The 144,179-nt window shown below is 33.4% G+C and overlaps 2 protein-coding genes, 1 non-coding gene and 1 pseudogene across 3 annotated transcripts; 2 read left to right on the top strand and 2 right to left on the bottom strand.

The window, feature by feature from the left end:
• The first annotated feature begins 24,300 nt into the window (after positions 1 to 24,300).
• LOC105788546 (callose synthase 10) lies at positions 24,301 to 52,931 on the top strand. The gene is made up of 51 exons (XM_012615491.2): positions 24,301 to 24,718; positions 25,938 to 26,035; positions 27,143 to 27,309; positions 27,757 to 27,868; positions 28,144 to 28,254; positions 28,474 to 28,599; positions 29,390 to 29,479; positions 30,164 to 30,261; positions 30,362 to 30,479; positions 30,832 to 30,960; positions 31,387 to 31,463; positions 31,558 to 31,636; positions 32,557 to 32,649; positions 32,748 to 32,850; positions 33,007 to 33,130; positions 33,231 to 33,417; positions 33,509 to 33,561; positions 34,008 to 34,068; positions 34,194 to 34,275; positions 35,511 to 35,560; positions 35,855 to 35,941; positions 36,034 to 36,119; positions 37,029 to 37,056; positions 37,355 to 37,452; positions 37,548 to 37,629; positions 37,722 to 37,882; positions 37,982 to 38,099; positions 38,523 to 38,617; positions 38,702 to 38,792; positions 38,890 to 39,050; positions 39,144 to 39,253; positions 41,448 to 41,579; positions 41,696 to 41,764; positions 41,850 to 42,021; positions 42,415 to 42,523; positions 43,404 to 43,523; positions 45,074 to 45,189; positions 45,283 to 45,366; positions 46,047 to 46,159; positions 46,745 to 46,797; positions 47,887 to 48,063; positions 48,144 to 48,191; positions 48,516 to 48,674; positions 48,865 to 48,978; positions 49,078 to 49,166; positions 49,324 to 49,482; positions 49,601 to 49,703; positions 50,678 to 50,797; positions 51,617 to 51,667; positions 51,807 to 51,989; positions 52,534 to 52,931. The coding sequence occupies exons 1-51, from the start codon at positions 24,505 to 24,507 to the stop codon at positions 52,768 to 52,770; spliced, it is 5,697 nt and encodes a 1,898-aa protein (XP_012470945.1). The 5' UTR covers positions 24,301 to 24,504; the 3' UTR covers positions 52,771 to 52,931.
• A 2,421-nt stretch (positions 52,932 to 55,352) lies between these two features.
• Positions 55,353 to 90,216, bottom strand: LOC128034126 (lysine-specific demethylase REF6-like; annotated as a pseudogene).
• A 130-nt stretch (positions 90,217 to 90,346) lies between these two features.
• On the bottom strand, positions 90,347 to 95,676 carry LOC105788544 (MA3 DOMAIN-CONTAINING TRANSLATION REGULATORY FACTOR 1). Its single transcript, XM_012615490.2, has 4 exons — positions 95,378 to 95,676; positions 94,433 to 94,694; positions 92,681 to 92,775; positions 90,347 to 92,547 (listed from the first exon to the last, which is right to left on the bottom strand). Exons 2-4 carry the CDS (start codon positions 94,668 to 94,670, stop codon positions 90,733 to 90,735), a joined length of 2,148 nt encoding a protein of 715 aa, XP_012470944.2. The 5' UTR covers positions 94,671 to 94,694; positions 95,378 to 95,676; the 3' UTR covers positions 90,347 to 90,732.
• A 42,621-nt stretch (positions 95,677 to 138,297) lies between these two features.
• LOC128039401 (small nucleolar RNA R71) lies at positions 138,298 to 138,404 on the top strand. Its single transcript, XR_008193905.1, has one exon. It is a non-coding gene; the product is annotated as a small nucleolar RNA R71 (small nucleolar RNA).
• Positions 138,405 to 144,179: the final 5,775 nt, after the last annotated feature.

The raw sequence follows: 144,179 nt of genomic DNA, 5'->3' as shown, positions 1-144,179 counted from the left end.
ATTTTGAAAAAACATATTGTTTTAATCAGTGGAACAACCCTGTGAGACACAGCGGTATACCAATCGATCTGGAGGATATCTGTAACACTTCTTACCAGTCCCGGTCGTTGGATCCGAGTAATAAGATACTGCGACATAATTCAACAATTCAATAAATACCTTACTTAATGAAAATTCAATTATTTCTCAAGAAATTATGGATATAAAGAACTATATTAAATAATTATAATTCTACAAGGACAAAATTACAAAATACAAGCATATAGTAAGATTGTAAAATTTTGAAGTTAAAAGTCAATAATAGAAATTCACAGATGGTATCGATACCAAATCGATACCTTTTGAAAATCGATACCAAAATTCAATTCTTTTACTTGAAAATCAATGGCGTCGATATTTATTTTATGGTATCGATACTTTATGAAAAAGTATCGGTACTTAAATAAAAATCGGTACCATTTTGGCCTTTTGTTTGTTTTAAAACTTTCATAAGGTCAGGTATCGATACTAGATGTAAAAATATCGATACCTATCGATATTTATTTTATGGTATCGATACTTTATGAAAAAGTTTCGGCACTTAAATAAAAAATCGGCACCATTTTGGCATTTTGTTTGTTTTAAAACTTTCATAAGATTAGGTATCGATACTAGATGTAAAAATATCGATACCTGAGTTCAGAAATGGTGAAAACTACTTGTTAAAAGATGCACTCATGCTCAAAACTTGCCTAAACTCAAATAGCATAGCTCAACATAAATAAAGGCATGCAAATCATCATCTAAACATCTTATCCATGTACAACTCAATTCAATATATTAAAATCCAAGCCAAATATATATATTCTTAAGATCGACCAACCTAAATAATTAGCCATTAAGTCATTAAGGTACCTCAACATGAACAACTAAGCATTCAATTTCATTTATAAAGCACACACCAAAGCATTATAATCTATTAAGATCAAACCATATATTAACTATCATTCTTACAACTATGCATTAACCAAAAACTCATCCAACATAACAACACTTCAACTGTCTAATCATCATGCATATAACCAAATTACTCTAGCAAGACATCTTCAAAATGATCATTCCTATCAACAACACATATATACACAATACTTACATACTTAGAACTAAAATAGCATCAAGAAACAAAATAAACATTACATATATCTAAAACATCCTAGATACATGCAAAGATCAAAGAACATTTCACCAATAGTTGAGTTCGAGATGGTCGTTGGATGCTGAGTGGACTATTGAACCGATAAGTACCTAACCTACACACGGAAAATAAAACCGTACGCTGAATATAACTCAGCCGTATTTCTATAATCCGAACATAAAAGTAAAATACAATACAATTATATGTTCAAAATAAAAAAATTCTATGCAATATTATCTCAATCATAGTTCAATTCATTTCATACTTAATTAAACATCATTCCTTAAATACATATCCATCCACTACTATAGTTTCCAATTCACATTTCATTCCATATTTCACTCCATTCTATCAAATTTGCTATTCAATAACATTTCCATTTTCAAATCATTACCATCTCAAGTTGTTATCTCGAGTTTATTGGTTACTTCCCCTATTAACGTGACTCGGACTTGGACACGTGAATCCTACCATCTCATTTTCAAATCAAATCCACATCTCATAAAATTATTTCAAATGAGTAACTCACCTTATATATATACTTACCAAATAATGCAATGTATAAAAGTCGCGTTTCCATTCATTTCCGAGGAATTTGAGTCGACATTAGCAATTGAACCTTGAAAAATCAAGACCCTAAGTCGGTTTTCCCTTATTATTCCTCCCACCTTCGGCATGCAAGAAAATGGAAAAATATCAAGACCCTAAGTTGGTTTTCTCTTGTTCTTCCTCCCACATTCGGCATGGAAAAAAATGGAAAAATGTTAAGTTGTTTCTCTTTCTCCCTACTATTTGTTTTCATTTTATTTTTATTTCATTGTTATTTTATTTACTCATTATTATAAGTAAGTATTATAATATAATATAATATAATATATATTACATATACTACAAAGCATAACCGGCCATCATTAAAACATATAAATAATGGTCTATTTATTTTACAAGTATTAGATATTCAATTTCTATTTACAATTTCTTTATAAATCTTACTTTATTCACTTACACGATTTAGTCCATGTACTCTAATTAAAAACTAATTTAATGAAAATTTCTAACCCAAATTCAATTCACTTCTACATAAGTATTTAATAAGAATATTTACGAGTTCGGTTTACGGAAACGAGGTCTCGGTACCTCAATTCTAAAACCATTGACTTCAGAGCCGATACACTTGTACCTTATCTAACTTTCCAAATAACCAAAATGATTAAAGCAAACTTCAACATAATATTTTAATACTCTCGTAAATATTAACAAATAATATTCAGTACAATATTGTACTAGCTCTAGATAAAGAAATCGATGAGGAGGTTAGTTTATGAATTTAAAGTTATATAATATGTAATATAGCACATGAAATTAAATATTAGGCACGTTCTAAAAATTATAAATTTGTAATCCAATTTGTATGGATGCCATATGTGAATCTGAGGACTCAGGAATGATTTTTGGCCAATTTCAACATCTGTCATGTCAAAGTACCATTGGTCATCTTTGCAACAGTTGCAATGCAAGAATCCAACCGAGTCATGTGGCAGTTTGGGTGTATGCAACGTATTCCACTGCCAGCTTAGGAGCTTGATGACCTGTATAAGATCAACTTGAAGGGAAACTCGAGGAAGATTAGCCAACATTCCACAAATAGTACATTGAGATGTTGCAGCGTCTGGACGATTACTTGCCTACGCGTGAACCATTTCTCACATTGGAGTTGGCGAATTCTCCATATTACATGGATTGGTTCAAGCATAATGAAAAATCATATCTATTTTGGCTTCCAAAAGGAGTAGGCAACATCGCTGTAGGAGGTTAAGACGAGGGCCCATCAATCCTAGGTTGGGAGATGGAGATGCGAAGGGATCGACATCTGTTCCATCTGCACCAAAAGACTTGATTGTCGTGCAACCTCTCGGTCAGTATGGTTAATTTATTTTTGCTTATAACCTAGTTTTTTGTCACAAGCATCACAACATGCACACTCATTCCCCACAACATCACCTTCAATTTCAATTTACTGTACACAACCACCATAGCACACACAATCATTCTCTACATCAACACATGTAACACCAATTTATTTTACACAAGCACCACAATACGCGCAATTATTCCCTACATCAACTCCTAATCCAGGGATATATTATGCATGACCGCCACCTACCGTGCCATATTACATGCCGATCTCGCTAACAACATCGACGCATCTGGACTCACCCATGAACCTTATATTCGCAATCGGGCCACGTGACAGCATATAGTGGCCCACCGATAGTGTCGCAAACACCCCAACATCATTTTTCTACCGATGTGGGTCATCCTTGTAGCCGCCAACTCAACAGGGGGATCCATGACAGGTAGCTAGGACACAATTGCAGTGTAACACCCCAAACCCGTATCCGTCGTCGAAACAAGGGTTATAGAGAATTACTGTAAAATCGTAACATCAAAACATTCATTTTTAAACATTTCATTAAGCATAACAAAGTCCACTCATACACATGCATATCGTCCCTAGAAACACTTTAGAAATAATTCGAGACTAAATCGGGGACATTTGAAACATTAAGGAAAAATTTAGAAAAATTTAAACTGCAAAGGTCACATGATCGTTTGACTCACACGGCTGAGACACATGCTCATGTCTTAGGCCATGTAACAATCGAAATAGGGACACACGGTCGTGTCCCAGCCTATATCCGTGTAACTCTCTGAGTTGGGTCACATGGTCAAGCCACATGCCTATGTGCTAGACCGTGTAACCCTCGAAATGGCCACATACGCCTGTGTGTCAAGCCGTGTGCTAAACCGTGTAACTACCTGACTTGCAACCTTTAAAACCTATAGAGGACACACGACCGTGTCGCATGGTCGTGCGTCACACATGGCTGAGACACACGCCCCTGTCTTAGGCCGTGTGGACAAGAAATTGACCAAAATCAAGCCATTTCTTTCACCCATTCAAAACATACACCTACAAGCCATTTGCATCTTTAACCAAGGCATCAAAACATACCAAAACATGCATAATAAGACCAATTCTTTAAGCCATTATTCCATCCAACCAATATGCCATATAGGCACCTCAATAACAATCAAGCAAATATACCTAAACTTAAACATAATTAGCCATAATTCATCCATACATATCTAGCTCAATTCTATACCAAATTATACCATAATTGATCACATTGAAACTACACTATCACATACCAAATTGGTCATTCAAATCATGCACCAACTTAGCCATAATAACACCAACCATCAAGGCATCAAAGTACCATAAGTACATCAACCATAATAACATATACATGACAAACATAATAACTAGATCATTAAACAAAAGTCCACCTATACATGTCATTATAACTTTGACCAAAACATCAAAATCTATAGATATATTCGTTGGATAGTGTGATAGATCTTTGAGGAGCTTCGAAACCAATCGAGCCTCCAATAATCTGAAAAGTAAAAGAAAATAACTACGTAAGCAATGAATGCTTAGTAAGCTCGTATAAACTATTAACATAACTTTCCATTTCAATAATGAACTTTATAAGGTAAATATAAACATATACTAATGCCACATAATTTATCAAACTACATAACCATCAACTCACAAATGAGTAAGTCCATCAACATCACATATATTTTCACTCCTAACATAATAGGATTTTATACGAAATATTACACCATCATTAACCTTTTATAAGACTATGAACCACTTCATTTATTTTCTAACCATTCCATTTACTTACTTTCTATTTCATTTACTCACTTTCCATTTCATTTACTTACTTTCCATTCCATTTACTTAGCGTAAGCTTAAATAACATTATAAATTCACGAATTAGTGAGTTTATTCATGACATAGGTAAATTCATCCATAGAATAAGTAAATTTCTTACATATAAGTATGTCCTTTAACTCATCAATCCTTTTATATAATCATATTACATCTATATTATAAACTTACTATTTTGTTACCTTTTCTTACCCGTTTCATTTGCATAATACAAGGCATAAGCATAAACATTCACCAATCACACAAGCTTGACACAAGCCTAAATATCATCATTAATACACAAGTTAGTGCATTTATACATAATTCATTTGGGATCAACCACATGATAAGCCATTTTATAAGAAAATATATCTTTTAATTCATACAATCTTTTCATGCACATAAACATATTTCTATTTGGACACTTATCATTTCGATGTTTATCATAAGTTTGAGTAGATATAATCCAACCATAAGCTTGGCACAAGCCTAAGCGTCATCAACAACACATGTTAGTGCATCAACTCATAATTCACTTGAAATAACATACAGTAAGTCATTATACATGAGCAACATCATTTGAAATCATCAAATTAATGAACTTAAGTATACTTTCATTGAATATTTCCTTTTTAATCCTTTTCATAGATTCATGTTATAGTTCGTTTCAACACTTACCGTTCATTTTCTTTTCATGCTCGTTGAACCATTTAGAATAAAATCGGATATGCGGGAAAGCTCACACAAAATGTGCTAAACATATGGTCGTAATCATTCCTTTTCCTTTACACCATTTCTCACTCGAGCCATAAAATAGGTTTGTTCACACAAGCTGACGGCGGAATGTAAACTATACGATACCGCTCACACAAACTGAACGACTATCCGCAACAAATGTCGAAACTCAACCATTGGTAGGACATTCAGGACTAGCACCCGAAACATGGTAACTTGGGTTTGCTCACACAAGTTGATGGTCGGAATGTAAGCTACACGATGCTGCTCACACAAGCTGATGAGTATCCCCAACAAATATCGAACCTCAGCCATTGGTAGGATATTCAGGATCAGCACCCGAAAAATGATAACCCTAATGACATGTCATTTGTATCCTACAAATTCCTAAGGTTCAAACTGGGCTCAATATCCGTCAATTCATCATAACGTGGATACATTCACATTTATATTGATTCATTTACAGTAAAAAAACATAGTAGACATTTAATTTACTTAACATTGTAATAATCACAGTTCATACAAACTTACATGGCTAAATTGTAGAAATGTCAAAGTACATGGGCTATTTGGTAATTTTCTCATGTCCTCGATTTTCAACTCATTCTTGATCTAAATTAATAATTTCATTAAATTCATTAATTTAGACAGCAAAACCAATTCATTTTATACAATTTAGTCTTTTTAAAATTTTTACAAAATTTCCCTAATATTTTACTTTTATTCAATTTAGCCCTAATCCTAAAACATGCAAATTAACCATTTTTATTGAAAACTGATCCAAACGAATGTTCATAGCTTCCATTAAAGCCCATATTTGTATAAATTTCACATCAAGTCCTTGTATTTTTACTATTTCAACAAATTAATTCGTAATCGTTAAATTCATCAAAAATCACTTAAGAAAATACTTATAAATAACAACTAATTCTTCAAATTCATCATTTAACATCTAAATGAAAAATATTCATCAATGAAAACATTCAAAATCTTTAATAGTTTCAAAAATGAAGGTACGAGATAGCTGGACCTAATTGTAACGATCTCGAAAAACATAAAAATTATTAGAAACATGTGAAAAATAACTTACCATGCAAAGATTTTCCCATGGCCGAACCTTGAATATGTTTCCAGGGAGGTTCAGTGATGAACCAAACAATTGGAGAAGAAAACATTATGTTTTCTTATTTTTAACCTTTTCTTTTCTTTATTTATTACTTGTTATTTACTTTATTAACTTAAAATATATCATATAAATTAACAAAAATTAGTCATGAACCGCCCACTAATTTATGGCATGGTATATTTGTCATTTTAGTCCATTTAATTACCTTTCCTTAGTTATTTGACACCTTTAATTAATAGAATTCAACTTTTGCATCTTTTACAATTTAGTCCTTTTCCTTAATTAACTATCCAAACATTAAAATTTTGAAACGAAACTTTATTACAACCTTAATAACACTCCATAAATATTTACAAAAATATTTACAGCTCGGTTTATAGAAACGAGGTCCCGATACCTCATTTTCTAATACTACTTAACTTTAGGGTCATACCACTTGAACCTAATTGTTTATTCGAATAGCATAAATTGTCAATTCCAAATTTATTTTAATACTATATTAATATTTACGAACTTCCTCGTCAGATTTTTGGTCCCGAAAATACTATTTCTGACACCACTGAAAAAAGAGCTATTACATGCACTTAACCATGGAGGAAGAAGATGAAGTCAACAATCAATCCCGACATAGACGTCAAGTTTAAGCTGAAGTCAACGAGGAGCTGCCAAACCAAATAGTGCAACGAAACCCTAGGCGTATCCAACGCCCACACGATTTGGCATACTTTCGAGAAACTGATGATTAACTTATTTTGTAATTTTTATATACTTTGTTTTACATATGAAATGAACACTTATTTACAATGTATGAAACACAATTATTAATTTGGTTTGATTTGTACACAATTAAGTAGTGAGTTTAAAATCTACAATTATTTATGTTATTTTTTCATTTAAGTTTTTCTCTGTCCATTTGTTAATTATAAAAGTTTCACAATAAATTTGAAAATATTTATAAAAATTCCAAAATTTATATATTTTAAAATTATAAAAAATTCAAAAAAGTTTAAGAAATATATAAAGAAAGTTAAAAATTAAAACATTCTAGAATAATAATTTTAGGACCTAACTAAGTTAATTAACGATTCAAGTTCATTTTGCTAAAGTAATTTTTTTTATTTTGCTTTAAAAAGTTTTCAAATATATATGGCTTCAAATATGAAATTAGTTATATTGTAACAAGATTTTAATTTGACATGTTTAGTTTTTTAATTTAACTCGAACAATTTCACTTGATTCAACTCAACTCGAATTTTATTTCACTTGACTCGATTCAAAAAAATTTTAAGTCGAGTTAGGATGACAAAATAGAACTCGCCAACTTGATTAACTTGATTTTTTTACTTGATTCGATCGAATGCTCACCCCTACTTTACAGGAAAAATTAATGACTAAACAAATAAGTTAGTGTTTTCACTACATAAGTTATTGTTTTAATTAGCTCTTCTACACTTCAGTAATTAATATTAGCTCTTCTGCAGGGAGCGTTTTCTCTCTAGCCATTTCAACCACCCAGCTTAATTGCTTCTGAGCCCTGCAACTCGAAATTTTTGAACAAAATTTTTCCCCTTTATACCCCGCCCCATCCCTTATATAAATGTTCCTTCTTCATCCCCTACTCACCACATCTCAATCTCCTATAAATTGTTTTTTTCTTCTTATTGCGTGTTAAAATTTTCAGGTTTAAAGATTTATTTCTCTCTCACTTTAAGGGAGACGTAGTCATAGTTTTAAGTTGTGTTTGGGTTCACGATGATGTCATGGAGGTCGGTAACCTACAGATTTCACTTGTTGTGTGAGTATGACACTATCACCTGAGAAGTTGAGATTGCTTTGCAACTCGAGGTCCAAGTTGACGGTGATTATACCGTCTCGGCTTGAAGTGTAACTAAGGTTTCAAGTTTACAAAGGTTATACTATTAAGGGATAGAGCATAAATGGGGTTGTAGTTGGCAATGTTAAAGCGGGCACGATAACAAGTCTGCTCATCAAAAAAGCATGTTTCTTAAAACTCAAACATAGGTGTGAGGAAGGAAAACTCAGGGGGACTTCCAGTATAATCAAGTTATTCGTGTTGTCCATCTCTATTGAAGGCGGCGACCTTGTTAGTATAACCTATACACCCTGATGCTATCATAAGTTATAATAATGGGGTCACCGCTTTCGGTAGTGGCGGATAAGACGCATTATTTGATTATACTGAAACGCCACTGTGATTTTCTTCCTCCTATTTATGTTTGAGTTTTATAAAGCATCCTCTTCTTATGAGAAACTAGTTTTTGTGACTGTATAACCACCGTCAACTATGGTTCCATTTATGCTCCATCTATTGACAGCATAACCTTTGTAAACTTGAAGCCCTGGTTACACTTCAACCCCAAACTGTATAATCCCTGTCAACTGGGACCTAGAGTTGCAACGCGGTCCAGCGTCCCAGGTGATGGCTCTATACTAATGTGGCAAATGGTATTTGTAGGTCACCCAGCTCCGCGACACAATCGTAAATTCAATCATTCCTTAAACTAAAACGATGTCTATCTCAAACACATATAAAAATAAATCTACAAACTTCTAATTTCCAACTGCAAGAAAAAAAAGAAAAAATAATAATTTTTAGCTAAGTGAAAACACGTCTTGTGGGACACATTTTCCTTTCTCTCTCCAAAAATAGCGTAAATCGATAAATTTTTAAAATTTCAGCCTTGTTTCTCAAATGATTTTTTCAGCATATATATGAATTAACCTGTATATATATAATTAATTAAAGTATTTATAGGTCAATTCTTTATGCCATGAAATTAATGCAAATATACTTTTGTTTCTTTCATTGCACTTCATGCCATGAAGTAATCTACTTGAGATTATGATGCTATCTTTTTATAGTAAGGTGAGTTATTATTTGGTTGATGGTGTTTATATCATTTTGTATTCAAATTTGGGATGTTAAATATGTATGCCTACAAAAATGAATGATCAAATTCCACTATCAGTACTCGTACTTTAGCAAGCTTTCAAATCATGCCGCCATAGCCAACCATATATGTATTTAATAATTGATTCTATTTTTTATTTTATATATTAATTGAGTTTTTACTATTTTGGGACTTGAGTTTTTATGAAAATGGCTAGATTGAGCAATCCAATACTTGTGGATGATGGATTTTATTAACTATGAAAGTACTCTCAAATGTCAAAAGTCTTCTACTTCAAAGGTGTGGGGTGAAATGACAAAGCTTGAATGTGAGAAAAAACATGAGTTGAAGGCACAATGTAATCACGGTAAAAGTATCTTTTTTGCTAAATCTTCTAACAGAACCTCCCATTTAAGACGTCATCTAAATATTTGTTTGAACATTTTTAATAAGGACATCACTCAATACAACATAGCCACTCAACCATCTTTAGGAGATGGTTCATCTATAACAGCCTACAAGTTTGATGCTGATGAGTGTCGTTGAGTTGTTTCTACTTTTCTTGTGTGTGGCAAGTATTCATTTAAGACAGTTGAAGAATTAGGATTTAGATACATGATAATATTGCTAGTCCTAATTTTAAGAATATAAGTAGAGAAACAATTACTAAGGATGTCCTAATTTATTATGTAAAAGAAAGAGATCATATTAAATAAGAGTTGGCTAAAGCACCTGGTTTAATTTGTCTAACTTCTTATAATTGTAACTTCTTTAATTTGTATTACTGCTCATTGAGTTGACAAAGATTGGAAGCTACAAAAGAGAATCATAAGATTTAGAGCTTTATCTCTTCTGTATGATGTCTTAAATATAGCGGATGAACTTATTTTATGTTTATCTCAATCGGGTATAGAAAAGAAAATTTTTAGCATCACTTTGGATAGTGCTTCTTATAATGATATTATGGTTTCTTGTCTTAAAAACCGTTTTCGTGCAAACTAAGCTTTTTTGTGTGATGGTGTTTTTTTTCAAGTTAGATGTTGTGCACATATATTGAATCTTATAGTTAAAGTTGGTTTGGAACTTGCAGATGATGTTGTTGGTAAGATATGAGATGTAATTAAGTACATAAAAAAGTCAGGAATTCGTGGGAAAGGATTTTATGATGTGACCGACAAAAGCTTTCATTTGAATGTGACCAAAAAGTTGTGTCAAGATGTTTGTGTGTGTGATGGAATTCTACTTATTTTATGCTTGAATTTACTCTTTACTATAAAGATGTGTCAGATTATTTGGGCCAACGGGATAAAGATTATCAAATATTTGTATTTTTTTGATGAGGAGTGGAGCAGTGTTGCTATTCTTTACAATTTTTTTAAAGTCTTTTATGATGTGACTTGTGTTTTTTCTATTTCTAATTATTTAACAACTAATCTTTATTTTAGAGGGGTTTGGAAGGTTCACAAGTTCTTAATTGATACAGTTAAAGGTCATCATTCTTTTTTAACTCCAATTGACATGCAAATGCAAAAGAAGTTTAATAAATATTGGGATGAGTATTCTTTGATATTGTAAGATGCTGCAATTTTAAATCCTCGTTACAAGTTAAATATGTGCACTATTGCTTTACTACAAATTATGGTACTCATGCTTCAGACTTTGTGCAAACCATTCTTAGCAATCTTAAAACTTTTGTTTGATGAGTATGTTAAGAACTCCAAATCCATGTCTTCTTCTTTGGCTGGGAGTTCCAATGTTTCGGATAACGATCCTGTTGATTCTAGTTTGCATCAACTCAATGTTAATAGGGCTAATTTGAGAGGAGATTATGATGAGAGTGATGATTATAAACGATACTTAAGTGAACCTAGTACTAAGAGTGAAAAGTCATAGTTACAAATTTATTTAGAAGAACCAGAGCTTGAGTTGAATAGCCAAATAGATGTATTGGATTATTAGAGTAAAAGTTCAATACAATATCTTGAGATTTCATTTTTGGCTCGAGATCTTTTGGCAATTCTGATATCGGTTGTAGCTTTCGAGTCGACTTTTAGCATGGGGAAGAAAGTTATCACATCTTTGAAGAGTTCCCTTAAACCAAAAATGGTTCAAGCCGTTGTTTGCTTTGATGACTGGATGTGAGCTAAGGGATTTCCAATGGGTAATTATTATTCTCGTTTTATTGTTATAATTTTATAACATTTTATCAATTTGATTATCTACCTATTTATTCTTATTTTATATTAGAAATTGATTGCAAGAATAATGAGAATGAGGATGACGATGAGGATGATTATTCGAATCCTTTCTAGGTATATAATTTAGCTTAGAATTTATAGCTTGTTATAAAATCAAACATGTTGATTGCTTGATATATAGATATTTTTAATGGTTGATTACATTTTGTAGGTTGTTTTTTGTGCTTTTTTGGGTGTTGTTTTTTTATGTTCTACAGCTGCTGTTAGGTGCGAATTTCTGCTGCTATTTTTAGTGCTATTTTGCTTGATACATAAATATTGTATAAATTTGTTTGAATATTGTAAAACTTTTAATTTTGTTAGGTTTTCAACATCAATTGCGTGAGAATATAACTTGTTGTGGTTGGTTTTAGTTACCAAGTTGTTTCACTAATTATCAAATTTATTGTACTTTATCCTTTAGCTTTAATGTATTTCAATGAAACAACTTTGATGCCATCCTTTACTTCAAGTCATTTTTCATTCTTTGCTACTTTTACCCAAATCATATTATACACACCACTATGCAAAATTTATTATTCCTTTGTATGATTCTGGTATTCTGTTAATGAGGTCTACATTCATCAAATGCTAATAACTTTTCATCCAATTTTTAATATTTGTTAATGCAATTTGATAATTTTTTGGGAAATATTTGTTTTAATGTTTTAAATGTAAATTTAATGTAATAAATTCTTTTTCAAAAAAAAGGGTTAAGTCAAGCCTGAGTTTAGCATATATAATCTGGGTCGAGCTTAGACAATAATTTAATCCCATTTAGGCCGGGCTGGGCTCGGGCCTACTAATCAGGCCTAAGATTTTGGTTGGGCCCGACCCATAGACACTTCTATCTCCAACTTAGAACTGTTTATTCTTGACTTTAGAGTTATAATAGTTGGCGACTAGTTGTGCTATAGTAGTCAATTTTATTATAGCTTCCTTTATTTTTCTTCTAATAGGTCAAGGTGGCTTCTAACATCTCATCATTTTGATCAACATTAAAATGTGAAGTTCTAAAGTAGTTGAAGCTGATTTTTTTTTGAGATGATTGCTTCTATGTTGAATAATAAATTGTGAGGGGTTTTCTTGTTCTTGTATGTGACGTTGTCTGAAGGGCCTATAATATTTCAGGCACTTCTTCTAGCCATGCCCCTTTTACTTCACCAACCATTATTATTATTTGTGGTTTTAACTTGGCCATTTCAGTAGTTTTTATTGAAATTTTTGTTCGTGTAATCTTTAAATTCTAGCAAAACTCCTAAATATTTCCTTAAATTTATGTATCACAATCAATAATAACGATGTGAGGGAGGTCGTACCTATATATCATTATCTTCCAGACGAAGTTCTCAATTTTTTTGTTATGGTAACAAGTGGCTCAACCTCTATCTATTTGATGAAGTACTCAACAGTAACAAGAATGAACCTTTTCCTTCTTATAGCTTTCAGAAAAGGGCTAAGCATATCCATCTCTTGAGCGGCGAATAGTCTAGAGCTAGAAATTACTTGTAGAAATCCAACTGATGTCCGGGGATGGGGGCAAACTTTTGGTAAATGTTACACTTCACTACCAAGTTTGGTTTGTCTTGAATTGGTGGCCAATAGTATCATCACCTTTGGATTTTTTGGGAAAGGGATCTTCCTCCCATATGGTGTCTGTAGATACCTTCACGAACCTCTCGTGAGATGTAGTCTACCTCGTAGGGTCCCAAACAATGAAGGAGTGGTTGGGAACAACTTTTATTGTCATCAACAAGTACATACTTTACTACTTTGTTCCTAAACAGTAATACTTCTTGAATATTTGTTGGCTCTTCATTATCTACCAATAATTAGACTATTGGTGTCATCCATGTATCCCTCTTATCAATAAAGAAAACCTGTTATTGTGTATAATCTAGGTGGGTTTGATATTCAAGTAAAACCTTATCCTTCTATTAGATTTCTACTAATGTTACGAGCTTAAATGATGTATTTGCTCGTTACTTTTCATTATGAACTATTTGTTGTAGGTTTATTGCTTGGACTTTTCTTAGGAACCCTGTGACATGTTGATGGTATTTCACGAGGGTAGGTTCCTTATCTTTGTATTTGCCCATGACTTGTTTAGCTATTAGCTAAGATTTTCTCTAAATTTTTAAATTTTTTACCCTAAGTCTAACTACTAGCTTAAGACCTACTATTAGTGTCTCATATTCTACTTCATTATTCGAGGCATTAAACTCTCTAAAAAAATACATGCTACCATTCATTATGTTGAAGGTCAATGAGCAAGACCCGTACACCAACTCTATACTTACTAGTGGCACTATCCACGAACAAAGTCCATTAGGGTTCAAGCGACGAGTTCACCTAACTGGCTAACTTGACTATTTTGTTCACACTAACTGATTTACTTGCTCTTGCTTTTATCGTGGCCTAATCTTCAACCTTGAGAACATAGGGAAAAATCAGCTACTAAGTCTACTAAAACTTGGGCTTTTATAACTCTTTTACAAATGAATTTTAAACCAAACTCATTGAGCTTGATACTCCACATGACCACCCAATCGACGAGTATATTTTTTACAAAACTTCTTTCAACAATAGATTAGACAAAACCATAATTGAATAAGTATAAAAGTACCATATCAACTTTCTAAAGGCTATCACCAAGGCAAAAACATGATCTTTTCAATCTTAGCATAGTTCAATTGACCATTTTGAAGAACCATATTGATAAAGTGCATTGGAAATTGATGTTGTTCGTCTTTTTTAACAAGCAAAATTATTATAGTTTCATTAAATGTTGCTAGGTAGACATATAACTTATCACCTGGTTTCATTGAGGTGAGTAGGGGTAGAGAGCTCAGATAAGGCTTCAACTCTTCGAAAGACTTTTGGAATTCTGAAGTCCACTAAAATGGTATTGCTTGAATGGTCTTAAAAACTGGAATACGCCTCTCGGCTATCTTGGACACAAATCTGTTAAGGGTGACCACTCTTCATGTCAACTTTTGAACCTCTTTAACAGTTTGGGGGGTTCATCTATAGAATTTCTATTATCTTTTCTAAGTTGGCTTCAATCTCTTTGCTTGAGATTAAAAATCTCAAGAATTTTCCTGCCCCTATTCCAAAAGAGCACCTTTTTGCATTCAACTTCATGTTATGGGTCCGTAGGACTTAGAACACCTTATGTAGGTCCTTCAAGTGTTGATTCATGGATGTGCTTTTGACCATCATATCATTAACAAACACTTTTATGCTCTTACCAATTGGTCCTTAAAGATCATATTGATTCTCCTTTGATAAGTGGCCCTTGCATTTTTCTACTCAAGCAACATTGCTTTGTAGCAAAAAAAAAATCTCTATAATGAATGATGTTTTTTCTTGGTCATTAAAGTTCATATGATTCGATTTTTTCCTGAAAAAGCATCCATAAAACTTGTATACTCATAGCTGACAATTGAATTTACTAATTTATCAATAGACAATAGGGAGGAATTATTATTAGGGAACACTTTATTGAGATTGGTGAAATCAACCCACATTCTTAATTATCATTTCACTTTTTAACTATCACTATGTTTGACACCCAATTTAGATAGGTCACCTTTCGGACAAAACTTGATGCAATGAGTTTGTTAAACTCTATATTTACCCATTTTATTTTTTCATTTGGCAATTTTCTATTTTTTTGTTTGATCGATTTTGTAGAACAATCCACATTGAAGGAGTGCATAATTGTTGAAGGATCTATGCCCAACATGTTTTCGATAGTCCAAGTAAACTTTTTTACATTAACCCTTAATAGTTGCATCAATTCTCTCAAGCTTTAGGAGGCTTATTGCAAGCTTAGTTATCTTATTTGCTCCACCTTCAAAAAGTAAAAAAGCTTCCATTTGCTTGGCGAACTCAACTTTGTGCAAGCTTAGCTCACATCCCACCTTTAAACTTTCCAAATTCAAAGTAGTATTGTCTACAATATTTACTTGGCTGTCATTGCTCATTCTGCTCGACCCTTTAATGTTTTCCCTTCTTTTTGTTGTAAGCTCCGAAGACCTTTCATGTTGTGTCAGTTGAAGTGATAGGATGTGACAATGCCTGGTTGTTTGTTGATTTACCTTCATGTATGTTGTGCCTCAATGAGTTGGGAATTTGCCCATGAGGCTAAAAGTAGCCATAATCAAATTTGCCATTCCCATTATGGTTTGCCAAAAAATGATATTATATGCTGAAGACTGATCCACTATTGAGAATTTTGCATTAACGATCATGGTGTGTTCACTATCCCCCATGATGACTGGAAATACGACTGATCCTTTAATCTCAATTGGCTATTGTTGTTAGAATTCTTAGGACTATCCAAATTGCTTTTGCAAATTTCAAAGTTGGTCTTGCAATTTAGAGAATTGCTGGGAGCTTGCATCTTTTGTTATAGGTTGTATATGTCTGGTTTGGGGATTGGTAATTAGGGTAAGCTTTGCAATACCTAAGTAGAAAAAGGGTAATGTTGAGCATATTGGTTGTATGGATTGTAAAAATACATCTAAAATTTTCGATTTTGCGGTTGAGTTTTGTTAATGTTCTAGGTTTGTGGTAATTTGGTTGTTTTGATTAGCTTGGTCGCTTGGGATGATGGTTTTTGAGTTTGCCATTAGAGAGGTTCCTAAGTTAAGAATGAATCCACACTTACCGCAATAATTCATGTGAATATGTTTATTTAAAAATATATATATATATAAAATATTAAAAATTGAGATTTGTTATAAAATAAATAGAAAGAGAGTAAAGGACAAAGAAAATGGGAGAGTAAAAGAGAGAGTGTATTTTATTGGTCAATCGGAGTATTTATAAAACTTCTCTAAAGTCTCTATTTATAGGCATAAGAAATATAAATGAAGTAGAGATCTACTTCTAATGACTATAAAAATTTAAAGTACATTAAAACCTGTCTTGATCTTGATGGACATCCACTTAATAAGATATTCATAACACTCCCCCTTAGATGTCCATTGGTAGATAATGTGCCTCGTTAAAACCTTACTAAGACAAAAATCTAGTGGAAAAAAATCCTAGTGAAGGAAAAAGAGTACGCATGTCTATAATATGCATATTATGCTGCCTCATTAAAAACCTTACCAGGAAAACCCAATGGGACAAAACCTCGATTAAGGGAAAAAGAGTAGAACGCGTATTTACTCCCCTTGTGAAAACATCACATACTTTCTCATATTCTACGTATTCAATCTCGAATACTAGTTTTTCAAATGATTATTTGAATGTATTTGCTAATCATTTATATCACCATTCTTTTGAAAGTCATGAGTGGGGGAAAATGTGAGGGAAATATATTTTGATCTCTTCAAGAGTTTTAACAATAATCATAGCAAACTTTAATTATAATTCTTCTATAAAAATATAAATAAGTATTTTTATTATTTTATAATCCTCCTTCAACTAGTATCCACTCAGTCAATTTTACCACATATGTTCAAATTATTCCAATTCATATAAATGATCAATTTCTCGAGAATTTCAATATGCTTTTAGCATTCTAAATCTTTCAAGGATTTTAATATAAACTTTACTATATAGTGATTCATAAAATGTTGTAACAACAACCATTAGATGCAAGTTAAATCTTTTATGAATTGTCAAAATAATATATCTTTTATGAATTGATCAATAAAATACGTTCTCTCTTTTGCTTTTCCATTTTCTTTGTTCTTTACTCTCTATCTATTTATTTTATAAGAATATTAACCTTCAATTTAATTTATATGTATAGGTAAAAACAAATTATGATTTTAATACATTATTTAAAATTTAAAATTAACATCAAAACAATATATTTAAAAAATTTTAATGTAATCAATGTAAGTCTGTCGTATTGGCACGTTTCTTTGTCTGCCGTATTTTGGCACGTTTCTTTGTTTTTCTGGTTCAGGTTTCTTCTTCGGTGTTTTGGTCAGATTTCACTGGGGGCTTTACATCCAATTTCATTTCTCTGTTCGTTTTGTCGGCGTATGGTGGTAGGGATGGAGGATGCGTTAGAAAATTTGAGGTTATTGGACGATGAGGAGGAAGCACTTCAAGAGCATGATGGAGCGTTGGTTTGTGTTCATCAACTTTGTTTGGTGGGTCGTTGCCTAACTGATAGTGTCGTTCATTTTCCGTCATTGCGCAACACAATGGCGGATCTTTGGCATCCCATAGGAGGGATTTGCATAACGGAGATTAGGGAAAAACGATACCTTTTTCAGTTTTTTCATGAGGTGGATATTGAAAGAGTTGTTGTGGGAATTCCATGGTTTTTTAATAACCATTTAATAATTTTACAAAGGGTTCCAATTGGGGTAAACCCTGTGGTGATGGAGTTAAACCATACGGAATTTTGGTTACAGGTTCATGATTTGCCTCCGGGGTTGATGAGTGTGTCGATGGCAAAACAATTTGGTAATTTTTGTGGAAAATTTCTTGAGTATGACACGTCCATTCCGACTTTGGGGATTCAGAATTATTTACGTATACGTGTTTGTTTAAATGTTGCCGCCCCTTTGAAGCGTAAAAAGAAAGTTTTGATTGGTAAATCTATGGTTGTTTATGCCCGGTTTAAATATGAGAAGTTAAGTTTGTTCTGTTTTATTTGTGGAAAGTTGGGGCATGGGGAGAGCTACTGTCCTCTTCGGCTATCTATTGTTCCTTCAAAAATTGTTTTTGGTTGGGACCTACCGATACGTGCGGTGGCTAGATATCGGAGTAGGGTGGCGAGCAGGTGGCTTCGAGCAGCGGATGGGTCACCGTGCAATGATGAAAATTGGGCAGGCTTTACTCAGGGTAATTTGGGATCTGTGCATAGTCGGGGTGTGGATAATTTAAATAAAGGAAGTGATGGGTGTATTGATGCTGTAAATTCAGCAGAAGTCGCTTGTGGGCCTATGGAGTTGGTTTCAATGGAGGAAAATGTTTCAATTATGTTGACTGATGGTAAAAAGAGACAGAGAACAGTGGAGAATTCATGTGTCCTTGTGGATGCGAATGTGGGAGCAGGATCAATGGATGTTTCGGCTAGCTCTGCGGGGCAGAGCAGCCAGGCTCAATGAGAATCTTAAGCTGGAATGTTCGTGGTTTGGGGAGACCACGAACAGTTGCTAGGCTCAAAAACAAGCTAAGAGCCATTAATCCCCGTATTTTGTTTCTTATGGAGACAAAATTGAGTTAAAAAAATGGAGTTAGTTAGATTAAAGTGTGGGTTTGAGAATGGAATTGATGTTGGCGCATTTGGTACAAGAGGTGGGTTGTCATTGGGCTGGAAAGAGAATACTTTGATTCAACTTAAAAGCTTTTCCTATTTTCACATTGATGTTGAGGTCCAAGATACTGATTGTGGTGTTAATTGGCGGTTAACTGGGTTTTATGGACATCCGGATGTAAGGCATAGAGAAGGTTCGTGGGATTTGCTTCGTCAGTTGAATTATGATTCGACCATGCCTTGGGTGGTCTTAGGGGATTTCAATGAAATTACAAGTTCTTTTGAAAAAAAGGGAGGTCGACTCAGATCGAACCGACAAATGAGGGATTTTCGTAGAGCCCTTGATGACTGTAGTCTTAATGATTTAGGTTTCGTTGGTTGATGGTTTACATGGGAACGAGGACGGTTTGCTTCATCAAATATAAGGGAACGTCTGGATCGTGGGGTTGCATCTCTTAATTGGGTAAATCTTTTTCCGGGATATCGCCTTGAACATTTGAGTCACTCTTTCTCAAATCATTGTCCTCTTCTTTTGGATACGATGGGGGTGGTATGGAATCATCAAAGCAGTCGTGTGAAGCAGTTTAGATTTGAGGCTAAGTGGTGTTTAGATAGTTCGTTTGAAGGATTGGTTAGAAGATGGTGGGAAGAAGATTCTGATGGTGTGTTGAATAAATTGGAGAAAATGGGTCATCAAATGGTGAAGTGGAGCAAGCTCAATAGTAGTAATAAGAGGAGAAACCGACTTGTGTTTGAAGATAGATTATCTAATCTTTATAATCAAGACCCTTCTGATGAGATTCTAGCAGAGATTATGGAGGTCCAATTAGGACTCAATCTGGAAGCTGATAAGGAAGAATTATACTGGGCACAACGTGCCCGTGTTAATTCGCTGCATAATGGGGATCGAAATACTAGCTTTTTTCACAAAGTTGCCGTACAATGACATTTTCGTGGTAAGATTTCAGAATTGGAAGATGCTGCTGGTAGGAGGACTACTTCCTCTAAGGAATTTTTACAGATTGCAACTGACTATTTTGGTAAGCTTTTTTCTGCATCTGAAGGTGGTTCGGATGAGCACTTATTTGGCTTAGTTGAAAGAAAGGTTACTGATCGAATGAATGAAAGGTTACTTAAACAATTTACGGAGGAGGAGATTGTAAATGCTATCAAATCATTGGCACCTTTAAAAGCTCCTGGAGTGGATGGTTTTCCGGCTCTTTTCTTCCAGCGGTATTGGCATATTATTGGTCCTGAAGTTTCCCAATTTTGTTTATCTGTTCTGCACGGTCATTCTAATATAGGTGATATCAACAAAACGCGCATAATTTTGATTCCTAAGGTTGATAAGCCGAAGAATATGTCGCATTTCAGACCTATAAGCCTTTGTACTATTATTTATAAAATCATTGCGAAGGTATTGGTTTTACGTATGAGTGATTTGCTGGGGCCCTGTATTCATGAAAGCCAAGGGGCTTTTATCCCAGGTAGGCTTATTTCTGATAATGTATTGGTTGCATATGAGATACTTCATTCTTTAAAAATGAAGAGGAGAGGCAAGAAAGGTAATTTTGCGCTTAAGCTCGATATGAGCAAATCTATGATAGAGTGGAATGGGATTATTTGGCGGGAATGATGAAACATTTGGGTTTTCATTTGAATTGGATTACCCTCATTATGCGGTGTGTCTGTTCTGTTACATATTCTGTTAGCCTTAATGGAACTGTTAGTGATTGGTTTTCACCTTCTAGAGGACTTCGGCAAGGGGATCCTCTTAGTCCTTACCTGTTCTTAATTTGTGCAGAAGGGTTTTCTCTGCTTCTTCAAGATGCGAAAGTCAAAGGAAAGATGATGGGGGCACCTATAGGTAGAGAGAAGTTTTCGGTTAACCATTTATTCTTTGCCGATGATTGTATTCTGTTTGGTGATGCAACTCGTGAGGGTGCTGAGTTGGTTCGGGACATTATCCAAGAGTATGAAGTGGTTTCAGGCCAGAGAGTGAATTTTGACAAATCTCTCACATATTTTGGTGCTAATGTTGCTTCTGACGTTCAGGAGGAGATTATTGATCTGTTAGGGGCCCGCTTGGCTTCTAATCCTGAAAAGTACCTTGGTTTGCCTATGATGGTGGGGAGACGGAAAAAATGGGCTTTTGCTCATTTTGTGGATCGTTTTAGGAAGCGTGTCGAAGGATGGAGTATGCGCTATTTGTCAATGGGGGGTAAGAAGGTTTTTATAAAATCAGTTTTACAGGCAATGTCAATCTATGCCGTGCAATGTTTTCAGCTGCCAAAGACGTTATGTTGTAAACTTGAAGGTATTATGAATCGTTTTTGGTGGTCGAATAATAAAAAATCAAAGGGTAACCATTGAGTACTTGGGATGTGTTGTGTAAACCAAAATATTTAGGAGGTTTGGGGTTTAAAATCTATTTTATTTAATAAGGCCTTATTGGCAAAGCGGTGTGGCGCATTTTATCCCGACCTCGATGTTCATTAGCTAAGGTTTTAAAAGCCCGTTATTTTCCTTTTTCGATATTTTAACGCAAAGGTTGGTTCTTACCCTTCCTTTACCCGGAGGAGTATCTGCAGTGTTCGGGAGCTGATTGGAGAGGGATTTTATGGCAAATGGGTAATGGTGATCGTGTCAACATCCGGAATGATCCTTGGTTACCGAAGAGAAAATAATGTAATTCGATTCGTAAAATTTGGCTGCTCGACAACGGTTAATCAACTTTTAGTAATGGGAACGATTACTGAACAGAGAGTTGGTCCATAAGTTAGTGGATGTCGATACAAAGAATCGTATTTTTCTGTTCCAATTTACGAACAGAGACCGGATAATGTCTTGGTTTGGAAGCATGAAGGTTCGGTGAGTTTATTGTTAGGAGTGGTTACTGGGTTCTCTTTACGAAAAGGTTACTGAATGTTTTGTCCAATAGCAATGAGGACTACAAATGTTTTTATACTAATCTATGGGCTTTGAACATCCCTAGTAAAATTAAAATACATGTTTGGAGGGTGTTTAATAACTGTGCCTCATTATGGGAATCAATCGTCGAACTTTGTGTGTGGAGATCTGCGTGCCATGTGTAAGGAAGTGTTGGAGGACACCGAGCATTTGTTTGTGGTCCTGTGGGGTTCTGCGAGTGTGTGGACTTCGTTGCAAATCAAACTCCCTCATTTTGATGCTTATTGGATTATAAAATTGTTTTGTTAGTACATTTCTTGCAGAAGATGGTCGACAAAGAAGACTCATTTCAATCTCTTTATGGTGTCTTTGGTATCATAGAAACAAGTTGGTCCATGAAGGGTTAAGTTCTCAATGTCAAAGGTATTGGGATTCATTAGGGGTATGACCATGATACTTGGTTAGTTAACAAGAATCCTCTTTTATCTTCGGTTGTCGGGCAAGGATATTTGGAGGCCTCCTGAATCGATATTATCAAGCTTAATTTTGATGCGTCTTATTTACCGGAGAAGAAGATTGCTATAACAAAGCAGATAGCCGAGATAGTAGAGGAAAGGTTGCGGGATGATACTTATCTGTTTGAGGAGGTTGGTGATGCTTTTGTGGCGAATAACGAGCTTGCGAAAGGCGTTGCTATTCGCGCGTATGATGGGCTTTCGCCTCGATCGTGGAAGGTGACTCTTTAATACTCATTAAATCTATTATGAAAACAGAGGAAGACAGATCGGTTCTTAGGCCGATTACTTTTCATATTCGATGTTTACAACAATTGTTTGAAGAAGTCACTTACATTTATGTGCCTCGGACGATTAATAGGGCGGCTCACGTTTTGGCGATGGAAGGACGGAGAAGAGGAATATGCGGAACCGGATTGCGGTATTAGGATTCGTGAAGTTGGTGGTGGAGAATGACCGGTTGTGTTGGATTTAGAGGAACCGAGTTTTGTTTGTTCGCTTTGAGGATGGAGAAGGTTCATTGAATCTCCATTTTTAGATTGCAAAGTGACGTTTGCTCTTGGTTGCATGTTACAGATGGCGGTGTTGAGGAGAGTGGTTGGTCGATATTGGATGTTGAAACGGTTTCTTCGCAGCTCATGGGGTTTCTTTTGCTTTAATTTTGTTTGTTAATTTCTAGGTCTCATTTATTTTATCTTTGGACAACTGGTCTATTTAGTTTGTCGTTTACTTTGTTGTTTGTTGGTTACTTTTCGGTTCCATTTTCTTGAGCCTAATTAATAAATATCGACTTATTTTTGACAAAAAAATTTTAATGTTAAAAACTAAATTTAAAGTTTAATGTTTTAAATTTAATCAAATACAATCAAACTAAACTTTAAAAAAATCAAAAATTTAAAAACAATTAGAATAAAATCTAATTAAAAAAATAAATACTAATGATAATTTCATAATGCTCTCAATATTTCTTTATCTTCAAATTGTTATTTGCCAAACAACCTACCAGTCCCCCAACTTTGTCAAGTGTTATCTATTAGTATAAATTTTGTCTGATACTTTGTCGAGAATCAATGTACCCGAATAACTATTTAATGGGCTTGGTTGACAAAGTTGAGAGCTCTTTAGTTGATTACTTAAAAGAAAATATGTCAATAAAGGATGTGAGAATAAGAATGTGTGGGGACTTGAACCATCAACTTTAAATTTATAACCCACTCACTTGTAACTATGGTAGCACCTGAGTTTTGTAGCTTTCGAGTCTGTGAACTAGGGTTATTGGGCTGTATTTCATAGTATTGATACTCTTGATAAAGTATAAAAGATAATATTTCGACATTGTTTAAAAATGGGTCAATTGCTTGGAGAAGGAGTGCCACTCTGAATAATTACATATTGGTTAGATATTATATTTTCTTAAAAAAGCATGGTATGATAAATTCTTAAGGTTTAAGCGTCTACTAGTCTACCTTTCCAAAATAACAAACGCGTCTCTTTACAAACTCGTATCAAAATATTGTTTGCGGACAATTACAGCAACAAATCTGATCCGTTCATTTCTCTGAGATCAGAGAGTTCGTCAATATTTGATCTGATCAGACGGTTTAAAAACCGAGGGTCTATCAGTAATTCCACCCATCAGCATTTTCTCTTTTGCCACCGCGTTAACTTTCATTTTCCTCGTTAAACCTCAATTTCAAATCTGCTTTGAGAAGTTCTCGTATATTTCGTTGTAGATCCAACTCACCACCACCGAGTCGTGCTATTCAACTCGTCCAGAGTTGGCGTCTCTTGTTTTTTTTTGTTTTGTTTCTCAATTTCATCTCTTTCATGTGAAAGACTAGGTTCTATCTATTGATTTGGTAGATTCTTGAGATTCCATGGCTAGGGTTTTAAAAAACTGGGAGAGACTGGTGCGTGCTACCTTGGAAAGAGAGCAGCTCAGAGATGCTGGTCAAGGTCATGCGAGAAGACCAAGTGGGATCGCCGGTGCTGTTCAACTCCCACCCTCGCTTGGTCGCGCCACTAATATCGACGCCATCCTTCAGGCTGCGGATGAGATTCAAGCGGAGGATCCGAATGTTGCTAGGATACGTACGTTTCTCTCTTCTTCCTCCTATTTTCTTTGTTTTATTGGTACTTGATCACGTGATCTGATGGCAATTTATGTTACGGAAGGGGAAATGACTTGAAAGTGACTTTATAGAGTAAGCTGGTGTTTATGTACGAGGTTGAGTTTGTTTGCTCATATTATTGATTATCAGAGATAAAAAGGTAGGAGTTGAATTCTTCCTTCCTTTCGTTTATGTGCTGAAGGGAGTTTTGAATTTAGACGAATTGGTTCTCGATCTTCCTTACCTGCTGTGTTGTTCTTGCTTTGTCTGTTCGGTCTATGAAATACTAGTCGGCATAGACTTCCACGTCTAGCTGAACTAACACTATAAGAACTTATTTGATGGATTTATTGCAGGAACAAGAGGTTAACTATACATGATTGCGTAATTTAAGTTTACAGAAGCAATAACTGTAGTAATATAGAACAAAAATAAGGTATAAGCATGCTTGTAATGGAAACCATTTTATGTCATAGAAATGACTATTGTGGGGCAATGCGATTTGAATTGAATGATCTTTGGGTCTCTTTCAGATTGTACATAAATGTCTGTCTGTGTCATATTTCGTCATGAAGTATATTCAAGGGCTTGTAAATTCCAATATTTGAGGACTTTAGTTAAAGCCAAACAGTTATTTGTGTTGAGTTGTTAAAGCAGATTTCTGATTTGGTTGAATGATTAAACTGAAAGCATCAGATCATATTGATTTTAATAGCCAAGTTAGTCAGATAGATATAACATGAGGAAGTTTGAGAGTTTCTATTTACATCTAAGAATTTGCTGTTTACTTTGGCAAAAAAATTGGATAATCAACCTGTTTTGGGTTCATTGTTAATTAGAATCTCACTGCAATGTTGTTATGTTTTTGAATATGTTTCTATGTGAATATGTTGGTGTGCAATATACTAGGAATCCAAATTACTTTATGACATTAGACCCACCCAAAGTAAATAAGCATCTTGATAGAGTGGCCAGCTTTTCTCCTTATTGTGGTCGTTTTTTCTTTCTAAAAAAAATTATTTAATAACTTTCTTTTTATATTTGACCTCCAATGGCCTATTAGATTTGTACATTGACTGGTATATCTATGGTTACTCTAGGCATTTGTGTGTTTTTTTCTTAACCGTTTGTTCCACTTCTGAATCCTAATTTATTTCTGGATGGTGATATGTTTATTATTTATATGCTTTCAATTTCAGTTTGTGAGCAGGCATATGGTATGGCCCAAAACTTGGACCCAAATAGTGAAGGTAGAGGTGTCCTTCAGTTCAAGACTGGTTTGATGTCTGTAATTAAGGTACTATTATGTAAGCTTTTGATGTTATGTAGTTTTTTCATATAGTTTAAATAATGTTTATGCTTATCCTGTCTAGATAGCAGTAAATTTACCATGGTCATTGGCCTTCTCTTAGGGTCCAGATCAATGGTATTGTTTTTTGTTGGTATGAGCTATGTTTACCACTTATCTGTTTTAGATCCTACTCATATTACACTGCTGCAATTTGCCAATATATTGATTTCACTGTTGTTTTGGACCCCCACTGACCGCTAACCTTAGAGGGTGTTTGGTATGAAGGAATGTGCTCACCTTCCCAAAAATTTAATTTGTGGGAATCTGATTCCTATATTTGGCTTGCTTAAAAGTGTCCATATTTTTGGGTATGTGCCAATTTTCTCATAAACATGAGGATGGAATAGCAATTCCTGTAAAGAGTGGTGGGAAAGTAACTTCCCATGCAATTGGAAAGTTAAAATTTACTTTGATTAATATTTATTTTTTCTAATTCATTTTTTACCCAGTTTTTTTCCTAACTACAAAATCATGAAATCAAATTAATTTTAGAATTATTCTAATCACTATCAAATTAACTTTCAATTAATTTGCTTTCTCATTTCATGCATATTAAATATATAAAACTTTCTTGTTGTTTTATCATATATTCTTTAAGATAATTGCTTTCTTTTATTTGTATTTAAAATAACTATTATTTAAAAAGAAGATTTAAACTGACATTTTGTCAATTATAAATATCATTGGAAAATATAAAACTAATAAAATTTGCATTTTATTTGATAAGGATAGTTTTGGAAGTTACCATCATATTCTTAGTAAAATATTTGGTGAACCAAATATGTCAATGCAACTTTTTAAGATTTACCTATATTTCTATTTCTAATAATCTATGTATATTGATTTCATCTTCCGTCGAGTTTTCTGATTACAACAATATGCTTGTATGTTATTCCACAATTTATATTGTTTCATTCTTGATTTGGATTTGATGTTGATTTACTTCATCTGCTATCTAACAACTACTACTACATGACTGAACCTTGGTGCCTTTTCCCCCCAATCATTTCATTCTAAATTCTTATTTTGATCGCCATTTTGTTTTTCCTGCAGCAAAAACTTGCCAAAAGGGATGGTGGGCGAATAGATCGTAATCGTGATATTGAACATTTATGGGAATTCTATAATCTCTATAAGAGGCGGCACAAAGTAGATGATATCCAAAGAGAAGAACAAAGATGGCAGGAATCTGGAACCTTCTCATCTACTAGTTTGGGAGAGTATGGATACCTGATGCTATTCTATTAGTTTCCTTGTGATTTAATTTGTGTGCTTATGTTTTTGGCAATATTAAGTACTATTCTCAAACCATCTGTCTTGAATTAGAATACGTTGGGGGAATTAATACAATTATTTGATTTTTTATCCTATTTAATGAATGATCTCTAAGTTTAGTCTAAGCAAACTATCATCAATTGGAATTTAAATAAGTACAGAGGGAAGGTTTACAAAACTCTGAAGTTGATGATTTAACATTGGAATTTAAATACTTGCATCCTGTTTAAATTTAGTGTAGAAGCTAAGCACCACACTGAAGTTGGATTTAGTTGTAACATTTATCTGTTCGTTAAATTTTCATCTTGGCCAGTTTTCTATTTCTTTTTGGTTGGCATATTTTCTATTTCATGATTTTATTATTGTTATTTTTTGTGCCATGAAATCTGTAGTGCTTTAGGAATGAAGAAGGTCCTTGCTACTTTGAGGGCCTTAGTGGAGGTCATGGAGGCACTTAGCAAAGATGCTGATCCGGATGGGGTTGGAAGGCTTATTAAGGATGAGGTACATGTGATTAACACCCACTGAATGTGCTTTTCAGTGAGCGTCTTGGATATTTTCAATATTTATATATTATTCATTTGCATGTTGTACTTCTAGCTTGTCAATGAAGTTCCTATGATATTCTCTTTTAGAATCTGTTCTCCATGAAACTGTTACTAACAGCTTCGCTCTTTGCCATTTTATCTCATGTTTTAACTCGTTTATGTCTTGAAATAAGGTATATGGTTGATCTTTATTTGGTTGAAAACTATATGATCTTTTATATATTTTTTCAGTTGCGAAGAATTAAAAATGCTGATGCAACTATATCTGGTGAACTCACGCCCTACAATATTGTCCCTTTAGAAGCACCATCATTCACAAATGCTATTGGACTTTTTCCTGAAGTAAGTCTAAATCTTTAATCGGTCATGCTACAACTTTTGCCCACTGGTTGCTAGAACCTCATATTGAATTGGTTACTTCAAAGGCTTATAGTTGCAAACTTGTAGTTGCTTTTGTTGTTTACTGCTTGATCTATGTTTATGTTGAAATCATTATTCGACAGCGTGCTTTGGTTAAAGCTGTGTGGCTCAAAATTTTTTTCTTTATGCTAATATTACCAGGTTAGAGGTGCAATATCTGCAATTAGATACACTGAACATTTTCCCAGGCTTCCTTCAAGTTTTTCAATTTCTGGGCAACGGGATCCTGACATGTTTGATCTTCTGGAGTACGTGTTTGGTTTTCAGGTTTGTGACTGTGTGTACTTAGCACTTTATATACTTGGATCATATTGATTTGTTGGTTAAATTTGTTATATGTGCAGAATTATTCTTGCCATTTATGTTAGTTTCTTTTCCTCTGGCTCTTTTTGGGATGTTATGTATTGTTTTCTGTTGCCTTGCATATATGTCAGTATACTTTTCATCGTGAAACCCTCATAAAGCAAGACATAACTTTTTGGGATATGAAATTCTTTATTGCTGTCATTTGCAACATATTTCAGAAGCTTTCTTTTAGACTTATGATTGCTTTTGTGGAATTGGCTGGTGGGATGCCTTTTTACATGACTGGTCATTTGCAGTGCTTGGGCTACACCTACATGAAGAGTAGGGAGAAGGCTGATATGATTATCTTTCTGATAATTTTATTACTTAATGCAATGATGCTGTGCATTTTTTACCTATACTACCATATTATCTCCTTTTTAGCATGTAGGAAGTGAACTGTTACCCTTTATCATTTTTTGTTACACGTTTCTATGTATTTTGATTGATTTGAAAAACCGTAGTGAAGAACTAGATGCCTGAATCTGCTCTATGCTTTATCATTGGATTGATAGAATCTGATATTAATCTGGTGCATATTTTGTAGAATGTTAATGTATATTGTAATGATTGTTGAAGAATACTTAATTATAACTGATTTGTATTTACGTATGCTGAGTTTAACAAAGTTTCTGATATTTCTTTTTTTTCCACCATCAATCCATTGTCATCTCTCCATTTCTTTGTTAACCAAACCTTTTTCCCCCTTCAGAAAGATAATGTAAGGAACCAGCGTGAGAATGTTGTTCTTACTATAGCAAATGCACAATCTCGACTTGGCATACCTGTTGAAGCTGATCCAGTAAGTTCTTAATAATCCTTTTTACTATTTTATTGGTGCCTTTCCTTTCAAAAGATTTTATAGAGGCTTTTGATTCTTTGTTGTTCTTTTTCTGTTTGTCATTTCTATTTTAGAAAATTGTACACACCAAAATTGTAGTTGCTGGATTTTAGGAGGGGAACTCCTTATGTGACTGTCTATGCTCTAAAATACAAAATTCTGTTTACGTGCTATGTAAGCTGGAATGCTTAATTTTTAGATATCCTTGAAAACTGAAGCTTAATAGTTTGATGTTGTATGCAAAGGTTTTACTGCTGGCCTAGTTATTGGAGATGGCTTAGGGGTTTAGCTAATTACAAACATGCTAATTTTTATGTATTGCCAAGCTTTCTTTCTAAACCTGGATGGCTAGATTTTTAGGAAATTTCTCAGTATTGTTAATTTTTTTAATGAAATTATATAATAATAAATTTTTTGTGGATTTTAGAAGCACTTAAACTGACCCATATTTAGCACTTAAATAAGGGATTGGATGAAATTGGTTGCGATAGCATGTTAGGTTAGGTGCTTTTCTTTGCAGTCTGCAACTACTAATTTTGTTTGGCGATGTGCTCCTTGTTTATTTTTTCAAGTTAGGCATCTTAAATAACTTGCAGTTTGCTGATTAAATTCTTTTTTCATTAATTATGTTTCCATTTTTTCTAGAAAATTGATGAGAAAGCAATCAATGAGGTTTTCTTGAAAGTCCTGGATAACTACATCAAATGGTGCAAATACTTGCGGATACGACTGGTTTGGAATAGGTTACAGCTGCAACCTTGAAGCTTTTCCTTTTCTCTTGTCTTATGCATTGAGGTACTTTTTAATTTGTTACTAGATTGATGCTATTTTTGTTTCCTGCAGTTTGGAAGCAATTAATAGGGATAGGAAGCTGTTTTTGGTTTCTTTATACTTTCTCATATGGGGTGAAGCTGCAAATGTCCGTTTTCTGCCTGAGTGTATTTGCTACATATTCCATCATGTGAGTTTGTTCAGCTCTAAGTTGGTGCTACTTTTACTTTCTAGCATGTGGTCTAGAGGTGTCCATGGGCTGGACCGAGGCCCGTTCCAAAAAAATTTCAAGCACAGATCCATTTTGGGCGTGGCCCATGCTAAAAGCCCATTCACTATTAAAAAAAAGATATATTTTAATTGATATTTTATATACTTTTATAATTAAATTTAAATTAAAAAATATTTTTTATTGCTTAAATTGAATTTGCGCCAGCCCAAGGTGCGAAAATTCTTGTTCAAGTCCGGACTGGGTGGGCTACCAGGCCCTTGGACATGTCTAATGTGGTTTCATTAATAATGTCTTTATTTTGGTGTTCTAGATGGCAAGGGAGTTGGATTCAATAGTGGATCATGGAGAAGCTAATCCTGCTCGAAGCTGTACCGCTGAGAGTGGCTCTGTGTCCTTCCTTGAGCAAATCATATGTCCTATTTATAATACGATGGCAGAGGTCAGTTCTTTTTGTGCTTTCTGTATATCCTCTTTTCTTTAGGGTTCATATTCGTGTTTGTGGTGCATATTTGCTAACCTGCTTATGAAAGTTATCTTTAGCATGTCCATTAAGCTTTGACTATGGTCATCAGTTTTTGCTATTCTGTTTTTAGTCGTGTTTTTGTGTGATTTGCACCTTTCATTTTGGAATTAATGCTGTCCCCGTGAGAGGATTATTCTGGGGTTCTTGCTTGCTTGGGAAAAATTAACATCATAAACTCTAACTATAGACCTGATTTTACCATTCGTGTTCTCACTTGGTTACAGGCAATGATTCTTGACTCATTGGAGGGCTGTAGACCTGATTAGAGTCTTATTTTTTCTTTTGATATGTTTTTTCTATATGTTCTTGGAATTGTTGTTAATATTTATGTTAGCTGTTCAGGAGGCTGCTAGAAACAATAATGGCAAAGCTGCACATTCTTCATGGCGTAATTATGACGATTTCAATGAATACTTTTGGTTTGTTACACTCTAAGGATTTTGTTTGGTGAAGTTTGGCACACTGATGTGCAGTTTTTACAATCCTGTTCTCATTTATAATTTATATGTATAGGTCACCTGCTTGCTTTGAATTGAGCTGGCCCATGAGGAGAGAATCCCCATTTCTGTTGTGGCCTAAGAAGGGGAAGAGAGTAAGTTCCACTGATCATTTCTGACCAAAACTATTTTGTTTATTTAAACCTTTTATTTTTCTTTCAATCTTTTGGAAGTCTACCTACTGGAGTTTTAATTTTAAACCTTTGAGGCAACCCTTAGTGGCAACATAAATTTGCTCCTTTGTTAGTAAAGTCATGGGTTTGAGTCATGGAAACAGCCCTTTGCCTATGGAAACTGTCATGGGAAGTCCCTTTTACGCCTATGGAGCTAAATAAATCATGGTACTTGAAGGGGTCATGGATGTGTTATATGGAAACTGTAATCCTATTTCTGATATAAAGGTCTAAGGCTACTTGGTAATATTACATTGGGTGCTGTTCTCAAGGGACCATAATGGTAAAATCTGATCTGTGGAGTGTATCCCAATGTAGTAGGAAAGGCATTGTGCATTGTTTGCTATTCTTATGAAGGGTTGAATTTCAGTTCTGAATTTATATTTCAAGGGAAAGAATTATTAAGTTTATAAAGGGATAAAAATCTTTTTGTTTTAATTACCCTGAAAATCTTTTGCATGCAACTCTTTTGTGCTCCTGCTGCTGCTTTATTGATGTATGCTGTATCTCTTGATCCTTTACTGTGAATATTGATTTATTAGGAGCCCTCTTTCCTGTTATCATATTTTGGTGCTGAATCGCCTCTTGCAAATAGAATGCGAAGATGGAAAAACTGCTAAAAACATTTCTTTTCTGATCTTCCTGCAGACCCATCATGTTCCTATTATGTACTGAATCACTATTTCTTATGACCACCTTTTTTCTGCTTACTCTTTTTTGTAAATAAAGTAGGCTATACATCCATATTGGTTATGTAATTTCAGCTGCTCCTTTATGACTCTTAACCAATTTTTTTAAACTGATAATTATCCCCTTGTTCTTTTCTCCTATTGATTTCACAGACTGGTAAAAGCTCTTTTGTAGAGCATCGGACATTCCTTCACTTGTATCGAAGTTTTCATCGTCTTTGGATCTTTCTGGTTGTAATGTTCCAGGTAGGCCCTTTTGCTTCCGTAGAAAAATTCTTATAGATGTTGCATATAGTCTGTTTATCTTCTGAAGATGAAATTAGTTGACTTCCTTTTGTTTGCAGGCATTGGCAATTATAGCATTCAGAAAAGGACATCTTAATTTAAATACTTTTAAGATATTACTTAGTATCGGACCGACTTTTGCTATTATGAACTTCATAGAGAGTACGTTCTTGGCTTTATTGATATTCATCTGCAGTTATTACTTAAATATTTCTTGTATATTCATGCTTTAGTTTATTTTAATTTGGATTATTGGCAAGACTTGCATATGTCCGGGCTTAACCGTGTTTTCATTTGGTTACCTTTCTGCTTAGTTAGGTTGTTTAGATGTCCTGCTCATGTTTGGGGCTTACGCCACTGCGAGAGGCATGGCCATTTCCAGGCTGGTTATTCGATTTTTTTGGTGTGGCTTGACCTCTGTATTTGTGACCTATGTTTATGTGTAAGTTTGTGCTTCTTTTAAATGATTGAAATTGTTTTCTTGTTGATAGTCATCTGTTATGTGTTCATGTTGATTCACATATATATATATACACATGCAGGAAGGTTTTGGAGGAAATGAATGATCGGAACAGCAATTCATTATATTTTCGGATATATATACTTGTCTTGGGTGTTTATGCAGCCTTGCGGTTGATTCTTGGCTTGTTACAGAAGTTTCCTGCATGTCATACCTTGTCTGAAATGTCGGATCAATCATTTTTCCAGTTTTTCAAATGGATTTATCAGGTTTGTTCACTTTTTCTTAATAGTTGAGATGATCAAATGATTTTGGAATGGATCACTTGGTAATTCATATATGTTAATTTGCACATTTCAGGAGCGTTATTATGTTGGGCGTGGCCTTTATGAAAGGATGACCGACTATTTCAGGTTTGTTTTTGTGTTCTATTGAAATTGGGATTTCATGCTTACTGTGATCATTTGACATTGTTGATTTTGTCTATTACATTGTCAAGTGGTTGACAATACCTTTTATCCTGTTCCTTTTCTTGATTCTTCAGGGAATTTTTTTTTGGGTGTGTTGTGGTGCCTCTAAGTCTGTAATGATGTAATTTTTCAGTACTTTGGCTGAAAATGGTGCCATGATTTTGTTTGCCATATACAGTTGGAGTTAACGCTTCATATTGATGATAAAATGCTTGTGGATGTACTTGATAGATTGCTGGTCAACAAATTTTCTTTATCTCTATATTCTTTTTGCATTGTTGATGTCATGTTTATTTGTTATCGTTTTATTTTTCTGAAATAATGAAGTTCGCTAATATTTTCTGTGCCTGTGCTATCTACTCCCTTCATTTGGTTCTTTGTTGCTGCAGATATGTCTTATTCTGGTTGGTCATATTTCTCTGTAAATTCACATTTGCGTATTTTCTTCAGGCAAGCCATCAAGTTGCTATTTTACCTTTCGCTAGGGTTTTTGCAGTTTATGGTAGACAGCTTTCAAATATGTGGATTTAAATATATTACAGACATTTTTTTATATATTTTTTCCTGAATTACAGATAAGACCGCTTGTGTCACCTACGAATACAATTGTGGATCTTCCAGCTCTGCAATACTCTTGGCATGATCTTGTCTCGAAGAGTATGTTCATCAACCCTTGTTTTTTGTTTGCTTGGTTTTATAAAGCACCAACTTTAGATTCTATGAAACATATTTCTCCCTTATCTTGTAGCAGGTAAAAGTTATGCTATTACAGTGTTAAGAAGATGAAAATTAAATTATCGAGAACTTATTTGCTAATTGTACAAATTAGAGTCAAATTAAGTGAATAAGGGGTTAAATTCCAAAGTTATGGGTTCTTTTTGGCTATTATTAAAATGGATATGTATTTCCCTCAAACATTTAGATCACACTTTGTTCTGGCTACGCTAAGAAGATAAAATTTCCATTCAATGTGCCCAAGTTGCATGTCTTGTACATTCATCTTTTATATAAGCATTTGGAATTAAGTGCTTGTCTTGGTCCAAGTTTGTTCCATCTGTTGTACATGAGAATGCTTAAGAAAATCTTATTTGGAATTTGGAAGTATGGAGTTGAAGTGTTTGACTTCCCTTTATTACTTCCCAAGATATGCATCGATCATCATAATTGTTCATGTATCTGAGCCTCATATGTGTGTACTCTGATTATCAATTTTATCAACAAGAAGGTAATGAAGTGGATTGCTATATGCAATCGAGAGATATAGGGTGTCAATGGAAGGAATATATTGAGTCACCGGACAAGTAGCACAAAAATCAGATTTTAAGAAAGGGCCTTTGCCTTTATTTCAATTCCTATTTTTGCCTATGGTTGTGGAACTCTAAGGGAGTTCTGTACCTTTATTTTGCTGAAACTTTCAACTTGTTTTATTCATGAATAATATACCACTTAAAGTTTTACAATTTAGGAAATAGAATGGAAACCCTTATTTTTTATTCTGATAAGGAAAACAAGAATATGACAACAAAATATCCTGATTTACTATGAAAGTTTTATTAAATCAGTAAGGAAATTCAAGGAAATAAAGATCAGAATAAAATTCAATCAGAACCTGAATCAAATCCCCTATCAGAATTTTACTCTTCATGTGGCAAATATTTCAGTTCTGCTCATGTTGTGTTTTGTCCATCAAGAATTTTCTCGTTACATATATTGGTCATATCTTATCTTGTTATGGCCTCATGGTGACATAATATTATTATATTTTATGGTCTTGGACTGTTAGAATACCGTTATAAAGCTTTGAATACTACCCACTTATGTTTCATTGAGGTGTCTGTTCTTCAAGTTGAAGTTTGTGTCATTAATCTATTCTTTTTATATTTTTTCTGCAGATAATAATAATGTCTTGACCATTGTTAGTTTGTGGGCTCCTGTTATCGCTGTGAGTACATATCTATTTAAGCATATGTGCTTGGAACTTGTTGGCTTTCTGACTTATTCATTCTCTCTCTCTCCATATATATATGTTTGGACATAGAAAATTGTTAAAAACAAGTAGGTCATTGGTTTATCTCAAATGCTCTGGGCTATTGCCTGTGCCTGAGTTTTTTTGCTTGTCCAGTATATTGGCTTTATCCAATTTCAGCTGATTATTGTCAAGAAGGTTAAATATTATGAAAATGTTTTGACATACATTTGTTTAACTTATATACTGTATTCTCTCCCTTTTCTCCAGATTTATCTCATGGACATTCACATATGGTACACTTTACTGTCAGCAATTATTGGTGGTGTCATGGGTGCAAGGGCTCGGTTAGGCGAGGTATTACGTTGGTGTTTTCTCTATCCTTGGTGATATTACAGTCTGTGCTCCTTTGTTACGATTCCTACTATTCAATGTTGCTTTTATCACAGATACGCTCAACTGAAATGGTGCATAAACGGTTTGAGAGCTTCCCAGAAGTCTTTGCCAAGAACCTTGTTTCCCAACAAACTAAAAGGTAATTGTTCACATCTTGGCAATTTTAAGTATAGGCTTCTGGGCTAAAATGGTGTACCAGTTTTGATTACCCTTTTATTAAATTTGATCATCAATCCCTTTTCTATATTCTGTTTTTTTTTTTTTTTTTTTTTGTTGTTCATTTGATTTCCTAAAATGTATTTTTTTTAAAGATAGATATAGATATTTAATCATAGTTATTTACTTGTGTCAAAGATAAACAGAGATGTATGATCATATTTATTGCAATTTTGTGGACTATGGATAGACTCAATGAAGCAGGCCCCAGATAGCATATTGGCTTGTTAGAATACAGAATGGGGAATAGGTTACTTGTATATTGAATGTTTCTGATTGATCATAATTAGGTCTTTGCTGGCCTTAATTGTTTTTCAGACTATTTTACCTAGTTAATCATCCAAGAAAAATGGACATAAGAGTAAAAGGAATGGAAAAGGGCTAACCTGAATTAACTTTCTTTTCCCTCTCTCTTGTCTTAATTTCTGCTCTCTCTGTCTTGTTTGTAACTTGGTCCTTATCTGGCTGGCTGCGAAGTCATTAAAATAGATGCCATTTTCTATCCTTCGAGCCTTTACCTGCTGTTGTTTGGTCTGTCTTTATATGCAAAGAAAGTAGTTTGATGTTATTCAAATATGGTTTATGTGGTGTATGCTGCATTTGGTCAAGTAACTATTTCTACCAGAATTCTTCCTTCCCCTGTCTAAAAACAAAAGGGAGTAGCATGTAAAACACTCTGCAGTTCTTAAATAACTTCATAACTTAACAACGAGAGAATGTTTTCACACTGTTTATAGGTTCAAATATGTTTTCCTTTTTATATAATTTCCCTGTTTATCTCTTTTAATTTCATTTTTCCTTTTTCTGTTTCCGTTTTTTTTTGCTCTTACAGGATGCCATTTGATAGAGAAACACCTGAGGTGGGTGATGCCTTTATATTTCTTCACTTCTAATTCTAATTTTCTAAAACTCATTAAGGTGATTGTTTCTTTGCAAATCTTTAGTGCTGGCAGAATCTTGATTGATTAGATGGTCCTTTTGTAGAAGTAAATCTTTTAGGCTTAGCTAGGTTGTGTGGTAGAAAGAAGGAAAGATGGAAAATTGGAAGAGAAGCAAAGCGGAAATGTGGAAAACATGTCTTTCCATCCTGTGGTTGTTAGAGTCAAAGAATGAAAACAAAATGAAATAATTAAAAGTTTGTTTATTTTTCACGAACAGGCTTCTCAGGAAAATAACAAGACATATGCTGCCCTATTTTCTCCATTTTGGAATGAGATAATTAAAAGTTTGCGTGAAGAAGACTATATCAGCAACAGGTAAATTATTGAGTTAGACTTTACTGCTCTCATGATGCTAATGTTCATTTTGAGATTGGTACTCACTGGTTGCCCTTAATTTCTTATATTTTAAGGGAGATGGATTTGCTTTTAATTCCCAGCAACAGAGGAAGTCTAAGATTAGTTCAGTGGCCTTTGTTTCTTCTAAGCAGTAAGGTGGGACCTGTTAAATTGTACTGAAACAAATAATTACTGAAAGACTGATTCTATGCTAATATTTTTCATGTTCATGGGCAACATGTTTTCAGATCTTATTGGCAGTCGATCTGGCTATTGACTGCAAAGATACACAGGCTGATCTTTGGAATAGGATATGCAAGGATGAATATATGGCATATGCAGTTCAGGAGTGCTACTACAGTATTGAAAAAATTTTACATTCATTGGTGGATGGTGAAGGGAGACTCTGGTATGTAGCAGCTGCATGCTTTATTTTTTGTCATTTTTTCATGGGGTTATTATTAAGAGCCTGCCCACAATTACTTGTCCTTTACCTTGTTTATGACAGGGTTGAAAGGATATACCGTGAGATTAATAACAGTATATCAGAGGGTTCACTTGTCATAACCTTGTCTTTGAAGAAGCTTCCTGTGGTTCTTCAAAAGTTGACTGCTTTGCTTGGGCTGGTAATAATAGAAACTCTTTTCATCTTTTAATTGTTTCAATCACTGCTGCTAAATTCATAGTACAAAAACCCTCTTTGTTTCATTTGCTTTTTATTCTTTTACTTTCCCTCCTTTTCGTTCTTGTTCCATTCCCCACCATTGTAGTGGTTTATTGGTATGACTCCTTTTTTTCTATTCTATGAGTAAATTTGAAATTTCTTGATATTGCAGTATGATATGTTTGATTGCTCTTTTACTTTTGCATAATTAGGTGTTGAGCATAATAAATTGATTTCAATGCTGGTGTCTCTTCAATTAGAAATTGAGCATAATAAATTAATTTTCAATGTGCCTGGTACTGATATATAATGAAGTCTGTATAGATGTACATCATACTCTTTTTGCTGCTCGAAATGTGTTCTGATATAAACTGTTTTTCTTTAGCTAAGGAATGAAAAACCTGAAGAGAAAGGTGCTGCAAATGCTGTTTATCAACTATATGAGGTTGTTACACATGACCTGTTATCACCTGATTTGAGGTAAATTCTAGGACATACATTTTTTAGTGTGCGTTATATTAAATCTTCCTTTCTGAAACATTTGCTTTTGCTGTGAGACGTCAGGGAGCAGCTTGATACATGGAACATTTTGGCTAGAGCAAGAAATGAAGGTCGTCTGTTTTCGAGAATAGAGTGGCCCAAGGACCCAGAAATTGTATGCATTTGTTGAATTTGATATATACTGCTAATCTCCCCTTTTCTTGCCTTACCCTTGTTTCATCACTTACTGTGTCCAACTTTTTCTCTTACAGAGGGAGCAGGTGAAGCGACTGTATCTTCTTCTGACTGTAAAGGATTCTGCAGCTAACATTCCTAAGAATCTAGAGGCGAGGAGAAGATTGGAATTTTTCACTAATTCATTATTTATGGATATGCCTCCAGCTAAGCCAGTTTGCGAAATGATGCCATTTTGGTATGTAGATGCAATGTCTGAAAATTGACTTAAATTTGATTCTGCAATATTATTGTATATTGAACTAATTATTTATTTATTGTTTGAAAACAGTGTCTTTACCCCATACTACAGTGAGACTGTACTTTATAGCCCCAAAGAATTGCGTGAGGAAAATGAGGATGGAATATCTACTATTTTCTATCTTCAGAAAATCTTTCCAGGTATATCATTTCATAATTATCTTAAGTGAGGTTATCCTTTCCTGTATCATAATGCTGTTGTTTGTCAATAGTTGAATGTTCAATCTAAGTCAGAGTCCTACCTTTCCCATCCCCCTTTTATTATTTTTCCAATGAATCTTTAACTGCTGTTCCAGCATCATGATAGAGCATATGTTTCTTTTCTATGTCGCCATCTTGTGTTGCTGAAGATTATTTAGATGTTATCGACAGACTGCAACAAAATGGTTAATTGAGTGTTACCTTTTGAATTTTCGGTACTATGTGATGGTTATCATATTATCGATGTTGAATACCTAAAATTCTTTGTTGTGGTGCTTTCTTGTTGAGTTCTATCTTCATTGGAATTTGGATTAAGGCGGCTTGGGTGGAAAGAATGGAAACACTATTTGCTGCTCCTTATTTGGTTATGATTCATGCAAGTAGTACAAACATTCTTCACTTTGCCCTAAAACCTCATTTGACTTGTTTCCCAAAGTGGAGGAAAGAAAAGTGGATGGAAAGGGGTTCAAAGTTTTCATTGTGAATGACATTCATTCTCTTGTTCTTTCTTCCTTTTCTAAATATTTTGTACACTAAAAGAGAATGGCTGTGAGAGTGTAGATTCATGTATCCTTTAATTGTGTTTCCTCTCCTTCTCCAGACAATAATACATCATTTTCCTTCCCTTTACCTTACTCTTCTAATCTTATCCAAAAAAATATCATAAATCCTATCTGTCCCTTTTAAAGTACCTCGTTCTCCTGTATTCCTTCCTATATATGAATATAGCTTCTTAACTTCTGGTTATATAAGTCGGAAATTATACATGCTCAAGGCATTTTGGTAAAAATTGTGCTGTTACTATTCGTATTGTTACATTTTGGTAAAATCATGCTGTAGATTCATGTATCCTTTAATTTCATTTCCTCTCCTCCAGCAGACAATAGAGCATCATTTTCCTTCCCTTTACCTTACTCTTCTTACCTTGTCCAATCAAATTAACGTACATCCTTTCCATCCCTTTAAAGTACATTTCCTGTATATCTTTCTATGTATGATGAATACTGTTTTTAAGTTGGAAAGTATTACATGCTGAAGGCATTTTGATGAAATCATGCTGTTAACATTCTCATTGTTGATTAGTTGCTTGACGCCAGGCGTGTCAACCTTTATCTCTTAAATATAATGTGTTTCTAATAAATGCAAAGGTCTTTATTTGCATCCAAGCAGCATATGTGTTGCTACCTACTCTTAACTGCTGAATTGTTTTCAAACTCTTTCTCCAATTCCGGGTCAAGTTTTGTAGCATGCCAGGTTGGATGGAATTATTTGCAAGCAGACAGTTTTGTAGCATAATTTTCCTTACCTTTACCTTACTCTTCTTACCTTATCCAGTCAAATTATCGTACATCCTTTCCATCCCTTCAAAGTACATTTCCTGTATTTCTCTTTTTGTATGATGAATTCTGGTTATAAGTTGGAAAGTATTACATGCTGAAGGCATTTTGATAAAATCATGCTGTTAACATTCTTATTGTCGATTCTGATTAGTTGCTTGATGCCAGGCGTGTCAAGCTTTATCTCTTAAATATAATGTGTTTCTAATAAATGCAAAGGTCTTTATTTGCATCCAAGCGGCATGTGTTGTTACCTACTCTTAACTGCTGAATTGTTTTCGAACTCTTTCTCCAATTCCTGGTCAAGTTTTGTAGCATGCCAGGTTGGATGGAATTATTTGCAAGCATTTCTTTTTGTATATATTCTAAAGAGAGAATTGATATTAATTGCAATCATTTTTGTTTGGTGAATTTGTTTTTTTAAGACTGATGATTCTCTGCACTTCGAATTGGGGTTTGCTGAAATGTTACTTGTTTTGTAATAAATTTGATAGAAAGCAGTAACAAAGAAAATAATTAAAAGTTGAGTTTCCTAGCACTATCGTGCAATTTATGGTTGGATTTGAGAAGCAAATAAGTTCCTGATTGACAACACTGGTAGGGGAGTGGGAGCAGAAATAAATAGCATTTGATGCCTACCTCTGACATGCCCCATTGTCATCCCTATTGTTTTTAGTTTAGTTATATTCGTGGACTTATGAAATTTTCTTGCTTCGCATCCTTTGCCTGTTGTTGAGGGCTTATTTTATATTGGGTTATATCTTTATGTGATAAAGTCCCTGTTCTTCTGACTTTAGATGAATGGGAGAATTATTTAGAGCGGATTAATGAAGGAAAGTCTACCGGGAATGTAGAAGCTCAACGAAGTAATAATGACTTGGAGCTTCGATTTTGGGCATCTTATCGAGGGCAGACTCTAGCCAGGACTGGTTAGCCAGTATTTCTTTCTTATGGAATACCTGATATATCTAGTCCAGTATTATGTGAGATGCCGAAAGGCTGTTTATTCTTTCAATATGATCTCTCTTATAATCTTGAAATGCAGTTCGTGGTATGATGTATTATAGAAGGGCATTAATGCTACAAAGTTTTCTAGAAAGGAGATCTTTGGGAGGTATTCACTTCAAACCTTATGCAATGACCTGTACTGTTAAGGATAAGCCATTGATATGCTCATACCATATTTTCTTGTTTAACAGTGGACGCATATTCTCAAAGCGACTACCTGACAACTGAAGGCTTTGAATTGTCTCGTGAAGCTCGAGCACAAGCAGATATAAAGTTTACTTATGTTGTTTCATGTCAAATTTATGGTCAACAGAAGCAGAATAAGAAACCTGAGGCTGTTGATATTGCACTTTTGCTACAGAGGTATCGTTTACCTTTTATTGATTGAAGACAGATAATAGCACCTAATTGACCTTAATATAAAGTTGATTCAGGGGGGACACTGAGCTGCAAGATTCAGTTGCCAAGTAGTAAAGCATGTCTGGTTGGTCAAAAGCTTGGATGCTAAGTGTCTGGCTTGCTTGTTGTTCAGATACTTTAATGCCATTCCTTACAGTTACAGATCCCTTGTTGTTAGCATTACGATAATATCATTTCATAAAGGCTTTACCATCTTCATTCTGTTTGCTTCTGTATAATTTACTCAGGATCTTTGATTAATTGCACCTCGTGGCTTTTATGATATTGGTATGATCCTTGATTTATTGTACCATGTTATGGCTTTAATGACAATGGTATTTTGTTTCTTGTTTCTAGGAATGAAGCCCTTCGAGTTGCATTCATACATGCTGAGGAGGTTGGAGCGGACGGGAAAAGGCAATTTTATTCAAAGCTTGTCAAAGCTGATATAAATGGAAAAGATCAGGTTCAGCATTGACTTTCTTGTCTTGTATTTATTAAAAATCTTTTATTGGCATGGATTGATGGTTGCACAGAGTTTTTCCAAGTAAAAATACAAGTAGTGAGCTAATAACTAGGTTGAATTTGTATTTTTATTTTGGTGGGGGTAGGCAGAGCATTCCAACGTGCAACATCTTTTTTATGGTTTGATGTCCTTTACTAATGATGTGCATTTCCATTCATTCTTTTTACATTAGTTGAATTAAAATAAAGATCCTTAGTCAAAATCAAATTTCAAGTGATGGTGGAAAGATAGTAAACAAGTTGCAAGTGCAACAATGTTCTTTTCTTAATGTTTTCAAAATAGTCATTTGTCGGAATGAGAGCTTGCTTCATTTTGTTTGCTTTGCAAGTACGTTTATGCTTTGTCATTCTTGGCCTTGAAGTCAGTGAGCTATTTCTTCATTTAGATTTGATATGATATGCGCATGCTAAAATTTGACTTTGTTTCAACTTTTTAGGTTGTACTTTGATTGCAATTATTGGACTATAATATGTTGTGGGAATAATAAACTTTGATTACAATATATATTGTGGAACTGCTTCAGCGGCAGAGCTGAATAATTATCTTTTTTTTTCTGTATAGATTATGTTTTTTTTTTACCCTACCAGTCACTGTAGGTTGTTTTACGAGGCCTTTATAGTGCCTTTCTTAGGGGTGTGGTGGATATACTTCCTTGGATTTAATGACTCCTGCCCTTTTATTGCCATAAATTTGCTTGCTGGATAGTTTCTTATATTTAATTTTTTCATTAAATATACAATTTTTATGGTTCTGTTTTCTCCTATAATGTTATAGTAGAGATTTGTTGTTAAATTTTTCTATCCCTTTTTCCTTTATTCAGGAAGTCTATTCAATTAAACTTCCTGGAGATCCTAAGCTTGGAGAAGGGAAACCTGAAAACCAGAACCATGCTATTATCTTCACACGAGGGGAAGCTATTCAAACTATCGACATGAATCAGGTAATTTAGTGTTCTGTGCATTGTTCTGAGTCCTTGTAGTTTTTGTTATTAAAAAAATTGAACTTAATATTCGTAATTGAGTGTCAATTAGGAAGCTGGTAAATGCTTCTTTCAGTCTTAACCTTTCGGCTTTCAGCGTGATTTTAGTAAAAAGAAGAGAGGTTCATATAGTTTTGTCAGTACTAGTTGTCTAGTTCCACGTCTCTACATATTTTTTATATGATAATACATTTCAAGAAAAGCAGAAATGAATGGGGACAGATCTTTTGTTGCCGATACTCAAGGCCTGCTGACTTGGATATTTTATCTGTTGGCTTGATAAGTTCTTTGGTTAATTGATTAGTATGCATTATTGTTGGGTTTGTCTATCACTCTAGTTTCTGTTATTTTGGTTTCTTCACTGTTGTTAGTACTCACTACTCAGTGATGAGTGATGACTAGGAATGCTGGATTCTACCATGAAACTGGTGTCTGCTGGGACTAGACCTGTGACCTGTCCATGGGCTGTGCAGCCCCCACCTGGTAGGCCTGGCCTGTCGTGGGCTGGGCTTGGACAAGGTTTATGTCTTGGCCTAGCCTGGCTCGAATTTAATTTAAATAATAATTTTTTTAAAAAATAAACTTAATTTTAAAATGTTAGTCTAAAAAATATTTTTAATAATTTATTTTTTTAACAGTGAACTGGCCTTTTTGGCCGGGCTGGGCTGAAAATGAGCCTGGGCTTATTTTTTGGACTTGGGCCACACTCTAGCCCAGCCCATGAACAGGTCTACTTAAAAAAAAATGTAAAAATTTTCATTCTATTTGTGGTGCTTGTAGATGATTTAATCATATATTTCTATGGCTGCTTTTATTATGGTTGCTTCAAATGTGGTTCTACTTTGTGCGTATTACGGTAGCTTTGATTTCCATGGCTCACTGGTTTCAAGTTCTTGCTCTATTTTCATGCTTGTTTATGTTTCCTGGAATCTGTGCAGATAAGCTGCTTGTTATTATTAAGGGAGAGCTGTGAGAAGTTCTAGCATGAGCTTTTTAAAATAAGCTTTCTAACAGCTCCAACTAGACAAATCATTACTCAATTACACAAATTATTATAACTTATAAAAGTTGTGTAATTATACAATTACAGATAACATTACCCAATTACACAAGAATTACTTAATTACACAACTTATTACAACTTCCATAAATTTTGGGTAATACTTTTTGTAACACAGGGGCTAATGGAAAGCTCATATTAAGGGGCTCTTTTTGGAAATTTCCGAAGGCTGTAGCAGAGTTAACACATCATTAACATTTCTGCTTTTTGTTGGATGTCTAGCATTTCAAATATCCATGTTATAGTTTCATTTGATGTTTCTCTGTGTTCTAGTCTTTCTTATTAGTTGCTGTGTTTACTTTTTCCACAGATGCCTTGTAATACTTGCCTTTCATGTTGGTTTTTCTTTTTCTTTTTTTGCAAGGTTAAAGATTATAAATAATGTCTGTGTTGTGGCAATGTAGTATGATTTGTAGTAATTTTTGCTGAGAGCCATTGTCTTGTTGTGTAGGACAACTACCTTGAGGAGGCAATGAAAATGAGAAATCTTCTTGAGGAGTTTCGAGGAAATCATGGAATTCGACCTCCAACTATTCTTGGTGTTAGGGAGCATGTTTTTACCGGAAGGTTTTTGTTTCCTTTTAACTGAAATATTCATTCCTATAAATTTCTCTCTTTCTTTATCTTCCTTAGACCTACGATGTGGATATGTACATGCAGTGTTTCATCCCTAGCGTGGTTCATGTCTAATCAGGAGACTAGTTTTGTCACTTTGGGCCAGCGTGTGTTAGCAAATCCTCTCAAGTGAGTGTATCTACTGTAAAAGGCTATTCCTGATTATATGAATAAAGTTATCATGTGTATCATTTCCCAAAACACTTGAATTTATCGGCAGCAGGTCTTGTTTAGCTAGCATTTGAGTCCTCAAGGGACTTTTCCTTGTATTCTATGATCAATGAAACACCTTTGCTAGCCAGGATTTAGTGTGATTGTTTTATGTCTTTTCCACTGTCTTCTTCCCAGCCACTGGCCTATATTGGACAGTCTGTCACATGATTGCAATTGTAAAATCCTTTTTTTTATTACGACAGTGGATGAATTCTTGTATGACACTGGGAAGCTTAAAAGAATAGCTGTCGTGTCTAGTGTTGCTCATTTAATTTTTTTTGAAATTCAGGAAGTATACTCATTGCCACCTTGATATCATGAAAACATGTCTTGCACATATTGAACTGTCTTCATAGTGTTTATTTTTCAAGGAAAAGTGTTTTTACACTTGTTTACATTATTACTTTCAATTTTTCATGTATGATAGCTTAGTTTAGTGCTTGGGAACTGTAGTTTCTGTTGATTTCTCGAGTTTTCCTCTGAAGCATTAAGATAGGGTTTCTGGCTTGTTTTTCAATCTGCACTTAATATGTTGTTCTTGGAATGGACTTTTTTGGTTCAATACTTATGTCCATTTTCATGTGGGGAAAATGCAGAGTTCGTATGCATTATGGGCATCCTGATGTATTTGATCGGATCTTTCATATAACTAGAGGAGGGATTAGTAAGGCATCTCGTGTTATCAATATTAGTGAAGACATATATGCAGGTAAGCTTGGATGATGAGAATTTTTTGTTTCCATTTTTAAAGTGCATTAGTATTCTCAACTCAACTACTTGAGCTACTTTCTTTTCTTCATTTCTTTGCATTTACTTTTGAAGGCCAAGGATACCTTGTACACAAGTGTATCCAAAAGTAGACCCCTAAAACTATCTGATAAATGCATATGGGAACTTGAGAAGATTTCATTCTTATTTTCCTTGGTTTTAATTTTATTTTTCCTTAATCTTTTGTAGTTTACAACTTTCCAATGCTTGTTTTACTATATATATATATATATATATATATATATATAAACGTTGCAGTTATGTTCTCTTTTGTCAGAACTTCCTTACTAGGTATTTGGGAATAAACCACTTAACTGGAGTCATGCTAGTCACTCTAGCAAAACACGCACTAGTGCTTGTAACCACCAAGTATGAACTGAAAGTTCTTAAACTGCAATCCTTGGGAGATTGTCAGAGTGAAAATTTTACCATGAAGCAATACGAACAGAAAAAAAGGAGCCTACTATTGTTGCTTAAAGCTTATTTTCATCTAATTTAATGATATACCTAAATAAGATTTTTACAGGGTTCAACTCCACATTGAGGCAAGGTAACATCACCCATCATGAATACATTCAGGTTTGTTCTTTCTTTTTGGGCTTTTTTCTTCTTTTTTTCCCCCAAGGGAGACTGGCACATCAGAAGTTGTCTTTTGATTTTCTTTGCTCTCATGAAAGCTCAAGCTTGAGCTCAATTCAAAATTCACTGCTCAAAATTTGGCTTGAGTTCAAATGAGTACTAATTTTTCAAGCTCATGCTTGGTTCGATTTCAAACTGAAGTTCAAACTTGTTTTGTGTACAATCTTTATTTAAATGATGAAATTTTGAGAGTACAGTTTTCTTAAATCACTTCCATTTCACAGGAAAGCAAAGAAAATCAAAAGATTGTGTAGAAACAAACAGGCTTGATAAATTTGTTCTTTAGATTACTGGAAATAAATGTTTTCATAAATATAATAAACGCCTAAAAAATCATTATAGAGACATAGGAATTATGCCCAAACTTCAAAATTTTCTGTAACTTGTTATCTAGTCTTTGACTGATATGGTTTTATTTTTTATTTTTAAATGTAACAATAATCACTTAAAGGAGTGGAAAAGGCACAATTGCTAAATATTGAATTTATTTATTTGAAAAGATACTGACCTGAAAAGTATGTCTCGGTTAAAGTTGAGAATAATTGGCAATTATAGTGGGTGACACATTCACAACGAAAAAGGCCTGATGAAGGTGATTTTGGGAGAAAGAAACGAGCTTTGAGGAAGAAGAGACATAGCTTAGAAATGAGATATGATTTTGAGAGCATGAAGAAAGCTTTTGGTGAGGAAACTCAAGGGGAGTAGAAGAGTGTCAGTAGAAGGAAACCAGGAGAAAAATAATAGGCTCGGGTTTTGAGTATATATTTATATTAAGGATAAAATGGTAACTTAAATTTGATATATTAGATATATTATAAATAACAAACTTGATTAGGCTTGGCGCTACTTGAAATTGGATTATGATACTCAAGGTCGGCTCGCTTGGTAACTTGAGCTGCTTGAGCTCAGCTCAAATATGACTTTTTGGAGTTGAACTCGAATAGCTTGCAAATATAGGTGTCTCATTTACACCCATATCTTGGACCCATCTATACCTATTTTCTTGAGTTCTATTTTCTAATAATGCAGGTTGGAAAGGGAAGAGATGTTGGATTGAACCAGATTGCTTTATTTGAGGGGAAAGTTGCTGGGGGAAATGGAGAGCAAGTCCTAAGTAGGGATGTATACAGACTTGGACAACTTTTTGATTTCTTTAGAATGTTATCTTTCTTCTTCACGACTGTTGGTTATTATGTCTGCACAATGGTATTATCTCTATCTCATTTTAAGTTTAGATTACATTGCTAGTCTTCAGATTTGTCTGATATTATTTTCCATTATCGCAGATGACTGTCCTTACAGTTTATATATTCTTGTATGGAAGAGTTTATCTGGTAAATAACTTTTCTTCTTTTGCCTAAGTTCTTTTAATGTATAGTTCACTTTTCTTTTAACTTATTCTTCAGAAAGAAAGCAATTAGGCAATTATTATCTAATCTGAGCTTCATAGAATTCCTTTTAATTTTCCTGCTATGGAAACATTTTAAAGATAAATAAAAGCTTGGCAGCCAATTAATTTCATTTAAAAGGATGCATTTGAAAATTTGTTAAAATCTTGGCAAGGTGAAACCATCCCATTTATGGGGCATTTTATCAAAGTTTCTTGAAGATCTTGCATTGTAACAATAGTTTTGTCAACTCATTTCCAATTCAATCAGGCTTTCTCTGGACTCGACAAGGAAATCGCTAGGCAAGCTAGGATGTCGGGTAACACAGCATTGGATGCAGCTCTGAATACTCAATTCTTGGTACAGATTGGAGTTTTTACTGCCGTCCCTATGATAATGGGTTTTATACTTGAATTGGGCTTGCTGAAGGTTTGTCAGTCTGATTCCATCAGAAACTTGATATTCTTTGTCCTGTAAATTTCATAGTTTGGTAGGTCCAGTTTCAGAAAGTCATCTGTGAAACTTTTAACATATTATGATCTTACAGCCTTTGCTAAGGTGATATTTTTCTCTTTGGTATAATAAGTTTCTAATTATCTTTTGGTCGATTGATATGCAGGCCGTATTCAGTTTTATTACAATGCAGCTTCAGTTATGTTCTGTCTTCTTCACATTCTCCTTGGGAACTAGAACTCATTATTTTGGACGGACTATACTCCATGGTGGTGCGAAAGTACGGGTTTTCTTTCAGTTGACATACATATTCAAGATTTATGTTCTCCTTTTTCAAGTTTAATTGATGTATGTTCATCTTTTGCATTTGAGCCAACAGTATAGAGCAACTGGGAGAGGTTTTGTGGTGCGTCATATCAAGTTTGCTGAAAATTACAGGCTTTATTCAAGAAGCCATTTTGTTAAGGCGTAAGTGATACTCTCTGTTGGATTCCAATTAGCTGTTAATTTCAATTGTCACCAGCAAAAGTTGACGTTGATCTGGGAACTATGCTGGGTTGACATCATCTGTATGAAAAAGTAAAACTGCTTTTATTTTAAAGCTTTCAAACTTAATATTTCTCAGGCTTGAAGTGGCTCTGCTTCTCATAGTATACATCGCATATGGTTACACAGATGGGGGTGCTGTTTCTTTTGTCTTGCTTACTCTTAGCAGCTGGTTCCTTGTCATCTCTTGGCTTTTTGCCCCTTATATATTCAACCCATCAGGTTTTGAATGGCAGAAGTAAGTCCCATAGCACTTCACTTCTGTAGCTTTTATCGTGAAACTTCCAGAAGTAAGACTGCATGTTTGCAACTTTACCACATCATAGGTGCCCATCCTTATATCTTTTAATGAACAGAACTGTGGAAGATTTTGATGATTGGACCAGTTGGCTTCTGTATAAAGGTGGAGTTGGCGTGAAAGGAGATGATAGCTGGGAGTCTTGGTGGGATGAAGAACAGGTTTATCATTGCGATGCTAATTAGTTCTTTAATTCTTATTTAGTCTTTGTCTATGCATTTGACTAGTCTTGTCAAAGTATGCTCCTTGTCTTTGCGCCTTAAGTGTGATCAGGTGCACGTCTAGTGTGCCTAATACTTTTTTGCAAGGTGATATGTGCAAAGAACGCTTGCGTTTTTTAGGTTCTCTTCAATTTCTTTTTATAGTTAGTTATTTCATTATCATTCCTTAGTAGTAACTAGTAAGAAAGGAGATAATATCAAACTCTTTGCTTCTTAATATTTGAATATTCAATATCAGGAAGGGGACTTGCCAACAAAAGAAAAAGAAAATTTTGAATATATTGTGAATAAACTAGACCAGTCTTTTGAGTTTATAATCATAATATATGTGTGTATGTACACACAAATAAACATACAAAAACACGTACATATACTTATTGTGCCTTCTTTCAGGCAGTATGTTTTTTTTGCATCTTGTGTCAAGAAGCACTATTAGGATTGAGAGGGTGCCTTGTGTTCTTGACAACATTGCATTTGACCTTTTTTCCTGCGGTACCTGATGTCAAGTTATTTTCTTTCTTTTAGTAGTATGAAACTATGATTTGTCTGAGAGAGCTTTTGAGCTAGATCCTCTTCTTCACCTTCAATCATGTGAAACGAGGGACCTTAAAAGTTGCCCAACGTTGTCTTTCTTCTTGTTTTTACTTATTTCATTTTGAGTTCAAAATATTTATTTCATTTCTTGCATCAATGTTGTCTTTCTTCTTGTTTTTACTTATTTCATTTTGAGTTCAAAATATTTATTTCATTTCTTGCATTGGCTTGTTGGCCTAGTGTCCTTATTTCCATAAGGTTCTGTTCAAATATTTTAGTTTAGAAACAAGCTTTAGGTGTTGGTTGGAATTGCTTGTCTATTGACAACCGTTTTTCTTCTTATGTTTCTTATTGTGGAAAATATTACATTTCTTCTGCAGATACATATCCAAACACTGAGAGGTCGCATATTGGAGACAATATTAAGCTTGAGATTCTTTATTTTTCAGTATGGCATTGTGTACAAGCTCCATCTTACAGGAAAAGATACATCCATTGCGGTGTGCTTCTTGCCCTTATAATTTTCTGCTTGCATTTGTTGTCTTTGTTTCTCAAATTTAATGAAGCATGTTAGAGAAACTCATTCTCCGACTTCCCTCACAGTATTTTCTTCGTGCCATTTTCCATCCAATGTTAAAAGTAAAAGATGCTGTGCTTAGTATGATGAGAAAGGAGAATAACATAACATAGAACTTGAGGATGGAAGTTCTAAGGATTGCTTTTTTGTCGCATGTATGTATGAATTATAATTGAGCCACATTGGATGAACTGGTAACACAAAAACATGTGGAAAATGCCGGAGGAGTTCCACCACTACAAAATTGCCTCCTTCCTGCTTGCCAGGCATGCAAGAAGTGGCATCCGTCTTTCCTTCTTGAAAGAATAGGTGACTGCGGATTATGCTTTTCTGTAGGTGACTATTTGGTTAACCAAGGGGATGGATATAACCATAAATGCTGCTGGAAGTTGGTCAAATTCATACCGACAACTTAGAAATTATATCTAGTGGAACAGTTTCATATGTTCAATGAATAGTGTGTTTGCATCTTGATTGGTATATTATTTAGGACCATTATTCAATAAGATTCATATTCTAAAGGGTTTTTACTATAACTTGTTTGATGGTATCATTTTGCTGTCCAGCCTTATGGATTTTCCCGAATCGTATTGGTTGGGTTTGTCTTGTTGTGTTTGTGTGTCAATTCACGCATTATGTATATGCCAATTGTTTTAAGGACCATTATTCAAGAGGATTCATATTCTTAGACTAAAAGGTTCTTATTATTACTTGTTCTTGACGGTTTTGTTTTGCTGTCCAGCTTTATGGATTTTCGTGGATTGTGTTGGTTGGATTTGTCCTATTGTTCAAGGTCAGTATCCTTTATCATTTAAGGGCGACAAGCTTTGCCACCTTCCAGACATGCCCCTCCCGGGAAAAAAAAATCTTCAACATATCTGCCTTTCTTTTAAAAGGTGTCTTAATGATTGATCCTCTCTATTCGCTTGCAGTTACTCACCTACAGCCCTAAGAAGTCCCATGATTTACAACTGGTGATGCGATTTATGCAAGGGGTTATATCCATTGGACTTGTTGTTGGCCTTTGCCTTATCGTTGCCTTCACCAGGTTATCAATTGCTGACCTATTTGCAAGCATCCTCGGTTTCGTTCCAACTGGATGGGCCATATTATGTGTAAGCGCTACAACTCCCTCATTTTCCTGCTTTGGATACCTCTCTCTCAATTGAACATGTAGAAGTAATCATTGTCGAATATGGCACTTATGTTAAGAGAACTTATTTAGGAATATTTATATTCCTCATAGGTCATACTGAAATTCATCTCGGTTATTGCCAAGTCAAGCATGACAGTTGAGTTCATTTTGGTAAATGAACCTAGTCAAGTTTGATCTCTATTTCAAATCAAGCAACTTGAGCTTCTTACAGCTTGAGCTTGGTTTGACTCATTCAAACCCTCTGATGGGTCTTTTTCTGATTAATATTTTTTATTTGGATTGCTTGCCTTGGTCCACTAGTCTAACATTCCATGGGCTGTTGCATTTTGAGCGGTACCTCTCTGTATACAGGAACCTAGTTTAGCATGATTAGGAGTTTGAATCTGTGCAGAATGATTCTTCATTTTTGTTTCAAGTTCAAACCACTCTACAATATGGTGTTGCATTTTGTTGGTAACAATTTCGTATCCGTTTTTGTTTTGTGTTGTGTTGATATAATTTAGCTGGCTGTTACATGGAAGAGGGTTGTAAGAAGTTTGGGATTATGGGATTCGGTGCGAGAAATTGCAAGATTTTATGACGCAGGAATGGGTACAATCATATTTGCACCAGTAGCAGTGTTGTCATGGTTCCCATTCATCTCAACCTTCCAGTCTCGCCTTCTCTTTAACCAAGCCTTTAGCCGTGGGCTGGAGATTTCTCTCATCCTTGCCGGAAACAAAGCTAATGTCGAGACATGATTTCTACTTTCTGGCTGCGGTTAGGTTTGCTTGAACTAGTTATTGTTTTTATTTTTTGGCCTCGATTTATTAATTTATGAATTTAACTACAATCCTTTTATAGTATATATTATTTTTGATGGAGTACAATCCTTCTATAATTGAATTTATGTGCATTCACAGATGGTTCTGTTAGTAGTATGTTGAAGAATGATAGGTTTACCTTGACCATTTAAGGTTTGTTGGAAAGTAGATTTTTAATTTATTATTTAATACTGAGTTATGTATGAAAGAACAAATACAAATAAACAAGAACGTGAAAAGTGTCTGAGATAGGAGTTTCTTCTGATTCTGACCTTGTAAATTACACATTTCAAAATCCTAAAATCTGCAGAATGGAAGGGTGACCTTTTTGGGCCCGACATTAGGGGTGTATTCTGTTTGGTTGATTTTTGGACAATTAAACCCAATAGGTTCATTCGTTTTGGTTCGCTTTAGCTCGCCGGCTGGTTTTGTATATTACTTTCTTTGGGTTTAAAATATCTAATACTGTAATTCTTGATTTTTTTTAACAAAACATGTTTTGGATTCATTTATATATTATAATAAGGGTAATTATTGTCAGTGGAATAAAAAAACTCCAGAAGCAATATCAAGTGTTTTTAATTATTTAATTACTATTTTATTTATTCTAAAACAAATGGCATCATTTCAAACTCACTTGTGGGTAGTGTATATAATTAGTGTCCATAAATTAATGTCAGAGACATTGGCAAGCCCATTTAGAATATTTTAGAAGTTAAGCGTTAAAAGAAAATTCATGTATTTTTTTTATATCTAATGTTTTACTTGGCGTTTCTTTTAGCTTTATTTAGTTATAATTGAAATTTTGAATAATTGTTTCTTTTATAAATAGAATATTATAAAGTTTTATTTTCTAAAATTAAGATTATGCTTATGCTTATAATTATAATTACTATATTTAAGGAATGATCGATTTACACTAATATGAAATTACGCTTTTATAACATTTTATGAGGCACTTGTTATATATATATATATATATATATATATATATATATTATAATAATATAATAATTAGGTTAAATGAAGTAGTCTAAAAGAAGTGATTCATCTACTATTCTACAAAGTCTATTTTTGTAAATATGATTTTTTTTTCAATTTTATTTGAATAAAATGGTTTCATGTGAAAAAGCCGAATTTGAACTAAGTTATGAGGTTTGGATAATAAACATTAATCTCAAAACAAGTTGAATGGGACAAAATTCAAGTTGAACTGTATTGATTTCTCGATTTTCAATTGATTTGCTCATCCTGGTTTGACAGATGGAATTTGTGGACCTAATCCGAGTAAATAACGAACTTGAGTACGAAAATCATCGAATAAACAGCAAGATTTGACCTGGTTTGTTTGCAGACTATGGAATATAAGTCCAGGGTCGATCCCAATTTATGTAATGTTGGGCTCCTACAAGAGAAGAGAAGATGCGAATAGTATGCAAAACTGTCACTTGTGCACGCTGCCGTGATGACGATGACGTCAAATATGTCTGAACTTTTTAAGTTAATGCTCAAATTCAAAATTGGCTCAGTTATTATAGAAGCAATAAACAATCTATTCGAATTCATATACCCCAAGTTTCTATTCAAATTCTCCAATCGAAATCTGGGTAGAGCTTAATCAAACTTAATTGAAGCTTTAGATCGTGATTGTTGAATTTCTTGAGATTCTTACAAATTGATTTTCGTAATACTAACTTTTTACTGCATTGCATGTACTGAAAACATCTTATACGTAGCAAAAAAGAAAGAAAAAGAATGAGCAGTACGAATTTGATGAAATAATGTGGAGGAGACAGCTCTCTGTCTTAGGTGTTCGAAATTATGCTTGAACTTAGGTAGAGTAAGCACCAAATGAAATGCAGTGAGATCACAGAGCATCTGAAATCTGACTCCTAGTAAATACACTCAATTAGCACAAGCTATTCAATTATCTCAAATATGGTTGCAATGTCTCGTTTAATAACATCAAAAAAGAGTTTATTTATCATATATACATTACAATAGTTAGACATAAAAAAAAATAGTTTGAATTTAAACTTAAAATTAAAAAAATGAATAAAAACTCTTGTAAAATATAGGGCCTTTTCAAAATAAACGGATTTTTTTTCTTTTACGAAAACAAGCCATATGAATGGCTAAAGATTAATAATTGACATTAATTTATTATTAACTCATATATTAAAATATGGCGTAAATTAATGCTATTACTGAAGGTAGCATGTTTTAAAAGTGGAACTATATTGAGATGGGTTTAAGCTGATTTCAAGCTTGACTAGAGTAAATGAGTTGCAGTTCAATCAACAAGCATACGAACAAAACATCCTAGTAGTGGACATTGGTTAAGGCAGGAGAATCTGGTTCAAGATCCAAGCAATTGCTGTGATTGCAGTTAATGAAAGAGTGTAATAATGAAACCCAAGGTCGAAACATTAGTAACAATTTTTTGAATCACAATAATGGGTGGCCAAATTCTTACCCTTTTTGTGAACTTAACCTACCCTATCAATTGAACTAGTTCATTAGAAAATTGTTAAATTAAACTTCCTTAAAATTATCCATTTATCCCCTACTTTTGTTGAAGGACTAGTTTTTCGTTTATGACAATTGAAATTTGACACAAACCAAAATGTCTGCCTATAGCCTTCCTCAGCACACACATAAGGACAAGCACCCACATGAACCCTAATGTGTTCGGTTCAAGCCCATGCCCACTTGAATGTCGTCTTGCAGCCTTTCCAAGACCATTCAAGAGGTCGGTCATCCATTTTGTTAGAATTGAGTGACCAAATCCTTATTAAAATAAAATATGGTGGTAAAATAAAATGAAAGTAAAATCCAAATAGAACTACACTTCTTTTATTTTATTTTAGAATAAGATTTTTCAACCTTATTTCACTTCATCTATTTGATATTAATTAAAATAAGGTGTTTCAACCTTACTACACTCCTTCTATTAGAATATGATTGTACAAGCCTATAAATAGACATAGTCTACTCCTCTGTAATCATTCAAATTCGACATAGTGAATTATCTTCTCCTCTACCCGTGGTGTTTTCCCGAAAGGGTTTTCACGTAAAAATCTGCATGTTCTTTATTTTTCTTTCTATTTTCTTTGCGATACATTGTCATTATTGGCGTTCTATTTTTCACAAATTAGTATCAGAGCTTCTAGGTTGTTCATCTCAATCACGGTAATGGCATCTTTGAAGTATGAAATTTTGCTGTTGGACCGCAACACCGGATTCACATTATGCCAGATAAAGATGCAGATAGTTCTTGCGTAAAGGGACTTAGAGGATGCCCTACTAGGGATAGATAAGATGCCTTCGAAATTGACGAAGGAAGAGAAAAGGTGTAAAGATCGAAAGGCGTTAACATAGTTACATCTGCATTTGTCAAACGAAATTTTATAGGATGTGATGAAGGAGAAGACCATCGCTGCATTATGAAAGAGGTTGGAACAAATATGTATGTCGAAAACTCTAACTAGTAAGCTTCATATGAAGTAGCGTCTTTATGCTAATCTTTTAGAGGAAGGTGCCGTCTATGCACGATCACTTAACAGTGTTTAAAGAAATTCTCTCAAACTTGGAGGCTATAGAGGTTCAGTATGATGAGGAAGACCTAGGGTTGATTCTACTTTGTTCATTGCCCTCGTCTTATTCAACCATCAGAGACACAATTTTATATAGCCTCGAGTCTCATAGTTGACGAGGTTTATGATTCTTTGACCTTATATGATAAGATAAAGCATCTTATGGTTAAACCCGACTCTTAGGGAGAGAGACTCATTGGTCGTGGGAGACAAGATCGGAATGTTGATGATGATCGTGGAAGGACACAGGAACGGAATCCTCGCGGTAAATTTAAGGGTAGATCAAAGTCTTCAGATAGAGGTAAAACTTGTAACTTTGGCAAGAAGAAAGGGCACGTTAAATCTGAATGCTATAAGCTGCAGAATAAGATCAAAAGGGAGGTTGCAAATCAAAAGGGAAAAAAACTAGAAAAATTCGGTGAAGTTGATGTTGTAAAAGACTACAGTGATGGTGAACTTCTAGTCGCTTATGTCAACAATTCTAAAGTGAGCGAGGAGTGAATCATTGATTTGGGCTGCACGTTCCACATGAGTCCTAATCAGGATTGGTTTACAACTTACGAAACAGTGTCTGAAGGTGTTCTTTTGATGGAAAATAATACTGTGTAAAATAGCAGGTGTTGGAACAATTAAAGTTAAGATGTTTGACGAAGTTGTCAGAACACTTAGTGATGTGCGACATGTTATAGAATTGAAGAGAAATTTGATTTTGTTGAGTACTTTTGATTTAAAAGGGTAAAAATACATAGCTAAAAGTAGGGTTTTGAAGATTTCTAAAGGTTCTCTTGTTGTGATGAAAGAGCAGAGAAAGACTGCCAAGTTATATGTTTTGTAAGGTTCTATGGTTACTGGTGATGCAGCTGTCGCTTCCTTTTTCTTATTAGATGATGATGTTACTAGACTTTGGCATATGCGCCTAGGGCATATGAGTGAAAATGGCATGGCAGAATTGAGCAAAAAAAGACTTCTTAATGGACAAAGAATTTGCAAACTGAAATTTTGTGAGCACTGCATTTCTTGGAAGCAAAAGAGAGCTTGATTCACTAGAGGAATCCATAACACAAAGGGAACATTGTAGTATATTCATTCTAATCTATGGGGGTTATCTAGAGTGCCTTTGAGAGGTGGAGCTAATTATATGCTAATACTTATTAATGATTTTGCTAGAAAATTTTGGACATTTTTTTGAAGCAGAAAAGCGTTGTGTTTTCTGCATTTAAGTCTTGGAAAACTATGATTGAAAAACAAATGGGAAAACAAATAAAACACATTCGCACAGACAATGGCTTAGAGTTCTGTTCTTATGAGTTTAATGAACTGTGCAAGTCAGAAGGGATCGTGAGACACTTGACAGTTTGTCATACTCCACAGCAAAATAGCGTTGCAGAACGAATGAATAAAACGATCATAGATAAGGTTCGATGTATGTTGTTGAATGTCAACTTAACAAAGTCGTTTTGGGCCGAAGCAGCCTCTACTGCATGCTTTTTAATCAACCGATCTCCATCCGTTGCCAATGAGAAAAAAGACTCCACAAGAGGTATGATCTAGTAATCCTGCTGATTATTCAGATTTAAAGATCTTTAGGTGTCATGCATATGCTTATGTTGATAATGGAAAATTGGAACCGGGATCCATTAAATGTGTTTTTTTTTTGTTATAAAGCCGGTGTAAAAGGGTATAAGTTATGGTGTCCTGAAAATAGAAAAGTTGTGATTAGTAGAGATGTTTTTAATGAAACTTTTATGCTACATAACTTATCTCTTAAAGACTCTTCTAATAAAGAACAACAAAAGTAGGTGGAGCATCAGATTAATCTAGAATCTACAACAGAGTTGAATCCTCAAGCTAGTAAAGAAATTCAGAATAGAGTTGTTTCTCCACCACAATACTCTATTACCAAAAACAAAACTAGAAGAGGGAGTAAATCTCCAAAGAAGTATGCCGATGCTGATCTAGTTGTTTATGATTTAAATGTGGCTGAAGATATAGATGCAAACCAAGAGACATCTAATTATTCTGAGGCAGTTAGCTGTGAATACTCAGAAAAGTGGATGTTTGCTATGCAAGAGATGGAATCACTCCACAAAAACAGAACATGAGATATTGTGAAACTTCCTAAAAGAAAAAAGGTTGTTCGTTGTAAATGAGTGTTTAAAAAGAAAGAAGAGACTCTAAAAGTTAAAGAACCCAGATATAAATCAAGGCTTGTTGCAAAGGGTTACAGTCAAATTCCAAGAGTGGACTTCACAGATGTGGTCTCCCCAGTTGTGAAGCATAGTTCGATTTAAGCTTTGCTTGGTATTGTGGCCATGCATGATTTGGAGCTTAAGCAGTTAGATGTAAAAACTGTATTTTTGCATGGAGAACTTGATGAGAATATTTACATGCAATAACCAGAGGGTTTTACAGTCTTAGAAAGAAGAGGACTATATTTGCTTGCTAAAAAAGTCCCTTTAGGGTTTGAAACAGTCACCAAGACAGTGGGACAAAAGGTTTGATTCCTTTATGACTTCTCACGATTTTGAAAGAAGTAGCTTTGATAGTTATATTACTTTAAGAAAAATAATAATGGTTCTTTTATGTATCTACTGCTCTATGTTGATGACATGTTGATAGCAACGAAAGATAAAGGAAAGATAAGAAAGATCAAAGCCCAGCTTAGTGAAGAATTTGAGATGAAAATTTTGGGACCAGTAAAAAAAAACTTGGTATGAAGATTCTTAATGATAGAAAAATAAGTAAATTGAACCTAAGTCAGAAGGGGGTACATTAAGAAAGTTCTTTGCAGGTTCAATATGCAGAGTCCTAAGCTTGTTAGTACTCTTTTAGCAGCCTATTTCAGACTTTCATCAGCTTTGTTTCCACAATCAGATGATGAGATTGAGTATATGACACATGTTTCATATTCTAGTGCAGTGAGATCTCTCATGTATGCTATGGTTTGTTCACGTCCAGATTTATCATATGTAGTCAGTACAGTTAGCAGATACATGGCGAATCTCGGTAAAGAACACTAGAAAATGGTTCAGTGGATTTTAAGATACTTACGAGGTACTACTAATGTTTGCTTATAGTTTGGAAGAACTAGTGATTGAGTCATTGGGTATGTTGATGTTGATTTTGCTGGAAACCTTGATATAAGAAGATCTCTCACAGGTTATGTCCTTACAATCGAAAGTGGTGCAATCAGTTGGAAAGCCACTTTGCAAACTACAGTCACTTTGTCTACCACTGAAGTTGAGTACATGGCGATTACAGAGACTTGTAAAGAAGTCATTTGGTTGAAGGGACTCTTTAGTGAACTCAAAGAAGACCTTCAAATCAGTACAATATTTTGTGACAGTCAAAGTGCCATCTTCCTTACAAAAGATCAAATGTTTCACGAGAGAACAAACCACATTGATGTTCGATATCATTTTGTTCATGATATTATTACTCGTGGTGATATTGTTGTGAGCAAAATTAGTACTTATGAAAATCCTGCATATATGATGACTAAGTCACTTCTCATAACCAAGTTTGAGCATTGCTTAGACTTGGTTGGTGTCCTGATAAGGAATGACATGGATGAATGCGGTAGCGGAACATAAAGTTTTTCAAAGTCATGGATTTATCCTAGATCTCTAGACGAACGTAAACTGAAATGAGAAACAACGAAAACAAATTAGTTGTCACAAAGGAGAGTCAAATAAAATTAAAATAAAAGAACGATGAATCGGCTAGTAAATAGTCCAAAAGAGAATGAATTAGGGTTTCTTTGATGGAAAGAAACCGTCCTTGGACCTCAAGAAAATGCCTAAACTAGATTTGGAAAATAAAACACAAACAGATTTGTTAGAAGTGATTTTAAAGACAAAAGCAAACTGTTTTGTGCAAGAATGCTTGAAATAATAAAAAAAGATTAAAACTCCTAATTTTGATGTGTTTCTTGATAGAACAAGATAGAATAATGTCTTTCTTGAAGCATTTTTAACCTAGAACGAAAATCAATAAAATCAGCAAGCCAAAACAACAATAACTAACTTAAATAAGCAAGAAACGATAAATTAAGGATAGAAAAGAGAAGATGACGTCCTAAGAAGCCTTAGAAACATTAAGAATCCACAACTCCTTTCAATGGCTCTAATTCTCTCCCCAAGAAAAAGATGTTGGTAAGAAAAAGCTTGAAGATGATTCCCACAACCTGAAAGATTGTTAAAACATCTTCTAAAAGAAACTTAAGAGCAATTCTTGAATAAAAACTCAAAGAGAATTATTATTAACTCAAAAAAACATAAATCCATTGTATGTGTAAAAGGGTGAACGTCCATGTTACTTATAGGCCCCCAAAATAAGTTTTCCTAACCCTAATGGAATAACTAACATGACAACTTATCAAATAAGAAAAAACAAAATAATTCTAAATGTGATCTTTTAATGGGAATTTAGCTAAATGAATTAAATGGACTCCTTAGGCTGAATTCTTACATGATGATCCACCTATTAAAATAAAATTAAACCTATAGTTTAAATATTTTACAATTTGGGCTACTTTGATTATTTAGTCTGATATTCAATTAAGTTACTTCCCAAACTTCAGCATGGGCTTGTAGACATCTTAATGGGCCATTTTTTTTAAGAAATTAGTCTTGTGATTCGTTTTCTCTCGAAATTGGCTCGTTCAAGCTCGTACATGAAATCCAATGCGCGTTGGCTGCAAGATTCAGTTCCTTGGACCAAGATTTCCAAGATTTTAAATCTTGATTTTCATGATTCTTGAAATGGTCCGAAACAACAAAATTGGACCAAGATTCGTTTTCTTAATTTTCTCGAAAACAAGAAAGTGAATCTTAATTTTTTTTTCGACCGTGTGCGCATCTAGGGCCTTAATAGCGAAGTCTTGGATGGTCTCATTCAGTCTTGCTTGGATTTGCTTGGCCTTCGACCTTATTATTGGGCCGTGAGGAAATTTGAGTCTATCACGTTCATGAGCCTTATTTTGGGCCTTGAGACTTTCATCATGTTCATTGTTGAAAAATACCCCTTAAGGGGTTTCATGGAAGAGGTGGAGAACTTGTTCGTTGAGAGTTCGTGGTAAAGAGCTTATTCATTGATAATTCGTGGTAAAGAACTTAATCATTGAGAGTTCGTGTCATGGTGGAGATTGTTAGAATTGAGTGACCTGAACCCTTATACAGTGGTAAAATAAAATAAAAGTAAAATCCATATAGCACTACAGTTATTTTATTTTATTTTAGAATAAGGTTTTTCAACTTTATTTCACTTCATCAATTAGAATATGATTTTACAAGCCTATAAATAAACATAGTCTACTCCTTTTGTAATCATTCAAATTCGAAATAGTGAAATTATCTTCTTCTCTGCCTGTGTTTTTTTCCCAAAAGAGTTTCCACGTAAATATCTGTGTTCTTTATTTTTTTCTTTTTTCTTTATGATACATTGTTATTATCAACGTTCTATTTTTCACACATTTGAACTTGACGATGCTGCACCAGAAATTTGTGTGAGAAGAACTTCTTCCCACACCCTTTTATATGACAAATGTTCCTTTTGTGCAAGGTCACCTCTTGTTTTGAGCTAAAACTCATGATGCAACCTTCCATGTCACACCGATGCTCTGGTTCCTCATCTCTTACTTCTGTAGTATCTTGCCCCGTTAGAGTTTTTGAGTTTGAAGCATTCTTCACTTTCTTCTTACCAGCTTGTTTTTTCTCTTTCAGTTTTGTTTCCGAATCTTTTGGACTCTTTCTGATTCTTTTCCTAAGTTGTGTACTGGGTTCACCTATCTCGTCTTCAACATATGAATCGCATTGTCTACAACGTTGCTCTATTTTAGAGTTACGATTCTCAAGAGTCCCTTGTTTCACTTGCCGAGAGACTATTTGTTTTGTTGTCCTACATTTCCCTTGTTTCACATTCTGAGAAATTTTTTGTTTTATTTGTTGCAGTGTCTTGGCTTTCTTTTTTCTGATTCTAAGGCACTTATTTAATTGAAGATGATTTTCATCCAATGAATCATATGAAACAGCATCTCCCTTTCAATAAGTTTCCCTTGCCTGCTTTTTGGAGTCTACAGAAGCTGCTGTAGAGAAGTATCATCCAAGGGATCATCAGAAACTCCATCCTCCCTCTAAAAAGGTTCGGCTCACTTACTTCGCAGAATACTCCTAAGTTGCTGAAGAGATGGGAGAATCAGATAAAAATGCATCTTCCCTCTCAATAAATTTGGTTAGTTGATTTGTAGTAACCTCACTGTGGTTTGATGAGAATTACCATTCAATGAATCAAATAAAGAATCTTCTCTATCAGTAAATTTGGAAATTTTGCTTCTGAGAATCCTCCAACACTGTTGTTGATGATTATCTTCAAGTGAATCATCTGAAAACGAATCATTTCTTTCCACGGACTTAATTTTCTTGCGTCTAGGAAACCTAGTAAGCTGATTTTGAGAATCATTCTCTGATGCATCATCAGATACTCTAATATCTTTCTCAAAAAAGTTTCTTTGGTTGACTTTAGGTGTTCTTTTTTACTGTTTAAGGCAATTATCAGCTCTTGTGTTGGAACTTTGGCAGCAAAACAAAGACAAAGAAATAAAGACAAAATAGAAGAACTGAAGCAAAAACAAAATGAAACTTTGCAAGAATGATAATTGAAAAATTCACCTTAATTTTCATTCAAAATTTGAAAATATAAATGAGTTACAAAACCTTTGACAGTTACCTAATGACATAACTGCTCCCACTAATACATTACTAATGCTAACTTGAATTACACACAAAAAATAGGCTGACATATCAGCTATTACATCAATTCAAATCATAAACTAATCCTACTAACTTTGTGAACAAATTACAAGTAAACTAAACAAAGTTACATAGGAACAAAATGAACTAAATAAATTGTTACATTCGATTCAGGTCTAATGCTGCACTTCAGTTGGAGCTGCTGCTGGTCTTTTGTTGCGGTCCAGACCAATGTTGAACACTCCTCCTTGGACTGTATGCAACAAACACCAATTTTGATTATTAAAGATTCAAATCTAGTAGCTCTCAATGGCTTAGTCAGAATATCAGCCAATTGAGTTTCTGAGCTACAATGAACAAGACTGACTTCTTTTGACTGCTCAGCCTCTCGAACAAAATGAAATTTGATCTTGAAATGTTTAGTCTTTTCATGAAAAACTAGATTTTTAGCTATGGCAATAGCTGATTGGTTATCAATCCTGATTTCAGTTGGTTCAACTTGTTCTTCATTAAGATCATACGAGAGCTTCCTAAGCCAAATGGCTTGATTAACAGCTGCAGCAGCTGCAATGTATTTTGCTTCAGCTGTGGACTGAGCAACAGTTTGTTGCTTCTTTGAACTCCAACAAAAAACTCCTGATCCAAGGGTAAAGAAGTAACCAGAAGTGCTCTTCATGTCATCGACAGAGCCAGCCCAATCACTATCAGAGTATCCTGCCAGCTTAAGCTCCTTTCCCTTTTCAAAGTTAACTCCATAGCTCAAAGTTCCCTTGACATATCTGGGGATTCTCTTAGCAGCTTTAAAATGAATAACATCACAACAGTGCGTGAATCTTGATAAAAGACTAACACCAAACATAATATCAGGCCTAGTTGCTATTAAATAAAGCAAGCAACCTACCAGGCTTCGATATTCTTTCTCATCAACCCTTTTCTGATTTCGACTGCTGGTCAGCTTCTCTCCTTGTGCTACTGGTGTGCTGACTATTTTGCAATTCAACATGTAAAATTTGTTGAGAATATTTAAGGAAAAGGCATGTTGACTTATAAAGATTCCTTGATCAGTTTGGTTCACTTCCATTCCAAGGAAGTATGTCATAAATCTCAAATCTGTCATTTCAAACACTTCTTGCATTTGCACCTTGAATTGATCAATCAATTCATCTTTGCTTCCAGTCACTAGCAGGTCATCTACATAGAGTGACACAATCAACAAGGTCTCACTCTCTGACTTTTTCACATAAGGTGTTACTTCACTAACACTTTTCTCAAAATCGAGCCTAGACAGGTATGTGTCAACCCTGTCATACCAGGCTTTTGGTGCCTGCTTCAGGCCTTAAAGAGCCTTTTTCAGCCTATAGACCTTGTCCTCTTCTCCTAGGACTTTGAACCCATCTAGTTGTTCAATGAAGATCTCTTCTTTGAGAAAACCATTGAGAAATGCTGACTTGACATCCAGTTGGTGAACCTTCCATTGTTTTTGAGCAGCTAAGGCAAACAAAAGTTTAATTGTGTCTAGCCTTGCTACTAGAGTAAATGTCTCTATGAAATCAATGTCATATTGCTGGTTGTAGCCTTTCACCACAAGCCTTGCCTCGTGCTTATTCAATGAGCCATCAGCATTATACTTGGCTTTAAACACCCACTTGACACCAATAACCTTCTTGTGATCTGGTCTGTTCACCAATTCCCAAGTGTCATTATTATGGATCATTTCTAATTCAGCTTCCATGACCTTCTTCCAATGTTTGTCCCTGGTAGCTTCTTCAAAATCAGAGGGTTCAACTATTGTAACATCATATCTTTGGTAGATGTCAACAATAGTTTTGGTGCCTCTCACAAGAACATCATCAATAACTTCATTACTTGGTCTTTCTTCAACAGGTTCAAGAACACAGTTTAGCTGATCTTCTTCAATCAGACTTGCATCTACACCATTCTAGCTCCAAACCTTCTCTTCATCAAATTTTACATTCCTACTCACTAAAATCTTCTTTGTTAAGGGATCAAACACTCTATAGCCCTTTTTGGTACTGCTATAGCCAACAAAAATCCCTGGAACAGCCCTTCTTTCAAGCTTAGTCCTCTTTTTTGTTGGAATGAGAGCATAACATACACAACCAAACACCTTCAGGTGTGAAACAATTGGCTTGAATCTATGCAAAGCGTCAAAAGGTGTCTTTTCTTTCACAGCATGAGTTGGTAGCTTGTTAAGCAGATATACTGAGGTGTTCACAGCCTCAGCCCAGAATTTGCTTGGCAGCTTGGTTTCAAATAGCAAACATCTGGCCATATCCAATACTGTTCTGTTCTTCCTTTCACAAACTCCATTCTGTTGAGGAGTATAGACTGTTGTTAGCTGATGGTGAATCTCAGCTTGCTCACACAGCTTCTGAAATCTTTCAGACATGTACTAAGTGCCATTATCTGATCTCAAGGCTTTAATTCTGCAACCAGTCTAATTTTCAACCAAAGCCTTGAATTTGTTGAATGCTTCAAATACTTTTGATTTATGTTTCAAGAAGTAAACCCAACAGAACCTGGTTAAGTCATCTATGAATAGAATAAAATACTTACTGTCATTCAAAGAAGGAGTCTTCATTGGTCTACAAACATCAGAATGAACCAGTTTAAGCTTTTCTCGAGCCCTCCATGCATTGTTAGCTGGAAAAGGCAATCTAGCTTACTTACCAAGCTGGCAGACTTCACAAACAGTGTCTCTGACTTCAACCTTAGACATATCTTCAACCAAGTTCAGCTTGTGCAGCAAGTCAAGTGATCTATAGTTGACATGGCCTAGCCTTTTATGCCATAGGCCAACATTATCAACAAGACTTGTGTAAGCCTTCTTCTTGAGTTGATTCACATCGAGCATGAAACACCTATCTGCCATTGCTACTGTGACTAACTCTTGACCATGTGAGTCTTTAACAATGCATGAGCCATTTTTAAAGACCAATGAATACCCTTTCTCCACTAACTGACCAACACTAAATATATTCTAATCTATGTCAGGCACAAAAAAACACATCAGAAATTACTTTGTTACCTAACCAAGTGTTGATCACAACATCTCCTCTACCTTTGGCTTCAATCAGATTCCCATTACCAATTCAGATCTTTGCAGCAAAACTCCTATCAAGGTCTTTGAATAGCTTCTCATTAGCTACAATGTGGTGTGAGCAGCCACTACCCACTAGCCAGTCACATCTGACTTTGCTTGAGCTTGTAAAACAGGAGGCTGTGAAAACATGCTCCTCTTGAGCTTGAAGATCCTCAGCAGCTCGAGCTTGCTGCTGAGCTGGTTCCTTCCCTTTGCTTCTGCACACATTCTCAACATGGCCAAACTATTTGTAGCTTCTGCACTGGATGTCTGACCTGTACCAGCAGTACTTCTCCAAGTGTGTAGTTTTCTTGGAGTGAATGCATGGTGGAAACCTTTTCTTGCCTGCATCTCTCCTTGATTTCTCCCTCCCGTCGAGCCAAGGTTTCTTTCCTTTCTAATTTGAACCTGAGCTTTCATTGGCCTTTGCTTGGAAAGCTCTTTCAGGATGCTCTTCCTGCCTATTGGCCCTCCTTTGCTCAAGTGCATACAAGGAGTTTATCAGCTCAGAAAATGAAATGGTTGACAAATGAGTCCTCAAGTGATGAGATCTTGGACTCAAACTTCTCAAGAAGAGTGGTGATGACCTTTTCAACAACTCTGCTCTCACTGAAGTCTTCTCCTAGGAGCCTTATGCTGTTGACCGTGGCCATTATCCTGTCTGAGTATTGCTTGATGGTTTCTGCCTCTCTCATCTTTAGATTCTCAAAATCTCTCCTAAGATTGATCACTTGTTGCTGCATTGTTTTATCCGACCCCATGAATTCCTCCTTCAGTTTCTCCCATGCTTGCTTGGGTGAGTCACAGGCCATTATCCTAGTGAAGATCGTATCTGATACTCCATTCTGCAAGCAAGCCATTGCTTTGTGCTTCTTGTCACACTCTTCACTGTGTTGCCTAATCTGAGCAATGGTAGGATTGACCCTTAATGGAGGTGGATCAACATCATTCTCAACCACATTCCACAGATCGTGTGCCTGAAGGTATGTCCTCATCTTAACTACCCAAATGTGGTAGTCCTCTCCAGCGAACACAGGTGGTGGAGGTGGTATGAAGCTCATTCTGTTGAAAAAAACTCAACAGCTTCGATCTCTTTCTTCTCAAGTTTTGTTTTGACAAAGAAACAACAAAAAACAGAGGCCCTCAAAGATGACAGGCTCTGATTACCATTTGTTGGAACTTTGATAGCAAAACAAAGACAAAATAGAAGAACCAAAGCAAAAACAGAATGAAAATTTTCAAGAATGATAACTGAAAAATTCACCTTAATTTTTATTCAAAATTTGAAAATATAAATGAGTTACAAAGCCTTTGACAGTTACCTAACTAATGACATAACTGCTCCCACTAATACATGACTAATGCTAACTTGAATTACACACAAAAAATAGGCTGACATATCAGCTATTACATTAACTCAAATTATAAATAATCCTACTAACTTTGTGAACAAATTACAAGCAAACTAAACAAATTACATAGGAACAAAATGAAAAAAATAAACTGTTGCATTCGGTTCAGGTCCAATGCTGCACTTTAGCTGGAGCTGCTGCTGGTATTTTGTTGTAGTTCAGCCAATGCTCAACATCCTGAATCATCGAAGATTGCATGTTTCTCTCAAATGGCTTAATTTGCCTGCCCCCACAAATCCTTCTACACAGCTGATGAGAAATTTCATCGTGTTCATCAATTGATACAGCATCTTGACTCTCCCAAAATTTGGACTGCCAGGTTTGAAACAACCTGATTTTTTACTCTAATCGGAACAGTAGTTTCGGGACCACAAATTCGAGTCTGAAAAATATTTTAATATTTTATTCTGTGTTTATTATGTGTGAACTTATATATGTGAAAGTTTCGTGAAATAATTTTACTGTTTGTGTGCTTAATTTGAGAAAATGACTAAATCGCGTAAAGTGAAAATTTGAGGGTTAAATATGAAAGTGCTTAATTGTTGTTGTCTTTATAAATTGGAGGTTTTATGTGGCAATTAAGTCATTTTCCAAGTTAGTGGACGCATTAGGTGATATATATGGTTTTCTTATATTATTAATATAATATATATGTTATAATAAGGTATAATATATTATTATGTTATAATAAACATTAAAAAGCCATTATCATTATTTTCACTTCATCTTCATCACGAAACAAAACAAAAAAAATAAAGAAACAAAGCTAGGGTATTCGACCATTGTTTAGCTTGATTCAAGGTGAGTTCTAGCTTGGTTTTTGATAATTTTTATGTTTTTGAGATCATTGCTTTGAGTACTATCCGACCCATGCTAGAATTTTTGATTTGGATGAATATTTTAAGTTATGTCATTAATGAATAATTTTGTTCTATGATGTTTGATGATGGATTATTAAATATATGTGTTAGATTAACATGTTTTGTTTTTGAATTTTTGATGAAATTGAGTAATTAGGGTTAAATTGTGAAAATAAATTTTTGAGAGACTAAAATGCTAAATAAATGAAAAATATGGATTTGTATGGACTAGGGTGATATTCGGCCTAAGCATAATATGTGTAAATTTTGTGTATTTTGCGTTTTATGCATTAGGGACTAAATTGCAAAAGGTGTAAAAATGTTAGGGGCAAAATTATAATTTGCTCATTCATGTGTTTTTAGGCTAAATTGAATAGAATGGCGTTTAAATAAAATTAATTTGAATATGTTTAGATCAAGAATTAAAGAAATCGGATTTGGATCGGGGAAAGACAAATGTGGTTGAGTAGCCGATTTAATAGACGACGATATTCGAGGTAAGTCAATAAGCATTTAAATGTTGAACTAACTATGGTATATATATTTGTTATGCATTGAAATGAATTATTTGAAGTTATATAAGCTAATGCCGAATGTAATATTGTGAATTGATTTTATTCTGAGAATGATTTAAATTAGATGTGAATTATGTGAAAGACTGATTCTGTAAGTTCAGGCTTTATGCCTAGCAGGCTTTATGCCGGTGAATTATATCAGGCTTTATGCCTAGCAGGATCTGTGCCGGTGAATTATATCAGACTTTATTCTAGCAGGCTTTGTGCCGATGAAATGTATCAGGCTTTGTGCCTAGCAGGCTTTATGCCAGTGTTTTATACAAGGCTCTATGTTCTGTAAATCTTATGTGAGCAATAGTAAAAACAAATAAATGTGTTAAGAAAGCTAAATTATTCAGGTATGTGTTAGCCATTGGCTTAATTGGTGATAAGGTAAGTTGATTATTTTAAATTGATAATAATTTCAAATGAAATATAGAGTATGAGTTAACCATTTGAGTATAAGCGTGTTTTGGCATAATGATTTATTGAATATTCGACTTTGCTAAATATTTATGTGTATTTGACCATATGGTTTGTTTATATGAAAATACAATGTGATCTTTATTCAAGTGTTATATGGTATAAAATATTAGGATATTTGGTTTATTTAACTTAATGATGGAATAAGTATTAATATATATACATATATAAATTTTTGCTTATGACTTACTAAGCTTTAATAGCTTAATGTGTGTTTGTATTTGTTTACCTCTGTTTTATAGATTTTGAAGTCGCATTACGAACTCGGGGATCGTCAGCATAGTCTATCACACTATCGACCGTCTTTGGTATTTTATAAATTTGAATTTGAACCTATGGCATGCATAGTCTAGTTAATATGTTTAATTTTGGGATATGTGAATATGAGCCAAGCGAAAATGGCTTATTCATTTAGGTTAAGTTTGGTTTTATGTTTTTGATGTATTGATATATATATATGATGTTTAAGTTTATACAAATTTCGGTTATATATATATAGAAATGTAATGTGTTTAGCATAATTGTTAATAGTTGTATAAATTAGTTATATTTAAGCCTATTTCAAAGTAATATGTGTATTATATGTATATGATGTGGTATGTATATGCTGCCTATTTGTTGTATATATGCTGTTAAATTTTGGTATAAAAATGCTGCTCAATTTGGTATGTATATGCTGCCTACACTACACCAGAATAGGCTTTTAGTGGCACTTTTTGCGGCGTTTGGAACAAAAGCGCCACAACAAATCGAGCATTAGCGGCGATTTAATAAAGCGCCGCTAAAGGTAGAGCATCGTGGCGATTATCCCGGCGCCGCTAAAATAGGAATTAGCGGCGTTTTATATAAAGCGCCACAAAAACCTAAGACCAACGGCGTCGTTTTGCGATTTTTAAACCTTTAGCGGCGTTTTTGTCTAGCGCCGCTAATGCTCGAGTCTTTAGCGGTGTTTTTTCTATCTACCGCTAATGCTCGGATATTTAGCGGCATTTTTTCTATGCTTGCGCTAATGCTCGGTCTTTAGCGGCTTTTTTCTATGCTACCGCTAATGCTTGGGGTCTTTAGCGTTTTATACAAGCGCCGCCAATGCTCGGATCTTTAGCGGCGTTTCTAACTGAGCGCCACTAATTCTCTTGTCTTCATCGGCGTTTGTATCTAAGCGCCGCTAATGTATTGACCTTTAGCGGCGTTTTTGCCGAAGCGCCGCTAATAGTAACAAATATCTTATAAGTTGAAATAAATAATATTTTGTTCTATTTATTATATAGTGGGACAATTTACATTTAAATTATAATTAACAAATAATATTGATTAATATAAAAGTTTTATTAAAGAGAAGTCGTATATATATATATATATATAACAACTAACTATTTATAACAGTTGATTTAAACTACTTTACGAGAGAAAATATATTAAATTATGAATAAAATAAAATATAAATAAAACTTAAATTGTTGTATTAATGTAAAGAATATATTAAAATAGAATTAACTTTTATAAGAGTAATAAATTTTGGTAGTATATATTGTTCGACTAATTTATACAAAATATATATATATTTTAACAATTAATTAATTATTGAGTATATATATTTTATGATTATATATATTAAACATTTAGGAAATTTTGTTATGGACGGTATTTTAAGGAGTACGGGTATAGATTTAAGGTAATTGGGATTTAAGGTTAATTTAGGGTTAGAGGTTTAGGGTTTGATATTTAATTAGGGTTAATTTCAACGGTCATGCATATGTTAGGGTTTAATTAATTAGATTTGTTTTTATTATTTTTATGGTGAATATATACGTTCTTATATATTTGTAAAATAAATCCAGATGATCAATAAATTTAATTAATATATATATTAATGAAGTTTACTATAGTTTATATTATAATTATTAATAGATATATATATAGGTGCGTGGTAGTTAGATGATCATTTTATGGATGCATGTTAATTTATAATTTGAAGATTGTTAAATGATACAATTAACTAATTAATAATAGTTGTATATTTAAAACATTTAACCCAAATATTTAACGGCCATTTGATATTTTTGATATATATGCATATATATATCCATATGGATATATATATATATATATATAGTTATTAATTATTTAATTTGTATATATAGGACCAAAATAATCTTGGTATAAATAAATAAGTTGGTAATTATGTATTTGTTAAATAAATAGGTAATTAATTATTTAAATGTAAGATCACAAAAAAAGAAGAGAAATTTAGCGGCGTTTGTATAGAAAAAGCATAAAAGGTAGCCTTTACCGGCGTTGTAGTCAAAACGCATACAAATTTTGCAATATCTGACGTCGTTACGTGTTAGGAAATCAGTTTCTATTGTGGCGTTTTATAGGTAAGCGCCGCTAATATTCTTGATACTCTATCAGAACGGCGTCGTTTCAGTTGAATGATGTACTCTATTACTGGCGTTTTTCGGGAAAACGCCGCAAATATGTCTACAATCTTGTGAAAACGTCACCGTTTGTTTGTGTAATTGAAAATTTGATGTTTAGGTGTAAGGGGGATTTAGGGTTTAAGGGTTATGCTTTAGGGTTTAGGGATTTAGGGTAAGGGTTAGGGGTTATGGATTTGGGGTTTAGGGTTTCAACGGTTATGTTAGAGTTTAAGTTATTAGATTTTGCGGTATTTTTAATTTTTATATCAAATATGTTCTTATTACTTTCTAAAATATATATTAATAAATTTAATATATTGAAATTATGAGTATATAGTTTAAATTTATTTATTTATCAATAAACTTAAATATTATAAACTTCAAAATTTATACAAAAAAAATTAAAAATGTAATATTACAAATTAAAAGTTTTTACTATTAATTATTGTTTAATCAATTATAACTATTTTATGATTATTAAAGATTTAGGGATTATTTTGGATGGTTGTGCTATTTTAAGGATTAGGGGGTATATGAATTTAAGGTTTGGGATATAAGGGTTAGGGGTTTAGGGGTTACGAGTTACGGTCTAAGGGTTAATGGTTTAGAATTTAGGGTTTAGGCTTTCAGGGGTCGGATAAAGGTTTAGGTTAGTTTAGATTAATTTATTTAAATAATGTTTTAAAAAATCAATTTAAAGTACCAATTGATATAAATTATATTAATGTTTTTGTCATTTAAATATTATTTTAAATAGAATTAAGATTAATAAGTTAAAAAATATAGTTTGAAATATGCATTAAGCTTTATTAAACGGCTACCGCTTTGATTATAAATTCAATTTTTAGTGGCGTTTTTGGAAACGCCGCAAATATATAAAGAAATAGTGGCGTTTTCTAACAAACGCCGCAATGGTGTCTTAAAATTTTGGCAAAAGCAGCGTTTCTTTCATCGTGTTTTAACTTATCATTTTCTGTATAAGGCATAAACACAGAAACAAACATCCTTCAGACAAAACATCGTGATAGAAACGAAAGAGAAAGGGCAAAGGAAAAAAGGGAGAGGAGAACTCATAAATCGGGTGAAACGAAGCAACAGCTGAGCCAATCTTGAGAGGATACTATCAAGGTTTCGGAATTTGTGGTTAAAAGGTAAGCTTTTTTTCTTTTAAAACGCTGTATCTTGATTTAGGGTTTGGGTTAGGTCTAATATGGTAAAATTTGAAATATTTTATTCACTAATTCAAGAATATAGTACTATAAAATGGCATATCACCAAAACAGTCGATCAGGATTTTTATCAAGCTTGAAACCGAATATATTAACAGTAACATATATTACTGATTAGGATTTTTATCGCCATTCCCTAATTTGAATTTTGTTTTGGTTGTATATTTGGGTTTGGGAAGAAGTACCGACCCTGTGTTTACTTTACTGCCAGTTCTTCTCATTGTTGAAGAGTTAACAGTAACAGTTAACATTCAGGAGGGACATAGGCTTCTAGTTTTGTAAGATGCCTTAATAAATATTTAAAATGGTATTCTTTTGCAAATAATTTGTTATATTTTGTTAACATGTTGCTAAATCGATTATGTGTATTGAAGAATCAATTCAGTCTTAAAAATTGTTGCTGTAATTTGTTTGAAATCGAAATTCATTTTGAATTGGTCAATAGTTTATTTGTTTTGGTCTAAAATGTTGCTCTAATCATTTTGAAATCGATTATTTGTTTGGTCAAAAGAAGCAAATCTGTCAACCGATAATTGCTTGGCATTCTAAGGTTAATCTTTGGGCACTTAATTTGGTTAATTGGCAGTTTAACGCTGACAAGTTAAACACGGTGTTTGGTTTATGAGAGTACAAACTTTGGGGATTAGGCCTCTTTTGGCGAAAATAAAATTACATAACTCACATGTTAAAGTTGTAGCTGTTATTCTTATGCATCGTTGGAGCAGATATTGAGATTATCTGGTTGCAATAATTTGCGATGACTACTGCTCCACTTACGCTTATTGGAGATTCTGGTGTTGGAAACCCTATTCTTCTTTTGAGATTTGCTGTAAGTTTCTTGACTTACATTTCCATTTGAAAGCAAAATTCTACATTGACATGATACTGTTTTCGTTATCATACATTCTTAGTTTCTTATATGATTGCCACGAATGTTTATATCCATGTATGATGCTAGATTGTAATAATATTTCATTAAAAAATTGCACTGCATATAACATGTGTCTTGAGAGAGTTTTGTGTGCACTTCACGAGTTAAATGACTGTTGGGGCCTCTGAATCTTGCCACTATATTCTGTTGTGTATGAAGACATCAAACATGTGGAATTTTGGATATTTCCAGATGGTTATGCAAGACAAAAAGTTTGGCCTACACTTCTATGAATTTGAAGAATTTGTCTATTTTGTGTTTCATAACTTAGTTAATTTTCTTGGATAGCAAGCTTATCATTCATGTCTTCGCAAACCGAACATTTACGCGAATAATATAATTATTGGAATCTTCCAATTGCACATAATAAAATTACCCTCCAAATCTCTCAAGCACGGACGTTTCTAGGTTTTTTATTTGATTCTCCAAAATTCTATCCCAATTTTGCTTACTCGCTTAATTGTCGCGATACTTTCTTCGTTTCGGTCTTTTAACTACTTATTATCAACCGGGGTCTCCCTTATTGGAATCTGGGAGATTTTTCACTGTGTCTAAAGGTTCGTTATTTACTACTAAATTCTGATTTTGGTTTATCATTTGATTAAACTTTTATGAATAATAATAGAACAAATGTTGGGTTTTTTAAAAAAAAAATCTGGATTCTATATGGTCCCCGGGAGAATCCATGAAAAACAAACAAGATCATATCAGTTTCTCGATTTTCTTTTTCAAGTAAATATTTCGTTTTCAAGAGTTTGCAACTTTTTGCGGCTTAGCGAATCAAGTTTTCTTGCCTTATTTTGCTTCTGTTTATATCCTGCGGCTTTGAACTGATTTTGACCCATAATAATTCAGTTTTAAAGGTTATTTTTGATTGGAGTATTATTTTCTTGGATAGCAAAATTTGTACTAACTATTTTATTTTATTTTATGTCTAACCATTGTAATACATATATAATAAATAAGTTTTTTCCTCATATTATTACTCTACTAGCCAAACGAGGCATTATTTTGTAATGATAGCAAAAAAATGTACCAAACTTGAAAATGTTAATAATGACGACCAAAATTTTAGAAGTTTTAATAACAATAATAACATAAAGGGAACACATATTCTTGAAAGTTTTAACAACAATAAAAAAAAGTAATAAATTTATAATACTTGACATTGATTTATGTTTATTTAGTTAATTAATATTTAAAAGCATAATAAAAGTTTTACAAAACTTAATTAAAAGCGATGGGTTTTGTTTTAGGTTTTAAATGGGTTTATATATTAAAACAATTTAGTTTTTTTCAATTTTCCAATCTGCGATACCTTATCACCGATAATTTGCATAACTTACATAAATTAATCTCGATCGTAAGTTACATAACTTACATTAATATGATACATAAATTACATAACTTAGTTAATTAATATTATACATATGTTACATAACTTACATTAATGTGATACATAATTACATAACTTAGTTAATTAATATTATACATAACTTACAACTTACATAACTTATAACTTACATAACTTATAACTTACAACTTACAACTTACATAACTTACAACTTACAACACACATAACTTAATTAGTTAATATACATAAATTACATAACTTAGTTAATTAATATACATAAGTTACAAAACTTAATTAATTAATATACATAAGTTACATTAATTAATTAATATACATAAGTTACATTAATTAATTAATATACATAAGTTACATAACTTAGTTAATTAATATTACATATGTTACATAACTTACATTAATATGATACATAAATTACATAACTTAGTTAATTAATATTACATATGTTACATAACTTACATTAATGTGATACATAAATTACATAACTTAGTTAATTAATATTATACATAACGTACAACTTACATAACTTACAACTTACAACTTACATAACTTACAACTTACAACTTAAATAACTTACATAACTTACATTTTTTAATTATTCATAAAATACATAACTTAATTAGTTAATATACATAAATTACATAACTTAGTTAATTAATGTTATACATAACTTACAACTTACATAACTTACAACTTACATAACTTACAATTTTTAATTATTAAGTAAATTACATAACTTACTTAATTTTCATAATAAATAACTTACATAACTTACAACTTACATAACTTATACGACATACATAACTTACATAGCATAATTTGACTAATACACAACTTACATAATTGCCATAATAAATAACTTACATAATACATAACTTACGTAGCTTAGTTATACTTATTCCTAAATCCTAAACCCGTGCAATTTATTCTCAAGATTAGGCTTCAAGAAATAAGAAATGGACCGGTCTTGGATGAATTTGTCAAGGGTAAGCGACGGTTACCGAAATGGAGTACAAACTTTTCTAGATTTTGCATTTCAATATGCAAGCCAAGAGAACATGATTCTTTGCCCGTGTAAGAAGTGTGTCAACATAAACTGGCATTATCGTGAAGTTGTATACGAGCATCTAATTGTTGATGGGTTTGTTCGTGGTTATAAACAATGGTTTTTTCATGGAGAATGCTCGCCTAGTACTTCCTCTTCAAGGATGGATGTATCTTATGATAGTAGTGCCTACCATCAGTCTGTTAGAGGGGATGACATGGAAGGGATGTTACGTGAAGCATTTAATATTCAGAGTCATGGTTTACAGTCGTTCCCACCCGACTTTCTGCCATCTGATGATTGTAATCTCGGTGGAAATGCTGGTGCCCAACCCGGAAGAAGTGTACATCATGAAGAGCCGAATGGAGAAGCGGCAAAGTTCTACGCGCTACTTAATGAGATGAACGAAGAACTATATGAGGGATCGAAATTTTCAAAAATGTCATTCTGCATTCGTCTTTTCCAGTTAAAATGTTTGGGAGGGTGGACCGAGAACTCATTGACAATGCTGTTAGAGTTTTTGAGAGAAATGTTTCCGTTTGCAAAAATCCCTCAGTCTTGCAAAGATATGAAGAAAATTATAAAAGACTTAGGTCTTGGGTACAACAAAATCCATAGTTGCCCGAATGATTGCATGTTGTATTGGGGCGATCGGAGAAACCAACAGTGCTGTCATGTATGCGGTGAATCCCGTTGGATAAATAGAAACACAAAAGATGGGAACGACGATGAAAATGATGCACAACCAAGAAAGAAGCCGGTCAAGATTTTGCGGTATTTTTCGCTGATACCAAGGCTTCAAAGGCTTTTCATGTCGTCGAAGACAGCGAAGTCAATGACGTGGCACCATGAAGGACGAACCGATGATGGATTATTAAGGCATCCGGCAGATTCTTTGGCTTGGAAATCATTTGACAATAAATTTCCAAGCTTTGCAAGCGATCCAAGGAGTGTGAGGCTTGGCCTAGCATCTGATGGATTTAATCCTTACAAGATCATGAGTACTGCATACAGTACTTGGCCAGTAGTGCTTGTTCCTTACAATCTGCCTCCGTGGATTTGCATGAAGCAATCTTCCCTTATCTTGTCTATGATTATCCCTGGAGAGAAAGGGCCCGGGAATGATATCGACATTTATTTACAGCCACTTATTGAAGAGTTAAAACAATTATGGGCTGGTGTCGAGACATACGATGTCTTGAAAGGAGAACTTCAATTTACGTGCGACTTTGATGTGGACCATTAATGACTTCCCGCTTATGCCAATTTATCCGGTTGAGTACCAAGGGTCGTTATGCGTGCCCTTGTTGTGCTGCACAAACATGTTCGCAATGGTTATACAATGGGAAGAAGTTCTCTTACATGGGGCATCGTCGGTGGTTACCGAAAAATCATAGATTTAGATTTCAGAGTTCGGCATTTGACGGTACTGAAGAGTTCAGAGAAGCTCATTCGCAGACAAGTGGATCTGAAATCTTGTCTATGTTGGAAGATATGAATTTTCGTTATGGGAAGATGAATCAATAGGCAAACACGCAGAGAAATAGAAGATCAAATGATGAAGCTGATGATAACTCCGATGAAGAGGATGATCCTAATGAGGCGGACTTGTGGAAGAAAAGAAGTATTTTTTTGGGTTGCCTTATTGGGAGCACCACCTTTTACGACACAATCTTGATGTTATGCATATTGAGAAAAATGTCTGCGAGAACATTGTCTGTACAATTTTGAATGTAGACGGAAAATCAAAAGACAATCTTCAGAGTCGACTTGATTTAGTTCAGATGGGAATTCGACCTGATCTTCATCCGAATCCACTTCCGAATGGTAAATATCGGTTGCCACCTTCTATTTTCTCAATGTCGAAGACAGAGAAAGAAGTGTTCTGCATGGTGTTGAAAGATATAAAGGTTCCAGATGCGTATGCATCAAATATATCTCGATGTGTTAGTGTTAAAGATCGAAGACTATATTCGCTAAAATCACATGACTATCACATCTTGATGCAAGATTTACTTCCAGTTGCTCTACGATGTTGTATTTCGAAGAAGGTGACGTCTTCTATAATTGAACTATCCAATATAATGAAAGCCATTTGTGGCAAAGTTTTGGATGTTCAAGAACTTCAAAAGGTACAGGATCGAGCCGCTTTAACTTTATGCAACATGGAGAAAATCTTCCCACCTTCCTTCTTCACTATTATGGTTCACTTGATAATCCATCTCCCGCGTGAAGCAATTCTTGGCGGACCCGTTTTCTATTGATGGATGTATCCCATAGAAAGGTGTTAATTACAATTTTTAAAATTTGCCTTCATTCACCTATATGCCTTTAGTTACAATTCTTGATAATGTTGTATATCGTGTTTAGGTTCCTATCCAAATTAAAGTCTTATTGCCGCAACAAGCGTTATCCAGAAGGATCGATTGCTGAAGGATACTTGGCAGAGGAATGTATGACCTTCTGTTCAAGATATTTGGAAGATGTTGAAACACGGTTGAACAGACCAAATAGAAATGCTGGACTCACGGATCATAACTTTGCGGACAATTATTTGTTCCAAAGTTTTGGAGAACCAATCGGTAAAGTTGAAATTGCAGAATTAGATGATTTATCGTGGGTACAAGCACATCGATATGTTCTGTTTCACCACGAATCAATGGAACCTTTACGCAAGTAAGTTCTAGAAATTTGATAAATATTCATCACGTAGAAATTGTTTATAGGCTAACAAACTGAACATTTTTTTAACATAGTGAGTACAAACAAATATTGAGATCTCGTTCGCGCTCTCGGAGAACACAACATCGAGATATCAATAAGTTGTTTACAGAATCTTTTCATGAATGGTTAAGCCAAACGGTATGTAAATGGCCTCTTTCACCGACAAATAATAATATTTGAGCACTCACATTTTTAATTACTCAGTTTACTTTCCATTCAATAGGTTTGGAGTGGGAAGAACGTCACCGACGAAGTTTAATGGCTTTCCCAAGGTCCAAATCGGGTGGTTAAAAGATATAGTGCATTCCTCATAAACGGATTCAGATTTCATACAAAATATCGCGAGAGATTGAGGAGAACGCAAAATTGTGGAATAGTTGTTAATTCCTCAATTACAAGTTATGCTAGTGCTAGGGACAATAATCCTGTTGAGGGAAATGTGGAATATTTTGGACTTCTTACTGACATAGTTGAGTTGGATTACTACAGCAAATAGAAAGTTGTCTTATTTCGAGGTGATTGGGCAGATGTTAATACTGCACGTGGAATCAAGCAAGATCAATTTGGTTTCACAATGGTAAACTTCGCTCGATTGATTCACACAGGACAACAATTGATTGATGAGCCGTATGTATTTCCTTCTCAAGTCAAACAAGTTTTTTACTCAAAAGATCCAACTGATGAGGGTTGGTACGTTGTATTCCGTAACATCCCTAGAGACTTGTTTGACATGGGCAGTGGAAGTAGAGATGACATTGACGACAGAACACAAACTTTACCATTTCCAGAACAGAACTTATACGAAAACATCCCTAGTACTAGTACACAATTTGGATGGGTCCGTCAGGATACGGATGAAGATATTTACGATTTATAATGTAGTAAGCTTTTACGAATATGTATGTATATATTTACGAATGATGATATTTCAACTATTTTATATGTGATATTATTGTTGTAATTGTATACTAAGTTTATTACATAATTTATTTGTATTGCAGATAAAATGCCTAGAAGAAAAGTGCGATCGCACCGCATTGTTCAAGGTACTCCAAACTCGTGAAACAAACAAAGACCTTGAACAATAGATCGCTATTGGATCTTCGAATGTTCCGGTTACACCTGAGGAACCTATAGAAGATCAAAGTAATTTAACATTTAATTTACATGTGTGTTGAATTCTTGTTTGTTTTTTTAAAATTTCGTATATTACAATACTTTTATTTTTCAGATGAAACTGGTGGGACGCGGAGAGTTCGCGGACGTACAGTACTGAGCGATTTATACGACCTAGATCCAGTCGAGCGTGTCCAAGTATCCAGTAATAGCTTTGGTCAGCCTGTTGGATCAGAAGCCCGCATTTTAGCAGGATACATGGGCATTCTAGCACGGAATGCAAATATGTTGCCAATTAACTTCGAGTCATGGCATAAAGTGCCCGAGAGTAACAAGAACCAAGCTCTCGATAACATTAAGGTAAAAACGTGTATGTCATTTATAATACTTGGGTTTAAGTTTAGTTTTTATTAATTTCTTAAGTTGTGTTTTTGTAGGCGAGATTTGCTCTAGAGGTCTCCGATGCTTATGTAAAGAAGGCATTGGGGAAAAGATGGAGAGACCATAAGAGCACTTTAAAGAAACAATATTTTAAGACAAAACAACACTCGACGAGAGATTACAAAATGTCCCACGGAATCTTTGAGGTACCGATGGGAAGAGGTCGTTAGATTTTGGACTTGAAGAAAGGAGAGGTATGTGTCCCTTATAAAATTTTGTAATTATTTTGGTGTATAGTATTTCCTAATTAACGTAATAATAATTTCATAATGTAGGATCGTGAACAAGTTGGAAAACAAAGTAGGCGACAACAAAATTCACTCACACAATTTGGGTCGAAAAGTTTTGCGTGTGTAGCTCATGCAGAGGTATTTTGAATTTTTTAATATTGGCATATATTTATTACTTTCTATCAATTAATATTTTTACTATTGTATTGTAGGAACTGTCGTCCGGTCAAAAAGTTGGACGACTTCAACTTTTTGACATTACACATAGGAAGAAAGATGGAAACCCTATGACTCAAAGTCAGCGAAATTATGGTACGTTTGATTAATACAATTTCACTTGTTTTAATTATTTATAGTGTTTACTTTCTAATTATTTATTTCATTTATTGTAATGCAAATATTGTTAAGTTATGTTGCATTCGGTTTTTTAATATATATTGCGTTCCTAACAATGTGATTTATTTTTTAGGAAAAATTAAAGGATAAAAAGGCGGAGTACAAAGCGATTGCTTCCAGTGATAGTTCTGTTCATATTGACGACTTTGATAACCGGATTATCACTGAAGTTTTGGGTCCTGAAAGGTATGGTCGGGTTCGATTTCAAGGATCTTTTGTTAACCCATCCCAATATTTTGGATCTAGCTCGCAACAATATATGCCTTGGGGAGTCGAGTGAAGTCAAGTTCGAGGTTAAGAGACCGGATGGCTCGGATGCAGCGACAACGGTGAGCAAATTACACAACTTAAAGCGGAGGCAACATCCGAGAAGCGATGTTCAAAGAAGATATGAAGAACTCCGGCTACAACTTAAAGCGGATGCAAGAATGAGAGAAGTCGAGGTTCAACGAAAGTATGAAGAACTCCAATGACTTAGAGCGAATCTGGCACAAGAAGAGAAGCAGAAGCGGCGAGAGAGAAGTATAGGCTGCAACGAGGGAAGCAGAGGCTAAAGCGAGGGAAGTAGAGGCTGCAGCGAGGGAAGCAGAGCAGCGTCAAAAGTTCGATGAACTTCAGCAGCAGCTCCACAGTATGATGAAGATGTTTCAGCAGTCGCAACCGCCGCCGTCTTAGATTATCGTGTAAATATATTTCAATTTTGACTTTGAATTATCATTTTAAGTTTTAACATTTTTGTAAGAATAATACGAATTTTATTATATTTATTGATATTTATTATATTATTTGTTTAATATATAGATTTTTATTACTTTTGGCTGGTTTAGATATGATTTCTTCTGATTTGTTTTTTTACAGGAGGGCTGAAAATATATAAAAATTTATTTTACAAATCTGCCAAATTTAGTGGCGTTTTTAAAAAACGCCACTAAAGGTGTTGGTCTTTAGCGGCGTTTTTGGTAAAAGCGCCGCTATAGATCAGGGTCTATTGTGGCGTTTTTGGGAAAAGCGCCGCTAAAGACCCTGATCTATAGCGCGCTTTACCAAAAACGCAACTAAAGACCCCGATCTATAGCGCTTTAACTAAAAACGCCGCTAAAGACCTCGATCTATAGTCGCTAATACTAAAACGCCACTAAAGACCACGATCTATAGCGGCGCTTTAACTAAAAACGCCGCTAAAGACCCGATCTATAGTCAGCTAATACTAAAAACGCCACTAAAGACCCTGATCTATAGCGGCGCTTTAACTAAAAACGCCGCTAAAGACCCCAGTCTATAGCGGCGCTAATACTAAAAACGCCACTAAAGACCCTGATCTATAGCGGCGCTTTTACTAAAAACGCCGCTAAAGACCCCAGTCTATAGCGGCGCTTATACTAAAAACGCCGCTAAAGGTATTAGTCTTCAGCGGCGCTTCTACTAAAGCGCCACTAAAGCTCTTACTCTTCAGCGGCGTTTATGATAGAAGCGCCGCTATAGACCAACACCTTTAGCGGCGCAATCTTTAGCGGCTTCTTTTGCGGCGCTTATCAAAGTGCCGCTAAAAGTTTCTGCGGCGCTAAAAAGCGCCGCTAAAGGCCTAAAAAAGCGCCGCTAAAAGCCTGTTTTGGTGTAGTGCTATTTGTTGTATCCTATTAAATTTTGGTATGTATATGCTGCTCAATTTGGTATGTATATGCTGCCTATTTGTTGTATATATGCTGTTAAATTTTGGTATAAAAATGCTGCTCATTTTGGTATGTATATGTTGCCTATTTGTTGTATATATGTTGTTAAATTTTGGTGTAAAAATGCTGCTCAATTTGGTATGTATATGCTGCCCATTTGTTGTATATATGCTGTTAAATTTTGGTGTAAAGGTGCTGTTAAATTTGGTATGTATATGCTGCCTATTTGCTGTATATATGCTGTTAAATTTTGGTGTAAAAGTGCTGTTAAATTTGGTATGTATATGCTGCCCATTTGTTGTATATAAGCTGTCCAAATTTTGGTGTATAAATGCTGTCCAAATTGATGTATAAGAGCTGTCCAAACAAGGTAGATTACCTATATTGTAATATGTATTATAGTTAGTAAATTGAAATGAAATAAATGTGTACAAATAAATGTTTGGATACATGCTTGATTTATGATATATAATCATATAGGTTTGGAAATGTTTTAAGGATTTGAATTATATCAAATTTTGATTAGGTAAATGATGATGATATGGTTGAATTTTGAAACATAGTTGGTATATGTATTTGATTAATGATGCATGTTTGATTTTAATTGATTATGTGCTTAAATATATATATATATGGGAGGAAATTTTGTGGTTGAATTAGTATAAAAAAAAATTTCGAGTTGGGTTTTGATCGGTAATGCCTCGTAACTCTAATCCGGTGACGGACACGAGTCGGGTTGTTACAAGGTCTATGAATTTTCCTATACTGGTTAAGAGAACATTCGTCAAGTGAATCACCCGAAACTATGTCATCTTCTTCAATATATTTGCCTTGCTTGCCTCTGAGATTCCTCCAATGCTGCTGATGGGTAAAATCTTCATCTGCATCATCTGATCTAGTGTCTTCTCTTTCAATAAATTTTCCCTGTTTTTTTCTAGAGAGATTCCTCTTTGGTAGAAGAGAATCATCCACAAGCGAGTCATATGAAATTGCCCTTTTTTCCTTGATCATTCTAGGTTGCTTGCTTCTAAAACCTGTGTCGCTGCCTAAGAGAACTGCCATCCCAAGAATCATCTGCAGCTGCACCCTCTGGCTCGACACATTTCACTTTCTTACTCGGTGCAAGCTCTGCATTCCTTTTTCTCTTTTTATGAAACTATTTAACCACCTTGGTTATTTCGGCTTTCTGAGCATTTTGGGTTCTCTCTTGAAATTTTCATCTGAAGGTTCCTGGGCATTGAAGCTTCGTTCTTGATCTTTTTCCTCACGATCCCCTCGTGCCAAAAGTGGATGAACCTGATTCGACATCCAAACTTTACCACACCACCTTCCTGCCACTACTTTTTAAAGTTTGCCAGACCTCTCATACGGCCAAAAGCACTGAATATAACACAATTGTATGCCATCTGTTTACTGTAAAGTGTAGAGTGGCTGAGATTAGCGCTATAAAATAGGTTGATACCGAGCTTTACCGCCCAGTCCCCACTCCCGGGTATTGCATCCTCACTATCAAGAGCTGAACGGATCCTCTCCTCGTCATCAACAGTAGCATCCCCAAATAAAATGTCATTACAGGGATGGTCAATTCGTAGTTCTTCAGCTACTGACTTCACTTCTGCTTCTATCTTAGGATAGTCAGCATTGTTTTACAGTAAATAGTTTGCAACTACAAACAAAAAAAGAACCTAGAACAGTTATTTGGTAGAACTATTCATAAGCTTTCAGAAACATGCAAAAAATAAAAACTGGAAACTGAAGACGTTAGCCAGGCAAAATAAGAGATTAATTTCTACCTAGATAAACCTTTAATTCATACCTAATACCCTTCACATATATTGATTTTTCAATTGAAATAAGGGTTATTGGATACAAAACCAAAGGAAAATGGCTTAATTGGGTACAATAGAAGTATAGGGGCTTACTTGCGCAAAGTGATATTAGTTTATGAGGGGTTTTTTTTTAGCCTTAGAAGAAACATGTCAAGGTACATGTTGACTTTGATCCTCTAACTTCACCATCGTTCGCTTTCTATATGCATAATAATCTGAACATGGAAAAGGCTAAACACAAGTAATACTTCTGCACAACCTTTTAACCCGCATTCATTATCACCCAACATGGTTGCATACGGTAAGGGAAACATAAGATGACGAACATTATTTCAAAGAAAAGAGTATCCCCTGATTTTTTTTTTATATATATTTTCGAAGGAAGGATGAGACAGCTAGTTAAAAGTTAGCGAAATATTTATTTGTGCATGCGTATGCCAAGGTGTACCTGGATGACAAAGGAGAAATACATGGGCTCCTCCAATTTGTCAAAGTTGTTGCTCTACTTCTAGAGCATGCTGAAGACAGAAGACATGCATTCGAGAAGAATCTTCATCGGACCTTGGACCAAATGCAATATCAGCATTCACCATTGCTACAGTGACCTTGCCAAACCTCATTTTCTCTATGCCATGAGTGGCCGGGTAAACCATCTGATACCATTTAGTTATCATTATATGTTAAACTATGATTCTACATATAGTAATAGTAGTTCTAATAATTCAATAAACCTAGAAGACTATGAAAAATAATTCTATAATCCCTTATCTTGTAATTGAATTATTCCTTCATCTATACTAGAATATTATTTTTTTTATTGTGATTTTTTCCATGTTGCTTCCTTTTTTTTTCTTGCCAACCTTTGTCTTTTGTGTCGGCTTTCTTTTTTTAGTAGTTAAATAGATTCTTCATTTATTATTTCCTGGTAATTTCCAATATAATAGGCCATTATTCTTCGACCATCGGACCAAAATCTATAAGTTTTTTGTTGGAGTAGATCCCGAGCTCTAGAGATTAGATCTATTCCTCCTTGAATTTGATAATAAACAAAATTAATTATTATAGCACTTGCCAACATATTTTGTCAAGTTTTCTTCCACTTCCATGGTTGTAGTTAGGTTTCTTCCTATAATCATATTGGAGATAGTTTAAATTTGATATGGCTGATAAAATTTTTCACGTTCAGCTATACCAATAATACTACATATTTCAAGATGAAAATAGCAAACCATATATAATAACATAAATTTAATAAAAGCTGAAAAATCTTTTAATAAATGGAAAGAAAAATTTTTAACTATTATTTTTTATTTTAACAAATATACCCAAGTCATCTTAGTGCAACAATCAATAAAAGTAACAAACCACTGATTACGGATAAAGAAACATGTCGAGTTAGTCTTCGAACATCTAAATGAATAGTTATAAAAGAAGTATTACTTCTATTATTTCTGAAAGGATAAAAATTTTAGTCTGTTTAGCATACTCACAAGCTTCACAAGACAATGAATCAAATTGAGTCTTTGAAAATAAACTAGGATATAACTTTTTCATAACAAAAAATTATGGTGTCCTAATCGCCTATGCCATTGCATTATTTCTTGATTGATAATCTTATTGCCTCCAAAAAAAAGCTTGAATAGAACCACTACTACCCTCCAACATATATAAGCCATCATGCAATTTTCCTCCCTGATTGAAGGTCTGGAGTATACAATGATCAAAGAAAAACTTAATTTTGCAGTTTAAGGAATTTGTGATGGCACTAACAAATAAAAAGTTAACCAAAAAAATAGGAACATGTAGTACAAAGGATAGTTTGATATTCGGTGTAAAATTTACAAAACCTTATCCTATTACAAGAATAAAAGACAAATTGGCTATCCTGGCACTATCTTTTGTTTAACTTGGGGAGTAATTAAAAAAAATTAGAGGAACCTGTCGTATGTCTATTCACACCAGAATCAATCATCCATGAGTCAGTATTATTGTGAGCATTAAAGGCATTACCTGACTTTACAAAATTGGATATTGGATTCGAGGAAGAGTCAAGTTGGGATAGAAGACGTCTGGGATGTCGAATTTCATCCGAAGAAAATGTTCCAGTGGATGCAGTTTCTATAGATGACTCTGCAGCCTCAGACAAGTTTGCTCGACCCTGATTTGACTTATTTTGTTTTCTTCCATGGCCTCTAGTGGGTTGACCATGTAATTTCCAGCACTTATCTCTAGTATGTCGTGGCTTCCCACAATAATCACAGTGCATATTATCTTTATCAAGGTTTCCATCTTTCTTTAGCTCTTGAGAGCCACTAGCGATCAACCCAACCTTTTCAGTTGGTGTTGTATAAAGCATAACACCTCTTTTGCTTTCTTATTGCTGGGCATTGGAGTATGCTTCCTTAAGAGAGGAAAAGGAATTTTTTCTAGAACTTGAACCTAAATTTGATGATACTTAGTGTTTAACCCGGCCAAAAGGTTGTAAACCCTCTCTTTTTTTCACAAGCTTCTGAAACTTTACTGTATCTCTAGTACAGTTGGCTTGGAAATCTTGGTAAACCGTTTAGTTCAGAAAAATACCGAGAAATTGACATCTCACATTGCTTAGTGTTGTGAACTTTATTGCTGATTTCAAAAATTGAGCATCATTCCCAACTTGTGAGTAGGTGAGAGTAGTTGCATGCCATATTTCTTTTGCAGAATTAAGTAATAGGTATGTTCTGAAAATTTGGGGGTTGCATAGAGTTGATAAGCCAAGACAGAACAAGAGAGTTATCAAAGTCCCATTGATAGTAAGTGGAATCATTCCCACTGATAGTAAGTGGAATCATTCACATCGGGTTTTTCCGAGTCACCAATAATATACCCCTGCAGTCCTCTAGCTTTGGTAAACAATAAGCACGATCGTGACCATACGAGATAATTGTGCCCATCAAGTTTTACTGAACTGACTTGTAACGAGGGGTTATCATAAATAACTTTTTTGCGTCGGTTATTTTTTTTTTCTCTTAAAAGAAACACCACTAGAGCCAATAACAGCAAATGATACCAAAGAAACACCAACAAAACCAACAGTGGTGGCCGGAGAATAAAATTCAACGGAGGTGGGCTGCATAAGTCGGCACGTGGGCAAGGAGGCCGAAGGTATGGGTGGCGTGAGGGCCACACGCAGGGAGTTTGGGCACTGGGTTTTGAGGTTTCGCCAGAGATTGGCCTGCGACTTAATTGAAAGGGGCAGTGAAAAAAAATAGCCAGAAGAAAGAGGTACAAAATTAGATTTTCTAGGGTTTGGAACTTCAAAAAAAAAGGCTCTTAAATCTAAATTCTCAAGCTCTTGATACCATGTTGAAAATAAGAATTTTTTTTCCTTGTCAATTAATCTAAGTACTTACATGGATATATATACACATATGTTGAACTATTTAAGGAAATAAATAAAATCCCAAGACTTTAGCCTTAAGAAATCAGATCAGCCTTGATTAACAAGTCTGTCAATAGTCAATGGTCAACACAGAATACTATCAACTAAGAAAGAGACAGGTATTCATCCCTCACCAAGAAACAAAAATCATGTTACAAGACACTAAGAGAATAAGTTGCAGTATAAAAGCATTGCGAGGGAGCTTCTTACAGTATTATAATTGCTTAGATAAAGAGAAAAGAAAGATAGACCTTATGATCAATGGTGTCCACCATCCCAGACTTAACTTAGATTCAAGTTGTACTAATTGCGTTTATTGTTTGGGCAATTAGAAAGGACATAAAAGACAATTTTCCTATTAGATGAAGGAGGTCTAATCTCTTAAAATACAAGAATTTCTCAAAACCTAAAATCCATCAAGCCCAATTGTCAAGACCTAAACCAACAGAGCATTGAACAAGTCTCCTTCTTGAACAACATTGCAATGTACACCATAGGGGAAGTAACACCCGGAGTCTCCTCCATGAACCTTAACAATGACCGGTGTCTCCCCCATTGTAACCCCTTCCCCTGCTTCTCTCCCTCCCCAACTGCTCTTTTTTGAGTTCAGCGGCAGATAAGCTGAACCAGGCCTGTCGTTAGCATACTAAATGGTAAAAGGTTTGTTAACCGTTGCTTTCCAGATAAGTGTTTCGACTTCTAGAGCTGAAAGGGAAACCTTTTTGCTGTGTCTTTTCAGGTAATTCCTTTCGAAACTCTGCGCTTTTGCTCCGAATTCTTAGAAAGTGTAGTACTTCCCGCTTTGCCAGACCGGTTTCTGAACGGGCCGATGTTTTCTGGGGCAAAACCCAATCTGCTGTCGGCGGGTGGTGAATGTGGGTGCGGGTTTCGAATCGGAGTTAGCATTAGCTTCAGCAGGAGCCGAAAGCGAACGATTTAGGTTCCTAATTGCTGTCTTCTTAGGAGCAGGCGCCACCGGCGGTATGATTTCGCAAATTCCACACTGGGAAGCCTCTTTTTCGATCTTGAAAATGTAAGCAATTGGATCTTGAAACTCAGACAGAGTAGGCCTGTACCCTGGTGCTAAAGGCAGAGATTTCAGCCATGAAAACACTTCATGACTAGGCTCAGGTGAAAGACTTGAAGCAGCAACCATAAAAAGAACAATAAATTTTGCTGAGTAACCATTGAGAATTCATTTTATGGAAGGGAAAAAAACCCAGAGAAAATAAAGTAAATAGATTCTTCTAAGCTTCCATTTGCTTTGTTGCTATGTTCTGACAAGTGGGCTTTTTTGCTCTGTTTTCTTGAACAAATGGTGAAATATTATTGAAGGCAGAGAAAGGGACAGACGGCCATGCTGGCAAAGCTATGGGAGAACCAATGGGAAGAATGAAAGCCTTGATAGTCAGTGAATATTGTAATGACCACTAGCGTGGATTTTTCCTGGTTTTGGAGTGAGCCTATGAAAATCACTTTCACTTTCTTATCATTACAAGCTCACATCACCATATTAAAATAAAATAAACTAAAAAATTCCTCCCCAACCCGAATAATGGAGGGATAAATGTTACTCAAATCAAATCCGAAATTGTATAGTAATAGGAATAGCAGCTGGAAGAAAGTTTCAGAGGCCTCCTCGGAGTACGATGCCTAATGGTTTTGGTTCAACGGGCTTTCCCTTTGCTTCCCTTGCTGAATTGGAATAAGCTCTTTTGTTCATTCGCTTTCATAAGTGGTACTGACAACCTCATTAGATAAGACGGTAGTCAACTGGCATACACCTGAACCTAGGCTATCCAGATGCCCAGATGCCCCTCGCATGCATATCTGGATTTAATGCGAATAATAAACGGATTTTAAAGTAAAACCAAAATCAGATAATACAAAAATTACAAAATATCTGACCTCTCATCAAACTACAACATAACTATGTAAAAATAAAAAATCAAACTGGAATTGCTACAAGAAAAGAGCATAAATATTTGATCCTTTGGAAGTAAACAGCGTCATTCTAACCATCATATATTGCAAGTACCAGCGGGCAATACCTAATATGCCGCTGGTTGTGACATGAGCTTGAAGCTATTTCAATATAGAAGAAAATATAACCAACTTTACACAATGGCTAGCTTAGCTTGGACTGGGATCATAAGAATCTCCATCAGATGACACCATTAAAAACAAGACAACATCAGAAGGAATCCGAACATCCCACATCTAATCCTATCGATCTGATCTGCCATGGATGACTGCTAACACAGGTACTAGAACGTCAACATCATACATGAGAAACTAGAGACATGAATATGTTTTCCTTCTCAAGAGGCTGCTGCAGTGGGCAGAGCTTCTGTTGCAGATGAACCAAAGGATGGCAGAAGCCAACCCTTCTTCTGGGCATACTCCGTATAGAAACTGAACTTATCCTTTGCATTTGGAAAGTCGAGAGCTAGGTCATCGAGTCCATCTTTGACCCTGGTGAAGCCTTTGGTCATCTGGTTGATAGTGATTAGACCTTCGTTGAAACACACCTGCAGCAGGTCTAGCATCCTATCGTTTTTCTTCTCCATGGCCATCACCAGCGCTTTCTTCACAACCTCATGGTTGAAGAATGGCATTCCGAGGTCACGGATACACTGACAAGCTTCAGCCACAACACCCCCACTTTCGTACTCCTCCAGGAGCTTCATTATCTTGTCCTTCGCATCCTCCACGGCCCAGCCAGTTCCACCTCCCCAGCACCTGAGGAGCCTCTCACCAGCATGGCGTGCAGTTATAAGTGATCGAGCCATTCGGACAGTCTCACTTCCACTGCAATTCGGTGGCAACTTGCTGGTTATCTCTTCAAGATTCAGAGGAACTAACACATCATCAATGACAGCTCTAGCCAAGAAAAGGGCAAGCTCATTGGAGGCATCCAGAATATCCAAAGCAGTATCTTCTGCGGATTCCAGAAGCATGACAAAGCCATTACCGATATCTTCAGTAGAAAAGATCTCGATGTGAAGAGCAGAGAGCAAAACAGATGCCATTTCTTTCTCCCTGTTCTTCCTGTCCATGGCAAGAGTGATAAGTTTCTTTAGGAAAATTGGATTATATTCAGGCAACCCTAGATCTTCAAGACTTCGAATGAGTTCAGAAATATCATCCGAGAGAAAATACTCGTGAATTATGGTTACAATCTCCTTCTTGTACCGGTCTAACTTTTTGTCTTCATTTTGAGCCTCTCCATCAGTACATGAGGATTTCATGAATGATGCATCAAGCCACCCTTGAGAAATAGCTTTGGGTACAATCGATTGAAACAAGGTTTTTGCAGATGGAATGTCTAGGGCAAGATCATCAAGACTCTCTGCTAACCGAGCAAACCCTTTCACCATTTGACTCGAACTTATCAACCCTTCCTCAGCTGCTTCCTTCAAGAGTTTCAGCATAAATGGTTCAGCTGTTTGAATTTCCATAGCAAGAACCAAAGCCCTCTTAACAACCTCATGATGAAAGAACGAAACGCCTAACTCCCTAATACACCTACAGGCCTCAAATGTATCACCACTCTCCACATACTCCCTCAAAAGATCAGCAATCTTTTTCTTCATTTCCTCAACTGTAACATGGGTGCTACCTCCCCACCTCCTCTCCAAGAGTTCAGCATGGTGGGGAGCTGAGAGATAGCTCTTCTCGGCAGTTTGGAGAACCTGATATCCCTCGGAAGATTCAGGAAGTGTTTTCTTTGCCCTTGCAATGAAAGCTGGAGGAAGTATCTCATCAACCACAGCACGAGATACAAACAGTGCGAGGATATCAACTGCATCCAGTATATCCACAGCAAGGTCATCAGCAGACTCAAGAAGCATCACAAAACCATCCCGAATCTGGGGTGGGCTGATGACATCAGCATAGAGCGAAGAAAGCAGAACTGATGCCATCTCCTTCTCTTTATCATGCCTGTCCATGGCCATGGAGACAAGCCTTTTAATAAAATAAGGATGATATTCACTTGAGCCAAGATCTTTGAGGTCGGATGCAGCCACTTCCACATCACTAGTGCTAAAATATTCTTCTATAATCGAAACAACAGCTTTTTTATACTCATCTAGTGGATCAGAAATAGTTGACCCAACAAGTTGATATGGTTCCTAGCAAAAGCAAGGGAAAAGAAATTAAGCATGAATAAATTTATTAACAGCCAAGTATGCCATAGGCATAAGTGGCATTCAGAAACCCTATAAATAAGAATGGTTTTCCAGGAAAAAAAAAAGTTGCAAGTACCTCTCCACTGTCATAGTTAGGATCATTTCGATCTATATGCGATTCCCCGTCAGTGTCAAGGAGTTTTCCCCATGTACCCTTGCCACCAGCACCATCTGTTTACAATTAATAAAGAGGAAAATAACTAATCAGCAAGAAAAAAGCAGATAACAGCTCTGTAGTGCAGTCTTCCATATTTAAAGATAAGCTTTTTGACAAAAAAAATATGGAAAGAAGCATAGCATCATCAGTTAATTTAAAGCCCAAAACCGGCAGCAGTAAAAATAAATGATAATATGGTCACTTTTTTTTATTAATTATCCATTGAATAGGTTTATGTACAACCTATTGCCACAGATTAATAACAAGAGATCAGAAAATAGGTCCAGCCAATTCAACTGGTTCGGCCAGGAATCGGCAGGTCTGATGGTTTAACATCCTATATATACTGAGAAATTTGTTGAACTGGAAAAAACTGGAAAGAATCAGCAAGGAATTGAAAACCAGAATCCAAAAAACCAGCAAGAACCCAAGAAATATATCAGGCTTCATCTTCATCTTCTCTTCAGTTTGCTTGTGCTGTCTAAAGGCCATACTATCAGAAATCACAAAATTTCAATTTTAAAAAACTTCCAATCTAGGGGGAAAGAGAAACCAAATAAAAAATATAACTATATGTTATCACATAAAAAAGGAGAAAAAAGCAGATAACTCTTAGATAAGGTAGTCAGAGTGAAGAGCAAAAGACTGAGCACAGCAGATGCCATGGCTTCTTGCAATAGTGGCAATCTTGGACATGTTTCGTTGGCCTGATGCACCAGCAGAGGCAATGGAAGAGGAAGACAATAAAATTTGATTTCTCAGGTGGCAACAGAGATGAAGGGACAAATTTTGGAAATATAAGAAGTGGGTCATATTATGTCAAAAGCCCTTCTCTTCAGCCTCAAAACATGTGTAAATGGGTTACGATTGTATATTTTAAAATATATAATTATTTTTAATTAAAACCGAACATATATTCATATAGTTGAACCTGAGGCATGATTGGTTCAATCTTCAGTTCTTTAACATTATTAATAACATTATACATATACTCCAATCTGTTGAACCAGGAACTAGAGAATGACCAGCTTAATCCCTGGTCCAGTTCTTTTCACATTCTTAATAACATTATACATGTACCCTGTGAGTTACAAAGCAAGTACTTCAGAAACATGACTGGGGCAATAATGTTATTACAATCAATTAAATAATGCATAACGAATTAGAATATAATGCTGTTGACCAATCTAAAGCAAAAGACCAACTATAAAAGATCTCAAACCCAAAATCAATCGACCTACCACTCCATCTATATCAGTTAGAAGTTAACAGGGTTCTAGTTTACAGCAAGCATTTCAGTATTATGATCCCATCATCTTATCTAAATGAAAAATAAATTATAAGTACATTAAAATTAAGAACCTGACAATTTAATTGTGCTAAGCCTCAGAAAATTACAAAGCACAAGAAATCAATTGAGCAAGGAGGTGATATTGGTTAAAGATAATATAATTATAATAGTAATATATGATCGAATAAAAATCGCTTTCCTTTTTGAGAACCTTTGATGTCTGGCTGACCATTTTTATTCACAGGTGACCCAAAATGAGCAAGCCAGTTATAAAGCAAATAGAATTTGCAAGGCTAGCAAGTTACAAACCAAATATCCAAAGAGGTGAGAAGAAGAAAAATTGCATTGATTTGAACAATTCAAAGAATAACAAGGCTCACCCTTCTTTACACGAATGGATTTCCCTGAGTGAGACCGACGGACATGTCTCACTGCAATACCACCAGTTGGCGCCTTGCCACCAGCAGGAACCTTTAATTGATGATCAGAAAGCAAAGAAGTCGGGGACTTTGGGGATGAGGACAATCTTGGGGATGGTAAAGCAGTCTCCACATTCTGACTTGCTATTTTAAGCATTTCCCTTTGTTCATCTGTAAGAAATCCCTCCCCTGACGCCATTTACTCTTCACCAATTCTAGATGCCTTGTAATAAGAAAAACTAAAAAGTTAACAGTAAAAAATAAAGAAATCACTTTATCTTATGCTACACTGTTTTTTTCACCAAAAAAAGAACTACACTGTTTTAGCCAGAACAACATTCGATTCCAAGAAACAAATAATGAAAGAAAGATCGATGAACAGTGAAAGGGTATTAAAAGCAACAAAGAAATAACAGTTAAATTCAATTAAATTTCATAGACTATAAATAAGGGAAAAAACACAGTGTTCAATTACAACCATAACTGATACATTCATTAAGCACTCCGTTTTCCTCTCTCTTGGTTAGGCTGATTTATGGCATTGAAGCATTTGAAAGCTCACTAGCAAAACAATAAGCTATTGTCTTCCTTCAAAGCATAAAGACCTAATGTCATGTTAAACTTTGATTGCTTATGAATTACCGTATCAGCATTCTAGATATACATATATTGAACCAAGAGTTTTGTAATATAAAACTGGGGTCTTTTATCCAGGACTTTATCAAACTATAAATCCGGGGTTCAGCGTGTTCATTCAAACCCATTACGGACACGACGCGAGCCAACCGAAACAAAAAGAGTTGAAAAGGCTCAACACATCATAAACTCGATTGAAAACAAGAGAGCTGAAACATCAAAAGCAATAAGAAAAAGAGAGAGAGAAAGAGAAGAGTTGAACAACATTACCTACGATTCAAGAGGGGGGCTAAGAAAACCAAGATTCAAGAGCCCTTTCCTTTGTTGATTACAGAAAGGGAAGTTCTGGTTCCGGTGAGTATTGAGTAAAAAGGGACGACCGGTGATCTGGTTCTGGTTTGGAGAAGAAGGCCGCTGGTGTAGTGGTGAGGACTGAGGACCCTGAGCTGAGGTGTTGCCGCTTCCGCCGCTGCTGGTGGTGAAAGACTGATATAAAAGAGGGGGAAATAAGGAGAATCAAAAACTTGGAAATGGAGAAGATGTTAGGGATTTAGCCATTTAGGGTTGCTAGTCTTTTAGATTTTTCAATCCTTTAAAACGGTGTGTATTGACCATTGAGTAAAATTTTACATATTTTAAACTTTTGGATAAACTACGGCCAAGATCATTCAACTATTATTAAATTTACATTACAATCACTTAACTTCAAAAAATTATAAAATAATCACCAAATTAAATTAAATCAACCTAGAGGCATCATTACACATGAATTCTTCATTAATCCTAGTGATACTAACTTTGTTAGAAAAATACATAAAAACTAAATTATATAATAAATGATATATTTCTTATTCACCTCATCCCTTATTTCACTCTTCTAAAATATTTCTAAAATCTACGGGTATAATTACTTTTATTTTCCTCTATTTCCTTTTTTATTCTAATTATATGTAGAAATTAAGCCCAACTCAATCAGAAAGATTACATGAAATCAAATTTATAAAAAAAAAAAACACTGTGGTAATTGCATAAAACATCCCAAAATTATGACTTCTATTTTAAATTGGTCCCTAAACTTCAAAATGTTATAATTATATCCTAAATTATTGATGTTATATTAATCAAGCCCTTCCATTATTGAAATTGTTAATTTACATTAAATGGCATGTAAAATCTTACTGACTTAATTTTAAATCAAAATTTTAAAGAAAAATAAAATGTTGTTGCATAACTTTTAAAATTAAAAATTAAAAATAAAGTAAAACTAAAAAAGAAAGAGTGAGCAATAATTTTTGCAAAAGCTTTAAAAACATCAAAATCAATATTTTTACAATATCCATTTTTCTTTAAATTGTTCATTTTAAATTATGTCATATAAAATCTAACATCTCATTTAACAATTAAATTAACAATTTTAATAATAAAAGGACTTTATTAATATAACATCATTAGTTTAAAGATGTAATTAAAATATGTTAAAGTTTAAAATAAAAGTCATAATTTAAGATATTTAGTTGAATTAACTCAATAAAAGTATTTGAAACTTTTAAATTTTAATAACTGGCTACGATAATAAATAATCATTCAATTAAAAAATCACTTCATTATTTTAATTATATAATTGTTTCATTCGTATATAAAGCAAAAATCACCCTATGGGAAAATGAGTGAAACCTTGTCTATGGTAGAGTTTGTGGTCAAGGCCAGTCCCGCGTCTTCGAATTTTGGTATTGGTCATGCTACTAAAAAGGGGAGACGTCAACTAGATTTACCATTGGATTCAGATGGCCCAACAGTTGACAAAAATGGCAGGAAAATACCGAAGCTTGTTGTGTCCAAAAAGGCTCCCAATCTGTTATTGCTTCATCAGCGAAGGGAGAGGATTTTGAACTGCATGAATGAGATGTGATGACAAAACTGGTGGATGGGATCTCGTCGATCACTTTCTCGGAAAGAGTCCATAAGTTCATCAAGAGGAAAATGGCACGTATTATAGTTGTTAAACTTTTAGGGTAATGGATTGCTTTCAACGCCTTGTTAAACAAAATCACTACTCTATGGAATTTTAATCATTCTTTTCAACTTATGGATTTGGAGAATGATTTTTACCTAATGTGATTCAGTGATTCAGTGATGAAGAGGTCGTTTCGCTCGATTGACTATCTGTTTAGATCTTTGGAAGCCACTGATATCAAAGATTAATAGGAAATGCAAAGGATTGAGTACGAATCATTACCCAATGTTTGTTTTGGGTGTGGACTTTATGGGCATAGCAATTATTCATGTCCCAAATTGTAGAATGCACAACCACTGGATGAGGGATCTCATAATTCGTTACCATCGAAAGCCTATGAAATCCAATGGAAGGTTGAAGAGGAAAACTATGGGTTGTGATTGTTGGTTGAACACTGGCAATGATAAATGGGACAGAGCACGAGTGATGAGGGAAACAATAATCATGGCGATAATGGTGGCAGTTCCAGGTTTAGTGTCCTTATCGGTAATCAGTGAGGGAATGATTTGGGGGATAATACTTAGATTGGAAAGAAATTAGGGACTGATCATATCCACAAGGGAAATACGAAGAAAAAGAAGGAGAAACTTGCCAAGAATTCCAACTTTGTCACTTATGCAAAAAAGAAAAGTGCAAATAATTTAAATTAATTGTAATAGCCCGTTTTTTAATAGTGTCAGAAGTAGTAGTTTCGGAATCACAATTTTGACGAGTGAGTACAAAAATATTATTATTTAATAATTTTTATTTAATAATTTTATTTAAGTGGATAATTAGTTAGGTACAAGTAGGTTATCCCTAAAGTCAAGTGGTTTTGGAAAATGAAGTATCGGGATCTTGTTTCTATGAATCGAGTCCGTAAATATTTAATATAAATATTTACAAAGTTTCTATGAAAAATACATACATTAATAAATTAACATGAATTAATATAAAATATGCATGAAAATAATGTAATTAAGCTTAATTTCACATACTTTCTAAATTCATGTCTAAAATTACTAATTAAGTAAAATTCACTTATTTCAATAATAATTGCTCATGATAAACACATTTATTAAGTAAAAGGTAGTAAAAATATATAGAAAACCCTATATAATTTTGAGTTTACAACGGTTCTTCCGTTTCATTCCTAATTTCAAATAGGTCCCTAATAGACTCCTTCTAACTGCTAAGGCCGAAATCTTACTCTAATTAAAACGCCCTAACCTAATTAAAGTCCAAAATAAAATCAAAATTCAAATGTACAAAAGTTTACAACAATGTTCAAAGTTTTATGACAAATTTAAGTATGGCTACCAGACTTATTCGGTAGCTCTAGCATTCCATGTATCACCATTTTGCTCATTTGGCAATTATATTGGTCTGTCCAACAATCAAATTTATGTCCGGGGTCTTTCCACTTGTTGCGTTCCCTCGATCTTTTGTTACCTACACACATCGAACTAGACATGTACCTTTGACCAAGGTCGTTAGGGGTGCTAAAGAAAATTACATAATAGTCCTCCCCTATTTTATCATTATATCCTACATTTTGGGAATCATGGCCACATTTGAATACTTTTATGTCACCATTGATCTTCATTATTAATTCTTTCTTTTTGAGATCAATGGTCAATCTAGATGTAGCTAAAAATGGCCGACCCAACAAAATGTGAATGTCTTAGTCCCCCTCAAAGTCTAGGACGACAAAATCGATGGGATTATAAAACCCCGAACATTAACCAATACATCTTCATGTACACCCTTAGGATGTACGAGAGACCTATCGACTAGTTGCAGTGTAATTGTCGTATTTTTCAGCTCCCCCAATCCGAGTTTTAAGTATGTAGATAAAGGCATCAAATTTATGCTGGCCTCTAAGTCACAAAGGGTCTTGCTAAAATGTTTGTATCTCCACGAGAATTGTAAAAGTTCCCGAATCTTTTAACTTCGGGCGTATTTTACGAGTATTTATTGCACTACACGAAGTGTTGATTCTTATTTGCTCACATTTCTTTAGCTTTTTCTGCCTAGACATAATCTTTTTTAAGTATTTGACATACTTTGGTATTTTATAAATTAGCTCAAGCGATGGAAAATTTAAGTTAAGGGATTTAAAAAGGTTTAGAAAACGTACGAATTCTTCCTCATCGCTTCTTTGCTTGTCCTCCAACCTCGATGGAAATGATACATTCTTTTGCACGAGTTTTGAGTGTGGAGTATTTTTTGGCTCAGCCACTGGCTTTCTCTCCGTTTGTACTTCAATTTTCGGCTCATCAAGGTTTTGGTCCTCTGTCTCAACCTCATCGTCCTCCTTATTCACGGGTTTTTCTAAGTTTACTAGTATTTTAGTGAATGGAGTGCGATAGCATTTACATGCTCTTTTCCGTCCTTTCGAGAATTGTTCTTGGTATTACTCGGGATACTCATGCCCATTTGCCTTCGTATTTCATTCAACGCGCTCATGATATTGCATATTTCTTCCTTTAATTCGACAACATTCGTTCGTATTTGTGTGTATTCAATCTTTATGTATTGAATGTTGGACCACATAAGATGCATCTCATTTTTGATCCAGTCCAAGCATTGACCACAACCAACGTGGTCGTTACCCATGTATCTCTTTTGAAATCTTTACAAAGTGTGGGGTTGATATGGAAGGTTTGGTTGGTTTAGAACTAGGTTTTCGCTACTTTGATTGCCTCTCCACTTTAGATTTAGGTGGTCATTCCAACTTGGGATGTACGTGTTTGAATAGGGATTTCCACCCTTATTACCTAAGTAATTTATCTCCTCCGATTGGGTCTCCGGGTATGACGTGTAGCTTCAAGCGACATCATTCATCGATGGCTTAACGGTAGCCTCTAGACGATGTAATTTTTCCAAAATCTGTTGATATTTATTGTCTTCCTTGACCACCTTTGCCGTTGGCAGCTTCTGGCTATATGAAAAATGCCCATTCGGCCACATGTATGAGTTCATCACCATGTCTTTGATCAATTGATAGGCTCGCTTGTAACTATTATTCAAAAAGACCCCGATCGATGTGCCATCTAATCTGGCTCTTAAGCTCTCATCCAATCCATAATAAAAAATTTGCAATTGAAGCCAGCTTGCATACCGTAATGTAGGCACTTCCTAAGCAACGACTTGAAGAGTTCCCAAGCTTCGTATAAATTCTCGTCTTCGAATTGCTTAAAATTAGCAATGTCGTGCCTCAATTGGATGGTTCAACTAATGGGAAAAATTTGTGTAAAAATTTTCTCGCTAAGTCGTCCCATGCTATGGTGGAACCTGGCTCTTGGGAATCGAGTCATTTGTAGGCGTTGTCACAAAGTGATAACAGAAACAACCGAAGACGAATTGCGTCGTCGGTCACTCTGTTGTATTTATATGTGTTATACAATTGTAGGAATCTCTTTAAGTCCCGGTTCAGGTTTTTCATCATATTACCCCGAAATTGCAAATTGTTTTGTATCATTTGGATGGTGATCGTCTTGATTTCGAAATTGTTTGCATTAATTGCAGGCCTCTCGATACTACCTCGGACAACATCTAAAGTAGGAAGCACATATTCGTGCAATGTCTTCTCCGACTGAGCCATCAATGGCTCTTTTCATAACTATGCAGGCAGTTCGTTGTTCTCCTCAAATAATGGGTTTCCTCGTGACAAGTTAGCCACTATAGGTGGATTGTTTTGCATTTGCTGACGAGCTAGCCTTAAAATTCTCTCCGGTTCAGGATCTTGCTCAATTGGAAGGGTTCCATTCTGAGTCATACATTGAATCAAAGATAATAAATTAAAAATCAAATACAAATTAAAAAAAATTAAAAATTTTGTATCTATAATCCTAAATTTTTTTGTTTATCTTATCAAATGCAGAAAATTAAATTCAAGTCTAATGTTGAAACCTCCCTAGCAATGGCATCAACAACTTGATCACCGCTAGATGTGTGAACGTCTGGACCGGAAATACTACAACAAAAAGATATAAGATTAAACAGCAGCGTCTGCAAGTACATGGGTCAAATTGTAATATAGATTAGTGTTACAACGGAACACTTCGAGAAGCATTCTAAGTATCGTACACAATGGAGGTTGAATTAAACCTAACTTAATGCTCTACACTAATAAGCCTAAATAGTACCGATTTAAAATTATATTATGAAAAATCAAATTAACATCAATTAATAAAATGAACCTAAAAATTATTTAAACTAAAAATCAACCAATTTAAAAATTGAAAATAATCCAATAAAACAGGCAGGAGATCAACTCACTTCAGTGATCTTAATTAATTTCAGAACTCCAGTTGTATCGAGTTAGCTATTAATTAATAAGGCCTCCAACTAATTAATTAATTGACCAATACATGTTTACCTTTTGACTGGGATAAATTATGAGGTACTCGATAAACTTATCTCTCGATCTCGTTTATCCTAAATTACTTCCTAGGGGCGTCACTTCTTAGGGTTTAATCACACATAATTTAAACCAACCCACCCAGATTTCAACCCTCGTTCATTCATTAATTATTCATACATCTGTTTGTTAATCTCCCTAAGGAAATTAGCTACTCATGGATCTAAATGCAATAATTTCTAAACTCATATTTAACATGCAAAACAACAAATTAAATAAAAGTAAGGAGTAGAGAAATAAATTCGTTTTTTATATTGATTTGAGCTTGGAAGCAAAATCTCATTGAATAGCCACGAAGATCACCTCGATTACAATTGGAATCAACACCAAAATAATGAAAAACTAATATATAAAAGCCTTGGATCAAAATCAATCCAAGTTAAAATAGTAACAAAAGTATAAAAAATACTAAATTGAAAAGAAATAAAAACTAAACTAAAAACCTTAAAATACTAAAACGACTCACTTGGTCAAGCCTCCTCAAATGAGACTTAACATGCCTATTTATAGAGTTTATGCTCAGACCTAAATAGGGTAATTAAGGTTGCTAAACAACCCAAAAATTTGATTAAAGTACATTATGCAAACAAAAATACCCTTAATTAAAATTCCAGATCGTCATTTGGTGTCGCAACACCACAGGACTTGTAACAGCCCGTTTTTAGTGAAATTAAAACAGTGGTTTCGGGACCATAAATCTAAAGTTGGAAATTTTATTTTATTATTATTTTATTGCCTACAACATGATAGAAATATCGTATACAAATTAATGAATTTTATCGTTTACATGCTTAATTTGATAAAAATGACTAAATCGCCTAAGGTGCAAAAGATGAGTTCTAATAGCTAAAGGTATTAAATAGTTATAGAACTATCAAGTGGAGGTCCTTATATGGTAATTAGACCATTAGAGTTGATAGTGGATTTTAATGGTTTGGTATTATTGAAATTTGAATGAATTATTAAGGTTAATTTTGGAAATTAGTAATTAAAGTTAAAATTAATTAAATAAAACAAACTATTATCATCCATTATCATCATCTTCCACCGAATTTGAAGAGAAAACCTAGCCATGGGAGCTTGAAGTTTTGGCAAGCTTATTTTTCTCTATTAGGTATGCATTTTATCCCATTTTTTTATGATTTTTATATTTCTGGGATCGTTGTAGCTTAATCCAGCTAGCCTGGGGACTAATTTGTAAAACTGTTAAACTATTAAGGTTTTACCATTGATGAATATATATATATGATTTTTGAAGTTCGATGATAGAAAATGAATGGTTTTTGATAGATAAACAACTTTGGTAAAGGGATTTTTGGTGAAATTGTCAAATAGGGACTAAATTGAAAAATACAAAATATTATGTGGTGAAATTGTGAATTTATGAAATATATGGGCTGCTATAAGTATGTAGAATAATCGGCTAGGCTTGGGTAGGGATAAAATTGCATGAATTTTATTTTTCAAGCCTAGGGACTAAATTGCAAAGAATTAAAAGTATAGGGGCAAAATGGTAATTTTTCCAAAAAATGTTTTTGATTAAATTGAATCAATTATATGTTTAATTGAGTTAAATTTATCCATATAGATCCAGTTAGATCTCGTATGAAGTTAGATCGGGGTAAAGAGAAAGTCTCGGATTAATCGCCTCTGTATCTACGTATACTTATCGAGGTAAGTTCGTGTCATTAAATTGTGCTTATATGTTTTTAATTGAAATATATCAATGTTATAATTTGTCATATTTAATTACCGAGTGCATATCCAACGACGTACGACGATTACTGAGCCGCATTTGAACCTTAAGAATTCGTAGGATACAAATGACATGTCATTAGGGTTATCGATTTATAGCTCGTGAAAGCATACTATTTATAGATCGTGAGAGCATACCGATTCACAGCTCGTATGAGCATACATATACATGAATTGACGGATTACAATTATATGAGCTAGCACACTATGTGTGAGCTATCCTGGATATCCAATGGTATTCTAAACGATTCAACGGGCAATGTTTTGATACGAAATGATATGAGTTCGATATGAACTATTATAGGTATACATATGAAATACATGGAAATGATGTTACATGATATATAGATATATGAAAAGGATGATACATGTATATGGAACTTGATTAATTGTTGAGCTCATCTATGATTATTGGTTCATATATGTATTTACGTGGCTAATATGGCTGGTGACTATGTGCTTAGGCATTTGGCCAAAATGTGTTGGGATATGCCTTGTACTTACCTATTACATGATTAAATGGTAAGTTAAATTCTAAGTTATACGAACTTACTAAGCTTAGATGCTTACTCTGTGTATTTCCGTGTTTTTTTAGTGAATTGGAAGCTTGTTCCGGTTGGAAGATTGTCAGAGTTATATCACACTATCCGTCAGCTCTTTTGGTACTTTTGGATGTTTAATTTTGGTTATAATGGCATGTATAGGTATATTGGCTAATGTTGGCCTATATGTTTAGTTGTTGGAATGGCCATTTGTTTGACTTGTGTTTTGGTACTTTGATGATGGTATGAGTTTGGTTTTGGCATGTAAATAATAGATGAATATACATATTTTATATGGCTTGTGACTTGTTGAGAATTGGTACTTTGTTTGAATAGCTTATAAGACTATTGATGCAAAGTATAGAATGACATTTTGGCACCAAATGGTTGTGTTTTGGTAAGTAAATTAATTGGTATGTATTGGTACAAATATGCATGCAAGTTAGTTGATTATTTGGTTAAATTGAATATATGGTTAGGCATGTTTATATATTGTCATTTGAGGTGCTTAAGGTCATATTGGTTGTATGATTTTATACCATATGTATAAGACTTGTTTATGCTTGATTTGGATGCCTTGTAATGTCTTGCAAGTATGTGCAATGTTGTGTGTAGGTACATGCCAAATTGGGTGAGAAAAATGGCTTGTAAAATGGCTTATTTTCATCCACACGGGTAGGGACACAGGCGTGTGTCTCAGCCGTCTGTGACACATGGTCAGGTGACACGGTCGTGTGTCCCTTGTAGCTTTTAAAGGGTTACAAGTCAAGTTGTTACACGGCCTAGCACATGGGCGTGTGCCTTGGCCGTGTGACCAAGTGAAAGAGTTACACGGACACGGGCTGGGACACGGCCGTGTGTCCCCATTTCGAATGCCCACACGGCCTGGCCGCACGGCCGTATGACCCTTGCAGTATAGAAAAGTTTTTACTATTTTCTAAAAAATTCTCTGAGTTTTCAATTTAGTCCTAACTTGTTTCTAATGCATATTTTGGGCCTAGAGGGCTCATATATAGGACATTATGAATGATTTTGATGGGTTTTTGATATGAATATTGATATTTTTTGAAATGTTTGAAATTTTTGTTCATTTGGTTTATAAACTCCAGTATTTTTTCATAACCCTATTTCGAAGACAAATGCGGGTTAGGGGTGTTACAGAAGTAGTGTCGTGACACTGCCTTCATTTTCTGGGTATTTTGGCTTCGAAGTTCGATGTTGCGACACCACTTCCCAATGTCGTCCTTCACCTTCTAGCCTCGAAAGCAGTGTTCTACACATTAAATAGAACCGTTAGATCATCCCTAGGCCCATGGTGGCCCATTAGGTCATTACATAACTCAAAATTGCGTAAAAATGCTTATTTTGCATAAATTAAAACATAGAGCAATAAAAATCGAAAATGAAAGAAAAACATATAAAAACACTATAAAAAAAGCTCGTTAAATGCTAGAAAGACCTTAATTCCAAACCAGGACCATAACAGAGTTGTTGATCACATGGTGAATATTACAGACATTCACTATAATAATTTGCAGATCTATAAGGATCCCCTAGTTACAGTTAAAGCTTTTTTGATTGAGGATATGGCTATTTTAACTTCCTCTGATTATTAGTCTTGTTATCTTTGTAACTATTGTTCTTTGGTTGTTTACTTCCACCGAAAAAAAAATCATTTGTATAGTAGATGTGGTGTTTTTCTTTTTTCTTTTATTAAAATGGTCTCATTTAACGCTTAACATTAAACCTAATAAATTACATATATGTATTATTACTTTTTTTGCCCTCCAACTTTACAAAAACAATCATTTTAGCCATTCAATTAGTTTTTCACCTTTTTAGCCCTTGAACTTGCATTTTTTTATCAAATAATCTCAAAATGGATGGAAAAGTTAACGTTTGTTAACTTTACTAAGATGGCATACATGTGGATTGCCACTTAGATGACATATCAATATTTAATTAATTTTTTAAATTGAAAAAAATAAAATATTTTTTATATTTTCATTCTTTTTAAATAATTTTAATAATTTTTAATTTTAAAAATATTAATTTTTTAAAATTTTATAAATATAAAAATAATTAAATTTTGATATGTCATCCACGTAGAAATCCACATGTATGCCATGTCAGCAAAGTTAAAAAATGTTAATTTTTCCATTATTTTGGGGTGATTTGAAAAAAATGCAAGTTCAAGGGCTAAAAGGGGCAAAAAATTAAATGGAGGGCCAAAATAATTTTTTTTGTAAAGTTGAAGGGCCCATTATGCCAAATATATATCATTATTAATGAACATAAATTCAATCATGTTGTAACATCCCTAAACTCCCCTGAGCCGGGAATAGTGCTAATACAATATGACGTGTTAGAATTTTCGAAGGAAATAAAATATAAATTATTAGTGTTAATGAAGAAGTTAGTTGGATATAGGAAGAAATTGAATAGACTCGTATATTGAGAGAAATAAATATGAGGTATTGACTAAATTGTAAAAAATAAAAAGTGATGGGTCAAAGTGTGAATATTTAAAAGTTGAGGGGTTAAAGTGTATATTTAAAAAAGTTGGAGGACAAAAAGTGTAAATACCTCAAAAGTTCTTGTGACACAAAATTGGTAAACAATGACCAAAATTGAATAAATGGAGAAATGTGAGGGATCAAATAGTAATTTTACCAAATAAAGTGGTGATTCAATGGAAGAATTGTAGAAAATGTTAAGGGGTAAAATAGGCATTTTCCAAATATCATGATAATTATGGGCTAGGTGTTAAATTTTGATTAGATAAAATTATTTAATATTATCTTAATAAAATATTATTAAGATATTTTATTATTTTAAGTTAACATATAAGGAAGGAAAACGAAGAATGTTTTTCATTTTTCATTCTTCATTCTTCCAATAAGAATGAAAAAGTGAGAGGAGAGAAATTTTTCTTTTCTTATAAATTAGTCATTTTCCATCAATTTCACCATTTTTACCCAAAATTTATGAGACATTCCATAGCTGCTAAAAAGGAAAAGTGAAGTAGAAGTCTTAGAGAGTTAGATTACCATCTTGGAAGAAAAAAATGTGGAAGTGGAGAAAGTTAAGAAGAAAGTGAAGAGATTAAAGAGACAATGTAAAAATTCAAGTATTTTTATAAAATTCAATTTAATTGAGGTAGAGACAAAAGAAAATGATTTGTATTATGAGTTTTGATTTTGTATTTGATATGTTCATAAAATAGAAAAGAGAATAAATAATGACAAGATTGGAAACAAGGTGAAGGTGGTGACTAAAGTGAGAAAGGAAGATAATTAAATAAAAATAGTGAATTCCTAATAAAAAGAGGTAAGTACACCAAGAATCTTACATTACCAAGTTAGAATTTATGTGTGAATTATATTTTAATTGTTATATTAATGTTCTTAGGATTTAATTACATATTTGTATAGGGAAAATGTTAATATTTATTATGAAATTCTTGTAGAAAGAAGTGAAAATATGAAATTGACTTCAACAACAAAGTGAATAAACTAAGTATATTGAAATTATAGTAAAAGGACTAAATTGAAAAGTGTACAAAAGTTTGTTTGTGAAATGAAATAATATGATAAAAGCTTAAATGAAGTGTTAAGTGTTAGAAAATTAATTACAAAGTGATATTTAAGTGAATTTCTAGTGATACTTAAATTTCATATTAAAAGGACCAAATTGTAAAATATTCAAAAGTGAGTAAGTGTAAGATTTTGGAATAACACATTCATGTGTAGTGATATATAGAAGTGAAGTGAATATCGAGTGAAAGTATGGTGATTAATGAGAATATGCTAGTAGGGACCAAATCAAAAGATTGTAAAGCAAGTGAAGTGAATTTTATGCAAAGAAGACTAGATAGAAAAGTGACCAAAATTTGATATGTGTAGTAAATTATTAAGGGGATTTTAGTAAAGTGTTTATGGTAGTAAGTTTCAATGCTAAGTGAAACTAAAGTGAATATTGAATTTTATGAAATTAAGGACTAAGTAGAAAATGTGTAAAAGTGACATGGGAAATGTAATAATACTCCGATAGTGGATATGAATACTATAAGTCAATTCACGTGTCAAAGAAATACTACTATATTGTTATTGAATTTTTATAACAAGGATTGAATTGAAAAGAATTCAAAAGCATATGTTTTTTGTTCTGAAATGTAAAAGTGAAGCTAATTTTGATATAATTGCCCAAATAGACAAGATGTGAACTAGTGGGATGTAGATGACATGCCATTAGGAAACATTCTAGCACTCTTGTTCTGTTATGCACTTCGATGCCACTCTATTCTGATAGAGCACTTCGGTGCTATTCTGTTTTGATATTGCACTTCGGTGCCACTTTGTTCTGTTATTGCACTTTGGTGCAACTCTGCATTATTTTCACATATCCTGCATGTTATGTTAAGTCTACATAGGACATCTGTCAAAGATTAAAGGAAAAAATAAAGCAATAATCAATACGACAAGTATATGTGTAAGTGAAAGGAAATGGTAATGGATTAAGTTATATTGAATAAGATACAATAAGAAGTTTTAATGTTATTAAATTCTGAATGTAACAACCCGATAATCAGGGGTGTCAAAAAGTGTATTCCCGAGACTCTGTTCCTGTAAACCGGACTCGTAAATATTTTTATTAAATATTTATGAAGTTAGTTGTGTAGTTAATTAAATTTTGGATAAGTAATTTTGCATGAATTAGGAGTTATTTAGGTACAGAGACTAAATCGCATTAAAATTAAAAGTTGAATTATAGATTGAAATAAATTAAAGGGACTAAAGAAGCAATTGTGCCATTGTTTCATTAAACTAGACGGCATTAATGATGATTATACATTTATATTTATATATATGTTAACTTATTTTATATATATGTTATGATAGTTAATAATAATAATAGTTATAATAAAATCAAAAGAAAAGAAAGAGAATGTTTCATTCTCTGTTACATGCAAACAAAAAGAAAAAAGAAAGAAAGAAATAGCAATGAGATGCACGAGCTAGAAAATTTTGGGGTTCAAGCTCAAATTGGTTAGTGTAATTTAGTCATTTTCTTGTAATTTTCATATTTTTGGATTCCCGGTACCTAAGGCTACCCGACCTATGTTGTAATTTTTAGTATTGTTCAAGATTTTAGATGTTAACATTGTTGAATAGTTTAAGTATTAGGGATTGAATAGATAGATTTTTAAAAATGACTAAATGTGGAATAAATTGTTGATTTTGAGCAATAGGGACTAAATTATGAAAATTTTAAAATTAAGGGGTCGAATTGGAAAATAGGAAGTCAAATTTAGCTTAGAGTGAAATTAGTATAAAAATTTGAGTTCAAATGTGGAGGTTAAAATTAGTCTCGATTTAGGGACTAAATTGAAGAATAAGCAAAATATAGTGTGAAAATTGAAAGTTAATGTGAAACTGAAGTGTGTAATATTAATGTGATTTAATTGTTTTATTACGTAGGTAACGTCGTATCGGAAGCCTTGAGTACGAAGGGGAAGGATAAAATCGACGTCGAATAGCTCAAAATTCACGGTTTGTATTTTTATAATCCGAACTAAGTTATAAATTATTACATTTTGAATTGTTGCATATGGTAAGCATTTGAGGTGAGTACTTTTGTACTTTAAAATGGAATTGAATTCATAGTCGATCGAAATGGATTGTTTTGGTAAATTATGAATTTATTGAATACATATACGGATATTGGATTGAATATATGTTTATATGTGATAATGTGTATAGTTGTGAAATTGAGATATTGGTTGTATTGAAAAGTGAAATGAAACCCTATTAATTGTATCAGACTGAGTCAGATATAGATGGCATGCCAGAGGATAGTAAGAGTTCAGGGATTACTTTGACCTTGAGTCGACAAGGCATTGGGTGCCAATTTGCTTCTGTTTAACCGATGAGACACCGGGTGTCAATTTATATAGCGCTAGGCACAGTTATTACTTCGGATTTATCTGATGAGGCACTGGGTGCCAAACTGGTGTGTTGGTTGGATCTGTGTATTCGTCCAAGTCCAAGTCATGTTAATAGGGGAAAATAAAATAATAATTTATGTGATTTATATTGAAATGACAAAGATGAGAAATGAATATGAGATGAGAAAATATTGAAATGGCAAAGTTGAGAAATGATTATGAGATGAGAAATGAAATATGAAATTATGAATTGAGATGTGAAACTTGAATGGATTCAAGTATTGATCAAAGATATAAATCATGCCATTGCATGAGTTGATGTATTCAAATGTCAAATGAAATGCCATTGATATATATACATTTTATATATTTGAACATGTGAAAATCTTAGTAGATGTAATAAGGAATGAGCAAAGTTATATTATTGATTTGAAACACATGTACATAGCTTACTTGTTGCATTTTGCATTTTAATTACTTATATCAAGTTTATGTTATTTGAATTATAGAAATACCACTGAGGTATACTCAACGTGCAATTTTGTTTTCCATGCGAAGGCTAGGTACTTTTTGACGTAACGCTGACTCAGCATCAAACAACAAATCTCGAGCTCAAGTGTGGTGATGTTTTATTTTGTAATGGCATGTACCTAGGGAGTCTTTTGTTGATATCGTTATTAAGGTGTTGTTATCTTAGTTGCTATGTTGGTATGCTAGCCTAGTTTATATTTTGGTATGTGATAGTTTAAATTTTGGTAGCTTAAATAGCTAAGTGATAGTCCAATTATGGTAAATGTGATATGAATGAAAGTCTTGAATGTTTGATGTGTTGTTGATGTATTTGAACATATAAAATGTGGTACCGATGAGGGTACATTGGTTAAGCATATTAGGTGATGAATTTGGTATATTTTAGGCATGTTTAATCGTGTTTTGAGTAGGTTAAATGATTAGTAAATGAGTTGCTTAGTGTCCAAGCAAGTAAGAAATGGTAAACTTGAGTTTTAAGGCACTTTTAGGTGCACACGACCGTGTGTCACAGACGGGCAACACACACGAGCGTGTGACCCAAGTCAGTGAGTTACACGACCAAGGACACGGCTATGTGTCTCAACTTCGAGAGTCACACGCCTGGGGCGTTGCACACGGCCTGGCTACATGACCATGTGTCCTCTACTTTTAGGAATTTTTGAAAATGACCCTAAACTTCCAAAATTATTTCGAATTAGTCCCTGCCTATTTATAAACTATTTTTAAGGTCTCGTAGACTCAAAATAAGGGCTGTAAGAGTAACTTTTACTCTAAATTGGAATGGATTAGCAAACTTATATTAAGTGCATTCTACTAACATCATTGAAGATAAATTAAAAAGATAATCATAGTCGGAGTTAGACCAATACTCTGATGCTAATAATTGGAATAGTCTTGTACGTATCCGATTTCTAATATTCAAGAAGGTATAAATAGTGATAATAGTGTAGACAGTGGAAGACCAAGTTTAGTATTGCATAGCATGATTAGTCATTTGATTGTATAAGACATTATTATGGAAATATTAGATTAGCATGTATTGCTCCTTGTAAGGCACTACTATGCAAGTTTTAGTTTGGCACAATTTGCCCTTGTATGTTATGACGATATTAGTACTGCTTGCGATGTAATTAAATGTTCTGATTGGTTGTAATGTACGTGATCCTAATCCGATGATAGAGAGGGTTTAGGGGTGTTATTACATTGAATATATGTAATATAATATTAATGTACATTATTTATACTTATTTAGAGAAGAGGTAAAATTAAATCTTGTTGTACCTACTAAAATTTTACAAGCTTAATGTGTTTCTTTCAACGCGTAGATAAAGACTTGAAGTAAAGTTTTATTGAAGATTGGACTCTTCACATCTTATCACCTCTCAAGGATTTAGAAATAAATATGGAATCTTTAAAACTTTGGTTTAGGTTAATGGCATGTACATAGGTGAGCAATAGTGTAAGAAACGGGATGTTTAGTTCTAATTTTTGAAGAAAGGTTTAGTTATAATTATATTTATACTTGTGTTATATATAACATTTGGAATGGGTAAATGCAAGGTATTATATGGTTTAGGGGTCTTGGTTAATGTTTGGATGGATTATGAGCAAATTTGGTATGATTTAGAAGTGTTTGAAAGCAAAAATTCAGGCCTCTTGTCTTATGTCCCGAGAAATGCGAAATGTGTCCTGAGACATCAAAACTTCATATCTAAAAATCTACACCCTATTGTCTCAAGATAGGGCAACTTCAAAGCCAAATTTCTACATTGCCATGGCAATGTCTCGAGACATGAAGGCCATGGCCTCAAGACATAAAAACTTGTAGGGAAAAATTTTTAATTAGGTGATATGAGACCCGAAACAAATTTTACATGCAATTAATCTGTATTATTAGTCAAATTATGTTCTTAAAAGCATAATAAAGACCTTGAATCATTCGTAAAAGTCCAATTTAAATCTATTTGAATTCATAAGTAAATATTCAATGTTAAATGTAACCACCATTGCTCGAGTTTATTCGAATCATGCCATTGTCTTTTTTACATAATTAACAAAACATTCTTAAAAACTTATCCATTCTTCATAAAAAATATATTTTTAAGATTACAAATATTAATGTAATTTTTATGTTCATTTTACTATTTATAAATATTTTTTTGGGGGTTATGATTGTCCACGTTTAAGGTTCATGGCTGCCCCATATTATAATGTATCTTACCACTGCATCCAACACTTGTTAATATAAACGCATCAAATTCTAATAATAAAATAAAATATTGATAAATCATATTAGATAAAAACAACTTTAAAGAAAAGAAAATTGCGAAATACGACAAAGGTATTCAAATAAGTGATTTAAACTGATGTCGTGAAGGACATGGATTCAATCAATCCATTTATGTATAATGTATTAGATTAAGTTGATCTCACCCATCAATCAGTCCAAATTTAATTAGGTATTTATGTTATTTTGTATTTTAATAAATCTAAAAAAATACATGTAAATTATTGTTTTAGTATTTTTATTTTTATTTTATAGTCTAGGTTCAAGGTTCGGAGTTACCTTTTCTAACAATATTACCTTTAAGGTTCAAATATGAATTCTGTTTTTAGAAGTATAATATATACATATTATAAAAAACATAATGATATTATAATCTAAAGTTTGATGGTGATTATTAGTGAAAGTCAAAAAGTGACAACATGAAAGGAAAGGAAGAAAAATGAAAGGGCGGTTTGAAGATAAGGGATTAAGACAACATAGGATTTGAGAAAAGAAAATGTGTGAAAACAATTCAATCTTTATTCTAAAATAGTAAAAGAAAGTAAATTGAGTTTGAGTTTGATTTGACTTTGGTGTCCAACAAAATCCAATTATTTGAATTGATACTATTACACTTATTTTTTACTACTCATTTTCTATATTTGTTTAGTTAATTGAAAAACATTTTAAAATATATTTTTAATATGTAATCGATGATTATTTGATCTAAAAGTATTTAGTTGGACACTAATGACCAATTCTATAGTGATATACGTGGTGGACATAAAATAAAATTAAAATTAAAAAAATCTTTTAAAATCTATAAATTAATTTTAAAAAGTATAATTTTTGGACAAGTTGATATACCAACTAGGTACTTTTGGACTAGTTCAAGGGGGTAAACTATATGTTAACCCTTAAAAAATTATGATTGTTAACAAATTGGGGCAATGTGTGTGATGGAATACAAGTTCGGGTATTAACTAGGTACAAGAAAAGGTTATAGTATCAACTAGATACTTCTAGACAAGTTTAGGGGGTAAAGTACATGTTTACCCTTATTTGATATATTGGTGTTAGAGTTTTTTTAATTCACAAATAGAGTTAAAAGATCATTATCTGTCTCATTTATATATACTCATAAAATAACAAAGTAAATAAAATAAAAAAGAAATATGAGAACAAATGGAGAAATGTGAATTTTATTCATCAATTGAGATATTTACCATACTTCTCCAAAGTCTATATTTATATACATAACAAGTATAAATTATATAAAGTTCTACTCTAATTAACATTAGAGACCTAATGTATATCAAACTTCTTATTCTAATGGACATCCTCTTCTATAATAATAAAATATTTATAACACTCCTCCCCGGATGTCCATTCATAAGTAACATGCCTCTTAAAATCTTACTATGATAAAAACCCTGTGGGGTAAAATTCTTAGGGAAGAAAAAAGAGTAAACTTATCTATAATATACATAACATGTTGCCTTATTAAAAACCTTACCAAGAAAACCCAATGAGACAAAATCTCGATTTAAGGAAAAAGAGTATAGCGCAAATTTTCTCCCCCTCATGACATCACATTATATCTCATATTTACTAACTTTACAAATGATCACTTGAAAGATGTTTGATAAACACTTATATCTTAATGTTTGAAATAGGGCTAAGAGAAAATTGGGAAAATTGGAAATCTATTTGAACTATGGTGTTTGATTCAATTTGATTACAACTTAAATATATTAGGTTCAGTTTGATTTTTAATTTATAAGATAGAAAATTATTATTTAAACTGAACTGAATTCTATTATTTATTTAATTTATATTTTTAAGTATAATAATAAATACTTTATATATAAATTAGTGAAAGTAGCTTTAAAATGGTTTATCAAATTAATTTTAAAATTGTGAATAAATCGATGATTTAATTGGGGTTTTAAAGATTAGAATACTACAGGCAATTGCAACCTCCTCCAAAATTAATTCGAAATGTTACCCCTCTTATTTAAAACTTAAGGTAAATTATATCATTAATCATTAAATTATAGGTAAGTTTTCGTTTTGACCACTTAACTAAAAAAAGTTATAATTTGGACACTGAACTATTCAAAAGTTTTCATTTAAATCATTGGACTATTAAAATTGATGTCATATGGCTTTCTCTTTTTGCACCACTTGCACCAATAGAAAGCTCTCTTTCCCTTTCATTTCTATAGTTCATTTTTTATGAAACAACTTAGGATGTCACGAATTTGCAAGCAAGATTCGAACAATTTTCTTCTTCGATCTTCGACACCAGATTGGCTTGGATTTAAGTATGTTATCAATCATCAAGTCATTGCTTGGAGCTCACTGAATGAGCTTTTTTCTAAAAAGAACTTAATAGCCCAATTACTTAAATAAAAACTTTTGAATAATTCAGCGACTTAAATGAAATTTTTTGAATAGTTTAGTGACCAATTTGTAACTTTTTTTAGTTAAGTTACTAAAATGAAAAACTTACCCATAGTTTAGTAACTAATGGTGTAGTTTATCCTAAAACTTAATAAAATCTTTTTTATTTGGCTTAATAGTATATAAGGGCCTCAAAGAATTTCAAAAGAGAAAAAAATCAAGTAAGCCCCTTCCTACTTTTTACACCAATTGAGCCCTTGAATTTACAAAACACTACCAAATCAACCCCTTTGGCTAATGTTGACCGTTAATTTGTAACGGAATCCTTGATGTGGGTGTTAACAACCACCACATCAGCAAAACAAAAAATTTCAAAAATAATAATTAAAAATTCTAGTTCAGAATGAATTTGCACATATGGTTGTCCTAGTTCCTTTGAATCTAGACATCTAATTGTTCAAATTTATTTTGAAATTGTGAAAATCATAAAGATTTATAAAAATCATAAAAAAAATAAAAAAATCAATTTTTTAAAACTTATAAAAAGTTATTGAAAAACATTAAAAATTATAAAAATTAGGGTAAACTACCTAGTTGGTCACCCAAATTTTATGGCGCTTTCATTTTGGTCACCCAGAATGAAATCCTTGCAATTTCATCACTCAATTTTTAGGGTGTTTTCATTTTAGTTACCTAACTGATAAATCTATAATAACGATTAACTGTACACGCCATATCACATTCACACTTTCATTTTGGTCTCCCAACTTTTAGGTTGCTTTCATTTTGGTCACCCAAAAAATACCATTTTTTAAAGTATTGATTGGGGTAAAAAAATTAAGGATTAAAGTGAAAAGGTGGTAGAAACTAAAATACTGCATTAAAATTGTCAAATTTTAACTTGATTGTTATTGTAATATTTAAATTAATTAAATTAATCTCCTAAATTTTAATTTGGAAACATAAAATAAAATTTTAAAATTTAGTAGGAGAATAAATTAATTTCAATATTATAGTAACAACTTAGTTAACAGATAAAAAATTTCATTAACTTATTTAATTGATTTTAATGTTTTAAAATTAACAAATTTCAATATTGAAAAAAATTAAAACTTTCGAAAGAGTGTAAACAAGTACAATTTGACAATTTTTAAAGTATTTTTTAGTTTTTATCGCTTTTTTACTTTAATCCTTAATGTCTTCTTTACCCCGATCAAATCTTAAAAAAATGATATTTTTTGGGAGACCAAAATGAAAGCAACTTAGAAGTTGGATGACCAAAGCGAAAGTGTGAATATGATGTGACGCGTATAGTTAACTGCCGTTAGAGATTTAACGATTGGGTAACTAAAATAAAAGCACCATAAAAGTTGAGTGATGAAATTGCAAGAATTGAGTCACCAACTAAGTAGTTTACCCTAAAAAGTATAAAATAATTTAAAATTACTAAAATTAAAATTCATAAAATTAAAAAATTTAAATGAATTCTCAAGTCAACTGATTTATTTGATTTATTATGTTAAATTCAATTCAAAGTAACTTTTTAAATATCAAATCGCATATTTTATTAGTTGACTTAAATTTAATTCATTATAATTTTTTTATATGTATAATATTTATAGTTTTCTTATTTTATAATTTTAATTTATTATTGTAATTTCTAATGATATTTTATAAGTTTTAATATATATTTGTTTTATTTTTAATGAATTTTTATAAGTTTATAACCAACGTGAATAAATGGAAACTATTAGTTAGGTTGATTCTAAACTTTTAAAATTTTAAAACTTTTGTTTTTGTCTTCTTGTTGTGGTAACGGTTAACGTCTACACTAACGATTCCATTAGAAATTAAAGATCAACGTCAATCAAAAAGTTGATTTGGTCAATTTATAAGTTTAGGGCTCAATTAGGTACAAAATGTTGAGAAAAGCTTAATTAATTTTGGGTAAACTATCTATTTAGTCATCTGAATTTATTTATGTTCTTATTTTGATCATTTATTTAAAAATTGTTATTTTAGCCCACTCTTATTAAATAAATTATCGATTTTAGTCATTCTCGTCATATAAGTAATCAAATTTAGTCAATCTATAGTTAAAATGGGGTTGACACCAAACAGAATGCTGATGTGGCCTAGTATAATAACAAAATTAGCCATCAATATTTACTCATTTTATTAATTTAATATTTATTTTGAAAATAAATAATAAATTTAACCCTTATCATTTAGAAATTAAATCAATTTGGTCATGATTCTAAAATTAATAACATATAAATTAAAATTAAAAATACATAAAATTATTAATATTTATAATAATATATAAAATACTCAAAACATTATAAAAACATATTTAAAATTGTTAAAATTTACTATATTTTCTCAACATTCTCCCCAAACTCCACACTTTTCCTTCTCATCTTTCCCAATCAAAGCCAATTTTTCTTCCTACTTCTCTAAAATATTTTCTTTGCTTATCATTTTGAGCTTATATAATTTTGACTTCAATTTTTCATTGTAAAATGAATTAATTTTTCATTTAAGTGTTCGTTGTCAAATTAGATTATTTATTCGAATAAAAATAATAACAAAAAGGATTTTTAAATTTTTAGAATTTGAAACGCAATTAATTAGATAATGCTATTAAAGAGGAAATCAAATTCCATTACAAATAACTTAACACCAAATGTTTTTTTTATATTTAGTAAGTTTAAATAATTTTGAATTATATATATTTATATTTTGTAAGTTTAAATAATTTTGAATTATATATATTTTAAAATCTTAATTTATATTTTCTTAATTTTAGAATTGTGACAAAATAGATATAATGCGTAGATACTAAGAGTTAAATTTGTTGTTTTTCAAAATCAGGATTAAATTAATAAAATGGGTAAACATTGAGGGTTGTTTTGTTATTATACCAGGCCATGTCAGCATTCCATTTGGTGATCAAACTCATTTTAATGGTAGAGTAACTAAAATTGATAACAAATTTTTGAAATAAGTGACCAAAATAAAAACACAAATAAACTCGGGTGACTAAATAGATAGTTTACCTATTAATTCTTTTGAAATTATTTGAGGATTTTTTTAATATATATATTTAATTAGTATTTGAAGTTTACATTTTAAGGAAATGAATTAATTTTTTAAAACTTGGTCTTTATGTTGAGTTTCTATATAATAGAATGAGTAGAAGCTCTGGAGCTGGTCAATTTTTGTTTACGTTTTTCCTATAACAGTACAGTGCTTCTCTTGACTGTTCCATTGTCGTCCAGTGGTTAGGATATCTGGCTTTCACCCAGGAGACCCGGATTTAATTCCTGGCAATGGAAATCATTTTTAATAATTAATTGTTGACGTGATAATTCATGTGTATGTTACATCAATAAAGTTAAATTTTTTCATTCATTTTGGGATAATTTGACAAAGAATATAAGTTTAAGAGTTAAAAGAGGTGGAAAATTAAATGGAATGCTAAAATAAATTTTTATACTTTTAAATAATTTTAATAATTTTTATGAATTTTAAATTTTAAAAATTAATAAATTACTGATGTAACAATCCATGTGTATGCCACATTAATAATGTTTTAATCCATTTTAGGGTAATTTGATAAACAACACAAGTTTAAAACTAAAATGTGAAAATTAAATAAAAGACTAAAATATTTTTTTGTAAAATTAAAGTACCAAATTAATTATTATGTTTTAATAGGTAGCTCTTTAGTAATTGAGCTGACGGCACTATTTAGAATCCGTTCTTCAATAACTGGGCTAGTAAATTTTGTTTCTTAAAATCATTTATCAAATGTCTCGATATGGTAATATAGGATGAAAATAATAATTTATATTCCAAATGAAAAAATGGGTATAGTTTTTTAAAATAATTATTTAGGGTCTGTTTCAACATCTCAATTTATATTTGCGGTAAATTTTAGGTAAAATAGGATGGTAATGATAATTTTAGGCGTCTTTGGTTTATTGGAATTGAATTTATAATGGAATAAAGTCGTAATCAATAATTCAATTATTTGGTTGAATGGGATGGATGTTGTAATAGCATAAGAAAAAAAATTAAACTGACTACATAAATTTTTTGGGTAGATAATTATTGTTATTGCTATTAAAATTTAATAAGATTATTATTAAATATAATTTAATAATACATAATTTAATCATATTTTAATATTATCATTATTAAATATAATTTAATAAAAATAAAATATATAATTTAATAACATTCTTAATATATAAAATATTTTATTTTCAATTATAGGGTTAAATATAAAATCAGTTCCCGAACTTGTCCATTTCTCCTAGATTGGTACCCAAACATTTTTTCCATCAACTAAATTGGTACACAAGTCTAACGCTGTTAATTTTTTACTAATGTGACAATGCTAGCCAATCACGCGCCACCACGTGGCATCCTATTGTACCTCTTTTTTGTTTTTATTTTATTTTTTTATTTTCATTCTTCCCTTTTCTTTCTTTTTCTTTTTTTGGGCATGCTTCTACCCTTCTTCATCTTTTTCTTTCTTTTGTCAACCCCTTTCCCCAAAATTTTCCTCACTTTCTCAATATCCAATCACCATCAAAATCACATATCTTAAACCTCTTTTATTTTCCTCTCCCGCCACCATCAACCAACACCCACCTCTTAAATTTAACTTCATGTCTGTTATATCCTCAATCATAATTTAATTTTTGATTTTATTTTTCAGTTTATTTTATAATTTAATGGTGGACGATTTTCTGTACAAGACATGAGCTTTTACGATACTATTCCATTGATGAATAGTTTTTGTTTATATGTTGATGTTGCACAAAATCCAAGCTTAAATCAAGAGACTCATAGTTTTTACACTCATAAACTGATTTTTAAAAAATATATATATTTTTATATAATTATTTTTGTAGAGAATGGTTTTTGGAATGAACTGAGAACATTATTAGAACCAGAAAATCAAAAGCATTTGACAGTTAACAATGGCCGACATTGTGGAGACTAGAGATTAATGAAGGAGAAGAAGGCTAAAAATTTCAATAATGCAAAAAAGTTGTCTAGGGAAATTAATTCACAATATTTTTATACACCAATAACAAAAGCTGCTAACGAGCTTAATGTAGGGTTAACATTATCCAAAAAAAGGTGTAGGGAACTTAATTACGTCTTAATAGTTTACAAACCCTAATCCAACTATCTTTTTTTTTCGTTCTCATATTTTCTTAGGAAACAAAGAGAAAAACTGAAAAAAGAGAAAAAAAAATTGAATGCAAAAATCCAAAAAAGAAGATGAACCCAAGACTCAAAATGTAAAACAAAGATAAACCCAAAACCTAGAAGCTAAAAAGAAAGCAATGTAAATAATAAAAAATCATTTTTTTTTGTTCTTTCTCATATTTTTTCAGGAAACAAACAGAAAAAAATCCAACTACCCAAAAATTTTATTGGGTAATCTAGATCTTTGTAACCCGAATTTGAACCTGCTTTTGAAAATCAAACCCAGTATCTTCTATGTCGAACAAAGAAGCAACAACAATAGCAGAAGGTGAAGGAGAGGAGTCAAAATCAGCCATTGAAAGCAAACATGTTTAGCAGAGAAAAGAAGAGAAAAGGAAATTGGGAAGAAGAAAGGTTATAGGGAAAAAGAAAAGAAAAGAAAATGCATAATTGCATAAAATACTCTCAGCCTTTAGAGGTTTTTGGGTTTGAGCCCTTAACCCTTTTTTATTGACCCCTTCTATGTTATGATTTTTTTCAGAAATCAGAGTTGACCGTCAATCAAACGACAGATCAACGAAATAGCACGAAGTAAAAGATGACATCATCAAAACAATTTTTTTTCGTTTTTTCCATGTTCTTTCTTCTTCTCTCTTTCTCTCTTCTGCTCTAATTGCCTGGGTTTAAATCAGTTGCCAATTTCGACCGGTAATGAACCAGTGAAGAAGTTTCTAGAAATATCTAATATTTTTATGTGGTTCAAACTAGTCAACCAAGATGGAAAACCGTCATGGATGTGATTCTCGTGAAGGTCCAAAACCTCCATAGCCGACGTTGTAAAGCAACTTCCATTATTTCGTGGCTTAATGACTTCAGTGAACTCACTGAATCCAAGTTCCACGATCTTCAACGATGCCATTTTATTCCCGATAATTTACAGAAAACGATTTCTAGTACCGGATTGGAAAGTCTGTTATGCGATAGAGCAAGCATTTGAAGATTCGGAACAACGATGATGCTTCCTGGAAGTAGTCCTTTAAGCATATTCTCTTAAACGCTTAAATGTATCAACGAAGAACAATTTGCTATAGTCGATGGTAAATTTTCGTACAACTGATTCAAGTCGAGCCAGAGGTATTGTAAATATTGGAAGTAACCAATACTTGTCGGAACTTCACTAGAAAAATGGTTGTATAAGAAGTTGATGAGTTGTAGTTGAGAATCAGTCGAGAAATTTGACTGTATTTCACTGGAGAAATCGTTTGAAGATAAATCGATGGACCAGAGAAACAGTTGAATAATGGCAGCGATCTTACCGGAGAGATAATTATGAGCCACATTAAGGATTAGTAAATTCGTGAGGTTAAAAACATAAGCGGGGAGGTTACCTGTGAATGAGTTGTACAAGAAGTAAACAGTGCGTAAAAGAGTGCACTGAGAGAGCACATCGGGGATAGAGCCGTTAAAGTTGTTAGAATGAAGATTGAGTTTCCTTAACGCACATAACTCGCATAACTGATCAGTGAGTCGAAAACCGAGTTGAAGTTGAGGTAAGCGTAGCTTGAAGACATGACGGTTGTAACAAACAACACCTCGCCAGTTATAGAGAGTGGAATGATAGAAATGTGCAAGTGTACACAATCGTAACAAGTAATAAAGTGACAAGTAAATTTCGAGTTATCATACCTACAAGGACTGTGTAAGAAAATATTTATGAAATGCAATTAAAAACATTTTGGTGAAGGAAACTCGTTTGTGTTTGAAAAATGGTTTAATAAAACTAGATTTTAACTAAGTAAATTAACTAAGAAAATTAAAAGGTAAAAATTCGACCTTACGATTTTTGAAAATCGAGTTTAATCAATATGACATAATTATGTTAGATCAATTACATTTATTAACTTAATATTACTAAAAATATGTTCATGTTGTTACGAATAAATTCATGGCAACTTGGTAATTTGTTAACTATAGTACATACAGACTTACAAAATTAACTAATCTCTTGAATATATTACTATGCCAATTCAAACAATTAATCAATTTTAATAAGCAAGTAAAAGATTAGGTGAAGTAACAATATATTCTTACATTGAAACAGTTTAATTACAATAATCTTGCAAGTTATGCAAGGCTCTTTGTACCATTTAATATCGTCGCTAATTTAACCTTCACTACCTTAGAAGATTAAACATGCATCGATTAAGTATTGTGTAAATTAATTACATTTTCAATACAATTAATAATTAATTCATTAGTTACCTTACAATTGTAATGCAAGTATAACATAATCATGGTTTTACTTAATCAAATAATTTACCAAGACCTATAACAACACAAACATGATTTAATAACTTAAGTAGACGAAATGCAATCAACCTAACACGAATTAAATTTAAGCCATGTTAATTAAATTTAGAATAACGACATAATAAATATTCATAGACATATTCATAATAACAACAATAGAGTTAAAGGATAAGAAACTAGAATCAAATCCAGTGTTTCTCCGAAGTCTGACTAGTTTGCTCCGTTCCTCATTCTCTTCTAGTTTTGTTGAACCGAGGCTTTTACAAGCACTTGAATGCTGCTACCTAAGGTGGTTGAAGGGGTCTTTTCCAATAGGGAAATCAGCAATAGAAATAGAAGAAAAAAATGGGAAACAAAGAGAGGTTTTGGAAGAGAGAAAGTGAGTGAAAGAGAGAGAGATGTGTGGAATGAAAGGAGTGTTGAATGAATAGGGAAATGGGGTATTTATAGGTGGGAGTGACTGCTAAAAATAGCAAATAATTAGCAGCCATTAACTCCCCCCATGGTCGGTCACCACTCATGCACAAGTTGAAGATTTCAACTTGCTATATTTAGCTAGGGGCAAATCTACAAAAGCATAATAAGTGGAGGGGCTGTAATAGCCCATTTTGCCCGGCCCACTCAAAATAGACCCAACTAATACCCAAAACCCAAATTACACCCGGGCCCATTACAAACCTAGCCTGCTAGCCCCCAAACCAAAAAATTTAGCAGAAACCCTAGGCATTGCAAAGAAAACTCAAGCCAGCAGTTCCTCGCAGACGTCACCCGCATGTCGTCGCGACGTCATCACGCTGGCAACGCTTCGTTCCACCTGCAAACAAACCACGAATCACAGCACAACAAGCAAGAGATAGGAGTTTTATTCATTATTATTATTTTTCGGTATAAAAGGACGATTGTAAACCGATTTTGGGGGTGAGAAAAGATCTTGTATTGAAAAATACTGAAATACAAACAAAGAATCAAAAACAATTTTTGAAGGTAATTAGTTAACTCCGTTTTTCTTTTCTTTTCACTGTTTTGTTCATTTTATTTTTTCCCTTGTTTTTAAAACGAAAACGAAGCAAAGAAGAAGGAGAGGGGTTCTTACTGGTGGTAGCGCGCCGTCGTGGCGCCATCATCGTCGTTGTGACCGGTCGGAAATGGGTTTGAAATGGTGGAAGGGCGGCTGCGGCAAACACAAAAAAGACAGAGAAAGGGAATGGCTTTAGGGTTTTAAAATGGGATTTTATAAGGGTTCAAAAGGGGCTATTTGCGCAATTAGTCATCATGATTTTATGGTGTTTTTCAATTATTTTTATATTTCTTTTAAATTTTACTGCACATTTTATTTATGTTTCAATCTAACCCGTGTTGTTGTGCAGCGTTTCAGAGGGAGGGATTAATTTCCCTTTTGATCCTCCACTGTCAATTGCGTGTTCTAATTAGTCCATTCGCATTTTATTTTTTTTGTAAATTTGCCCCAAATATCTGATTAAAGTTTAAATTAATCCTTTTTTTGCTATATTATATTATTCGTTATTATTATTGTAATATATATTATTATTACATTTATGTATATACGCGCATATGTAGGTTAATATATATATATGTATGTGTTTTAAATGATTTTAAATACATATGTATACTTTATATATCTTATTATTTTATTTTCATAATTTTATAAATATATATATATATATGCGTATATCTATTTATATTTTATACTATTAATTTTTTTTACATTTTACATTTTATACGTTTGTATATATATATATTTATATATTATTCTTTTATATTTTATATTTTATTTTATATATATATATATATATATATATATAATATATTCATACACCATTCAAAACTGTTATAAGCATTTTTTTATATACCTATATATCCATATTTTTATAATCTACTAATATATTATATTTATACATTTTTATGTTTATTATTTCTAAAATGTATATATATTTTATTATTAATTCATTTTCATGATTTTTGAATACATATACATATATATATATATATATATATATGCATTAGCATTTTATCATGTCTCCAAAGAAAATATATTTTGGTTTCGTCAAAGCATTAAAATCGTTTTAAAAATTTCAAAATATTTGGCATTCATGGTTCTCGAGAAAGATCGTGTCCTAACTTACTGGATTGTGATCATTTTTCGATGAATTTAGAAAGCCAAGTATTTATTTTTGCAATAAATTCACAATTTCCAAATAAAAGCTTATTCTCGGGAATCCAAAAATGTTGGGTCCTAACTTACTGGTCATGACATTTTATCTTCTCGGAATAAGAATTTTTTAAAATCAAAAGATAAACTTGATTTTGAAGATTTAAAAATATTGTGCCCTAATTCACTGGGTATGATGTTTTATTTCTTTGAAATTAGGATGTCTTATCTTTAATTCATTCGAGTTAAAAGTTTGCTTTTAAAATCTTTTTAAATTTTCGACACCAAGACATTAAATAATCAATTTGGTACCGATTTTGGGCGTTACGAGGGTGCTAACCCTTCCTCGTGCGTAACTGACTCTCGGACCTATTTTCTCGAATTTCGTAGACCAAAATTGTTTTTAAGGTGAGCTGATCACACCTCAATTAAGGATCGGTGGCGACTCCAATTTTTGTTTTTAAAGTGGATAACTTATTTTTGTTTTAAAAAAAAATGGTTTCGACAGAGGGGTTTGAATGCAATTTCAAGGAGGCTTCAAGGGCTGATTTGCAAGTCAATAGATCAGCTAATTTGAGCTGATTGGGTCAACATTTTGGACGGGTTTGGGCAGCCCGATTGCTCGATTGGATCAGTATTTTGTTTTAGAACAACTGGGCCTCATTTCCATAATATAATTAATAATAATTATTTAACCCAAAATAAATTGGATAAAAACTGAAATTAATTATATTATGTACTAATATTCATAATTTGGACTGTCTTAGGCTGAAAAAATTAATTAGCCTCAATGCTTCAGAAATCGCTTCATGATTTTGAACTTCTAGTAGTGTCTGCTGAGCCAATTTTCACCCTTTGTGCAAATCTGTCGAAAATAAATCAAAATTTATGAAAATTTATTATAAAATTAATCAAAATTAAATATATATGAATAATTTAAGTACAATTTAATTATTTTATAACTATACTATATTTTTCGACAAGAATTACTACGAAACTGCATGAATTTGAGTTAAAAAGGGCATGAAAAAGTCTATATATTTTCATGTTTCCACACCCCCAAAGTTAATTCATTGCTCATCCCGAGTAATGCACAAATTGAAAAGAATTTCTTGGAAACACCTTTGAAAAATTCCTTTAGAAAACATTCTTTTCAAAATTATGAATTTAGTATACTTATGCTCAAGAACAAAAAAAATTTGAGTTTTATGCTACTTGAGTATACATATTAATCAAATTAATCTCAATTATTATTATGATAGCAAAAATAAACTAAATTTTTTCTTAATAAAGACATGTTAAATCCCTACCAATTTGATTTTATTCCCTTATTTAAGATTAAGCTGCAATCATTAAGTTTAATTTATACTTTCATATGTTGAACATAACAATTTCTCTCCACTAATGTAGGTAGCACAGAAACTTGAATCAATAGGTCTTTTCAGTAGGTTGTAATGTGGCTAGGCTAGAGGTAGGTAAAAGATAGATATATTTAGGCTAAAAACCCTAGACTCAACTTGAATCGAACCTTCGAAATAAGTACCTTCAATACACCAACTCATTTTTCTTTTACATGCTCTTTTGTATATCTATTTCTTTTGAGTACATATGCTCTTTATTCTCTCTCTTTTTTGAGCATTTGATACTTCTTTTCAACTCCCCAAACTTATTTTCAAAGAATATTCTGAATAGTACTAAGTCTGGTGTTTGGGACAATTTAAAGATAATTATGAGAGAAGTGATGGCTAAATATTGTAAATGTTCAAATAAAATTAGGCCATATAATCTCAAAGTTGGGTTTCAAAGGACAAAAATTCATTAAGGTTGGCTTGAAATGTAACAGCTCGTTTTTAGTGAAATCGGAACAGTAGTTTTGAGACCACAAATCTGAGGTTGAAAAATTTAATTTATTATTATTTTAACATCTACAGCATGATATTATTATAGTATAAAAATTTCGTTAAGAAATTTTACCGTTTGTATGCTCAATTTGTGAAAAAGGACTAAATCGCGTAAAGTGCAAAAGTTGCATTCTAATAGCTAAAGGTGTTAAATAGCTATATAAATTTAAATTAGAGGTACTTATATGGTAATTAGACCATTTAAGGTGATAGTGGATGTGCATGGCTTGGTAATTGAGTAATTTTTAAAGTTAGATAAGGGTAAAATAGTAATTAGGTAAATAAATTATAAAAAAATGAAACAAAACAAAAGAAAAGCTATCATCTTTCCCCAAACTCGTTGTGTTAGCCTAATGTGCCATTATAGAGGAGGAAATTTTGGTTCAAGCTCTCCCTTTTGCATGTAAGTGAACAACTATCCTGTTTTTAATAATTTTTATGTTTTCGGGAATGTTGTAGCTTAATCTAGCTAAAAAGGGGACTGATTTGGAATATGGTTGAAAGTATAGGGTTTTTCCATGAGAAAATTTTAGTTTTTTTTGAAGTTTAGTGGAAGAAAATGAATCTTGGGTGTGAATTAAACAACTTTTGTTAAGTGATTTTTAATGAAATTGTCAATTAGGGGTTAAATTGAGAAATGTGTAAATTGTGTGGTAAATGTGCAAATTTGTGAAATATATGGGCTGGTATGAGCATGTATTAATTTTGGCTAGGCTTGGTTAGGGGTGAAATTGCATGAATTTCATTTTAAGAGCTTAAGGACTAAATTGTAAAGAAGTTAAAAGTATAGGAGCAAAATAGCAATTGTGCCATAACATGATTTTTGGATTGAATTGTATAGAATGAGGTTTAAATTAGTTAAATTGGATTGAATTAGCTCGTATGAGCTTACCGTTATTCAGTTCGGAGGAGCTTACCGTTTATTGCTCGTATGACATTAATGTACAATAATTGACAGATTTACAGTTTAATACTCCCCGTGTGTACTACCCGCGTACCTAACGATATTATAAGTGGTTCAATAGGCATAGTGTTATTACGAGATTATACAAGTTCGATATGAACTAGTACAGGTATTTACATGGAAACGATTTTTATATGATATACGGATACACGGTATAAGGGTTATATGTACATGGAATTTAATAATTGTTGAATTCTTACATGATTTTCGGTTTTATATGAATACATGACTAACTTGGTTAATGGTTATATGATAGGCTTTGGCCAAATTGAATTGTGTATGCTTTGAGTTACTTACCTAAATTTGTGGTTAAATGGTAAGTTTAATTCTGTGTTATACGAACGTACTAAGATTAATTGCTTATTCTGTTTATTTTTTCGTGTTCTATAGTGTTTCGAAAGCTCGTTCAAATTGGAAGTTGTCGGAGATCGCATCACAATATCAAACGTTATTTTTGGTACTTTTGAGTTTATAATTTGGGTTAAATGGCATGTATAGGTCATTTTGGCTAATAGTAGCTTATATGTTTTGGTAATGTAGTTAGCCATTTGAATTGGCTTGAATTTGGTATATTTTATTATGTAAATTTGTAAATAGTTTCATTGTATGTGATGTATGCTTGCCATGTGAATGCCTTGGTTGTGAATTGGTATTTTGGGTACCAAATGACTGAGATTGATAGGTAGCATGCATGATAAGTTTTAGGCACAATGATGCTTATATGTGTTTGACCATTTAGGTAGATTTTGGAGGCATAATTGGCAAGTTTTAAAGTGGCCAATTGAGATGCCTATTAGTATCATACTTGTATGTGTTGATATTACATGTTATAAACTTGTTATTGGTTGGTTTTGAATGCCTAGATATGCCATGGTTATATTTAAATTGATGTGTGTAGGTCGGTACCAATTTGGGTGAGAAATATGGCTTGGAAAATGACCTATTTTTGTCCACATGGGCAGAGACACGGGCGTGTATCTTAGCCGTGTGTGACACACAGCCAGGTGACACGGCTTTGTGTCCTCTGCAACTTCTTTAGAAAGTAAGTCAGTAGCTTCACATGGCCTAGCACACGTCCTGACACACGGCCTGACACACGGGTGTGTGGTCTGGCCGTGTGACCTAAATCAGTATGTTCACTAGTTTAGACACGAGCTAGGACACGAGCGTGTGGCCCCATTTCAAATGCCCACATGGCCTAAGACACGGGCGTGTCTCTTGGCCGTATGAGACACACAGCCTGGCCACACGGGCGTGTGTCCCCTGTACCTTTGAAAATTTTACATGTTTTTCGAAAATTTCTTGAGTACTCAGTTTAGTCTCGAACTATTTCTAATGTATATTAGGGGCCTCAAGGGCTCATATTAGGGACTAGATGAATGAATTTTAATGGTTTTTGATTTGAATGAGAAAAGAATATGATATGTGTGATCGTTTGATCTATAAGTCTGGTAATGGTCTGTAACCCTATTTCGGTGTCGAGTACGGGTTAGGAGTGTTACATGAAAGGCTCAAATGGTCCAAACAAAAGTTTGCCTAAATCGTTTTCAACTTTCCATGCTTCCTAGGATTTCGCCTCAAGAAATTTCTAAGTCAATTCTAGAGACTTAAACTTTCAAGCATGCTTAGCGTTCCTAAGGAACTAAAAAATTTTATGGTATGATTTACATATTTTATTAAGAGTACATTTATGTCATAATTCAGCTAACATAACAATTATTTAAATAATAGAACTTTATTCATACTGAAGTTTAGCATACTTAACAAAAGTTCATGTTTTTGAACAAAATATAACCCTACCATAATTAAAAGAAAAATTTATTCTGAGAGGAAATAATTTCAATTTTTCGACCCCCCGTACTTAAGATGAACAATGTTCCCATTCTTAGAAGTGAATAAATACTATACACCAGGTAGGATTCTAGAAAAGAGGAGGTGAGTCAATTTGACTACTTAAGTACCAAACTCTTTCTAGATCCAATCTTAGAAATGTACATATCAATTGCCACACTTCTTATTTTGCAACTTGTTCATTTTTCTTTATGATTTTCACCTTTTATTTTATTATGCAAGAAATAAAAATCCTACTAAAACCTAATCTTAAAAATATTAAATATCCTAAGAAAGAAAATGAGGTAAAGATTCCCCCTTCTTGTTTATTTGTAGATCCCTCAGAATTTGGCTCATTTTTTTGCTCCATTATCTTTGTTTTTGCATGAATCGCTTCACTCCTTCTTCGATATTGGACTCCATGGTTCAAATATGAAATCTGGAAACTCAGGCACACTAATAAACGGGCCATTGAATATTTTCATTAAAGCGCTTCTCATTGAGTCATCCCGTATTTTTGAGTATCTCTAGTAAGCTTGTTGCTACCACTACATATGTTGCATTATGTCCACCAACTTTGATAGCTCATCACAAAGATCTAGGCGAGACGATTGAGTTCTGAATGTTAAGGTTGCCATGTCAGGTTCGGTTATTGGTTCAATTGGTTCTGCCTTATCAGGGATTTCACCTGACTGCATTGGTTCAATCTCTTTGGGATTTTCTTCTTCTTCTTCTTCTTCGGAATCCTCGTGTAATTTAACTCGTTGCTACAGAATAGAACCTCTGGCTATTTGGTAGAGGTCCCAATTTTTGATTGTGCCTTGACTATAATCTGTCTTCTTTACGTTTGCAAGAATTTTAGCTCTCAAGCATAAAATTGTTATTATAAAGGGAAAGTAAGCTGGGCCAGAAAGTCTAGCGATACAATTTCGCATTTCTCTCAGAATGATTTATCCCACATCAATGGTCTTTGTTGTTAAGACCGACTATAACAAGACCATTCGCTCTAATGAAATTGTGGTCTCATGTGAAATAGGCATAAGGCTGAATCGAATGAAATAAAACCATACCTTTGCTAAAGGTGTCAAATATTCTCTACGGCAAGTGTGAGTTCCATGCTTTGACATCATCCACTTAGAACCTGGAACTGTAAGTTCCTTGAGAATTCTTGCAACTTTTTAGCCTTAATATTTCTCATAAAAGAAGAATATTCATCGTCTTCAAAATAAAGTAATTCAAAGAATTCATTAATAGCGTTTGAGCTTATTGGTACCTTGATTCCTCAGACAAAAACTTTCTTTAATTCGCTTGAGGTCAAATTCGCATAAAATTTATGAACTAACTCTTCATCTATACTAGTTCTTTTCTCACAAAACAACTCCCAAATAAGGGCTTCAATAATTTGTCGAATGCGCGCCATGAAATTGATATAGTTTCTTTCTTTCAGTGTGAAGCCTTTTTTTTGGGAGCATTTGCTGATTTTTGAAGATGCTATCGTATCTCTCTTTGGCTTCTTCGCAGTGAAATTTGTTTTGTGATTCTTCAACTTGGACAGAGGCATGAATTCTTTTGCGAGGCATGATTAGCCTAAACATAAGATGTAAACAAATATTTTCTAAAAAATTCAATTAATATAAAATAATAATTTAATAAATTTAAAAATTAAATAAATAAAATTGACATTTAGGAGAAATTTTCCTTACCACCTTTGTATAAAAACTAAAGACTTAATAAAATAAATAAAATTTAAAGCAAAAGATTTTGATTGAGGGTTGCTTGGAAGGGTGATCAGTTGGTGGTTAAATCTGATGGAAGTGTGGTGTAAAGGTGGCAAGGGGTGTTCGGTTTGTGCAAGGGTATGCACGGTTGGAAGAAAGGAATAGCGATGTCGTGGGGCGTGAAATGCGATCTGGCGGTGGTGGTGCATAAGCAAACACAGTAAGGCAGTGTGGCGAGTGGTAGGTGCCCCAAGTGCAGATGCGGCGACAACATGTGCACGGGAGCAGCATGCGAGGCCTAGCGTGAGCGGTAGGTGCGCGTGAGCTAGAGTTAGAAATAGAAAATGCATACGTGTTGGGGCTGCTGGGCGTGTGCTGGTGTGCCGATGGTGGGTGTTGGTGTGGTTTGTTAAGGTGATGTGAATGGTGGAAAAGGTTGGTAGAATTTATAGTAAAGGGAGGAAGGAATTCAATTAGAATTCTTAGAACAAATTAACAATAAAATATTCTAAGTCCTAATGTCATATAAAGTTAATAAAAATTAATAATTAATATAATGTATATTAAAACATTATTTACTATTACTTTATTTATTGGAATAAAAACTCTTAATTAAAATATGATAAAATTTAAACTAATTCTAATTCTATACAAAGTTGATAATAATTAATATACATTATAATAATTATAATTATATATTAAGTATTATCACCCTTATTTATAGAAAATAAAATTAAACATTTATTTTAGTTGTTTAAAAATATTTTCAAAAAGAAACGCTAATTTTAATATTTACAAAAAGAACAACAAAATTTTCAAATAATTCAATTAAGTACCTAAACTTAAAGAAAGTTTGAAAATTGAGCTGCAATTAAAACTTAGATCAAAATTGACCATTTTAATTGAAAAAACGGAATATTTATTTAACCATTTAGGGAATAATTTCTTGAAAGGTTATGTTAAAATCAATTCCCAGGAAAAATTAAAGGGGTCACAAACGGTCCCGTTTAAGTTCCAATCTTCTAGACAGAATTTATTTTAACATAGTAATCCCGAAAATATACCCTAAGTCATTTATTTAAAAGAAAATAAGAAAAAATAAGTATCTGATAAAATGAACTAAGCTTTATCCCACTCAATTTTATCCTCTAGTAATGTTTTAAGCGCTGAATATTGACTAAAAACTTACCTCCCTTACCTTGAAGTACGACAAGTCCATATGGAAAAACTTTGTGAATCATAAATGGACTGGACCAACGTGATTTTAACTTACTTGGAAAGAGCTTTAATCTGGAATTGAATAACAAGACCTACTGACCTACTTTAAATTCTTGAACTCGATTGTGCCTGCCATGCCATCTTTTCAGTCTTTCCTTAAATAGTTTGGCATTCTCGTATAAGATCATTTGGAACTCTTCTAACTCATTAAGTTGAAGCATCCATTTCTCTTTAGCAAGTTTAAGATCCAAGTTGAGTTGTTGGAGAGCTAAGTAAACTTTATGTTCCAACTCTAAGGGCAAATGACAGGCTTTCCCAAAAACCAACCTATAGGGTGACATCCCTAAAGGTGTTTTGTATGTTGTCCTATATGCCCATAAAGCATCCTCTAGTCTTTTGGACCAATCTTGTCAGTTTGGATGAAGTAACTTCTCGAGTATGCCTTTTATCTCTTTGCTTGCCGGTTCAACTTGCCCATTTGTCTGCGGATGGTAAGCTGTGGCAACCTTGTGCTTCACTCCATGTCTATCAAGTAACCATTTCAACCATTTGTTCACAAAATGGGACCACCCATCACTAATGATAGCCCTAGGAGTTACAAACCTTGTGAACACATGTTTCTGCAAAAACTTCATCACAACCTTGGCATTGTTCGTCGGATATGCCTCGGCATCAACCCACTTAGACATGTAGTCTACTACTACCAATATATACTTTTGACCAAAGATAGAGGGAAAGGACTAAGGAAGTCAATACCCCAAACATCGAATAATTCTACCTCAATGATGTTTGTTTGGGACATCTCGTTTCTATTGGTGACGTTTCCAACCTTTTGGCATCGATCACAACTCTTTATGTAATCATATGCATCTTTGAATAGCGTTGGCCAAAAGAATCCAACTTGCAATATTTTGGCCGCAGTACGTGTACCTCCAAAGTGTCCCCCACTCAGAGTTGTGTGGCAATGATATAAAATCTCATGTACTTCATCTTCTTCCACGCATTTCCTGATCATTTGATCTGCACACTTTCTGAACAAGTATGGTTCTTCCCAGAAATAGTACTCCACATTGTGAAGAAACTTTTTCTTTTGTTGATATGACTTATCAAGGGGAATCAAACCACAAGCTAGATAGTTAGCTAGCAAAATTAGTAAACCAACGGGTATTATGGATATGATTTACCTTAAGTATGTGTTCATTTGGGAATGTTTCCTGAATGGGTATAATTGGAGAAGTCCTTTCTTGCGGCTCCAATCTAGATAAGTGGTCTACTACTTGATTTTTTACCCCCTTTCGATCTTGAATTTCTAGATCGAATTCTTGGAGTAGAAGTACCCATCAGATCAACCTTGGTTTAGTGTCTTTCTTGGCAAGTAAGTATTTAATTACCGAGTGATCTGTATAGACCATCACTTTGGTACCTACAAGATAAGATCGAAACTTGTCAAAAGCAAACACAATAGCAAGTAACTATTTCTCTGTTACCGTATAATTCAAATGAGCTCCTGTCAGAGTCCGACTTGCATAGTAGATGGGATGAAAAACTTTGTTCCTTTGTTGGCTCATCACAGCTCCTATTGCGAAGTCACTTGCATTAGGGCTGTGCATTATTCGGTTAAAACCGAATTTTTTCGGTTAACCGACCGAGTTCAGTTAATCGATCGGTTAACCGAAAAATTTTGGTCGGGGGTCGATTAAGTTTTTTCGATTTGTTTGGTTAACAGTTAAATCGGTTCGAAATGGGTCGGTTAACGAAAAAATTGAGATGGCCGAAATTTCTGAGGTAGGCCTACTCCTCCCAATTTAAACTCATTAATATAAACCCAACCCAATTTTTCTTAGGCTCACCAAATAGGACATTAAATTCAACACCCCTAGCCCATGAGCCTTAGAACACCGCTCATCTTGCCCATTTCGATTTCTTAGCGATGAGCGACTAAACAACACCCCCATTTCACTTTCACTTTCACACAGTCACACTTAAGTCTGTAAAAGCGAATAGGAAGCTGTATACGGTTTTGTTTACCTTGCAATATGCAGACTAATAGAGTCAAACACAAGTCTTGGTTGACCATTAATTCTCGAAGGGAAGGATTTGTTGGAAGTTTACCAACAAGTCTTCTGAAACTTATTGGATTGCTTGTATTAGATAGTGGCATAATCCCATCAAATTAATATTTAGAATGGAATTAGTAATTCCAATTAAACTATGGTTGAACTTTACGTAACCATATTTAATATTTAAGATGAGAAAGTCGACAATGGAGCTATTGTTTATAATGGTATTTGCCAAAGGCGAAGTAGTTTAAAATAAAGAGCAAATGGGTCAAGAATGAAAAAGAGTCATTTGAATGCAAATACCGGAAAAATTTCCATTTCCCCATCTTTAATGTTCAAAGTTCAAACATTTCCATGTCTTATTCTTACATGTAATTTTTAGTCTTTTAACGTAATAACTAAGTTCATTTTAATATTTCAATTTCATTGGCTTTAGTACTTAAATTGACAATTAGATTTATTTTATCAACTTAAAATATGTAAAATTTTAATAATGTGACATAATCTCAAAGTGTCAATTCGGGTAATTCGGGTAATTTTCGGTTAATTCGGGTAATTTTTAACCAAAAATGAACAACACATATTTTTTGGTTAATTCGGTTAACTGACCTTATTAACCGAAAAAATTTCAGTTCGGTTAATTTTTTTTTAAAAAAATTCGGTTCGGTTAACGGTTAAAAATTTTGAGAGGTCGGTTAATTCGATTATAACAATTTTAGGTCAGTTAACCGGTCGGTTAACCGAATGAACACCCCTAACTTGCAACACACATCAATTTAAATGGTAAAGCCCAGTTCAGTGTGACGATGATTGGTGCCGAAACTAACCGACTTTTTAAATCATTGAAAGCTCTTAAACACTCCTCATCAAATTTGAAGATCCTTCTCCAATAATTTGCATGAGGGTTTAGTAATTTTAGAGAAGTCCTTGATAAATCTCTGATAAAAATCGGCGTGGCCCAAAAAGCTCCTAACACCCTTTATAGATGTTGGAGGTGGAAGTTTCTCAATAACATCTACCTTTGCTTTATCTACCTCGATTCTATGTTTTATTATTCAATGCCCTAGAACAATACCTTCTCGTACCAAGAAATGACAATTTTCCTAGTTAAGTATGAGACTTGTTTTTTCGCATCACCTTAGTACCTTGGCTAGATTGGCTAAGCAATCATCATAAGTATCTCTAAACATTAAAAAATCATCCATAAAAACTTCCAAATACTTTTCAACCATGTCAGTAAAAACAAATATCATACATCTTTGAAATGTAGCAGGTGCATTACATAAACCAAATGACATGCGTCTAAATGCAAATGTATCGTACGGGCATGTGAACATTGTTTTGTGTTGATCCTCTAGTTCTACTATAATATGATTATACCCCAAGTATCCATCGAGGAAACAGTAATAGCATCAAGGAAAATAATATTCCTAGTTGCCTTGTTCAACTTTCAGTAATCTATGCAAATTCTTCATCTCGTAACCATTCTGGTTGATATTAAAACATTATTCTCGTTCTCAACGACTGTAATACCTCCTTTCTTCGGCACGCATTGGACTGGACTTACCCACGAACTATCTGAAATGGGGTAAATTATACCTATATCTAACCATTTTATGATCTTTGTCTTTACCATATCTTTCATGATGGGGTTCAATCTCCGTTGTCCATCAATCGTCATTTTCTCGCCATCTTTCAAGATGATCTTGTGCATGCATATAGACGGATAATACTACGAATATCGATTATGGTCCATCCGATAGCCTTCTTGAATTATTTCAGTACTAGGATGAGTTTTTCTTCTTGCTTTTCAGTCAACTCGGTTGGAACAATCACATGCAAAGTAGAAGTGTTACCTAAATAAACATATTTTAAATGTGAGGGAAATCCCCTTTGATTAGCTTCTAGGAAAGTTAATTATTCCTCCCTCTCTTCATCACTTAAAGGGTCTGATGTCAAAATTTGCTCCAATGGGTCCTCAACAGAGTTGAGTTCCTTTTCCATGACTAATTCCTCTAACTCGGATACTGCATAACAATTATCAATTGTGTCAGGAAATCTCATAGACTTAAAAATATTAAATGTTACCTGGTCATCTTGAACAGGCATAGTAAGCTCACCTTTCTGCACATCAATAAGGGTCCCTCTAGTTGCTAAGAAAGGCTTTCCTAGGATGATTGACACCTCTTTATCTACTTCAAAGTCTAGAATAACAAAATTAGTAGGAAAAATAAATTTGTTTACACGTACCAATACATCCTCGATTTTTCCTTCTGGATGTGCTAAGGATCAATCTGCTAATTGAAGTGTAACCGTAGTAGGTCTAATTTCACCTATCCCTAACTTTCTAAATATGGACATGGGCATCAAGTTGATGTTTGCACCCAAATCACATAGTGTCTTACCATAGTAAGTTACTCCAATGTTGCAAGGTATGATAACACATACAGGGTCTTTCATTATTTAGGGTAGTTTATTTTGAAGATATGCACTGCATTCCTTTGTCAGGGCTACCGTCTCTAATTCTCCAAGTCCCTATTTTTTGGACATGAATTTGACGTAGTTTGGCATCTGCTCAAGTGCTTCTACCAACGGGATGTTGATATGTAGTTACTTAAGTACATCTAAGAATTTCTTGAACCAAACTTCTTGTTTCTGCTTTTGAATCCTTTGAGGGTAGGGTGGTGGAGGATTCTTTACTAGAACTGGTTGATTCATCTTTTGTGGCAATTCTAAATCTAACGGAGTTGTCAGGGCTACCGTCTCTAATTCTCCAAGTCCCCATTTTTTGGACATGAATTTGACGTAGTTTGGCATCTGCTCAAGTGCTTCTACCAACGGGATGTTGATATGTAGTTACTTAAGTACATCTAAGAATTTCTTGAACCAAACTTCTTGTTTCTGCTTTTGAATCCTTTGAGGGTAGGGTGGTGGAGGATTCTTTACTAGAACTGGTTGATTCATCTTTTGTGGCAATTCTAAATCTAACGGAGTTGTTAGTTTATCAGAATTGACTGGTTCAGAAATTACCTTATCGGGTTTTGTATATTCTGGTTCTGGTGAAGCTAGAATTTTAACACTTGGTTAAACTTCCATTAAATCTTGAGCATCAGCTATCTCCTCTTCAACTTCGACAGTGTTGGATTCTAATGTCTTTCTGCTCCTCAATGTCAATGTTTTACAATGCTCTTTCCCCAAATTTCTTGGATTTTCCGTATCACTAGGCAAAGTACATTGTGGTTAGTTCTTAAGTTCAGTAGCAAGTTGACCCACTTAATTCTCCAAATTCTTTAAAGTGACATCATTCTTTGCCATAAATGCATTCAATAAGTTCTCTAAGCTATTGGAAGGTTCAACTTGAATTGGTTTCTGAACTTGTTGGGTAAAAATATGAGGCTGGGTCGGTCTAGGTTGTGCATAAGTGTTACTGGTTCCAGCCCCTTGGTTACTCCAAGAAAAGTTAGGGTGGTTTCACCAAGATGATTTATAAAAATTGGATTACAGTCATTGCCTACCTCGGTTTTGGTTGCCCATGTAATACACGGATTTTGGGTTTGATGGACATTCTTCAAACAAATGCCCTTCCCCACAATAAACACGGGTTACATTTTCAAATTGATTGATGGCTGAGTTGCAAAACTATTAAACCCATTAGTGGTAAAATTTTTAAGCATTGACGAAACCGAATATACCTGAGATACTAGTGAAGTAAGTGGATCCACTTCATGTAGTCCTGTGACTCATCTTCCTAATGCTACTCAATTGGTTGGCTATTGATAATTATTGCTGTCAATTCTTTCAATGATTTCATAAGGCTCATTATAAGACTTAGAAAGAAGAGCACCATTAGCAGAAGTGTCCACTACCATCCTCATATGAGTATGCAGACCGTTATATAACGTCTCTAATTGGATGCAATGAGGGATTTCGTGATGAGGACATATTCGTAATAGTTCTTTAAACATATCTCATGCCTCATACAATGACTCATCATCCAACTGTCGGAAGGTAGTAATCTAATTCCTCAACTTAGCATCCTTGCTAGGTGGGAAGCACTTCAAAAGAAATCTTTCTGCTAACTCTTACCATGTGGTAATGAAATTTGGTGGTAATGCGTTCAACCAAGCTCGAGCTCTGTCCTTTAGCGAATATGAGAATAACTTTAATCGTAGTACATCTTCGGGTACTCCGGCTAGCTTGAAAGAATCGCTCACTTCCATAAACAGTCTTAAGTGAAGATGAGGATCTTCAGTAGGCATTCCACTGAATTAGCCCACTGAAACAACTCAAATTGTTGTGCCTCGATTTTGGGTCTCCTAATACCTGAATTAAGCTCATGAAACACTACCACAACATATTTTTTTAGAGTTCTATCCCTATCATCAGCAATAAGGATAAGATTTTGAACTTGATTCACTCCGCTTCCTTGATTCTAGTTTTCAAAGTTCATCTTTTCGGTCCTTCTTTGACTTGCTTATCTACTTTTCGGTCCATTACATCTCTATTCCATTCACCCCAACCAAACATGCCCTTAGTTAGTTAGGCAAAATATTTTTTGGGGGTTACACCCAACAATAAGTATTGTAGCTTGATTTATAATTATTTTCTCTTGTGTCTAATTTAATTTCATGCTGAAGTTAATTAGTTTTTGCTTGAAAATCCAAACAAAATAATAACAGAATCAACAATTGTGACTTGGAACAGAAACTATGATCATAAAGTAAACGTAAGATGAATTTCTAAGTTATATTTCTTTAAAAATAAGATGGTTGCCACAGCAGAAAAAGAAAATAGAGTAAGATGGTTGATGATTATTTGAAGAACATGAGCATGTTGAGATGTCTAACATTCTTCTTATTTATACCAATTACTTGGAGTTGAATATTTACAATTTCTTAATTCCGATTGATTTATTATAAAAATAATACACATTTAAGCAAGGCATAATGACTTATTTGACCCTTCGATTTTACAAAAAACAATCATTTTAGCCACACATTTAATTTTTTTTCTCTTTTAACCTTAGAACTTGCATTGTTTGTCAAATCACCCTAAAATGATGGAAAAGTTAATATTTGTTAACTTTGCTGACATGGAATCCACGTGGCAGTCCACGTGTATACCACATCAACAATTAATTTTTCTAAAAATACAATATTAAAAATATATTTTAATAATTTTTTTTGAAAATTTTAATTTAAAAAATTAATTAAATGATGACATGGCATTCACATGGCAATCCATGCGTATGCAATGTTAGCAAAAGTTAATAGACGTTTACTTTTCTGTCCATTTTGGGGTAATTTGATAAATAACGCGAGTTTAAGAGCTAAAACAGGTGAAAAATTAAATGGAGAGCTAAAATGATTTTTTTTTTATAAAGTGGGAGTAGACTTGATCATTGTTCGAGCCACCCGCCCAGGTCCGAAGGCCAGCCCGAAAAGTGGGAGGGTTTGTGTAAAAATATAGGCTCGAAAAATGGGCTTGGACCAAAAATAAGGCTTAGTTTGAAAATGGGCCGGGCCTCAGGCATAATTGTTTTGGCCCAAGCTAGGCTCGGCCTGACCTAAATCACATGCTTATAATATTTTTTTTGTATTTTCAATTTATTGGGAAATATTTATTTTAATATTTTTAGTGTATTTTATGTATTATATTTTTTAAGTTTGTTTTATATAAAAAAACTCATCTAAAAGAATTTACTATAGTCGAGCCGGGTCGAGGTTTGGTTTAGCATTTTTAATATGGGTTGTGCTTAGGCAAACTTTTACGCCCATTTTTCGGCTGGGTCAAGCCTAGAAAGCTGGCCTAAAATTCTGCATCGGCCTCGACCTGACCCGGGCTTGGCCTATGATCAAGTCTAAGTGGGAGGGTCAAATAGGTCATTATGCCTTTGAAGAATTACTATCAAACTTAAACTAAAAGATAATCTACTCAAATGGTTACCTAATTTTTAAAGCACTTTCATTTTGGTCACGCAATGAAATCTTTTCAATTCCTAATAACTTTATTTAACTATAATTAAATTATAATTACTAAACACAAATAAATACAAAATCTTAAACCCTAAACCTTCCTACACTCAAAAAAAGAAAAAAATACTTATAATTAAATATTTAGTAATGTTTAATGAAATTATATTATAAGTATTTATTTATAAGTCACTCAATTATAAAAGTGTTTCTATTTTTTCATCCAACTAATTTTTTATTTAATCACTATATTTTCAAAACTTAATTTTTTGGTCATTTGTCTATAAAAAGTGACATGGACTTTCTTATTAGTATAATAACAAATTTAGTCCTCCAATATTTAGCTATTCTATCAATTTGGTCCTAATTCTAAAGTATTTAATAAATTTAGTTCTCAATTTACAAAATTTGTCAATTTAGTCATATACTAAAATTTTTTAAAAAAGTAGATGACAATAAAAATAGAAAATTATTAAAAAATATTAAAAAGGTATTTGGGTTAGTAGAGAGTTTTTTTAAATCATTTTTTATAATTTTATAATTTTATAAATAATGATATATTTTTAAATTTTAATAATTTGTATATATTTCTATTTTAAATAGTTATATATATATATATATATATATTTTGGATTGTTATGATTTTTTTAGAATTAGGACTAAAATAATAGAATGTGTAAGCAGTAAAGGCTAAAATTATTATTATACCAATAATAAAAGAATGAGGCTAGCATTTCGTTATGGGCTTAACCACGAGGTGTCCAAAAGTCAAATATAAAAACATTAATAATTTAATTTAAAATTTATTAAAATTTTAAATACAAATGTAACACAAATGTTGCACAATAATAAATCATATTAATCGTATCTTATTTATTCCATTTTAATTTATTAAACTAGTCATCCAAGATTACCATTTTACGTCAACAAAAAATAATCGAAGTGACTTGCTTGTGCTTCTATAAACAAGGCGTTTCTTAATCCAGAAGCCATTAAAAGTGGCTTTTAAGTTAAAATTAGACATGTTCATTTGTGCACATGTGTCGGTTTTTCACGTGAATAGAAATACAATACAAATTATTTTATTTTTTGTGAAGGCAAAAATTTCCAACACAATCGCCATTTCCTTTTCTAGCGTTCGGCTCTTTCTTTAAATGATCTCTTCCGTAATCAATAATCACTTTCGCCATGCAGTTTCATGCCAAATGATACAAATAAGTGCATTCACTTGTCAGGGCTAAACCTGTTGGTTTTACTTGTCAGGGCTTTCACTTAATTCTCAGATTGAAGATTAATGTAGGGGTGCAATAGACTGTGAATTTATTATTGATTCCGTGCTCGGTTTAGTTAATTAAACATAAGGTAATATAAAAATATGAAAAGTTTGATAAAGTTTATGAGTCTTTCGAGTCAAGTATTATTAAGCTTGAATTCGATTCGACTGATAATTGGAGTTACTCGAGCTCGAGTTTAAGTCGATAATTATTAAATTTAATTCAAATTTTTTTAGTTGAACTCGAGTAGCTTGCGAGTACCACCCTTAGAAAACTTTGTAAATAGCAAACTTTAGCAATTAGGTTAGGAGAGGCGCTATACACTAGATTTGAAAATCTACTTTTCATTTTCTTTAGTTGACAGCCGCCAAAGTATTCAACTCTAAATTTGCTTGTGGATTGAAACAACTCTTTTAGAGCTTTTATACTGTTTTCTTTATACTATTTTCTTAGTTTTATTTAATTTCTATTTGGTATTCTTTATTTTCATATCTTTTATATTGTTTTTAAAATACAATGAGCTAAATAATTTATGTGGTTGGAAGATTCATAGGTTAATGGCATAATAATTGAATTAGGATTAAAATCTGATTTAGAAAAAATGACTACAGTTTAATTCTCTTGTTTTGTGCACATGTTGTTATTGATAGAGAAGTTAACAAAAATTCTAAAGGAAGTGGGCAACTACCTCCGAACGTACTAAAGTCCAGAGTGTGAATACTACAATAAGATAACGATTTACGAGGTGGGTTCTGCAAGTATACAGGTCAAGTTGTAATATAGTTACAACGAAGTAGGTAAGTATAGCGAGGATCGTACCCAAGGGAGGCGAGTACTAGATTAATTATAACCTAAACGCCAATAGATCTAATTAGTATTTTAAATAAATTATATTACAAATAAACATAAATAAAGAGCTTTTGGTTTTATAATTAAGAACTAAAAATAACATAAATAAAATGAGTCTTCGTAAAACTAGATTATAATTTGATCAAGTGTAAACATGGTTGATTAGCTCACTTCGGTAATCTTTATCAACTGTCGCTTTGAGTTCCTCGTCAATCACCTAAAATAACGAGTCGACAATGACTACTTATCTTCTGACCTCACAGTCCAGACTGGTTCGGGGTGAAGGTGTTCACGGATAAGACATACCAATTATGGGTTAATTCCCACTTTGATGACTTCCTAGGGTTGTCAGGCCTAGGGTTTAGGTCCTTCATTTTCCAAACAGCTGATTTGTTGGGTAACCTTATTAAAACAATTAATAGACCATACCTCCACTATCTAATCCCCCATGGAAGGATTAGTTCCTCATGGTTTCAATAAACATCATAAACTTGATATTGAATATATGCATAAAGAATAAAACAAAAGTATAGTTTAGAGAATCCTGTTTGAATTTGATATATGAAGTGCTAAAATCCTCACACGTTTAATTGCATTTACTGAAAAGAATTCTAACCCTAAGAGAAAGAAAATTGAACTCAAAACTAAATTTTACAAAAGAAACTAACAATATGAAAAGTTGTCCTTTAACAAGTGTTTAAGAACCTATTTACAGAGTTAGGGTTGTTGTCGTCCTTAACCCTAGCTCAGCTGACGCTCTTGTATTTAACTTTTTATTGTACGGACCAAAATTCCCCTAGCTCGTCATTATCTCTCATTCAGAGGCGATGTCACGACATGTAACGCCCGAAAAATAGGTCTAGTAGTTTCGGGTAAGCTTACTAAGTTTCGACTGACAATTAGGAATTAATCGGGTTAATTAGCGATTTATATTCTTAATTAGTTAGCTTAATTTCATCTAAAATTCAGTAAATAATATTTCAAAAAATAAGAATATTTTTTTAGAAAAATTATTTTTATGGTTTTAAATAATTTTTGGTTAAAAACAAATATTTTGGGTCAAATTGGAAATTAAAAATAATTTCAAATGGGGTTTAATTTGGTGATTTAAAATATTAGTTAAATGGGACTAATTTGAAAAACAAGGGAAATGTGGAAGAGGTTTTATAGCAAATAAACCATATTTTCAGAATTTTGGAGGGAAAGGAGAAAATTGTAAAACAAGGGAAAAGGTGGAGTGGCCTGACGGTAAATTCCCCAAATTTTGAAAATCAGGTGGGGGTTTTCGATTTTAAAAACTCAGCAACTACCTCGCTTTTCACTAATTTTTCACCCGAATTGAGAGCTTTTTCTATCATTTTTTGCTTGTTTCATAAACCAAATATTAGAGAATAGATCTAAACATTTTCTCTCCCAAAATTCTCTCTAAAATCTCTCGAAATAATTTTCAAAGTTGGATAAAAAGTCATCTAAATTTCTTTAAGCATTTTGATTCAAACTTCAAAATTAATGATTTGAGTTCAATTAAAGGTAATTCTCATCTCTAAACTTATTTTTAAGTTGATTTCAATCATTATTTATTAATTAAAGTGATTATAATGGATTTTCAACTTTAATTTCTTCTTTCTTGAACTTGAGGATCAACAATGGTGAATTTTTTATTTTGAGTTGGAATCCAAATATTAATGAATGTCTAAGCTCAAAATAGGAG

Source organism: Gossypium raimondii, chromosome 2 (assembly GCF_025698545.1).
Source record: "Gossypium raimondii isolate GPD5lz chromosome 2, ASM2569854v1, whole genome shotgun sequence".
Classification (NCBI taxonomy): domain Eukaryota; kingdom Viridiplantae; phylum Streptophyta; class Magnoliopsida; order Malvales; family Malvaceae; genus Gossypium; species Gossypium raimondii.
This window is presented reverse-complemented; position numbering and strand designations above follow the sequence as displayed.

Bases quoted from the DNA above. Each gene is read 5' to 3' on its own strand.
- LOC105788546 (XM_012615491.2), top strand. From the start codon at position 24,505: ATGGCTAGGGTTTTAAAAAACTGGGAGAGACTGGTGCGTGCTACCTTG. The intron at 48,192-48,515 runs GTAAATAACTTT...CAATTCAATCAG, and splicing joins TGTATGGAAGAGTTTATCTG to GCTTTCTCTGGACTCGACAA. The intron at 48,675-48,864 runs GTTTGTCAGTCT...ATTGATATGCAG, and splicing joins TTGAATTGGGCTTGCTGAAG to GCCGTATTCAGTTTTATTAC.
- LOC105788544 (XM_012615490.2), bottom strand. From the start codon at position 94,670: ATGGCGTCAGGGGAGGGATTTCTTACAGATGAACAAAGGGAAATGCTT. The intron at 92,776-94,432 runs GTGAGCCTTGTT...AATTGTAAACAG, and splicing joins ATCCATTCGTGTAAAGAAGG to ATGGTGCTGGTGGCAAGGGT. The intron at 92,548-92,680 runs GTACTTGCAACT...TGCTTTTGCTAG, and splicing joins CTAACTATGACAGTGGAGAG to GAACCATATCAACTTGTTGG.